Source organism: Ascaphus truei, chromosome 8 (genome assembly GCF_040206685.1).
Source record: "Ascaphus truei isolate aAscTru1 chromosome 8, aAscTru1.hap1, whole genome shotgun sequence".
Lineage (NCBI taxonomy): Eukaryota > Metazoa > Chordata > Amphibia > Anura > Ascaphidae > Ascaphus > Ascaphus truei.
Window position 1 is genome coordinate 9456504 of NC_134490.1, and position 144179 is coordinate 9600682.

General features: G+C 42.7%; 4 protein-coding genes across 13 annotated transcripts in view; 2 read left to right on the top strand and 2 right to left on the bottom strand.

Moving 5' to 3' along the window:
- The first annotated feature begins 37997 nt into the window (after positions 1–37997).
- On the top strand, positions 37998–48226 carry GHITM (growth hormone inducible transmembrane protein). Of its 4 annotated transcripts, none has more exons than XM_075610458.1 (9): positions 37998–38020; positions 40642–40798; positions 41507–41609; positions 42925–43036; positions 44263–44404; positions 45118–45226; positions 45413–45601; positions 46066–46237; positions 47031–48226. In XM_075610458.1, the coding sequence occupies exons 1-9, from the start codon at positions 37998–38000 to the stop codon at positions 47113–47115; spliced, it is 1092 nt and encodes a 363-aa protein (XP_075466573.1). In that variant the 3' UTR covers positions 47116–48226. The 4 variants fall into 4 exon arrangements, with proteins under 4 accessions (XP_075466573.1, XP_075466576.1, XP_075466574.1 ...); XM_075610461.1 differs by lacking the exon at positions 37998–38020 and adding an exon at positions 39306–39448; XM_075610459.1 differs by lacking the exon at positions 37998–38020 and adding an exon at positions 39382–39505.
- A 14367-nt stretch (positions 48227–62593) lies between these two features.
- CDHR1 (cadherin related family member 1) lies at positions 62594–108914 on the top strand. Of its 3 annotated transcripts, none has more exons than XM_075610465.1 (17): positions 62594–62783; positions 72891–72986; positions 75029–75174; positions 76432–76482; positions 77299–77388; positions 77830–77916; positions 83159–83275; positions 84370–84513; positions 85359–85437; positions 86564–86664; positions 90276–90479; positions 91058–91210; positions 93221–93385; positions 98766–98833; positions 101035–101263; positions 101808–102062; positions 103885–104719. In XM_075610465.1, the coding sequence occupies exons 1-17, from the start codon at positions 62720–62722 to the stop codon at positions 104095–104097; spliced, it is 2262 nt and encodes a 753-aa protein (XP_075466580.1). In that variant the 5' UTR covers positions 62594–62719; the 3' UTR covers positions 104098–104719. The 3 variants fall into 3 exon arrangements, with proteins under 3 accessions (XP_075466580.1, XP_075466579.1, XP_075466578.1); XM_075610463.1 differs by lacking the exon at positions 103885–104719 and adding an exon at positions 105015–108914 and having other exon boundaries at positions 62595–62783; XM_075610464.1 differs by lacking the exons at positions 72891–72986; positions 103885–104719 and adding an exon at positions 105015–108914.
- Positions 108915–113206: 4292 nt separating this feature from the next.
- LRIT2 (leucine rich repeat, Ig-like and transmembrane domains 2) lies at positions 113207–119424 on the bottom strand. Its single transcript, XM_075610466.1, has 3 exons — positions 119267–119424; positions 116467–117248; positions 113207–115477 (listed from the first exon to the last, which is right to left on the bottom strand). Exons 1-3 carry the CDS (start codon positions 119374–119376, stop codon positions 114657–114659), a joined length of 1713 nt encoding a protein of 570 aa, XP_075466581.1. The 5' UTR covers positions 119377–119424; the 3' UTR covers positions 113207–114656.
- A 6811-nt stretch (positions 119425–126235) lies between these two features.
- Positions 126236–144179, bottom strand: part of LRIT1 (leucine rich repeat, Ig-like and transmembrane domains 1) — a 24324-nt gene continuing 6380 nt past the window's right edge. Inside the window, exons 2-5 of one of the 5 annotated variants that reach the window (XM_075610469.1) lie at positions 142375–142841; positions 140194–140499; positions 137531–137710; positions 126236–137434 (exon numbers count right to left, since the gene is read on the bottom strand). In XM_075610469.1, the coding sequence (XP_075466584.1) occupies positions 136638–137434; positions 137531–137710; positions 140194–140499; positions 142375–142841 (1750 nt within the window). In that variant the 3' untranslated portion in view covers positions 126236–136637. Of the gene's footprint in view, positions 137711–140193; positions 140500–142374; positions 142842–144179 lie in introns of all 5 variants that reach the window. The other 4 variants (XM_075610468.1, XM_075610472.1, XM_075610470.1 and 1 more) reach the window with 4 other exon arrangements.

The window sequence follows — 144179 nt, forward strand, 5'->3', positions numbered from 1 at the left end:
AGCGAGAGACAGAGAATAGGGGAGAGAGACAGAGAATGGGGGGAGAGAGAGAGAGACAGACGGAGAATGGGGGGGGGGAGAGAGACAGAAAATGGAGGAGAGACACTGAGAATGGGGGAGAGGAGAGGAGAGGGAGGGAGAGAATGGGGGAGAGGGAGAGAATGGGGGGAGAGAGAGAATGGGGGGAGACACAGAGAATGGGGGAAGACACAGAGAATGGGGGGATTGAGACAGAGAATGGAGGGGAGAGAGAGACAGACAGAGAATGGGGGGGGAGAGAGAAACAGAAAATGGAGGAGAGACACAGAGAATGGGGAGGGGAGAGAGAGACAAAGAACCGGGGAGAGAGAGACAAAGAATGGGGAGAGAGTCAGAGAATGGGGGGAGGGAGAGAGACAGAGAATGGAGGGGAGAGAGACAGAGAATGGGGGGGAAAGGCACAGAGAATGGGGGAGATAGACACACAGAGAAGGGGGGGAGAGAGAGCGAGACAGAGAATGGGGGGGGAGACAGAAAATGGAGAGACACAGAATGAGAGGGAGAGAGGGAGGGGAGAGGGAGAGAATGGGGGAGAGAGGGAGAGAATTGGGAAAGAGAGCGAGAGAATGTGGGGGGAGAGAGAGGGGGGAGAGAGAGAGGGAGGAGAGAGAGAATGGGGGAGAGAGAATGAGAATAAGCGGAGGGAGAGAGAGACAGAGAGAGAATGGGGGGAGAGAGAGAATGGGGTGGGGGGGAGAGAGACAGAATGGGGGGAAAGAGAGAGAAAGACAGAGAAGGGTGGAATGAGAATGTAGGGTGGGGAGAACGAGAATAGAGGGATATGGGGGGAGGGAGGGAGAGAGAAAGGGGTGTGTGTGTGAGAGAAGGGGGGACAGACCGGGGTAGAGAGACCAAGGAGAAGGGGCGCAGTTGGTGATATCATTTGTTTAATAATTTTTTTTTTTAATGTGTCCCGGTTTTTACTTTTGTAAATCTGGTCACCCTACCCTACCCAAATACACAAACAAACACACACACACACACACGCACACACACACACACACACACAATATAGCCCACTCCCCAAATACACACACATAATATAAGCAGCTCTCTTCAAATAAACACACACACAATATAAGGCCCCCTCCCCAAATACACACACACAATATAAGGCCCCCTCCCCAAATACACACACACAATATAAGGCCCCTCCCCAAATACACACACACACACACACACACACAATATAAGGCCCTTTCCCCAAATACGCAGACACACACAATATAAGGCCCCCTCCTTAAATACAGACACACCCAATAAGCCCCCAAACATACACAGACACACAATATTAAGCTACCTCCCCAAATACACACATACACACACATACTATAAGCCCCCCCCCATCCCCAAATACACAGACACAATATTAAGCTCCCTCCCAAAATGCACAGACACACACAATATAAGGCCCCCTCCTCAAATACAGACACTTCCCAAACACACACACACACACACACACCTTGGGGATGGGCCTGCTGGAGCAGTATGACAGTGCACAGAAGGGTCCTGCAGGCCCAGGAGGTTAGCCATAGGGGCTGCAATGGGGGGGGCTAAAGGGGCGGTGCTGAGAAAAGGGGAGGGCCCCTCAGTCGAACAGGAGAGGGGCCCAGGAAAGGGGAGGGCCCGGCTTGCCTGCAAAGAGAGCACTGCAGGGTTGCCGGCAGGGAGGCCGGGCCCCTTGGCCAGGCCTGGGACAGTACTCCCGGCTGTCGCCCCTGTCGGCGGTTCTGGTTTTCCAGACCACTGACAGACAGCTAATCCCATTGAGAGGCCATACAAATCTGCAAAGGTTTCCTTTTTAGTAATATATTCAGTAAAGGCAGTAAGGGGGCTTGTGGGATGGGAGCTTCAACACCTCCTGTCAGACCTTTTTAACAGATACGGTAGTGAGTTTCCCTTTTCAGCATGTTAAAAGCCCAGCTTCCACTCATATCTCCTGCTTCCATTGGTTAGAGTGCAGAACCAGTGGCAGATTAAGACTTCTCGAGGCCCTTAGCCAGGGGTGCGCAGCTCCCATCCTCAAGGGCCACCAACAGGTCAGGTTGTAAGGATATCCCTGCTTCAGCACAAGTGGCTCAATCAGTGGCTCAGTTAAAGACATCGGGAAGTATCACCGGGAAACTCCCATTGGCTTCAATAGTTTCTGTGAGATAGTTCCCCGATTGGCACTATCACAGTTTAATGAATAACCCCTAAGTGTATAGAGTCAATGGCACTGTAATCAATAGGGCAGAAATTAAGTATTGTATTCAATCTGGCACACGAGGGGTTAAAGTTGGTTACAAATTGCTTTTATATGACAATAATAGTTTTTATGGCCTGTGAAATCACCTCGGCCTAGTTTTATTGCTTTTCTATGTACAATTTCTATCTGGCTCTCCTGAAAAACAGAGTCGTTATGTGGTCATATTTAATATGCAGTGAATATTAAGTACAGACTCAACAGTGAAGATGGCGTTTGTCTGTATTGTATTATAGAAACAAAGTTATGAAGTCTTTTATATATCGAGGCAAAATTTAGAACGTCTATGGCCGGGGTAGATTTGGCTCAGTCTACTCGGGGTCAGGTACCAGTGAAATAATATTTTGTAGATATTTTCTTTTGTGACGGAACAAATTGATGTTTTGGTGACCCTCCCTCCCCCCCCCCCCTCCCCTCTCTCTGTCCAAAGTCGTTCCCGACTATCCACCCTTCCTTCGTCGCCCCCTCTCTTTTTCACCACTGAAAATAGGAAAAGGGTTTATTGTGTGTCACCAACCCCTTCCACGCTATGTACATGTATTGCGCCGTATCTCCGAGATGGCTCGTTGGCCAATGTCTGTAACATGTACCAATGCGCTGTATGACACCAATAAAGGAAAAATATTAAAAAAAAAAAAAGTCTATGGCCGGGCCTATAGTGCCGTCGATGGCGACGGCGACACGACGGGTGACGTCACCCGTCACCACCGGCAACACTTATATTTCGCTGGGCGGCGGCGTCGCGTAATTCCAGTGATTTGGTTCAAGGGCCGTCACGTGACGCGACAGCCATTGAAAAATCTAATTTTGCCGGCTACCAGTTTTCGCGATGTCGCTTTGTCGCCGTCGCGCACACTAAGCGCACGCGGCGGCGGCAATGATTTTGTTTTCGGGCGACGTCGCGTGGCCGGCACTATAAACACGGCCTAAAAGGCGAAAGGAAGAGTTTTTTTCTTTTAAGTGGTAAAACGGTCAGTAGCGATGGATGAAAGGGATGGGCTTATGTTGTTCTTAATGAAGGGAATTTAGGATATAACACCCTACATTTTAATTATGAGTCAGATTTCAACCAAGGGAGTATCTGATGTCAACAAGGTCCGTGAAGTCTCACACTTTTCAGCTCAGGACCTTTGTGAGGAAGAAACCTCATACATGTTTAGTGGTAACTTATAGGAATTCTTTGTTTATCTTCTATTTGATGTTTGATGAAATTGTCTGCATTTATTATAACTGTATGTTGTAGTAATTTTTATCTGTAACCTAAGCACTGTATTTTTGTATATTAAAGCTGAACTTTAATAATACGTTGGGCTCTGATTTAACTGTTGCATGCTATGTAGAGAGTAAATTACATTTTTGTGTGTTAAGTGCATAATTTTCTTAATAATCAGAGACCAGAGGCTCTGTACGTACATCTTTTAATAATACTTTTGGTGGTGGCAGCAGAAAAAAAAATATATATATATATCTATATAGCCATGCATAATAATGGTATACTACTTTCCTCTCTGTTGGCAGTAAGTCCTGGTAAGTACAGGTATGCCAGCAGTAGTTATGGAGGTTTTCCCTCACATCCTGGTGAGGTGCCCTATGTATAGAGGGGAGTGGATGTATGCTCTGAGTCCCTGGATAGTGACATCTGGGATGCGCTTGCCTCCCGAGGTATATAAGGCACAACACTGTCAGTTAGTGTTGGTTCCAGCAGTTGCGTGAAGTAGCTGGTAAATTGTATTCTCCTGCATAAGGGATTGTAGGAACACTTTTGTGACCCTAGTGCAGTAACTAACGGTACAGGTTGACCAATCAAGTCTGTCTAAGCCACTCTGTGTCCAGGGACCTGGCACAGGGGTGATCTCCCTAGGAGAAGAGGGAATCTCACTTCAGTACGGGAGGTCGTACCTGGCAAAGGGACAGCACGACGAGATGTGCGGCTAGAGCCGGCAGCTGCATGGGGCAGTCTGCCACATCCCAAACTACAATAAAGATGGCCTTGTTAATGAAAACCCCACTGTGTGAGTGTGAGATTACTCAGCAGTGGCAGTCACCACCAAGAAGGAGTTCCTCACCAGGACCATCTCCCTGCGGAAGCATAGACCCTGATGAGGTGGAGGCACTGCACATGATGTAAGTTGGACTCGCACCCACTACCTCAGCTACCTGTCCTGATGATATCCCCTAATACCATCAAGCGAGAGACTCAGGAGTCCTGTTGCCTACAGGTGCACCACCAGACACGAACATGTAATGGGGGGACTGGTTAGACCACACGGGCCAATGTGAGATTGGGTGGGGGAAGACCCGTTACATATATATTGTAATGGAGTAAGGGTAAATATTAACTAATTTGAAGTACATTGCGAAGTACTGAAAGGTGGAGCAGCAGCTTGGCTGTGTGTATTAACCCTGGTTGCATATATAAGTCAGGTGCTCACAGGTGGGTCGTATGTGACAAGCTCAGACAGAGTGAGCGATCAGGTCCCCATCAAGTAAGGCTACGGGCCGCTGTCTGCGCTGCACGCGCGCCTGCCAGGCTGGTGGCACATGCAGCCGAGTTCTCCGGTCTGCAGTCAGCTACAGGGGCGGAGTGACGGGGCGGTGCAGCCAGGACGTCACCCGGCAGGTTCGCCCTCATTGGCTGAACCGCCGGGGGGCATGGCCTAGCGCTCCATCGCTAATACTAAGCACAATTTTCCAGTCTACTGGAAAAACTGATGGCGAGCGATCACCCCTTGCACAGGGCCCGGCCTCGTTGAGGGGCGGTTCGTCCCTGCGCGGGTGCTGCAGCAGCCAGCGATGACCAAGCCTAACAGTAACCCAAAACAGAAGTCTGCAGTACTACATGTACTGTATGTAAAAACACAGTCTGGTGTTGATTGAGCCTTAAAACCATTCCCTGCCAGAGAGGACAATACTGCATTTCTACACCATTCCTCCTAAGTCATTGTATTGTTCTACAGGTATTCCTACATTCTGTTATTTTTACGCTGCTTGCACATTTTAGGTTGTAAAGGGTTCAATACAATGACTGTCATTTCCTCTCACAGAATTAAGAAGGGGTCGCTTTCTATTGAGTAAGATGCATTACGTTGTTTGTAAGGAGAATCACAGAAATGAATGCTCAGATTTCCAATGCAGTGCAATAATGTCCGTTCAATAATATGTACTGAGGGATCAAGATCCCTGTACAATAAAACCCATGTATTCACTGTATATGTTTTTATCTTAGTATAGACTCATGAAAACAAAGTGCCTGGCTGTATACGGCACCTCGAGCTTTTCAAACACTTGGAACGCCTCAGGTCATTTACAGACTACAAAGGAGAGCTTGTATGGCCTACAGGTGCTGCGTGGTACAATCATGCCTGCCTAGTCATTTTAATTCCATGCTTGTAGCCTTAAGCGTTTTGGTAATGTGGCACTCCAGGGGTTGACCAAAGCACTTAGCTGAAATCTGAACTTTGTCATTTAAAATAATGTAGTTCATTTTATTGTACATAATGTCAATGTATTCTCAGAGGGGGGCACGCTCACTATGATAACGTATTCAATGCAATCAAACATTTTTTTTTAGAATGTCATACTTGTGGAGAAATAAACAAGCTCATATAAACTCCCTATAAATGAAACCCATTATGGGACGCATAGCATGTAACGAGCTCCCATCTTTAAGTGAATACATACGTTGGACTGGAGACTGGATCCTTCAGCAGATTCATCTACATCGCCAGCCAATCATAAGTTATAAGGTTTCAAAATATATCTACATAAGGATATTATTAGACAATCTTCAGTGAGATCACTTCTCCACACTGAATCCACGCCTGTTAGCCTGCACCATACCCCCCCTCTTTTGTTTACCACAGTCTCTCCCAACACTTGTCTGCACACACTCATCATACTTTCCTCTCCCATCCTCCAATTCCCTCTGCAAATCCTTAATACACCCTGGCACTGCCAAATGTGGCACGCTTTCGGCAGCAGCCAAAAGGCTCACATCTGCTGTTTGTGCATTGCACAACTGGAAACACCACAGCTTCATGCTAAGTCAGGACCTCAACCACCTCTCAGTTTTGCACCACCGTTACTCTTCTCTCCACTCACTTTCCCTTTTTGCCTCCACCCTAGCTCCCAAACTTTCACCCCTTACCCCTCCTTAATCTCTCATTCTCATAAGTCATCTCCTTCCCTCTGGAGCCATCAACTCCATCTGCTTCTCGCATCACACCCCCAAAAAAACAGCAACTCCTTGTACTGTTCTCTCTTCCTTGCCTTGCTATTACTCCTACTCTGTGTCAAAATGTCCCCTAATCCCGGCCCTATCAACATACCACACCCTACCACAAAGTCTCCTTAACACGCACTGCTAATCATTCCAACCTCATCCCCATTACACCTCTCCCCTCCCTATTCCTGTTCCCTATGGAATGCACCATCTTACTGCAACCATCTTATTGCAATACATGACGTATTCATTTCCAACTCTCAACATTTTAGCCATTATAGAAACCTTGCTGTCCCCCTCAGACACCGCCTCTTCTGCTGCACTTCTCCTATGGTGACCTCAGCCACACCCTGAGACCAGGGAATAGACAGGGCGGAGGAGTTGCCATAGTACTTTCCCCATGCTGCGCATTTCATGTCATACCCATCTTCCCCTCCCTCTGCTTCTCACCCTTTCGAAGTCCACACTGTCCATCTCTTCTCCCCCCTTACCCGACATGTCACGGTCATCTCTCGTCCCCCTGGACCTGCATCTCAAATTCTTTACAACAAAGCCACCTGGGTTCCTCATGGGCTCTCTTCTGACACACCTACTGTCAGTATATTGACAATCCCAATGCCATTTCAGTTGCCCATCTCATCTCTTTAACCTCTTCCTATGGTCTCTCCTAGTGGACCACCTCTCCTACTCACTACAATGGACATTCCCTTGATCTGATTTTCTCTGGCTTCTGCTCTGTCTCTAACGCCTCTAACACACATTTCCCTCTCTCTGGTCACCACCTCTTAATCTTTAGCCTCTCTACCCTCTAGATCCTCCTAAACACCTCCTTCCACACTCACATCCAGAAACTTCTAGACTTAAATTTAAATGCCGTGGGGAAGAGCGCGGGGCCACTGCAACCTCTGCGCCGACCTACAAAAATCTCCTGCCCCCAGTTTGCGCACCCCTGCTCTAGACTAGAGCTGTGCGAATTTCTTTTGCGAATTTGGATAGGCCGGTTCCTTTGGTCTGCGGATTTCAGCGGATCAGTATCAAAAAGGGCGATTTGTGGTTTGTGGATTTTTTAATTATTATTAACAAAACACTCCATGGATTGCGTAACCCTTGGATGGATTTGTAGAATCCAACCCGCGGATTTAGACAGTCATCTATATCATCAAGGGGGTTGAACAGGACACGTAACACTGTCCAGGCCCCTTGATGATGTAGATGTTCAAATATGGCCATATAGCCTCCCCCTTGTGATGTAGATCCCCATATAAGGGCATCAACATCATCCAGTGGGAAGGAATTCCAGCCCTGCATCTAACCAGCACTGCAGAGACACGGATCCAAGCAAAGAGGTGGGGACACGGTTGCAGACGGCTGTGCAGCTCAGCTGAAAGGTGAGTATTGGTATTCTCTCCCTGTAGACGGCCCAAAAGGACGATAGCTGCGGGGTCCCATTCAGAAGCATGGCACCCCACAGAGTTAATCCTCCTTGGCTGCTTACTATCCTCGAACTGTGAGAGCTGTAGACGCACCGGGACAGTGTAGATCATGGCACCGAGGACAGCAAGTGTGAGTGGTCCGCTGGTGGTATTGGGGACGTCTGCCTGGACAGGCTTCTGGAGTATATGACCGATATTTATCTCTGGTGATACAGCGCCTCCATCTGCTGCAGGCTCCAAATGACTAGATCTCGTAGACCTGTGATTAATCACCAATGTTCTTTCCAAAGAAGAGGTGGGATTCATTGTTAATCCTAACCCGGTTATTCCCATCTTCCACAATCTCCCAAAGACCCATGAGACATTGGTCGACCCGCCTGGCCAACCAATAGTCTCCAGTATTGGATCTTTGTGTGATAGGCTGTCATGCTATGTAGATAGATATCTACATCCGTTTGTAAGACAATTACCATCTTTCATTTGGATTCAGGAGATCTTCTTAGACAAATTCAGGAAATAAAGTGGAAGCAAGACTACATTGGGGTAAGTCTTGATGTTGTCTCCCTTTACTAAATTATTAGACATGACCTGGGGTTGGCAGCTGTCCGTCCTTTCATTGAAGGTCCAGAAAACTCACTTTTCAACACCGCCTTTATTATTGAAGTTATTTCTTTTCTTTTAACACATAATTACTTTCTGTTTGATCACAATTTTTATTTACAATTAAAGGGCACAGCAATGGGGAGGAGTTTCGCCCCCTCATATGCTAATCTTTTTATGGGGTTGTGGGAAGCCCATTTTGTATACAGCAGCACTAATCACTTTACAAATAACATTATATTTTACGTGTTTCAGTGACTATTTAATTATAATTTGGAAGGGGGATGGTGACACACTACATTCCTTTTTTGATTATATCAATGATAACCCTTATGATTTCAAGTTCACATTTAACTACAACATACAACACCTGCACTTTCTGGACCTCCATTTATATATAGATTTGGATTTACAGATACAGACTGATACCTTCAAGAAGTAGAACTCGAGGAGTTCTTTCCTGAGAGCACACATTTGCTGCGTGCCTGCGCTCAAATGTATGTATATGTGTGTGTATGTATGCATGTATGCGTGTATATATGGATGTGTGTGTGTGTGTGTGTGTGTGTGTGTGTGTGTGTGTGTGTGTGTGTGTGTGTGTGTGTGTGTGTGTGTGTGTGTGTGTGTGTGTGTGTGTGTGTGTGTGTGTGTGTGTGTGTGAATGATTGCAGAAGTTAAAAAAATATATATTTATTAAAGTTTTTTTTTCATTAAAAAAAATCTTATCTAGCACTTCCTTTCACTCACACAACCCATGCACACACATATACTCACACATACACACACATACAGATTACCTGCAGCTCCCGGCACTATATACATAAAAAGCATGCGGCACGTGCACGCGCGTTCGCATAGGAACGCACGACCGCAACCTGTATATAACAGCCCTATGAAATGTGTTGACATTTTTGTCACGAAGCCTCCTTTCAATGTGGGGCCTGCAATGTTTGTAGATATATGAAGCCATCCAATATTTTCTTTGCTTTCAATCCACATAAAAAATACAAAGTCAACAATGTTATCAATTGTAACTCTGTGTTTGTTATATACTTCATTACATGCGGTTGTGAAAAAAGATATGTAGGAAGGACAACGAGAAATTTGAAAACAAAAATACAAGAACACATCAGACTGATTAGTAAAGGAGACTTATTACATCCTGTTTCAAAACATTTCCGTGAGTGTAAGAATGGGGGAATTAGGGGTTTTGCGTTTATGGGAATTGATAGGATTGTCCGTAAGGAACGTGGAGGGGACACTGTTAAACTTCTTGATCGTAGGGAAGCACAGTGGATTTTTCTACTTAAAACTAAAATCCCTGACGGTCTGAATACAGAATGGAACCTAAGCCATCTTCTTAGATGATCTGTTGTTTCTATGCTCTTACCTTTCTGAATTTTAGAAATTTTTAAATCTAGGTGATTACATTTATATGGATATACAGGAGGACAGGTTGGATCTCTCTGATACTTTGCCATTTCTTCATGAGATTGGTTTGATTGTTCAGGAGTTCGATCTGTACTGTATAACATCAAGGATTGAATTAACATCCTTTTGTTCATTCATCGTAGACTGGTTTTGGATATATTTCAACTCACATGGATATATTTCATGTATATTGTAGGGTCCTATTGCCACCCCTACAGTTGGATCGACGTAAGGCATTCTGGATCTTCACTTTGAGGATGAAGCAGGCACACGGTCTTACTCAAAAGGAGGTTTAATATGCCATAAAGTCCAACGTTTCGGCAGTCAAATACTGCCTTTCTCAAGGTGAAGGCTACCAAACACAAGAAAACAGTCAAAATATATACCACCCCCATATATTTTGACTGTTTTCTTGTGTGTGGTAGCCTTCACCTTGAGAAAGGCAGTATTTGACTGCCGAAACGTTGGACTTTATGGCATATTAAACCTCCTTTTCAGTAAGACCGTGTGCCTGCTTCTTCTTCTTTGTACTGGAACATTTGGGACTACAGGAGCTCCCCAGGACCAGCGCACCGGCAGCTAAGTACCCCACCTCTATTACCATTGATATTGAGTGTGTGTCTCATCCTCTGTCTATCTTCACTTTGAGGACCAGGGTGCCTCACGGAATGAATATGGATTGGGATCTCACCCATTTTCTGTGATTTTTTGTGATTCTCCATGATCTTTTTCTTTGACTATTAGATCATAGATTTGTATATTTTTAGTAATTTCTCATTCTGTTAGATATGTTATGAACGTTTGATTTTTCATGATCATGTAGATGGATTCTTATAGACCCCTTTTGCATTCCACAGGTTATATGAATTATATATGTTCTTTAAGATATAAATATTCTTTTTAGATCTGTGTATATTTTGGGTAGGATATTATTCACTAAGACCAATGATTTGGTTCATTGGTCTGGTGTAATTTATCTTTATTCCAAATATATATATATATATTTTAAATACATTGATTATTTACTGTAATATGAATTTCTTGTGTAGTTTCTATATGGGTCATATGTGTGTGTCTAATTACTGTTGCATTTTTTATTAGCTAATTCAAGATCTTTAATATCTTTCCAGATGTGCAGAATGATTGCACACATTTATTTCCCATAAGTTTATAGGATAGAGGGTTCATTTACCTTTATGGAACCTATATATATATATAAATATGTGTCCTATGCAGTGTAGGTCACACACACCCAATATGATTGAGATTATTAATTTTATCTTTCATTTATATATTATTATCTAAGGGTGTTTGTAATATCTTTTGTATGTTATATATATTTTTATTCAAACAAATCATATTTTTTCATCTTTGATATTGTATTGTGGGTTCCTTCGGTTTATGGTAGTAGTGTGTATTCGTTTAATTCTTATTCAGTATCCTAATTGTCCGTTTTATATGTTCTTTTCATTTTTTGTTAGTTTTATGATTAAAGTTGTTGTATTCAATGTTTTTTTTATTGTAGCCAATCCTGGTACCCAGTGAGCTCTGTCTGTTGCGGGCGTGGCTCAGGTCTGACTCGCGCGGTAACAATGCGACTCGGTTTCGGGTCGCATGACGATGACGTCACTGGTGGCTAATTTTGGCGCGAAAATGTTAATGATAAGATGTGTGTCACTACGTGTTTCCCTACACCTTGTGAAAGTCCTGTGGGATGAAACGCGTTGGTGCGTAACCCTATACCATTGCAAAGCTGTTTAATAAAGGATAATATCATTTTTTCCTTTGCCTGGAGTTGCCCTTATTTATTTTTGCATCCTGGATGCTGTGAGCTGTGCTCCTTTTTCTCTTCTACTTACCTGGATCTTCCTTCTAAGGATTGCACGCTGAGGGATCCACTTATCTGGAACACCTATTCAGGTAAAGGGCATTAGCCCCTCTGTTGTTACCTTTCAATTGCTGGACTGTTTTCATATCATACCCCAGGATTGAATGAATATATATTGGAGACCATTTACTGTTACTGCGTTCTTCTCAAGGATGTATTCTTTCTACCCCCTTTGTATCTAAAGCCCTCTCCCGCCTTAAACCTTTTTCACTGACTGCCCCACACCTCTGGAATGCCCTTCCCCTCAGTACCCGACTAGCACCCACTCTAACCACCTTTAAGACCCAATTTAAGACACACTTGCTTAAAGAAGCATATGAATAGCACTGTGGATATTCTGAACACGATACATAAAGCTTGGCCCCCTGCAGACGCACTTACCAGAACTCCCTCCTACTGTCTCTGTACGTTCTCCCTACCTACCAATTAGACTGTAAGCTCCTCGGGGCAGGGACTCCTCTTCCTTAATGTTACTTTTATGTCTAAAGCACTTATTCCTATGATCTGTTATTTATATTATCTGTTATTTATTTGATTACCACGTCTATTACTACTGTGACGCGCTGTGTACATTAATGGCGCTATATAAATAAAGACATACAATACAATACTGTGGCAGCTGTGTGGGCACCACTAGGTCCCCATTTCACCCTGGGAGGATCATTCCTGTTATTATGTAATTGTTCCTGGACTTTGGATTCTCTTCAAAGAAACTTATGTTTTGGTGAGCTTATTGTGGTGATGCACCAATATACCACATTACCAATCTTCATAAGAAGGAAGATTCTATTTTACCAAATTGTGATCAGGGCCTTTTGCATATACAGTATATATAGATACCTTGGGATCTGGAGAGATCTATAGATGAAATGTTGTGACTTGGAGATTTTTCTTTTTGATGTTCTCTATACAGTACTATTTGCTCTATGGGATGTGAGAATATATGATTTATAATCTATCTGTAGTCTGTAGATCATCTCCCTATATTCCATATGAATGGATCCATACAAAATGCTCTTTATATTATAAAAAAACATTTTCTATACTTTAGACCAGGGGTGTGCAAAGTGGGGGGCACGCCCCCAAAGGGGGCCCGGAGATTTTTCTGGGGGGGGGGGGGGGGGCGCGGGCCATTACAGGGGCACAGCGCTCTTCCCCGAGGCATTAAAATATAATGCCGGGGTATCTTGTGAGGCCTCTGCAACGCTATTACTTACCTTGACTCTGCCGGCATCACTCGTGTCCATGGAAAGGGGGGGTCATGTGAAGTGACATCATGCGTCAAATGACGCTGCATCAAGGTAAGGGAGGGGGCGCAAGCACTTGCAGAGGGAAGGCAGGGGGGCGCAGCTGCAAAAGTTTGCGCTCCCCTGCTTTAGACCTTCTCTGTGATAATTAGATTTATCAGAGTTGCATTGGATAATAATCTATGTGAGGTCTTTTGATGAGGATATTTGAATATTCAATACATATTTTTATATGAATTATAAAAACCAATTCTATATATAACAATATCCTTTAAGAACCTATTTTGAGTTTTGAAAATGTATATGATATGACTTCTCAAATGGTCTCACAGTACTCCCTAGGATCAATGAGATTCTGATTTTTTTTCTATTGGTAATTTTTTTCTATTGGAAATGCTGATTTTTTATTGACATAACAAAACTCAATGCTATAATTTTGGATGTGGACATTTGTCTATATTGACATTATCTATATAATTTCTTGTTAGTTTGATTTTAAGTAAAGATATGGTTTACAGGAATTTGAATTTAATTATTATCTTATATATTTATCTTACATTGATCCTAGGGGGGATGATTGCTGATGGTGAGAGCTGTTGTATATTTATGTATCCTTGTGCATATGTGTTTCTTATTTTCTATGCAACACATTTTTCTGCATATATTTGATGTACTTTATACAATATACACTTTATGTACATGTAACGGGTTTTCCCCCCCCCAATCGCAGATATGGTGTGGGTGCGGAGAACATACGTGTTACCAGGTGTGTGTGGTGCGTTACCTGTTGGCTCACAGGAGGGCTGAGCTTCCGCCACGGGGAACCTGGGGCAATTACAATAGTATGGACAACCACTTACAATAGGTGCAGCGCCTCCACCTGCGATGGCTCCCACCAGAGGGGGAGTGGTTCCTCGCAGGACAAACACAATAATCCCATCCACAATGGGGTATAATAACTAGCGAATTTACTAATATGTAATACGACACATCACAGTCATAACATAACCTGTGTCCCTCTCAGGAGGAGACACTAACCGTGACGTCTCGCAGGACGATTCCCCAACCCTAGGTGATCCCACCCAGTGTCCAAAGAACCCCACCCAATGTCCCGCACTCTTGCAGGGAGTCAATGGGTGACTGCGCAGTCACAGTTACACTAAGGGCCCGTTGGTGCACTTAGAACTGTAGATACCTGCCGAGCACTCCGGTACTCGGATCAGCAACGCTTCACAAAGGGTCAGACGCGTGATGGATCCGTCTGATCCTATCCTAGCGATATTCTCTGTGGACCCCAACGTGGATCCGAACTCCTTCACTGGAACCGCAGCATCCGCTGAGTCCCTCACTAACACAATAGCAACATGACACATACTGCACTATAGGCGTCCCTATAACACAGCATCATTAAGTGGCTTAAGGGTCAACTTCTAGGGCATTCGGGGTTGCCTATCCTATATAGGTAGGTCTTGTACCCACCCTACTCATAATACGGGCCCTGGGCCATGGCTCCCCGGATTGGTTACCGCTATGAACCCCCCCAGTTGCCTCGTACTACGCGCAACGCCGGCCTGGGCAATGGCTCCCCGGATTGGTTACCGCTATGAACCCCCCCCCCAGCGCCTCGCCACTCGCAACACGGGACCTGGGCAATGGCTCCCCGGACTGGTTACCGCTATGAACCCCCCAGCTGTCTCGTGCCACTAATTCACCGAAAGCCTGCCGCAATGCGTCTGCAGACTAACCACAGCCCCCTTTATCCCTGGCTATTCCCCAGCTCTGACTACCATGAGTGACAGGGTCCCTCTCTGAGACTATCCCTGGCAACACTCACTAACCTGGGGGAATAAGGGCTAACTTGGACCTTAGGGCCGCTGGCCTAGTGCAGGGAGTCCCCGGCTCCTGCACCCTACCTCCTTCCTTGGGCTCCTGACTCTGACTGACTCGCAGGCTCTCTGCCCTGCGAAATGTATCCACTTGCTCTCCTGACCGTCCTGCAGCCCTAGTGGCTCCTATGAGGCACCTGGTGCCTCCCTCGCTAAGCACTATGGGAATTGTAGTCCCTGGGCGCCTGTAATAACATTGGGGCCGCAAGCGTGCCTTTCCTACACCTGCACTAACCCCTAATGGCCGCCGCAATCTCTCCCTACCTCTCGCGCGACTCTCCTGGCTGGCTCCTACACTCGCGCGATCACTGCGCATGCGCAAGTGGTGGAGTAATGGCGGCACTCTCTTCGCCTTCCGCCGGGACCTTAGAGACGCGACCGCGGCCTTAGCAATGGCCCGATCGCGTCCCTGGCAACCGGCCCGCTCGCGGAGACAGAGCACCGCTCCCTGCAACGGCCCCCACCCTTGGGATGGCCGTCGGGTCTGCCGCTGGCCTCCGGCAGCACCCGGCATCTCTCCTGGCCACGGAGGCTCCCTAGGAGGTCGAAAGGGGAAACAGGTGACCTGGCTACATACATTTAATATATTTAAATGATTTGCGCGGGCGCCACCGTTTCCTTTAGTATTCACAGTGATAATTCAATACAATATAAATAACCATAGAATGTTACCCAACCGAATACTTCTCAACCTCTCCTGGAAATGTACTAAGATTTCCCACGATTGCAGTCTTGGTTTGGAGTGGAAAGGGAGCGATCCAATCAGGGACACATCATGTGAATAAAAAACATTAAAAAAAATATAAAAAAAAATATTTAAAAAAAACATTAAAAAAAAATATAAAAAAAAAATATAAAAAAAATATAAAAAAATATAAAAAAAAAGGGCTTTTTTTGTCTCTTCATTTTCATACTGCCACATGGGGTTTTGAGTATCTTCATCTCTGGAACAGCCCAAACTGCGGGAGAAATGTCTGGGGAATAACTGAAACCTCAATACTAACAATCTACACATCTTCTGACTGAGTCAGATAAAGGCTTTAAATATCTATTATTGCTGTAAGTAGAATTGCCCCAAGAGCCAAGAACTGCATCCTATCAACATTGAATTAACATACTGCACAATTATTGTTTTTTTTATGTTTTTTATTCACATGATGTGTCCCTGATTGGATCGCTCCCTTTCCACTCCAAACCAAGACTACATACATTTAATATTATGATTCTCTTATGAACAGGAACATTCCTGTGTCTTGGGCCTGTGTGTAAGGAGGTGAAACGAAATTAAAACAATGTTTTTAGTATGTTTTTTCTTTCTGTTTTATAATTTTGTACCTAGTACACATTTTGATAAAGTTGTAGAATCCAACAATATACTTTTTGTATTCCGGGTAGATCGTGATACAATATCAGTGTCCTTGGTTTCCATGGGAACTGATGAAGCTGCGAGGGCGGGTCCGGCACGCATGCGCACACGCACATTTGAGCCTGGGGCTCAACTGAGGGCTGATCGGGACTCTCTCGGTCTGCTCTCGAAGACTGGCATTCTCACATGCACAGTGCCGCGTGACATCATCGCGTGCACGCGGGGTGCCGTGATCCCTGACCCTGTGACGTCATTACGTCGTTCTTGGCGCAAAACGGACGATCAGGAAAGGTGTATATAATGTCTGTATGTTTGTTTGTGAATTACTCCGTGATAAAGTGCTCTTTGCACGAAACTTGTAGAAGGGCTGTTATACCTACGTTTTTAAATGGACCAATAAAGCTGTATTTTTTATACTATTTTTGACCCACTCTCCTGGCTGTGCACTATACTTCCAATTTTGTCCAAATGTGTGGAGGCAATCTCCTACAGAAGAAACATTCTCCACTCCCCCCAGAAAGCTTGCACACCAGGCAGGAGGTATACAGTAGTTAACTGGAACCGGTGTATTCCTCTGTATACACAGTATAACAGTATAACACTGATATCTGCTCAGCACAGGTCAATACAGGCCTCCAACCTCCGGATTGTCCCTGGATGTCCACTCCAGGCCAAGGGCACCTGAAGCAGTCATTACTCTTCCCTGACCCTCTAGCAGGGCCAGGGGAATGGTAATCACTCACTCTCCCCCAAGGGGAATAGGAACAGGAGATGCCAATGCGCAGACAACCCTGTGTGTTACCTGTCTCTCTCAAGGGTAGAGACAACTGTCTAAATTTAGTGGTGCAGTCCCTTAAGCACAGTGGGAGGAAGGTACAAGGTCTGAACCCAGGATTGGGCAGAACACAGGTCTTGTCCCACCTCCTCCCCTGCCACTCAATGGAGCTGCCTCTGTGGGGAAAACCCAGGATTGTTCCTGTCACTGCCTGCACTGTTAACAGGGCTTACATGACAGGGAGGGCAGACTGGTAGCCAGAACCTGGCCTGGCTACAATATTATAAAAATATGAATACAATCTTAATAAGCAGTGATGTGTTGGTAGGGAAAAAAAGAATGTGCAGAATCCCTTAACAGCAAATAGTCCATCTTTAACTAAAGAAATGTGTAGTAAAAACCCGGAGTCCTTTTCCAGTCAGTAATCCAATACCATTCCTAATACTGTAAAATGATCAGCATTCTGTAGAGGTTCTCTCTCTTTTTTTTTTTTTTAAATTCTAAGAAAGGTGTCATGGCGCAGTTAACCCCATGAAAAGGCCCGCAAAGAAGTGTCTATTTTTAATAACCGGAAGGACAAAACGGAGATTACAGACCATTTACCTACTCACTCAATGTCCTCTCAGCTACAGGCTTGGCATCCACATGCGACGTGTATGAGAAGGCCATCTCTAATAGTTACAGGGGGCATAGGAAAAACCTAGCAATATCCAAGGTCACCGACAAGGTCAGAGGTGCTCATACACTGTTCATTGTGATCAGTATTATTTCATCAGCATGTAATTGGAGGTTAGCAACCCGCGACTGTCAGGTTGCATTCACGAACGTGTGTCCTTGGACCTTGACAGACATTTGTTATTATGAGGCGGGTGACCATGGGGAAAAGTGAGTCTTTCAAATGTTTTGCAATATGCACGGAATCTAGTGTTCTGCCAAACGAAACCTGTGCAGGAATAACATACTGTTACTAATGTTTTTGACTAGTATTCAATATATTTTTATACTCAGTAGCTTTGAACATTGAAGATTGTACAGTAAAGAAAAATACCACTTGTAGGTACATTTGTCGCCTAGCAAACAATGCTTCCACTGGAGCCAGGGATTCTGGGTAATGATATGCAAATGAGCAGAGTGTGTGCTAAGCTTCTTATGAACGAGTAAGAAATGAAGAGTGACACACTGTGCTTATTTGCATGTCATTACCCAGAATCCCTGGCTGCAGTGGAAGCATTGTTTACTATGTGATAATGGGGAAAGATAGGGTTGCAGACTTGTTTGAGACGTGCAAATGCACCACAAGTGGTATTTGTATTTACTGTACACTGTACCGTGGGTTTGTTTTGTCACTTTTTTTTCACCCCAGATAACTTTTTTGAAGATTGAAAGCTGTTTCTGCTTTATCTTGACTGCAAGGAAGGGACATGTTGCCTTAATAATGCTAAAAGCAACGTCATGGAAAATACAGGCCACCATTTTTGCTGCATCAGCGCATCAATTTTAAAAAAAAAAGCGACTTTGTGCTGCAGTCTGTCAAATGCTGCAACTGATATATAATATATTACTAAGTGTAACACATTATTGTAATAGATAGTTTGCGGTTTTGGAACACCGCAGCAGACATGTTTGTGATACTTTGTTGCCAAAGAGCAGAGCTCAAAAAGTTGTGTGTCAGAGCCTATTTCAAAAGAGGAAGTGGATATGACTTTCTAAATGGTTGCTGTAGCAACCAAAAGGATGATCAGTACATTCAAAAAATCATTAAAGATGGCACTACAAGTTTAAAAAAAATGCAGACAGTATTATCTAATACTACAGAACTGATTTATTTCTAATAAAACATGTCGGGTTTTTCACGTTTTGCTGCTTTAAGAATAAAGGTAAAAAAAACAATGCAAATGACGATGTTCTCTCGGTGATACTATAAGTCTTCCACTATCATCACTCGCATTGTCAGGACTTGTAATGCTGATTACTGATAGAAAAGATACTAGACTGGAGTAAAAATGTATTTTTAATTAAGTCTCTCTCATTAAATTGTGCAGCTCGACAGCTCTAATATAAGCATTCTGCTGCTCCAGTCTGCTCACGTCTTTCATTTATCAATGGTTTGTAAATAAAAATTAACACGGGTCTTCATCCGTAGCAGTTGTAGTCTTAGTGCTAATTTTAAAGCCACCAGGAGTCCTTTCTCTCCCTTGTTTACAAAAAAATGTCAGTTTTTAGCATTAGAGAATTGGGTGGAGGGGTTTCTGTGTGCAGGTATCTGCATAGAGCAGGTATTTCCACCGTGTCTGCTGGGTACCTGATCTCATTATAAACAGTGTGTTCCTGTGTTTCACAAATGAAACACAGATGCTCGAATGCATACTCAAAGGAATAAAAATGTCCCCAATTAATGCTAAAATTGCTTATATTGAAACTTAAAAACAGTCTTGATTTTCCATGTTCCAGTTTTCTCACATCCATCTCCCACACACCAACTGCTCACTTTAAAGATATTTCATTGCTCCATTTTCCTTTCTCTTATTTTTTCTTTGACTCATTTTCCAAAATAAAAAAAGTTCTGCTATAGATCCTATATGTACTTTAGGTACATCTGTAAAAATGCCCAGGGGGGCAAACTTTTACGTGTACTGCACCCAGAGGTTTATTACAGGGGCAGTTCCTCATAGATTAAAAATCAACCAAGGATGGAGCTATGTTTAATATGTTCAATTAAACTGATTGACATCTTTTGAAAAACATTTGGGCAAATATAAGCATTTTCCCCCCCTGGAAAACATGCAATCTAATAGCTTTGTGTGGTTAGTCTGTTTGTCAGACCCCAAAGCCAAAGGTCAATTCTTCTTCTGGTTTTGTTCTTTGTTGACAAAGTAATTATCAAGCCCTGATTATACAAACAGATAAGTAACTGATATGCTTAAATTCAGTTTTCCCGGAGAAAAGCAAACCGAATTCATTTTTTTTTACCAGAAACAATAAGTAAAATAGTTACAGTGTTATTGAATCTGTATATTGAAAGCAATTATGCTAAAATATTGATTAAAAGAAAAAATGTCCCTGTGACGGTAACGTTGTGTAATACGGTAACTATTAAAAAATTCACACCAAAAATATAACTGGGTTGAACTGAACGAGGCTTAGATATGATAAAATATAATTTATTCCTTGAAAAAGGTGAACACAACAAGATAGTACAAATAACAACAAAATATAACACTTACTTAAGATGGAATGATGAAACAGTCAAATCTTGACTGGCAGTTCATACAGCAATCTTGAATATCACAGAAGACACGAAAAGACAATAGCCATAGGCTGAGCCTGGTTCTTATACAATTATTTCCCATTGAACACAACCTAAACCCAGCCCCTCTCATAAAACAGTGGTGAGGTTGACAGTTTTCCCCAGAGTAAAACTCCTACCACCCAAGGACGTTTAAAAACTGCTTTTCCTATCTAAATAACTTCATAACTTCAGTTCAGTAATACTTACTGGCACGCGAGACATATTAATACATTCCGGCACGCATGACGCTCCCAATGAGACTAAATATTAACTTGTGTAATACTAAAATTAAGAGAGATATTAATATCTGTTTCTTAGGACCTGCTAGACATCATGTGTCGGTAATTGTTATTTGCGGCTCGGTCCCCCGGTTACACATATGTAGCTTTTAGCTTGTTCAGCCGAGGACATCTCATAATATTCTTATATTTAATAAGGTCACTCATTCTGATATCTCCTTGGGTAACCGCACCCCTGGCCCCCATAACCCCTGGTCAATAAATCCTTTGAAGCAGGGACTCGTGTGTAGAGAACATTTGTCACAGGTGCTAGATTTCACACCCAATGCTCCAGACATGGGCCTAGCTGTCTCTACCAACAATATACCCTTGGTCTGCCAATTAGGTATTAACATAGTGTACACTAAACCCCCTCTGTACTTTTCACACCCAACTTCAATCAAGCCTTTTGAAGCCCAGATATTTCTGAAAAGACACCACACATATTTGTATTTTCCTAAGCTGTACCTCATTAACCCCTTAAGCCCCAGTGTTTGTGTGGTGCAGACACTGGCACAGAAACAATACATTTATACAGGGGAATAAACAGTTGGATGGCTGAAGCAAGGCAAAAACACATTACTGGACCCCAGTCCAATTAACCTCTTGCTTCCCAGGTGAGAGTAGAGGGTGGCCAAATGGGGTGTAACCCCTTTTATCCCGGGCCAAATCCTCTCTCTCATTACAGTCCCCCTTTTTGTTCTGGCAGAAAAAAGTTTAGATACAAAAGTTTACAAGTTTGCTTAAAGCTAAATAACTGAATGATTTTTTTTGCTTAAGATCTTCGATCGAAGTTGTAAAATAAAATGTTTAAATGTCGCCACCTGCTATTTCGCTTCTTTAAAAACAGTGACATTGCCAATTTTGACAAATATCCTCTGTTTTTTCTAGAACTTTTGTCACCAAAAGTTTAAAGAAACTTGTTTTTTTTCAAGCTTTTTGGAAAGTTTAATCGTTACTGCGGCTCAGCGAATCGCATTAGGTTCACACATCTCTACTACTGATCTAAACTAAATGTAAGCATGTTCATCGTCAATGTATCAATTGTAAAAGTTTTTTGGTCTTGAGTTGAAATTGGCATATTTTTTTGGCGAATTTGGATCCTCAGCGGGTCGGGCAGTTCCTTTGGTCCACGGATTTCCGTGGATCAATCTGAAAACGGGTGATTAGCATTTTGCGAATTTGTATTATTATTATTACCAATACACTCTGTGGATTCTGCAACCCATGGACAGATTTGTAGAATCCAACCCGTTGATTCAGCAATCCGATGGCGGATTCTTAAGAATCTTAAAAAGAAATCCTTAAGAATCCGCCAACGGATTGCTGAATCCATGAGTTGGCTTGTACAAATCCATCCACGGGTTGTAACCAATGGCGGTTTTTGATGTATCCGCGCGGATTGAAACTGACCAAATCCGTTTGCAAATTTTACTCCGCACAATGGATTTAGGGGGGGGGGGGGGAATGCGAAAACATCCGGGAAACGGATTTGGGTGGATTCGCCTATCTCTAGTCTTGAGACTCTTGACTATCATCCTCAAAGAGTAAGCTCTCTCATGTCATACAGTAGGGTTCTTCAATTCGTTTTCCAAGTGGGTTGCACCAGAAAAGATTTAGGAGCAGAGGTGCCACAAGCTTATTGGACTTTAATTTGGTACATGAAAAAATATATTTTAAAAAGATTCCAGTATTTAAAACCTTTGTACCATATACAGTATATTTACCTTAAATTTGAAGTGATTTTCCATGTGAAAAAACTGCATTTAGACATTGAAACAACTGGTCCAAAATTACAAGGGAGAGGAAGTCCAAGCGCCACAGGAAGGTCCTTGGAAGGGCCGGGTGTGGCCGGCGGACCACCAGTGGAAAAACCTGTGTCATTCATTATGTTCGGATAAAGTCTCAGGGTATTGCGACAAGTTCAACAAATGAGTGTTCCAAAACTGACATTAAATGTAGAGTACCGTTTTGTCACAAAGGGGTTTTCAACAATTATGTCTTCTGAGCATCTGTCACGGGAGACTCCTGTGGCGTGTAGGATCTCAGTGGCCAGAACAGCACGAGCGTAGTAGGGGTCACAAGCAAGGGTCCAAGGCAGGCGGCAGGTAGCGAAGTCAGGTACAAGCAGAGGTCCGAGGCAGGCGGCAGGTAGCGAAGTCAGGTAACAAGCAGAGGTCGGCAACGAGGAGACTGGAACAGGACAGGGGAGCAAGGACAGGTCTGGGGGCAGGGACTGAGAACAGGAACAAACAGGGACAAGCCAGATTACCAGCAAGGGCTTTACTGTGAACAGACTTCTATAATACAGGTACAGGTACAGAAACAGATCAGGATCAGAGGCATGTGCATAGGAGTCTGACTTCAAGCAAAGGCAAAGGAAACAGACAGGAAGCAGAGCTATAAGACAGAGAGAGGAGCAACAAGAAGAAAGACAGACAGACAGAGAGGAACCCAGAGGAAACAGAAGGCAGCAGCACACCCGGTGGACAAAGAAGAACTATGGCTATGCAGGAGGTCTAGGAGACCCTGAGAGCATCATTGTCACCACGACATGTTTATTTGGAGTAATAGGATGACCTGGACAAGAACAGGATGATGAACAGTTATTTTTCTTTGTATCGTCTGACTGCTGAGCTGGTGTTAACCTTGGCAGACCGTGAAACGTGTGCACCAAATATTAACAACATTTGACGCAATAGTTAAAGGGCAGAATATTGAATAATTATTGAGCTACAATATTATTACTAAACTGTGGAAATAAGTCTCAATTCCTCTTGTAGGGGCTACAATGTTAAGCTGTTTCCATGCTTGCACTGCTTATGAAACGTACATTTGTAATACAGAATGAGAGAAATAGCTGTCTGTATAATATATAAACCTTTTAATGCTATATCAAAGACTATGTTTTCTACTTGAGCTGAAAGTGACACGGTGTGCTGTAACAAACAATAAATTGATATTTTCTGTGAATTTGTTATTTTCACATAAGCCAGATAACTAAAGCTTTCAGACAGGCAATAGATGCTTGTCAGGAATAAATAGATGATTCTTTTCTGCGTTCTCTAAGGCAGCTCAAAAGCCTAATATTGCCTCCTCATGGCCTTTTTATGTATCTACACTTGTTTTCATATACTGTAAAACTTGGACCAATGGGAATAGAAGATATGGATCTATTTATCAACCAGAATGTTTCCAAATTGTTATAATGCTATGTAGCATGGCAATTACTCAGTACTCCCTGTGCACCAAATCTAATATATTTTTTCTTTTTCATACATAGAACTCGGGAGCACATAAAGTTGATCACCTTAGTTTTCCCAGGGTAGCCTTATGTGTTAGGGAAGGCCTTCCCAAGAGTTGTTACTGATGTAGACAGGGATACAATAAAACGACAGACAGCTGATTCCCAGAAACGGGTTCGGAACAGATTATACACTGTGTGTACCATGCAAGTGCTTAGAGAAATCCAGTGCACAAATATTAAGAATCAATGCAGTGAATTAACTCACAGAAATGTCAACCTTTCAGTTTACAGGAGAAAACAAAGCTGATACTTTTTTTACTATCAGCTAATACAGAGGCACCGTAATCCTTTCCAACAAGTAGAAATAATCTGGTTGCAGGGTTAATTTAAAAACCCTTACTTTCAAATAATGACTTGTTTTTTGGTTGTGAATTCCTCCCTGATATTCAAGGTGGTCTCCTTTATCAAAATACGTCAGATAGTATCCAGGTGGGGTTACACCTTTAAAACAGCAGTCCAAGCTGACAGTTTTTTGTTTATTTAAATTTTCTCCCCTTTAATATGTGCATCAATACAATCCACACAATGGTGGATTGTATTGATGCACATATTAATTGCCGATAGCTAAATTGCCAATCGGTCGATTAAGATTCGGCTCGGGAGTTCACTGAATGGCGTCAGTGCAGCAGTAGAGGACCAAAGATGCAAAGTTCTGTGGGGAAGATCATGTGACCAGCCAGTCACTAGATACAATTGGTGCACTGCTAGAGAGAGGGCAGGGCTCAAAAAGGGGTGTGCCAGAGCCTGTTTCAGAAGAGGAAGGGGATTTGACTTTGTAAATGGTTGCTATAGAAACAAAAAATGCTTGTTACATTATAATACATAAAAATGTCATTCAGAGTTGTTAAAAAAATGCTTTAAATATTTTCTCATAGTATAGAACTGATTTATTTTAAAAACAAAAACACATGTAGGATATTGCTTGGTCTACAGCTTTAAGGGAATGCAGCAAGTGGGTATGGATAAGTGGGCCTGACATATGCGCATGCACATTTCTTCACAATCTCCTCCTTTTCTTTACGAATCAATCCCTTGAAAATCCAGTCAGATAGGAGGTAAAGAAGAAAGATGATGTTGGCCTTCCCTACAAATGAATGCACTCATACAAGTTTAAATAGTGTCGTGAATAAAAGAAAAGACTTACAGGAAATGTAGGGAACACAATAAACACAGTCACTATTATATTTTTGTAAGACCTGTCCTTGCTAAAATGAAAATGTAACAAAACATGCTACAATGAAAACTATACTGACCTTGTGCAATAGTTTGGAACTGTTTTCATTGTTCACATTCAGAATGTAAAGCAAGGAATAAAAACCATCACTGCTAATACCAACATCGCCATGCCAACTTCTATTAGTTCAAAAAGACTCGAGAAAGGCACAAGGAAACCTTGTGGGCATGGAAGTTAGGTAATACACGTCTGAGATCAAGCAGGGTTATGTTTTTTACAGCAGGTAAAGCAGACTACTGTAGGTGGTCTCTCTCTGCCATCACCCTACAGAATACGTGCTTCTGTAAATTGGAATTTGGTAAATGTGGTTTATGCTATGGAGTGTCTGTAGCAATAGGAGATAAGACAAGACTATGTATGCATCAGCTATTTTATAGCTTAAGTGACTGAGTTAACGTGATTGATATTCATTCAGTAACATTGCTGACAGCTTCCAGCATCCTTTACCCCATAAGAATGAATCAAAGGAAAGCATCCGTTTGCAATCATCCCTATCTTGTAGTTAGATATTACTTCCAACTGCTGTTTAATCGCTTAGTGATCTTTAATTTAACAAGCATGCTGTTGCTAACAAACTCTTCTGTTTATATAGTAGCAAATGAACAGTAATGGATGTTATTCACTCTTCCCCATCACTGTTGCTCTACATCGGGGGTGACCAATTGCAGTCCTCAAGGGCCACCAACAGGTGCGGTTTTTGAGGATATCACTGCTTCAGCACAGCTGTCTCAATCATAATGACTGAACCACTGATTGAGCCACCTTTGCTGAAGCAGGGATATCCTCAAAACCTGACCTGTTGGTGGCCCTTGATGACCGGAGTTGGCCGCCCCTACTCTGCATTATTTGGTTATGTTTCATTGCAGGATAATGCGTAAGGGTAGCACGTTCGCGTCTGTGTTGGTTGGGTTACAAAAAGATGTAGTGTTTGGGTTTTCTTGGAACTCAATTGGAATTTTAATTAGTTTCGAAGTTTTGATTTGGAACCACTGAACCGCCCCACCCTTAGTAATGAGTTCCTACATTCACAGAATCCAAGGCACAAACGGGTTGCTTGTTTAACCCTAGATGACAATATCACCCGTTGCTTTTCCCATAGATACTGACATTCTGAACATATACTGTAGGAGAATCAAATATTCTATGTCTGTTGGCTTATCCTTGTGTTCCATGGCCATCCTCTTTTACCTCTTTAAGCTAAGAGGCTGCATTAGATGAGGTCTTATAATATATAGCTAAATGTATGGCTAACTACTGTATAATGCTACATAGGCAGTGACTAACAGTGGGCAAGTAGGAAGCTCTGATACTTCACCCTCTTGCACACATGAGCAATTCCAGTAGATTTGATCTGCATCACTACAACTACTGTATATACTGTAGAGGGATGGTACTGTGTTAGCCCATAGAATAGACAAAGAAAAGGCAGGAAGAAGTGATACATTTAATAGCTTACTCATGGTTTAAAGGGTGCTAGCTTTCAGGACCACAGAGGTCCCTTCTTCATGCATATTTCTTACCCTGCATAAAAGGACTTTTGTGGTCCTGAGAGCTTGCACATTTTTTTAACCATGTTAGTTACATACATAAATACATTTAATAGCTATGTATCCCTTCTACCTTACTTTTCTTTGTCTAATCAACGACTAAAGTGAACTAATGCCACTAACATGTTTAAGCCGTTACATTTGGGTGATTGATGCCATTTTTACCAATATCTGACACATATAAATATGCTTTGATCATTTTGTAAAGGTATTATTTAAACATGGTGAGCTGAGACTTGGAAGGTGTTTGATTTCCTCTGGCTGATTTCTCTTTTGTCTGATGTTAACGTTTTGTACAGCAATTTTCTTCACAGCCAAAGAGAAATATTTTCTAAGTGAATAAATAGGTTGAGAACAGAACTACGCCGTAGGAATATTTAGAATACTTCTCCAACCTACTGCATATAACATACCTCTGATTGAGCCACCTGTGCTGAAGCAGGGATATCCTGTGGCCCTTGAGGACTGGAATTGCCCACCCCTGATCTAGATGCAGAATGTAATGTTTCTGTGTTACTATCTTTGGGAGTTTTTTTTAATCAACTGGTGGCAACTGTCCTAATCATGGATGACAGACAACTAGAGACATTAAACATGTTCAAAGACTGTACCCCCATGTATCCGTGGGGAATCATTTTAACGGCTGTTCTCTTGTACATTAATAATTTCTTTATGTAATTGTTCTCGGGAGAATGCACCAAAAGGGGATGTGAATATATTTGCATGCGTAAACATGCTAATAAACCTCAGAACCATTTCCCTTCTAACCAGGTGGAAACAAAATCGCTGTAAGTGAAAGGGAAATGAATATCGAAGTGTTCATTAAAGAACACTGCAGTGTGTTAGCGATATGATGGATCTCACACGTGTAAGATTTAGGCTGAGGAAATGACCAATTATGATTCAGGTACTGGCACCAAGGGGGTTATTCATTAAATCCCAATAGTGCCAATCAGGGCACTATGACATGGAAACTCCCATTGACATCAATAGGCGTTTCTCTTTAATAGTGCCCCTATCGGATCTATCACAGTTAAAGGTTTATTCATTAAACTGTGATTGGGGCACTATCATAATTCAAGAAATAACCCCAAAGTGATTACTTACTATTCTAACTGGAGCATTCTTCTTTGTAAGTGTGGTGGAAAAGACATCCATAATGAAGGCCCAAAACGCAGCGCTGCCATCATGTCATATGCAGTAGACCCATTATCATTTGATCAGATGCTTTAAAGCAGCAATACTACTTTACAGTCCCCCATTTTTTTTATTTCTTATTTGCTTATTTGTATACGTAAAGCATGTGCAATGTATCATTCTACATTCTTACCTAAGCTGGCAATCGTTTGGTGCTCCTGTTATAATTAATAAACACAGAATCCCAGCAAGCTAGAACCAACCCCAGAATCCACCACATATATATATAATTTGTGTCAAAATGAGTGCTACTGAGCGTGGCCAAATGTATACAACAAAAGACAAACATACCCAGTGCTACATTCAATGAGACAAAATACACAGTTAAATACTTCAATGTTAGTATTCTCATGAGTAAGGGTCATTTAGTAAAACCCTTTGGCCAAAGCGTTATAAGCCTGCAGCCACTTCACGACATGACCACTATGCAGGTTCTAACACTAGCTGTGAGAATTCTCATATACCTCCGCTGGAGGGAGAATGGCCACAGTGGACCTGTCCTGCATAGGAACATGGAAAAAACCTGCTACTTAAAAAGTGGGGTGAGCTTAAACCCAGGGAGGAGGGGTCACTAACCTCCAACCAACTGATACCAGTTGAAAATTAAAATGAATAAACACATAATCCCAGCAAGATCTAACTCCAGAAGCTCCTGTTCTAAATCTGTAAAAATCCTGATTGTGTGCCTAACGAAATGGCCGGCTTCTTAGGCTAAGGCCCCGCTCCCAGAGTCAGCGCACCCGCACTGTAGACAGGCGGTGCGCTGACATACACAGACCGCGATATGCGGTCTGTAGGGAGCGGGAGCCGGGGCGGGAGGCTTGACAGGGAGGGGGGGGGTGGCTTGAGCGGAGGGACCCGCTACTCCCCCCCCCCCTCCCTCCACGGACTCGGGCTGGAGCTGGAGCTGCTGAGGGTAAGTTTAAACACACACACACGCAGGCACTCATACATACACACACACACACACACAGGCAGGCACTCACGCACTCATACACACACACGCGCGCACACACAGGCAGGCACTCACGCACTCATACACACACACAGACAGAGGCAGGCACTCACGCACACACATACACACACAGACAGGCACTCACCTGCTTTCACTCCACACTCCTCCCCGCTCCCCGAAGCCTCTCCTCCTCCCGAAGCCTCCCCTCCCCATTGGCTCACAGCCACACCACGTGATGCGTCAACACTAGGAAACACCATTCTCTTGTGTCTCCTAGTGGCTGACGCGCCACAGCGTGTAGTCCGCTGTGCCGCCAGGGGGGACCGGGACCGGCTCGCGAGGATTCCCCTGCTCGTGGGGAACTCGCGACATGGCCGCCCGCGCCAACGAGCGCAACGGGACCGAGGCCTTACTCTGTGCTGCCGTCTGTCAAATGCTGCAGCTGATATGCAACATTATATTACGAAGTGTAACACATTGATACAGCTTTCAAAAAAACACAGAAAGTAGTATCTAATACTACAGAACTGATTTACTTAATAATTAAATAAATCTGTTCTGTAGTATTAGATAATAATTAGATAATAATAATAATTATTCTTTAAAAAAACATATAGAATTCGTATGTTTTGCTGCTTTAAAGATAGTCTCACGTAATAGGTAAAACAAACATTGTTTTAAACATCTTACTGTGTATACTGTAAGTGTAACAACTTTTCTGCAAAAGCTTAAATCACCCTGAAAGTATACATTTTACATTTGCAATATGTAATCTTTGAAAAATAGAGACACATTTTCTTTGGGCTCTTGAATCCTCTCATATCAACCAATTGTGTTTATGAAGGAATCTCACTGTAATTACTGTACAAAGATCAAAAACAAAAACACTTGTTTACCTCCAGATGTGAGTCTTATCATAAAAAGACAATAGGTAAAGATTGTAAAAACACCATAAAGCGTGTGTTTGCCGTTAAATGGTAAATGTCCCCACACAAAAAAATATTTTTAAAACTATGTGTAACAGGGGACAAGACTGTTTACAACAGCTAGAGCTGCGGGGTGTGGGCCAGGCAGGGGTTAATCCCAACCTGGAGGAAGGCAGGAGTAGTAACAAGGACAGAAAAAGGAACTGGCATACACCGGACCTAGCAGGGCCAGTGGTCCAGTAAAAGCCCCCTAAATAACAGCACTCAGTATGAATAGTTAGTAATGATGTAACTGGAAGTATCAAGGAACTAAGAACGTCCATATGATGTCTGTATTAATAAAACAATTTTAATAGTATTGTAGCAATAAAATATAGGGTATTAAAAAAACTCCCCGGTGCACAGTGGGCTTGAGATATGAAGCGTTACTTAGTAGTAGAGCCAATACCCCTGGAGGGGGTGATGACTGGGCTGGGTTGCCCTACAAAAAATAGAAATTGAGCCTACTAGGAGGAAGGGAGCTTCTAAACCAACTGCCCCCTCCCACGACCACGCTACAATTGGTAACTATGTTAATCATTGTACACGCATATAGTGATGGTTGAAATGAAGAGTGTAGTAGCACAGCCATTGTAGATGTGGTTGGGTGCTAGTGTACAAATATACTAACTTAGGTCTAAATACACTAACCCCAGATCGTAAACAAACGTAAACAAACATGTCTCTGCAATACTTGCGGTACCAGCCTGAATGTGGAAGATATCCGTGTGTCCTGTGGTTCAACGAGACTCTTTCTCTCAGGTTCAGTAGGCTGTTGTACAGTAGAAAGTGCTGCCAATAACACTGTAGTGCCTGTGAGCGCTAGCAGCAATCCCGACGGCCGTTTCACTTTGGTGCTTTCTCAAGGGATGTGAGGAGTAGTAACGAGCCTAGATGAGCCTAGAAAGGGGATTAAAAAGCAGGAAAGAGAATTGTTTCTGTGTCTCCCTGGTCTGCATACAGGCCACACGTGCATGTCCTTGATCCTTAGGGACACCAGGGCTTGCAGGTCATATCCCAGTGTCCTTGATGCCAAGGGACACAAGTTACCTATATAGATGTCTATAAACGTACATGGACGTTCATACACTGGGGAAGCTGAATTTTGACTTAAGATAGCCCTATACTTTATATTGTCCCATGGTTTGCTGCACCTTGGCTGAGGAAAAGCCTGTGTTTTTTGTTGGTGCACTTTGGCAAAATAAAAGCGTACGTTTATTTTCCCAAAGCAAGTCTCCTGTCTCCACCTCTGCACGCACCCCCTTCTGTAAGCTTTTGAAGGTGTCATTAACCTATTGAACATGCCAATAGATCCCTTTGGATGTAGGCGGGAGAGCCCATCTAAAACACACCTGCTACTTGGCTCTGGCAAATCTTAAAAACCTGCAGGAATAGGTGCTGCTGATTACAACTTTCATCTTGCGTTGAATGGTTACAGGTTAGTGACTCCTCTCTAAATCCTATTAGAACTATCACAAAACCTTCCAATCTCATTAAAAAAAAAAGAGAGCAATGTGAAAGCCATTGGTGAGGAAAATAATAGAAATGCTGCTGATAGAAACAATGGTTGAGTGATTTATTCTAGAAGTGTACACGATCCCGGATGACCTGCGTTCACTGAAAAAGAGATTGTGTCAAACCAATATGTCAATGTATGACAAGTGTAATAGATAGGGGTCGGGCAGTAAAAAATTATACTTTATTCTTATTTGGCATAATGTTGCGAATAGCCTTTGGCGTGAAATAAAAATGTGAGCACGTTGATCAGCTTGGGTGTGAACTAAAAGAGGATGAATGGGCAACTCGTTGATGAATAGGTTGTGGCAAGGGAGACTCATTGCAAAGGAAGTGTTAATGGTATTGAACAGCCCTGGGGATGGCTGACTTTACTGGGTTTATTGGTGATATCACTGATGGACTTAGTGGGGATGTACAGTATGTGTTTGGCAGAAGTACCAATGATCTGCAATAAGGCTGGTACTCCAGGAGGTGTTGATAAAATAGGGGATAACCAATGCAACTTGTTTGTAGCCAACAGCTACTTTGCACTGTTAACTATTCATTGGGCCACTGCTTTTATCTGAATAATGGGTTCGGTGAGCAGTTATTTATTTGTAAAGTGTATGAGCCAGGGCTGTCACAGGAGACCAGGACAATTCACAGGGATCATAGCACCAGGCAGGAAAAAGGAGTTCAATAAAGCAGTTTTTTTGTGGCCCGAGCCACAGTCACAGAAAAGTCCTCAATCTCACCAAAACATGGGTTACGGGCGGAATCCTAGCTAGCTAGGTGTTGGGCATCACTTCACAAGGCTTGCCCAGAGCAGCATCCACATTCCATAGGGGTACGGTCCCTCAAGACCTCTGGGATACTATTTCAGCAAGAGCAACTTTGAATTTCCCGCTTGGATCGGGTCTGAGCCTCATTCTGGTGTGTCTCCAGCACGGGCCACGGAGCACACAGCTTAGTTAGCTTACACGCAAACTCCGGGAACGACTGTGGAGCTCAGATCAGCTACCCTTTTCATACTTTCCCCATCTCCATAGAAAAGTATCGAGGATGGGGTGTCGACCAATAACATCACGGATGCTACGCATTGGCCAATCACAGAGCGAGGGCTCATCTGTGATGGACGAATCCTGACCACGGGCAGTGACTGGGCATCTAGGACTGGGATGGGCTTAAGGAGAGTGGAGATTTCCAATCAGGCAATGGGAACTGCACCTATGGGGCTCATACCCAGCAATGGTTTCCACAGCCGGACAGATATCCCGTCCAGAGATGGGCACCTCGGAGTCTGTGATGAACAAAGGCTCCGCTCTTTAAGCCTACGCCTCCCAGACCCGAGTGCCGCACTATAAGGGATCTGTCCGGATACCTAAGATGGCTACCGTCAGGAAGTGACCTCTCACCCTCACTGAAGTTACTGTGGCCATTTTGCTTCCTGGCACTTCCTGCTCCTCACTTGACAGGAAGTCAGGCTCCCTCTGGCCCTCATGCTAGCAGCTCATTCTGGCCTTTAAATAGCAGGCAGTTGCTCTCTGTCAGTGCTCGTGCAAAGTACTCTGTACCTTGTTCTGCTTGAGCGCTGTCTTTGCCTCTGTGATTATCTGCTTGTGCTTGACCTGTGCCTGGACCTGACCACCCCTGCCTGTTGCCTGCCTCAACTCCAGAATTGGACTTGATTACCCCTGCCTCTCAGGCCTCAGATCCCAGGCCAAGGTCAGTGTACTACTCCCTACCTCTGCCCTGCGAGTTCGTACCCTGTTTTGTAGTCAGCAACGTTACGCGCCCATCCACAGTCTCGCATTGTTCCCAAGCACTGCACCTCCCTCCCCTCCCCCCTTTGTTTACCACAAACCCGGATTCCTTTATGTGCAGGCTGAATAAGTGAATTACCAGCCTGGCACACAAAGGCGACACAGAAACACATGTATCACATTTCTACACAGAATAAAGGTTTACATACACATTATTACAGTACACGTTGGTAATTTTAACCAGAATAAGATGGCTATACATGGGGAATCCTATGTATCCATCCAGATGGATAGGGACAATGCCTGGGCTTAACCTTTAATGTGTGAGCCACAGTGCCCCTACCGTTACAATGACTAGTAAGTTCACATTGTGTACAGTGAAAGAATAATGTTGACAATATGAAAGCCAAGGGTTAGATGTTGTAGTTGCGAGTTTAGTTTTTTCTGTCTTTCAACACTGAATGTCACCATGGACTCCAGTGATAAAAGTGCATTAACTTCAGTCAGTGTTGGTACAGCGTCTCTTTAATTCCTAATATTACTGAAGTCCCAGGGACCCTGCGTACTGGTAATAGATTATTATTTTCCATGCTTCACGAAGTCGCTGATATTTAAGCCACTATCGGCTATTTCTCACCCATCCATAGCAACTCTGGTTATGTCTCATATGCTACAGTCCATGGAGAGAAGGTTTGTTTTCTATTGAAATATTGGAGGAATTATCTATAATTAAAAATATTTGTCTTGGAACGATTGCTATTCCCAATAGAAATTATTTCAACTGTGGTAGCTGGTAAAAACCAACACTGTTTCTGAAGTGTTTTGCCTATAACACTGTTGTAGGGGAGTTAAAATAAGCATGAGACTTAGGCCTCGGTCCCGCTGCGATCGTTGGCGCGGGCGGCCATGTCGCGAGTTCCCCACCAGCAGGGGAATCCTGCTGAGCCGGTCCCGGTCCCCCCTGGCGGCACAGAGCTGTGGCGCATCAGCCGCTAGGGGACACAAGAAAATGGTGATGTCTAGCGTTGATGCGTCACGTGGTGTGGCTGTGAGCCAATGGGGAGGGGAGGCTTCGGGAGGAGGAGAGGCTTCGGGGAGCGGGGAGGAGTGTGGAGTGAAAGCAGCGTGCCTGTCTGTGTGTGTGTCTGAGTGCGTGCGTGCGTGCCTGTCTGTGAGTGTGTATGTGTGTGCCTGCCTCTGTCTGTGTGTGTGTGTGTATGAGTGCGTGAGTGCCTGCGTGTGTGTGTGTGTGTGTGTGTGTATGAGTGCCTGCCTGTGTGTGTGTGTGTATGAGTGCCTGCGTGTGTGTTTCATACTTACCATCAGCAGCTCCAGCCCGAGTCCGTTGACGCCCCCCTCCCTGTCAAACCTCCCACTCCCGCCCACCTCCCGCTCCCTACAGACCGCATATCGCGGTCTGTGTATGTCAGCGCCCCGCCTGTCTGCAGTGCGGGCGCGCTGACTGAGGGAGCGGGGCCTTAGACTTAGTCAGCTACTGTTGGGAAAAGTGAGCAGGAAAGACGTAAAGCTCCTTATACTGGGAGCTTAATCTCTGATCCCAGTATGCACCGGACATCAAAAGCCAAGTTCTCAGTACTTCTTATTACACCCCATGTATAAAAGTGACATTTGGAAAACCCTTAATACTTACACCCTCGTGAGTTTAGTCAGTCATTTTGGTACATACAAAAAGCATTTGTTATTTGCTTTTAAATTATTTATCTATCTCAGGTAATGGCCCTAAATGTGTATTGAAGACTAAACAACAAGGGCACTTGACCCATCAAAAACTAGAGTGGAATTTTAGGCTCCTGTTTTCCATTCCCAAAATACTAAAGACTATCTCTCTCTGATTAAACGTATCTATCACAGAGAAAAGAAATGAGTGGCGAGTAGATTTTTTTGTGTGGCGAGTAGATTTTTTGGTGATTTGTCAACCACTGTGTGTATATATATATATATATATATATATATATATATGTGTGTATGTGTGTGTGTGTGTGTGTGTATATATATATATATTTTTTTTTTAACATAGGGTTGAAGCAGCGGGTCTCTGGAGCTCAACCCTATTAAATTCAGCTCCAGGGACCCCCTGCTTTCGGAGATACTTACCTCCATACGGGGTGCCGGTAGTCGCTCGGCTACCAGGGTTCACATTATGGCGGCTTTTCAAAGCTCCCACGCCCTGCGGACAAACAGGAAGCCGTGACATCATCAGGTTCGGCTTCCTATTGGCCCACGCAACGCGGTGGCTTTAAACTTCGCAGGCACCCCTTATGGAGATCTCAGGGAGCAGGAGGTCACCAGAGCTGAAATTAATGGGGCTCGGCTCCGGAGACCTCCTGCTTCAAATCTATGTTTAAAAACAATTAATTGTTTTTTTTTGTTTTAAAGCATGAATTGCTCATTTAAAGAGTGATGTGCTCAGCTGTAAAATGTTAGCTAGGTACCCTACAGCCCCCATGCTGGTCAGGAAGGAGATAAGTGAATAGGCCTTTACATGGGGCTATATCGTGATATCTGGACCAGTGCTTCGGAACCACTGCCATGACATTGAAAAGATCACTCTATCCTAATGTATCTCAGAGATTTAAAATAGCTGTCTTGAGTTCTTCTCCCACATTTACATTGTAACTGTGTCAGCTACTTGGAAAATATAGATAATTGTACCTACATCCTTGGATAACACAGTAACTGCTGAATAACACAGGCCTGGTGTTAACTGAAAACCGGGGTGGCCAACCCCAGTCCTCAATGGCCATCAACAGGTCAGGTTTTTAAGGGTATCCCTGCTTCAGCACAGGTGGCTCAATCATTGACTGAGACCCCCTGCTTCAATTCTGTGTAAAAAATAAAATGAATGTTAAAGGGATTAAATTGCTGCTTTAAGATGTGTGATCCTTTTTCTTTATTCTTATTCCAAGTTAATACAACTTTCCTCGCAGTCGGCTTGTAAACCCTGTCCCATTTAGGATCACTTATAATGATCAATCCCTCCCAATATATTTCTCCCAATATATTTGCCCAGCTGGTCCCAGTATTTCTCTCCTACTCATTACACGACTTCTGCCAGTAAGCTGCTCCCCCTTTCCCCTTTCATGCATATGTGGAAGCAGTTACCTACAAAATGAGAGCTTGTGAAACGAACAGCTGCGATTGAAATGTCCCCCAGGTCCTGTTCAATAGCATGTGAATGAGCGGGGGGAAATCACAAGGCACTCGTTTTTTTCCATACAATCTAATTTATTAAAAGGAAGAACTATGCAATCAGGCCAAGAAGAACTTGTAGCAAACTCAGGTTCATTTATTTTGCTGCTGATGAGCAAGCTATGAGCCCCGTTGAATAACTTGTCCCCGTGCAGAAACGGCTGCCAATGCTGCAGAAAGAGGTTTAGACCTGCTTGAGTTTAAAGTTACAAACTTCCTAATTAACCTGTTAATGCAAAGACGAGTTTATCGCTGTTTGCGCCGTCACTGCGTGAGACAAAGTGGGAATGGGCTTTTTTGTGGTCTTGCCTTGGTTGACTGATAAAAGTGTTCTGCTGAGTAGAACAGAAACTGTTTCATATTATAGTCTTTACAAACAGTGCAGGGCTGAGCAATTTGTATGTTTCCTTCTGAACGGCTTAAATAGACACACTTTCCCGTTTGGAAATGAATGGTTATTACTGCAGATCTGGATAATACATATCATGAGGGTTATAACGATGTTTACCACGGGTTTATGCCATTTTATGTTCTCCAGGGACAATACAATGTATTTCAAATGAATGTGTTTTATCATTGTAGTAGTTGAATCAGCGGCGGAGCTGTAGGCTATCGCCTCCTTGCTGCCGCACCCCTCCCCCTCCTCCTTTGGAACCGCACCGACGTCACCCACGTGACGTCGCACCGCGTCGTGTTGCCATGGTAACGTGACGTCGTGTGACATCATGTTGGCGATGTCCGCGGTGTCATTTCATTTGACGCTGCGGTTCAGAAGGAGGAGGAGGGCGGCAGATAAGGAAGGGGCCGCAACAGCTAAGTGACTTCCCATCAGGCCCGATAGGCCCGAGAGCGCGGCAAAAGTATATGGGGGCGGACATTTTTGACGTCCCAAAATTTTGCCGCCCCAGGCCCGGGCCCAATGTGATTCGGGGCATAGCTGGGGGCTACCTTACCCATAGCTATCCCTGCTCCGACTGGTGTGGTCTCTGCAGTTTGCCAAATTGTATCCTTTAGCCTGCCAAAATCCTCATAGCCCTATTGGCTGTTCTACAGCAGGTGGTAGCAGCCCCTGGGGCTGCTGGGACATGTAGTCCCCTTGCGGAGCCTGTCTCTAATGGCCGCCGCACTGTGCTCCCATTGCGCATGCGCATCGGTTCTAGTGCGCATGTGCGCTAATCAAAATGGCGGCCCCTGCTAGCCGGGTGCGCCGCGAAGCTCCCAACGACCCGATCGCAACCACGCGGTGATACATTCCACTGGCAGAACTCCTTTCCCAGCTCGGGTCCTTCTCCAGTGGAGCGTCTTACTACAGGGGAATCCCAATGCCGTGGCCGGGCCCTACAAACTCCACTGAGGTGAAGGGGCTGCCTGGGGCTTAGGGGGAATAGTTCTGGCCCAGTCCAGGAAGCTTGACTAGCTCCCTGGACACTACCTCTCCTTCTCAAGGCTCCGTCAGGACTGCCACGCCATCTCCAGTTCCGCGGAGGAAATCCTGAAAAGCCAGGACATCCTCTTCCGGCCGCGCCAACCACAAGATGGCCGTCGCGCAATACGTAGTCCCATTAGATGTGGCTGTGCCAACCACAAGATGGCCGATGCAACGCACCCGAATCCTCCCGAGCAATGGGACTAACAGCACTGCAGAGGTAAGGGTGACAGAATTTTGCTCACTATCATATTTTTCTAATCAGGTTTTACCTAACCTAAGTACGCTTGGTATGGCCCCAAACCACACTGTGTGTGCAAACAGGGTGGATGGTATAGCTGTCAATCAACATGGGAACTTCTAAAGTCGTGCCCCACAATGCCTTGCGTCTCCCGCTGTTCAGGCTCAGGAATCAACGATAGTGCCTGGGATGAGTCAAATCTGATTAAAGAAATATAATAGCAAGTAACATTTTTCTTTGTGACAAAGCATCACAAAGAGAGCGTAAGCTCTGCAGCGCACAGACGTGACCCAAATCCTATGTACAGCTCTTTGTATAGTATCAGCTTTGTACATTTAAATGAGCTACTTGGTGCATGGCCCTTCTCCTCCCTCTAACTACTAATATTGTATGTACTGTATGTATGTATGTCTTTATTTTTATAGCGCCATTAATGTACATAGCGCTTCACAGCAGTAATACACGTGACAATCATATAAAAAACAAATAACACATAATGGGAATAAGTGCTTCAGACATAAAAATTTACATTTAGGAACAGGAGTCCCTGCTCTGAAGAACTTACAATCAAATTGGTAGGTAGGAAGGACGTACAGAGACAGTAGGAGGGCATTCTGGTAAGTGTGTCTGCAGGTGGTCACGCGTTATGTATCATGTGTATAGTAATAGCCATGGAGCTATTCATATGCTTCTTTAAGCAGGTGTGTTTTAAGGTGGGTCTTAAAGGTGGATCGAGTGGGTGCTAGTCGGGTATTGAGGGGAAGGGCATTCCAGAGGTGTGGGGCAGTCAGTAAGAAAGGTTTAAGGCGGGAGAGGACTTTAGATACAATGGGGGTAGAGAGAAGACATCCTTGAGCAGAACGCAAGAGTCGGGATGGTGCACTGATATTGTAACATTTGTCATATTTTAAATATTTTTTCTGAATACTGTATTGTCTTTCACACCTCCATTGCATTGAGCTGCAAAATATAATGGCAGCATATAGAAATAATCATAGGACAAATGGTATTATTATTGGAGTGTTACAATTAATTACTAATGATATACTAGTTGCTAAACTGCCCTATGGAAACACCCATACAGTGACTCACACTGCTGCTGTCTCTATGCAAAATAGTTTTCCTCCCTATGCAGCGAATTGATACATCATTGTCAGTTACGTCACAACAAAGCACCTTGCACTCTCACCCACTGTGTCATGGGATATGTAGTCCTTTCACTGTCCCTTAGACAAGGCGCCTCTCCCGTGTGTTCATGGGAGTTGTAGTTTGCTGAGGTTTCATGCAGTCGTTACGTTCTACTCGCACGGCATCAACCAGAGGACTTCACGTCCCGTCATGCATAGCGCGGTGACACAAGTAGGCGCAGGAAGTTTCGGGAAGGTTGTTGAGCAGTTACATCAGAGGGTGAGAGGAATCCGTGTCGCATTTAGTGTCCTGTGCAGAGCGAGGCCCAACGTGCGGGTAAAGACGGGTCACCCAGCTAACAGCACCGCCCGCAAACGTCACTATTTGTAATGAAGTTGTGTGTCTGAATATTGGCTGCATGAGAGAGACCTCAGTGTGTGCAGGCTGGTGTTACAGTGTGTCACTTCTGTTTATCCATGTCTGTGTTTAAGGATGTCATCTACATATATATATATCTATATATATATCTCTATAAATATCACCATACACAAAAATAACTAGCTCACATTTGCAAGTGCACATGTACTAAATAAGGCTGCGCTTATACTGCCGACGTCGCGGCAAAACGAATGCATTACAGCCAGCGCTTGCGCTTGTAGTTGGAGCGGCGCGACGGCTTGGTTGCGATCGCTGGAAGTAAACTCAATTTGATTTTTTTCTAGCAACCGCAGCGTGACATCACTGTCGCTTCTCTGTCGCTTCTCTGTCGCCGGCACTGTAAGCGCAGCCTAATGCTTAAATATACTTCACCGAAATCCAAAGATCAGGGAAGGAGACGGCACAGGAGATGGGGGCAAAAATGTATAAAATATATTTTTCCACCCGTCTCCAGTGCTGTCTCCTTCCTTGATCTTTGGATTGTGTGTGTGTGTACCCACACACAATACAACACCCAGAACCTGGCGCAATGGGCACGGTACCCAATCTAATTAGACACATGTCTAATTAGCCATTCCTGTGTTTTTTTCGTTTGCTCGTTTTGCTGCCCCACACCCTAATACCCTTTATCTGTCTTGCACACCCAGTCTCATCTTATCATTCTCTATCTCTCTTTCCATCTTCCCTGAGTCTTTCAATATTTATGTCCCACTTTGTATGAAAAGCATCAGAATGGCAACATTACTCACTTATAATTGTGCCTTCCTCCTGCCTCTGCTTCACTGACTGCACACTGGCCTAAGTTCCTTCCCGGTATTTGTCATACACAAGCCTGTAATTTCCTAGAAATTCTGATATTCTTCAAAAATATGCTCTGTACACATTTGTTGTATGTATGTCTTTATTCATATAGAGCCATTAGTGTATATAGCACTTCACATTAGTGACTAAGTATTATGAGTTCTGCAGAATGTTCTGGATACATGTGTATTCTTTAACTGTATATAATACTAGGGTTTTCTTTCCCCCAGCAGTACTGACCAAGCGCACAGAGGCAGCATGCTTGCAGCACGGTTAGTATGCCTGCGGAGTTTGCCGACACTGGCTTTCCGCCCAACCCTAACCCAGGGATCTCCAGCTTTGAGGAATTCCACACTGAAAACAAACCAGTGGCTCTTGCAGCCTAACCAGGTATGTCCTGGCCCTTCGGCAGTACCGTGTACTTGGGCTCTTGGAGTTTAGTGAGAATTAAAGCAGCAGTCCAAGCTGCCGGTTTCCCCCTCCCCCCTTTTAATATGCGCATCAATACAATCCACATAATGATATGTAATTAGCTAAGTTGCTTGTCAATCCGTTCTGTGATCGATCAGTGAAGATTCGGCTCGGGGGTTCACTAAATAGCCGTCAGTGCAGCAGAAGAGGACCAAAGATGCAATATTCTGTGGAGATCTAGTGACAGGTAGTCACTAGATACAATTGGTGCACTGCTAGAGAGGGCAGGGCTCAAAAAGGGGTGTGCCAGGGCCTGTTTCAGAAGAGAAAAGGGATGTGACTTTGTACATACTTTGACATAATACATTAAAAATGTCTTTCAGAATTTTTTTTTTAATGCTCCAATATTTTCTCATTACATTACATAACTGATTTGTTAAAAAAATAAAAATACAAACACATGTAGGATATTGCTTGTCTGCAGCTTTAAACAGTACTGCATTTTATTGTTATAATGTTTGTGATTTTTGGGACTCTCTTCTGCACTTTATTTCGTGATTACTTGTATGATTATTATAGCCGGGGTTCATATCCTCCTATAGTAGGTAGATAAGTATACATACGTGGGCTCTTCATACTGATATTTGAAGTAGTAAAGCAAGTGTCTCTTTATTTCTTCTGCAATAGGGTTATGCATCCAAATCCAGGTTTGGGTTCCGGCGCGTAAAGTCTGCTCGTGAAGAAATCAAAGAAGCCGCTTTGGAGCCTTCGATGGGGACAGCAGCTCGATGTAAGTAACTTCTGCCTGAGGTGGAATGTGACTTGTATGTGTTTCTTAAAAATAGCCAGTTATACGTACAGTATGACGTAAAATCAGCGCTGGCAACTGTATGAAGGTGGTTATCATGTACAGTATGAGACAAGATTGCACAATAAGCCATTCAGATGTCAGGAAACTAGTGTTGGTAACACTGAAACATTAGAAATTACACTCCCCATATAGCTCCCCTTTCTGAATTATTTGGCTTCTCATACAATGTCTTTTTAGCAGTAACTAAGACATGAAAGTATCAATTGTACCTGGAATCTTTATTTGTAATATTTTTTGTTAAATCTTACCTGAACTGGTGGTCACCCGATGTCCGGCTGCGTCCTCTACGCAAGTATTTCTATTGCTCGCTGGAGGGAGCCCTGACCTTGGTAGCCATAGTGGTGGTGAAGTTGTGGTGAGCGCAAGATGGAATACAAATATATCAATTGTTTTTATTGATATATTCATATATATGTTTTAGAGGAATCGCCACAGTCACTTTCCATCGCCATATTGGTTGCCCGGCGGAGCCGCAGTCCGTCCGGGTTCGCCACTCCTGAACAGTGGGTTCCCAGGTGTATGGGGACCGCCGAAGAGTCCCTCGAGCACAATTTTCGATAATTGGGATCTCATCAACTTTTCAACATATTCCTTTCAAATTTCACTCTCTTAGCTTCATGATTCAAGGGATCACATGCATTATTTATTCATTCTACAGTGTGTATAGAATTTGGCAATCCATTAAGTGTTATAAAACTTTCAGTGGCTGAATGCTATAGTCCTCCTTTCCGTGCTATATGCTCATAGTATTGTAGAGTTTTCTGCCTCTGGTACTCATGTTTATTGCCTAAAACAGGTGTGGCCAATGCCAACTCCAAATCTCAACTAGGCCTAGAAGACCTTAGAGCAGGGATGGCCAATTCCAGTCCTCATGGACTACCAACAGGTCAGGTTTTCAGGATATCCCTGCTTCAGCACAGGTGGCTCAATCCGCGGTCAAAGACTGAGCCAACTGTGCTAAAGCTATGACTGATTGAGCCACCTGTGCTGAAGCATGGATATCCTGAAAACCTGATCTATTGGTGGCCCTTGAGGACTGGAGTTGGCCACCCCTGTTCTACAACATTCAATCCTCTTTGACAATTGGGGTCACACTGTTGCAAACTCCCTATGAATGGTAAAGTAAACCCAGTTTCCAAAGGGGAAACGTGATTTTCAACAGATTCAAATGATCAGTTTGGTAATAAATGCATTGCTGACCTATGTACATGATCTCTTCCTCCCCGTGTTGTAGTTGACAGCGCTGGAAGGTTGGTTGTCGCCGGCGGGGCTGTGGTTGGTCTTGGTGCGCTGTGTTATTATGGACTGGGAATGTCAAATGAAATTGGCGCCATAGAGAAAGCTATGTAAGTCGTCTGTTTATTCTACAGCAAATAAAAATGCCACTTGTGCGCACATTCACGCGTCTCAGACAGGTCTGCACCCTGTCATTCCCCATTATCTTTTTTTAGCGTACAGTGCTTCCACTGCAGCCAGGGACTATGGGTAATTACAATCCTACTTTGATTTTTTGTTACTTCTGTGGTCTATTTACTTCGAAAAACAGTTTTCTTTAAACTCCCGTTGTGCAAATGTCTTCAAACGGACTTTGCAACATTTCCCTCTGCATCATTTTGTTTTGGTTTTTGTGAAATTTTTTCGAACTTGATCGAAATTTTGCCTGAAGTTTGTAAAAAATGACAGTATATAGAACAGGGCGGACCAACTCCAATCCTCAAGGGCCACCAACGGGTCAGGTTTTTGGGATATCCCTTCTTCAGCACAGGTGGCTCAATCTTCGACGGCCGTCTGTGCTGAAGCAGGGATATCCTGAAAACCTGACCTGTTGGTGGCCCTTGAGGGCTGGAGTCAGCCACCCCTGATGTAAAGGGGGACGTGACCTGCACATTGACTTTTAATGCATGGCAACTTTTTGTTACGAACTTTGTAAAATGAAAAGAGCAATTTTTCACCAAGTTTGCGGACGTAGAAGGTTTTGCACATCTCTCCCGGGTCTCTTGTATTTCTTCATTGAAAATATTTGATAGACCTCTATACAGAATATCAATTGACATTCATAGTGGCATGGGGAGTGTACTCCGACAAACAGAGCACAGCATTTGTCCTATAGTAAGTTATAAATTCTATCATTAGTCTTGCTGTAGCCTGTGTTACAATATGGTGATGTATGGATCGTATGTGTTTTATATATATATAGTTTTTATTTGCTATTTTGTTTACCTAGGAAGTTTAGCATCACTTAAGTACGATTTTAACACTTTAATACACAGTCTTAAGTGGCCCTATCTTTAGCCTCCTATTCCAATAGGGCAGGGGTGGCAATCTCCAGTCCTGTAGGGCCACCAACAGGTCAGGTTTTAAGGATATCCCTGCTACAGTACAGGTAGCCCAGGTGTTGATTGAGCCACCTGTACTGAAGCAGGGATATTCTTGAAACCTGACCTGTTGGTGGCCCTTGAGGACTGGAGTTGGCCACCCCTGCAATAGGGGATTATGACTGAGTAATATTGATATGCATATAACATAGCATGCAGTATGCAATACATAGAACTGAATGAATCTCTCGTTCCAGTGTTTGGCCTCAATATGTGAAAGACAGAATCCGCTCCACCTACATGTACTTTGCTGGCAGCATCAGCCTCACAGCCCTGTCTGCTGTCGCTGTTAGTAGATCCCCTGCTCTCATGAACCTGATGATGAGGGGCTCCTGGATGGTGAGGCTCTCTTTCTTTGGGATATTTCTTTTATCCCTTTAACCCAGGTGTGTTGCAGACCATTGTGACAGTGAAGTGGTTGATCTCCAACTAGTTCATCTCGGCTGAAATGGTTACTATAAAAATGGTGCGTGTTCTGTCTGGGTCAGTGAAAAAGGACAGGTCTGAGCCGATTTCCTGACTGCAAAATCAAGACATTGCATTTATAAACTCCCTTTATTTCCTTGGATTCGGTTGGCAATTAATTTACGGGATTACTATAGGTGATGCGGCTTTTGTACGACCGCACTTTTAATTTGTAGCATTTATTAGCAATTAAGTACCTGTTTCAAATGATAAGCTTTACAGTAATTTATAAGACTTCCAGATAGACAAAACTGGATGTAAAAATTCCTTAATTCACAATTAAAGTACTTAACCTCTAGTAGAACAAATAAAAACCCTTTTACCCAAAATTACAGGGTTACAATTCTGGGAAGTCAAAAATTCCACAGTTTTCCTACAAATTACTCGTGAATGTCCATTATCAAAAGAATTGCAGTCCGAAAACTGTTTCTCTGAAATGTTCAGTGTAAGATGCAGAGTGTGAAGCACACTTGTGCATTATTGTGTGTTTCTAATAAGATGCAGGGTTGAGGTGGTTATGAGTGGAGATGACTCCCTCTCTCCTCTCTCATATATTAGGCCTCCGGTTTATAAATTTTGTCTTGCAGGCCATCGGTGTGACCTTTGCAGCAATGATTGGAGCAGGCATGCTTGTTAGGTCCATATCGTATGACCAAAGTCCCGGTGCGAAACATCTTGCTTGGATGTTGCATGCAGGTCGGTATCTGTGAGCGCCTCTGGTGTTAATTCAATGCTTGGCCAGCCGTTGCAGTAATGAATAGGATTATAAATGTGCATGTTTGGATTGCTTGTTGCTTCTCATGCTCACTGTTTGTTCTCGCTGACTGGTGTTTTTGTTGTGGTTGGAAAGACGCCTTTCTATTCATGCATTTGTTTCCGCAGGGGTGATGGGAGCAGTGGTTGCTCCGTTGACCTTGCTCGGGGGTCCTCTGCTCATCCGAGCTGCCTGGTACACAGCTGGTGTGGTAGGAGGTCTATCAACTGTGGCCATGTGTGCCCCAAGTGAGAAGTTTCTGAACATGGGCGCACCCCTGGGGGTCGGACTGGGCCTCGTTCTGGTCTCGTCCATTGGTAAATATGAATAATAGCCAGGTTTTCCTTAAATTACGAGTTCCCATAATATGAAGACACCTGTCTACAGTCCATGCACTGTGAGCTGTCACATTGCAATATATAAAACAGATCAGCATGCCTTCACTATAAATCTAGCACATTGCCAGTATTTCTTGTAAGGAAGGATGCAGTGGGGTCTCCGAAACTCCCATCTCCACCCAAATACAATCTTAAAAGGAAATTAAACTGCCAGAAAATTCTGTTTGGTGGTTACTAGACTTCTAGATGTGTCCTTGTGCCCAGTAAATGACAGTTCCTCTATGTAAAAGATGCTGGGTGTATGATGCCTATCCTCACTATCTGGCATTCATATCCCGACACACAAAACCTTTTGGCAATCACTTAATAGGAAGATGAGTTGAGTTAAAAAATGTTATGGTTCTAATTCCCTGCTGATTTTGTGTATTTTTCTTCCACCCCAGGGAGTGCGTTCCTTCCTCCCACCTCGATGTTTGGCGCTGGCCTTTATTCCATTGCTATTTATGGGGGCTTGGTGCTCTTTGGCATGTTCCTTCTGTACGATACTCAGAAAGTAATCAAGCGCGCTGAGACGTATCCTATGTACGGAGTCGTGAAATTTGACCCAATTAATTCGTAAGTATTATTCCAAGTACTAACGCCATCAGTGATAGTGGTACTTCAGCCATTACTGCTTGCAAGAGCCACGTATATGAAACCTATTTGTGTGATGTGGTTGAAACCGCTCAAACGCAGACAATGCAGTGACTGAATATTCTCTTGTGATGCAGCTACTTGCACTAACTGTATGCCCATTAAGCCTTAATAATGGCATGTGTTAATGACCAGTCTTGCTTAAATCCTGTGATGGCATTAACTCATTCAGTGCCAGAGAGACATACAACACATTTTAATGACGACACTTTGTTTTTTTACCTCGGAAGGTGGTGCCGGTATCTCCACGTAGTTTAAAGTCCCGCATCACGTCGACCAATAGGAAGCTGCAAGGGATGACTTCCCGGCTTCCTATTGGCCTGCGGGACGTATAAAGCCATCATCTTCATAGCCCCATCTGGGCTGCTACTGGCACCCCCTTCCCAAGTAAGTTTCTTGGAAGTATTGGCTCCCGGGAGCTGAAATGTATGTGGTCCAGCTCTGGAGAACCCATGCTTTATACGATTTATATTAATAAAAATAGTGTGTGGGTGTCAGTCACACAAACATGACAGCAAGATCTCTACAATACCAGGCTGACCTTGATATTACCAGCACACTAATTTAGCTACTGTAGTTGTTTATTTAAATGCCCCCACAGTATCAGTTTTCCTGCCATTTCATTTATCATATGTACATTCTTCCACCCTTTGCTGGAGGACAAGGGACATGATCAATACATTTGTTCTTCATCATGTTGAATTTCCATTTCCAGGTGCCTGGGAATCTACACGGACACCCTAAACATCTTTATCCGTTTGGCCATGATGCTGGCGGGGGGCGGCGGCAGGAAGAAATGAATCCGTGCACCACTCGTAATCTCATTGGTGGCTCATCCCCTGGCACTTTGCTCACCTCCTGGACTTAAATACATGCTAATATAAAACTCATCAACAACATTGTTTGTTGAGCAATAGAGGTAGAAGCATGTTAATTAAATCTATTCTAAAAGCCTTGCTGCTGAATAAATACTCCATTCCTGTTTATAATTTAAGATTGAGGCAAAAAAAAGCATTTGTCTTTTCAGTGGTAATAAATCATTCAGAATAGGAGCGGAGTAAAATAATTGTACGGTCTGAATTTATATTGCATGGAAAAAAAACACGATCTTGGAGAATGCCTGCAGTAAAAGTGTGTGTTGCAGGGATGGAAAGATTTGTTTGCAATTATCTCTGTGGCACAAACTAGGGGATTTATAACTAAATACATTTTAAAGCTTATTTGCTGAAACAAATCCTGACGGCAAAGTACCATTTGTGGAGGTGCAGTTATGTTGGCAACAGATCAAACCTATTTTGATTTTTGTTTTAGCCCTTTCAATGTTGGGATCAGAAACAGAGCAAAGAAGTACGTTATGAAAGGGTTAATCAAAATCTAATTTGTGATGCGGATTCAAAGCGTGAAATAATGTCTGGTCCCCCAAGGACTCCTTAGGCCGGGTGCGTAGGTGTTTCCAACAACAAAATGGGTTGATTTTGTTTGCATATTTGTTTTAATTCACTGGTATTCATGCTGCCGCCAGTGACATGAATGGGGGGAGGGGGGGGGGGACAGGGGTGTGAGGGAGAGGACTGGTGTTGCGAACACTGACTTAGTGAGAATTCTCCCTTCTCTGCCATTTTGTTATTTGCAACGTTAGAAATATCCAGTAAATGTGGTTCCTATGACATTAGAACCGTACCTTATTTTTCGTGAAAATATTTTTATTTTGTTAATAAAAACTTTCTGCTGGTATATTTATTTACAAATCTGAGTGGATTGGTGTTAAAAACAGATTAGGTGCAATCGAATTTATGTACAGCTGTCTGTTAAAGTAGCACTCTTCCTGATTAAAGCTTTTTGTGCCAGTGTTTTGGTTTAAAAAAAAAAAAAATGGCCATAGGGTTACCAGTAAAATGTTACACCACCATTCCCTGACCCAGTGGCTCTGTTTGTTTCAAACTGCTTGTATATTGGAAACCGGTGTTTCCCTGGGGGTCGGGGGGCAGGGATAAGTGTGCATGGGTGGAATGTGCTGTAAAATATAAATGAAATGGCCTTACTGATGTAAACAATACACACAACTCGCCCTGCTTCTGCATGTTGGGAATTCACTCATGATCTTTGAAGAAGCCTTGAGGATAAATCACATGATTAGTACTAATAGCATGAAGGCCCTACAGAATATTAAATACTGGCCTAAGAAATGGACACATATGGGGGGGGTGGGATGTTCTTACATGTCCTTGCCTGGACAGCAGATGTGCCATTCTGGTAAATTTGGTCGTGGCTGCTTTGGCGCTACCGAAAGGCGGCTGCTGCGCTACTGGAAATCCGCCGCTTATAAGCTAAGTTGTATTACTGTTTAGGGTAATGGGTTAATTTTAAGGGGTTTTACCGGTTTGGGTAGGGTGTTTACTTATCTTAGTGGGCGGTGGCGAATTGGCTTCCGGCGGCCATTTGCGGCCAAATGGCTTAGACAGAACATTTACTGTCTGGTGTTGCATCTGTTTGTAACGACACATTTACACTTGGTAGATCCCATCACAAATACATAGTGTTAATAGGCAGCCTATGCTAATCGAGCTGCAGCTGCTGCCTGCAACTAGCTGGAAAGCAGAGCATCTGCATTTGTGATGCACACAAAGTTGTGAATTTGAATAGGGTTGTTACAGTATTAATGTTTTAACACAAAGTGGGAGTAGCCAGACTGTTTCTCAATCCTTTCCTTATAGAAACGCAGCCACAATACATATATTTTAATATAATAACTACTGTGGTGTTTACATAAATTACGTGCATACAGTATGTGTGATGAATAATGGTTTAGTTGCGGTTTGCTGATGTGTGGGCTGAAACTCACCCATAGAGATGTTCTGCTCAGTTACTATAGTTTCTTGTTGATAATAATTGGGTTCATGATTAGCAGGACATTGTGGATCCGAGCGCACCAGGATAAGGCTGCGTCCATAGGACTGCAGCCGTGCGGAGGCTGGGGGAAAGCGGGTGCTTTCCCTGGCCTTGGTCTGTGCGCCGTCCGGGGGCGTGTCGGGGGGGGGGGTCTGTGATGTCACTGAGCTGGTTCGCCCTCATTGGGCGAATCGCTCACGTGACCGGCCCTGCGCTCCCGGGAGCGCCAAATCTAAAAATGTATTAAGACGCTTGCGGAAGCGTGCGTGAGCCCCTGCTAAAGCCGCTCATTGAGGCTGCAGGGGCTCACTGCCGAGCAGCAGCTCGCCTCAGCACGGGTCAGGGCCTAAGCGCTGACCATGCCCGTGACCTAAGGCTGCAGTTTTCTTACCACTGCACAGGTGGCGTATGTTCATTCTTTACTAAAGATGGGCGAATTTGTCAAAATCTGATCTGCACACAGAAATCCAAAGGTGGATTGGGCACTAAAAATGTGCGCGGACACATCCTAATCTGCCATCAGATCTGTTCTGCCAGATTGTGTGAAATCAAGACAAAGATACCTGTTTTAATATGTTCTCTGTGTTATTTGGAGGGTTAAGGGGATAGATATATAGTGCTAAAATATATCTTGCGCTAAAATGATGGCCATCTTTATTCTTTACAGCAGTAATTTAGCCCTTGGAACAAATGATAAAATGTGCAAACCTATTATGGAAGATGGAAGCGACGAATGCAATTGTGATGAATGATTGCACATTTGCGTGTTGTAACTGCATTTAACAAGTAAAGGCTATGGGTATATTTTCTGCAGGCTGCCTCTCAACTACATTTGTTTTCAACCGTTCAATGTTAGACTGCATGAAATGCTACAAGGTCAGAACTGGCCATTCTTTATACTGTAGGAAGACAAACCTCTCGGCAGCAGAGCTGACAGCCCTGTAAATGATGTCTGTGGGCTTCAATCACTTTCTACCGTTAATACAAATTCTTGCTTAACCTCATTGATTCTGGGGAGTCTAACAATTGCCATATCCTAGCCAATTAGTCTAGCCTTAATTGTCACTAAAACAATTTCCTGCCCTGAAAAGCTGGTCTGTTTGTAGCCCGCAGGGACTGAACTTGTGCACCCCTGGAATAATGTACCATGTTGTACCCCTCTTTCCTCGTCAATGTTTTACCTGTTCCATGAAATGTAATATTTCACCAAAGTACCATGACAGATCTAATCGTTGCAGTAGCCCAGCGTTTCTGCCGGGGGACGTGGGGAAAAGGGATTGAAAGTTTTTGTAAACCCCTGATAGCATCTTGAATGTTGCTTTCCTTTAATCACTAGGGGTTATTTATTAAACTGCAGTAGTGCTGATCAGGATACGATTGCATGGAAATTCCCATTAAAGTCAATAGGAGCGTCCATGTGACAGTGCCCCGATTGGCACTATCACAGTTTAATGAATAACCCCCTAAATCTGAGACGGTATGTGCTAGCACGAGAGATTTAAGCAATGCTTTCTGCGTGATTCTATCTCCCTGAATGAAGAGAAAAGGGAGGGATTAACTGAAGAGTAATCATCTTATAGTTAGATGCACCATCTGTACCGAGCTAAATTTAAACCAGGCACTCTGCTCAGGTTTGTCTTATGACAATGAAACCAGGCTGAACAAAGCAGGGGCCTATTTTAAACCAATATTTCAATGCAAGAAACACCAGATGTACAGAGGCCTATATATTGGGCTTCAAGACTTGTCATGTTAGGATAGGTCACGGTACTTGAGTGTGTATGTCCTGCCTAGGTCCATAGGATTTGGACATTGTTTGAGCAACAAAATGTGAAGGATGTACACTTTTTAGGTATCTTAACTTCGTTTTTTTTCCAACTTTGTCTGTTAAACTGCGAGACATTCACTTTGTCTTCAAATGTGTTGTGTAAAAGTTGTTAGACACTAAGAAATAGAAGTAAAGACGAGCTAAAGCTTAACACCCTTTAGTGAATAAGGGCCTATGGGGGAGATTCACTAAGGTCCGTTATGGGTCAATGCCTCCGATCTAATCCAAATGCCAGTGAATCTCTCCCTAAAGATCTAAACGTTCAGTATTCACACATTGCATTTACACATGCTACGTCCTTCCTCTTCCACATGTCCCAAAACTAAATGCGCCACACAGCACGGAAATTATTTTGCGTAACAATTTGGTGAAACTGAAACCAAAGCTACAATAATTCAGCCCAGCAGGTTGTGAGTAGAATTTAGATAGGGCAGGAGCGGCCAACTCCAGTCCTCACGGGCCAGCAACATGTCAGGTTTTATGGATATCCCTGCTTCAGCACAGGTACTGCGCCACCAGCTGAAGCAGAGATATCCTTAAAACCTGACCTTAGGCTGGCCGTTGTGGTCCGGAGTTGGCCACTCCTGATTATGGGGCCTATGCAGTAACTTGCGAGAAGGCTGAATTTGGCTGTTTTATTGCGAGATTGGCATGTAGTATGCAGTTGATGGCGGTATGTGTGCGAGTTAACTGAAAAACGGCATATGCAATTGTTGCCGGAAATCAAGCGCCGGCGGGGTGGCGAGAATGGCTATTTCGCCATATTAAGCAGCACTCAGAATTCAGTAGATGCCGAGTAAGATCTCGGGGGTGCGCGGGAGAAACTCCTTGCGAGAAATGCGCCAAAAAGCTGCGGCAATACAAGAAGGCACCAACAAGCAGGCGAGAGCCGAAAATTTCAGCTGCTAGTGACATTGTTGTGTCATTGTACTGTTGCTGCTGGCAGCGCAGCTTCAATTGTATTACATGTCATTCAGAACCTGTTACATGTGTTGTTTATAATAAAATACATTATTAATGTTAGCCGAAGGTGTCTGTCTTATGAATGACAAGAAGCAGATATGTTCCTAAAACTATCTATTGAGGGACAGCGCTGTGAAAGCCTTGCTAATGTCACTAGCAGCAAGAAACACACTGCTGTGAGTAACAGAATGCGTCAAACTATCATGAGGTGATTTTTTCATGTTCAAAAGTTGCCGCCAAATTCTCCTTCAATACAGATACATGACGTCATCCCCCTCTTGCTGCATGCATGGGTTACAGTACACACAGCAACTCACTGACATGTACTGTAAGCTTTGCAACATAGTCCAACACACCGACACAAATGTACATGAAATGTCACAAGACACATGCACACATGTATCACCTCTTCACGTGTCAAAGAACAGAAGACACAACTGTAGCACTGCACCAGGTATGTTTCTAAAAGTATCTAATTAGGGACAGCAGTAAAAGGTTTGCTAATGTCAGTAACAGCAAGACAGTCACTACCGTGAGTAACTGAATGCTATAAGCAAGAAGGAGGTTTTTTTTATTTATGTGCAGAGGTTGACGCCACATTCAAGTGAAATACGGATACATGCAGTCATCCGCCACTGACTGCAGTAACGCGGAGCCTGCGCCTTGTACTCGCAACATGTGCAACTCACCAATTTCCCTCACAATCGCCATTTACTGCATTTAGCGGCAAATTCCCGGCAAACACAGGAGATTTAAGCTCGCTGCCGACACACACATATCGCAAATTGCTGCATAGGCCCCATAGACGGGTGAAGGAGCGGCTCAGCGAGTAAAGACACTGGCTCTAAACCATGACACTGAGTTTGAAGCAGGGGAACCGCTTTCATATCCCAGTGTCAGCTCCTTGTGACCTTGGGCAAGTCACTTTTTTTCCCTGTGCCTCAGGCACCAAAAATATAGATTGTAATCTCCCCTGGGCAGCGACTGTGTGTAGAAATCCTATGCGCTGCGTACTGCGCATTATGCTGTAATTGCGGAGTGCTTTGCGTTCCATTGGGAAAAAAACGCTATATGAAATAAAATGATTATTATTATATTTGCTAAAGAAAAAAAATATTTAACAAAACATGTAGTGTCAGGTTATGTCCAACAGAGGGAGCTAAAATCAAATAGATGTGAAGCTGCTGCGTTGGTGAAAATCCTAGATTATACGCGCAGAACTTGCTATTCCCTTTGTCCTGTTCAATTAGACAACCTATGGGAGACGGGCAGGGCTCTCGCATTGTCTTGTTTTATCTTCACCTTTTACTAAAATATACAATGATGGGTGATATGGTGCTCGATTTTAATCTACTCTTTACGGACCCATATATGGCAAATATAAGTATGTACAGTATGTATATACAGGGATACCCCGGTTTAAGGACACTCACTTTAAGTACACTCGCGAGTAAGGACATATCGCCCAATAGGCAAACGCCAGCTCACGCATGCGCCTGTCAGCACGTCCTGAACAGCAATACCGGCTCCCTACCTGTACCGAAGCTGTGTGCCAGCGGGGAGACTATAGAGCCTGTTACACGTGCGTTATTTACATCAGTTCTGGACGTATATGATGATTGCAGTACAGTACATGCATCGATAAGTGGGAAAAAGGTGGTGCTTCACTTTAAGTACATTTTCGCTTTACATACATGCTCTGGACCCATTGCGTACATTAATGCGGGGTATGCCTGTATATCTTTATGTATATAGTGCTTCACAGCAGTAATACACGTGACATAATAATTAGAGATGGGTGAATGTTTTTGGCAGATTTGGATCCGCTGCGGATCAGCCGGTTCCTTTGGTTCGTGGATTGGATTGGTAAAATCCACCATCACATTGCGGAATCCACGTATTGGATTGGTAAAATCCACCATCACTTTGCGGAATCCACGTATTGGATTAGTAAAATCCACCATCACATTGCGGAATCCACGTATTGGATTGGTAAAATCCACCAGCACTTTGCGGAATCCACGTATTGGATTAGTAAAATCCACCATCACATTGCGGAATCCACGTATTGGATTGGTAAAATCCACCAGCACTTTGCGGAATCCACGTATTGGATTAGTAAAATCCATCATCACATTGCGGAATCCATGTATTGGATTGATAAAATCTACCATCACTTTGCGGAATCCACGTATTGGATTGGTAAAATCCACCATCACATTGTGGAATCCACGTATTGGATTGGTAAAATCCACCATCACTTTGCGGAATCCACGTATCGGATTGGTAAAATCCACTAGGAAATTGTATACAATGTTTTTTTTTTTTTTAATTAATCCGCACGGATTGACACTGGAACAATCCACCGAAGATTTTTACACGGCAGAACGGATTTTGCATGGAAAGCTCGGGAAATTCCGCGGAACGGATTTTGCCAGTTTCACCCGTCTCTAATAATAATAATAATATAACACATAATGGGAATAAGAGAAACATTAGGGAAAGGAGTCCCTGTCCCGAAGAGCTTACAATCTAAGTAGTAAGGAAAAACGTACAGAGACAGTAGGAGGGTGTTCTGGTAAGTGCGTCTGCAAGAGGTCAAGGTCGATGCATGTGGTGTATATAAATGTATGAAAAACAATAGGAAACCGTAGTTACCGGCCTTATCCTGATTTGTACCCAGATAAGTAACAGAACCCCTGCACCATCTTCAATTCACACCTGTGTCAAAGCATCCGAAACGGTTCTTACACACAGAGTACACGAGGAGATGAAATAAAAAACAGACGTGCGGGGCACCATGTAAATTAAAAAAAACATGTTGTACATTAAATGTAGACGTATTATGAACTACAGATATATAAGTAAGAAAAAGAAATGAAGAATAATGTCAATTTAAACAAAGGGGTCTGCAAAGCATTGCTCCGAGGAAGATGTAAAAAGGATCTTGGTTGCTATGACAACATACTGTACTGGGTACCAAAGCAAAAACATACTTAGCCTCTTTCCTGCTTGTAAATGACACTACAAATGCTTTTTTTTTTTATGCCATCTTTCACACTTTCCAGAAATGAATAAATTAACAGTTCTCTACTTATCCAATTATCTCAGTGTAATGAGCAAATATGTTGAATGCTGAGTAATCCAATTTGAATGTTTTTAAAAAAAAAAAAAACATTAAAATCCTGTGACTTCTTTACGGTCACGCTGACATGTAATACGCAGGTACTCGAAATAGCAGTTACCTATTTAACTCGGGTGTTTGGAAAATAAAGTGATTCATTTTGCAGGTCTTTCTTATAATATATTTGCTACTTGCTTGTTCTTCATATTTTATAATGATATTTGAACCTTCTACACTGTGCTGTACAAAATAGAATTATAGATACAATAGTTGAATAGTCTATTCCAGGGGCGGCCAACTCAAATCCTCAAAGGCCGCCAACAGGTCCAGTTTTCAGGATATCCCTGCTTCAGCACAGATGGCTCAGTCAACAACTTAGCCACTGATTGAGCCACCTGTGCTGAAGCAGGGATGTCCTTAAAACCTGGCCTGTTGGTGGCCCCTGAGGACTGGAGTTGCCACTCCTTGTCTATTCACCAAGATGCTAAAAATAAATGCATCAATACAGGCATACCCCGGTTTAAGGACACTCACTTTAAGTACACTCGCGAGTAAGTACAGGCATACCCCGGTTTAAGGACACTCACTTTAAGTACGCTCGCGAGGAAGTACAGTACATATCGCTCAATAGGCAAACGGCAGCTCACGCATGTGCCTGTCAGCACGTCCTGAACAGCAATACTGGCTTCCTACCTGTACCGAAGCTGTGCGCAAGCGGGGAGACTATAGAGCCTGTTACACATGCGTTATTTACATCAGTTATGCACGTATATGACAATTGCTGTTCAGTACATGCATCGATAAGTGGGAAAAGGGTAGTGCTTCACTTTATGTACATTTTCTCTTTACATACATGCTCCGGTCCCATTGCATATGTTAATGCGGGATTGCCTGTAATTATCTCATATTATAGGCCCCGGTGGTTCCAAGTGTCCTTGTAGCAAATGAAGATAAAGGGATTTTTAAGCCCCATATTAAACATCGCAAAGCTTATATTGCAGTAAATATGTACATGTAGGGCTCATATCCTACAAACTAAAAAGATAGAGCAGCTGTAGACTACAAATTTCGCATTGTTTTGTAACAGGGAAGCTGCTTCATGCATCAAATACATAGTAAAGTCATATCGGCAGCGCTGGTATGTAACCGGTTCCCATCAGTTCTCCAGAAGCAGCTGTTGAACTGTCCGTCCGGAGAACCAGTCAATAGTGACAGATGCGCGGCAGTGCTATCACTGACCGCCAGGCGCTATCACTCACCGCCAGGCGCTATCACTCACCGACAGGCATGGTGCAGTCGCCGAGAATATGGAGTGTAACATCCCAATGCCCGGCGGTGGTTGGCAGCGAGCTCTGAGCTTGCAGCCTGGTTGGAGGAGCGGGGCCCCTGGAGGAAGAGCCAGCTTGGAGGAACCACTGGTAAAGCTGCTTGGGAAGAGCCCATATGCCCCCAGCCCCCCCCCCCCCCCCCCGTGCCACCACCCTACGTTGGAATCCCCAGTTCTGGTGGAGAGTGGGAGGTACGGCTCGATAACAGGCCACGGGCCTCAAGACATAAGGAGATGAAGGATGTGAGGGGTAATAATTAAGGAGAGAGAGAGGGGAATGAGGGAGTGGGGATTGGGAGAGGATGGAGTGAGAAGAGGAGAGTTAGAGAGAGGAGGGAGTGAGAGGGGGAAGTGGGAGACAGTAGGAGTCGGGGGGAGAGGGAGAAAGAGAGCAAGGGGGGGGCAGGGGCAGTGAAAGGGGGTATGAGAGAGGGGGGAGTGGTGTGCAGAAAGGGCATGGGAGAGATGAGAAAGAGCTCTTTTTTTCCTCCTAAATGTAACGACTAAGCAGAAAAGAATAATTCTGTATGGGGAGAATGACGAGAGACATTTACAAAACTACTTCCCCCCCCCCCCTTTCTCCCCCCTCTCCTCTCACCGCAAAACACAGCTTTTATTTTATCTTATCTAATGAATAAAACAATATTTAGTATACAGATGATGCCACTGAAGCAATTAGGTTTGTTAACACAGAGAGACTATTTTCTCTGCGGCTTTCCTTTGGTGACTAACGTGATGGAGTTTTCCATGTTTCGCTTGCTAACCGGGGGGAAGATCAGAAAACCGTATACATTTATACAGTATACATTTATACAGAATACAGTATACAGAATACAGTATACATTTATATAGTATACACTTATACAGAATACAGTATACATTTATATAGTATACACTTATACAGAATACAGTATACATTTATATAGTATACACTTATACAGAATACAGTATACATTTATATAGTATACACTTATACAGAATACAGTATACATTTATGCAGAATACAGTATACATTTATGAAGAATACAGTATACATTTATACAGAATACAGAATACAGTATACATTTATACAGAATACAGTATACATTTATACAGAATACAGAATACGGTATACATTTATACAGAATACAGTATACATTTATACAGAATACAGTATACATTTATACAGAGTATAATATACATTTATACAGAATACAGTATACATCTGATTATTCCTGGTGATCTGAATCATACAAATCAGTACTGTAAGTTTAACGTGATATCTGTGCATTGAACCTCCCCAATGTTGCTGGCCCATCTGACACTCAGGGGCAGTGGTTAAGGAACTGTAAGGATTCCAGTCCAGGCTTTTGCTGGAACCCGCCCTTACCCGGCTGCTGTGGACATTTTGATTACAGGCAGCCTGCTATATTGGCTGCACCTGCTCAAGCACCTAAATAGCAGCCAGTGACTTCCAGCCCCTGCCTGAGCATTGTATATGCTTCCCTGTGTTCCTGGCCACCTGGGCTCTAGTTCCTGAGCCTTCCCTGTTGCTGTGACTTGCCTATTCCTGTCACTTGCCTATTCCAGAGGCTAGCCTGTTGCTGTGACTAGCCTATTAATGTGGCTTGCCTATTAATGTGGCTTCCCCGTTCATTTGGAATTCCTGTTGCTGACCCTGGACCATGACCCCGACCTCACTGCCTTCCGCCTGCCCTGACCCTTGGCCTGCTTATTGACCACGTATACTGTAGCAGGACTCTGTCCATGGGCTCTGGTCAGTTAATTGGCATCCCTAATTCAGCCTTGTGGGTCTGCTTCTTGATCGGAGACGAGCACCGTCACATAATACTCAGGCCACATATGGGCCCCGCTGAGGTAGGGAGGGTGCTGCCCCATCGGGGCCAAGTCCTGGATATGCACTCCACCCTCCTGACTACATGGGACACTGTAATCACTTCCATCACCTCCAGCTTGCAAATCCTTGCCAGCCATCCTCTTCTTGCTCCCCAGCTGATTCTTCGTCGGCACCTACCCCTCCGCTTCAGCAAGCTAACCTTGCATTCCAGGAGCCAAAAGATGAATTCTCCACCACTCCTGTTTCAAGGTCAAGTGCACCTCTCACTGTTTCCTCACAGTAAGTGCTGTACCTATACCTCTCTCTGTTTCCTCACAGTAACTGCTGTACCTACACCTCTCACTGTTTCCTCAGCAGTAACTGCTGTACCTACACCTCTCACTATTTCCTCAGCAGTAAGTGCTGTACCTACACCTCTCACTGTTTCCTCAGCAGTAAGTGCTGTACCTACACCTCTCACTGTTTCTTCAGCAGTAAGTGCTGTACCTACACCTGTCACTGTTTCCTCAGCAGTAACTGCTGTACCTCCACCTCTCACTGTTTCCTCAGCAGTAAGTGTTGTACCTCCACCTCTCACTGTTTCCTCAGCAGTAAGTGTTGTACCTCCACCTCTCACTGTTTCCTCAGCAGTAAGTGCTGTACCTCCACCTCTCACTGTTTCCTCAGCAGTAAGTGCTGTACCTCCACCTCTCACTGTTTCCTCAGCAGTAAGTGCTGTACCTCCACCTCTCACTGTTTCCTCAGCAGTAAGTGCTGTACCTCCACCTCTCACTGTTTCCTCAGCAGTAAGTGCTGTACCTCCACCTCTCACTGTTTCCGCAGCAGTAACTGCTGTACCTAAACCTCTCACTATTTCCTCAGCAGTAACTGCTGTAACCTTTGCTAGTTAAAAGGCCTTAGATTTAAAAGCAGGTTCCCCTTTCTCTGACTCTCCTGTAGTGTTTGATATACCAATCATTAATGCTAAAACTCCTGCTTTAAAGTCCGGTTTAACTTTCTCTGATTCGCCTGCAATGTCTGAGGTCCTTTGGCTGTTTCTAAGGCTCTTGTCAAAGTTTCCCACAGTATCTGGTATACCTACTATTGATTCTCAGACACCCACTTCAGAGACAAGCAGACCTTTCACTAATGTCCCCACATGGTTAAATATACCTAGTTCTGATTTTTCCAAGACAAGTACCCTACTGCTGGGTTCCATGCAATGTCGGATAGCCCCATCTTTGTTTCTAAGGTTCTTGCCATAAAATTCCCCACAGTATCTGGTATGCCTATTGTTGTTTCCCAGACTCCCACTTCAGAGACAAGTGTACCTTTCTCTGATCCCTTTGCAGTACCTAGTGTAACCACTGCTGATTCTCAGACAATCATTTCAGAGACAGCATGTCTTTCACTGACTGCTCTGCAGTGCCTGTTATAACCATTGAGGACTCAGGGACTCCCATTCCAAGGAGAAGTTTAAGTATCAGTGATCTTTCAGCAGCGTCTGAGGTACTTATTACTGACTCTAAGATTCCTACATCAGAGGATAACTTTCCCCTCACTGGTTTCTCTACACTACCTTTATGTAACCCTTCATGAGTCTGGGACTCCCACTCCAAAGGCAAGTTTATGTCTCGCTGATTCTTCCGCAGTGTTTGAGGTACCCCTTACTAACTCAAAGACTTCTGCTTCAAGGTTAGGTTACCTCTCACTGATTTTCCTGCAGTACCTGATGTCCTCACTGATTCCAGGGCTGCCGCTTTTAAGACGGATTTACTGCTTTCTGCTCCCTGTGCAGCGCCTGACAGTCCTTTCCTGGTTTCATGGCATCCCCTTCAAAGACAAATGCACCCCTCTTGGACTTCCCTGCAGAGCTTGGTGTTCCCGTCCCACTTGTGCTGAAGCAGGGACATCCTTAGAACCTGACCTTTTGGTGGCCCATGAGGGCTGGAGTTGGCCACTCCTGCTCTAGTGCAAGAAGATGAGCCTGTTCAAGTGAATGGGCCAATAGGTGTCTTCCAGTGGTGGACGGAGTCATGCCAAATCCTCACTTAGTAGATTTGGGCCACCAGCAAAAGATCACCAAACACGTTCCTCAAAATCCCCTGAATTAATAACTTAATAACACCATTGAGATGCAAATTCATACCTGAAGAAGCATCCAACACATACAATGTCTCATAGCAGATTGTCGCTCATCCACCCAGTAAATAAAACAGGTCATATAATGTGTGCACAGAGAAATTAACATACACCTTCTGTACATTACTGCAGCTGCAATGCACGGTGTCTCACTTTGCTCATCACCTGCATACAGTATAGCAGGGGGACACAGACAACACACCAATGAGGGCAGAATTAGGGGGAACAGGGGCAGAGCAAATGCGTTATTTCACTAGCAGATACACTGATGCATGCTGTATCTATAGCTTGTGTCTCTTACGTACAACAGATACACATTATGTTTTAATGTTTCCTAAACAGTATTAATTCTAAAAGTTAAAAACAAATACAGTAACAATTACCTAAATCAAGATCTGTGGTCTGTGACACATTATTTTACATGACCCTGGCCATTGGAAGGGATAAGACTACAGTATGTACAATAGACTGCATTGCACTTGAGCTCCTTAACAGCCAGTAATAGCCTTATAAGACATGTTTCCAGACAAGATTATGTTTCGCTGTGCTCCGATGCCTTAACAGCACGACTAGACCTGCTCTCTGCTTAACCATCTACATACAGTAATCATCAGCTCATTGGGAGATTGTTGCATTTTTTTGTAGGAAACTCTGTTATCTCCATGAACCATAAAAGAGGTCGTATTCAGCAATTTTATGACCTACATCTTGAGAGTCTTTCACGCAATCTATGAAGCCTTTATTACCACGTTATCGCAGTTGCATTAGATGTTAGATTGTTATAGATATACCATTCAGAATGGACTTCACCAATGTGGCTGAGATGTTCTTTTTTTTTATTATCCTCTGTTACTCTAAACTTTCATTCCATTTCACCGACATAATACATTGAAAACATTTTGAAGTTGGTGAAATGTTGCTTGCAATAAATTAGATGTGTTGCTTAATCCCTTGATCCAGTGAATGTTGTGATTTCCGCATTAAGAGGTTCTCGCCATTAAGTTGATTACATTTTTGAGTTGCCTTTCTCTTTGCATCAATGTATGAAGGATATTTGCAGTGACTTATTGGGCTATGTATCAAGGCAAAAGTGGGGCAATTGTGAACAAATAAAACTGCACTGGAAGTCAAAGAAAAAAATGGTATTTATTTTAATGGAATTCATTTTTGTTATCCATATGGTGCCACAAACACTTAGTTTTCTGGAATAAAATAATAATGGGATGTGTATTAAACTCTTCATCCTTAATCAACACTTTTCACTTGCCAAGAAATAGTGTTTATTTCTGTGTCACACGTGAGAAATACAGGTTCTTTCCATTTATTACCAGCCTGATGACCCTAGTGAACACTCTTGCACCTTATTAACACGCAAATATTGGAAAGAATAGAAATGGTGATAGTAATGATGCCTCTGGCCAAAGAAAAAAAAGAATTGTAGTTAAGGGTCTAGCCTCTGAAGTGGGAGACACCTAAGGCCGAGCTCATACACAATGCTTGCTTGCGAGAGTGCGAGCTCTTGCTGCTGTAGCACAAGCAATCTGTGCTCATAGTGTAGGAGGTGATGGGGAGGCGGGGGGGCATGGCGGGGGCGTGGCCATGATGTCACAGAGCTGGTTTGCCGTGATTGGCTGAACCGCTCACATGATGCGGCCGCCGCTTGAAAAGACACATTTCGTGTCTTTTCAACACATGGTCACTCCGTCGTGCGTGCGCACTAGGAGCGGCCTCAAGGCAGCCTTTGGGCTTGGCACGTGTGCGCACGCAAGCGCCGTCACACACAGTATAAGCTCAGCCTAAAGGAACCAACACCAGCTTTTCTTCCCTTTGGGCAATTCCCTATTTAATGCCTCAGTCAGGGTTTCATCGTGTCTGATAGTTATACTAGGAACAGCAAAGGGTACACTGTCAGCACCATCTGAAAAGACATGGCCAGAAAGCTTCTTATTCTTCAGCTCGTTGTGTAAAATGCAGAAGATACTGTAAATCAAAGTAGGTTTGAACTCTCTTCTGGCTCCAAATGGAAATGGACAGACAGAAAGATGGTTATTTCGTTTAAAGTAAAGAAAGGCAAAGTCTGGAAATAGGGCCGTTTCCTTATTAAAAAAAAAATTCCCTGGGCTCCTCGCGAGGTAATTGGTCTAATTAGATAGTAGGAAGGAGGAAAAATAAGACGTGTCATCGGATTAGCATCTTAACATCTGTTACCTCCCAATGCACAGCGAGTCGTCACACTGTCCCGAAAGGTACCAACTACTCCATCGCCTCCAAATAAAATACAGCCACCTACAAGGAAAAGGAGTCTGCCTACAGCGATGAAGGGCGAATGGCAGCTTCCGCCATCCATCCTCTTGTCTTTGGTCCGCGTTTGCCTCGCAGGTAAGTGAGATGAACTTTCCTTGCCGTGTGAGATAGAGAAGCGCCCAGGACAAGGAAGCTAATCCGTCTCTATTAGCCTCGTAGATAGGGAGGACTGTTAACCCCTTAACTGGAGGGGTCGGAGTTGCAGGCCAGTGTTCTAGAAATGCATTGCCCCGACCCACCGGCCGCTGGAATAGAACAGCAAAGGGTTTTTTTTTAATCTATTGTGGGATTTTGTTACACAGCTGTACTGCTTCCCTCCCAAGTTCGGATGTTAGATACTTAAACTATGAAAGAGAAGCTGGGTACATAGAAAAACAATATATTGATTATAACTCAGTTTTAACACTATTGCTGTATCCTCTACAGAACTAACTCTCTCTGCTTCACATACCGCACTTATTTCTTGTAACGCCATTGTTTATGTAACCTCTACGGGGCACCTCCAGCATTGAAGGGGTTAAGCCAGGGGTGGCCAACTCCAGTCCTCAAGGGCTACCGACAGGGCAGGTTTTCAAGATATCCCTGCTTCAGCACAGGTGGCTCAATCAGATTGAGCCACTTGTGCTGACGAAGGGACTGATTGAGTCACCTGTGCTGAAGCTGGGACTGATTGAGCCATCTGTGTTAAAGCAGGAATATCCTGAAAACCTGACCTGTTGGTGGCCCTTGAGGACTGGCGTTGGCCGCCCCTGGGTTAAACCACATTTTGAAGTTCATCCTAAGTCACCAGGTATCCGGGCATTCGTGCTATTCTAAATAGAAATAGCAATATGTCGATGAAATATTTTAACCCATTCGTTGCCACCGGGGTTAGCAAGGCATTGCAGGCTCCTCTGGAAATTAGGTTTTCTTCACTAATTCCCTGAGGAGGTTAATTTTCTCTCTATAATATTTTTGAAGCCATACTTGTAAATGAATCCTGCAGCACTTCTACGAGCTAATTATTATTACTATCACCACTAATATTCATTCTGTTACCATTGTGTTCCTTTGTCTGTCAGTACCGATATCTTTTATTGAGGGATGATAAGGGGTTGTTATTTTTTACTTAATTATTCCTGTTGTCAAAACACGCATTTTAGTTTTCACCAAATGTGTGTTATCGGCAACACAGATATTTTAGATAATACAGTTTGATTGGACAAGCAAAGCTGATTTGGCATAAATACTACTAAGTATAAATAACACACTGCAAGTTACAGGAATATTTCTAATTAGCTGTACACACATTTATTTATAGTTAACATATTCTTATTGCTATTATTAGTATTTAGTAATTCACAACCACTAAACATACTCTTTCCACAATCATTACATCCCCATTTTTCAGTTTGTTATATAGACTGTTGAGTTTAAAGACGACCTGGATTAGGGGTCGGCAACTTCAATCCTCACAGGCCGCCAACAGGTCAGGTTTTAAGAATTTACTGAACATGCACTTCTTTAATCCAGGCTGTGCTGAAAAGCTGTGTAATAGGGCAGACATAAGCTTATAGGGGTCCATGTTAAAATCCACACAAAAAGGGGGGTTCTTAGAAAGCGTGTAGATCTATAGTTTAATAAAATATACTGCTATGATAGTATAATCATAAATTCAGTAATAGAGATGCAATAGATAGCTCTAATTGATTGCAACAGTTGCTCGCTGTGGTATATTCTGTATATATTCATAATTGTTTTAAGAACTATTTAGAGTAGCAGTGTTAATACCCATATAGTTTAGCCAGAAATTGTTGCCATGTTTTAAGTACAGCAGCAACTCAAATTGTTGCTAATATGTGTTCTTAAAATGTGGTCCCTATACCAGGTGGGGGACATGACAAATGGACAATGAGCAAGGGCATGCCCTAGTCAGAAATCTTACATTTCCCATGTACTGACAGCTGAGTTGGAGATAAGTAGTGTTGCCAAATCTGCCTCTTGAAAATCAGTCTTCTGCTGACAACCGGATTGGAGATCAGTAGTATTGCTAAGCCTGTCTCTTGAAAACCAGTCACCTGCTCTGAGAGGACGCACTTTGTGGGCCGCGGACCACACAAAGCTGCGTTCACTCCCCTGCCTGCCTCAGAGCTAGACAGCACTGAGTGACTGACATCAGAGCATGTATTGGAACCCAAGCGCGTTTCGCATGTAAATCACTTCTTCCGGGGCACTAATCAATCAGCCTCCCAGCGGCAAATGGAAGGTTTAAAAAGTGCAAATTGCTCAATTGAATGATTGGAATTAACCCCTTAGAGGCTCGCTCAACTAATAGTTAACGGTAGAGGTTCGTTCTCTCTATAATGAATATTAATAGAAAATGAGGAAACGTATGCAGGCTTATAGAAAGATTCATTTAATCATCTTAAGCCAAGGCTGTAATGGTTGTAATTGTTACATTTGTAGGTAATACATTCCTTATTAAGAGACCAAAAAGTGTCATGTAGAATAAAAATCAGCAAGATTACAAAATTATTGATACTCGTGTATAATACAAAAGACAAAAATGCCCAATGCTACATCCAATGTGACAGAAAATACATAGTAAAGTATTTAATATTTAATACTCATGTATAATGCCAGCCATAAAACAACCTTGAAAGAAACATAGTGAAATGCTGTTGCCTTTTAGTTATTGCAATCATTGGTTGCTATATGAGTGCCATAGTTCAGAATTTATACTATTATCTCTCAATAGGAGTACATTTTATGTATTTAATTGTACTGATTAATCAATTTATTATGTTTCACAAAAATATTAATTAATTAATTGGGAATTAATAGATTGCACCATCACATACATTCTATAGTCTAGTCCATTATGCAGATCATAGCAATAAACCGTTGGGTGGCGACACCACAAGTAGATAAATCAACTAAATTAAACATCCATCCATCATTAAGTCCCTTGGGGTACAAAGTCTGCTGGGTAGATCCACTGAGATTCTTGTTTCAGGAGCTCAGTGTCCCAGTCTCCCCTTCTGCTGCCAAGGTACAGCTAGTTGATGCCAATGAGTACTTTAGAGTCATGATCACCATGTACATTGTTAATGGGAATAGCTATAGGGGTGTCAAATGTGTTCCTCACTGAACCAATATGTTTGAGAATACGTCTTCTCAACTGGTGTCTTTTTTTCCCTCACATACTTTTTTGGGCAGGAACAAATTGCCATGTATATCACATGTGTAAATATGTGTGTAAATTCGAGAAAGGCTTGGTTGCTAGCATGTATTCACAGGCCTTGCAATATTAACATTTATATGAACCAACTGTGGTTCTTGAGAGCCAGGTTGTCTTTGATGGTGGTTCGAAGTGGCTATGTACATGAAGATCTCTAATTGTTCACTTTTGAGGTCATCAGCCAGAAGGATATGCCAATGTTTGCATAGAATATCAGTGACTGAGTTCCACTGCCTATTATAGGTTCCAATGAGCCTAATAAGTTTAGGCTTGAGTTCCTCCAAGTTCCTTCAAGCTCAGAGGAACTGTACCACCGGATGTACCACGGATAAAGTTCTTAGGATGGTGGCTACTAGCTTGGAGTAAAAAGTATGCAAATAAATGCACAAAGCAGCACACTGCCCAGGGAGACAGGTGTAAAAAAATAGAAAAATGTTTATTGTCTATCACATATGACAAACAAGGAGGTGTGGACCCTCCTACGTGTTTCACACAACACAGTGCTTTATCAAGGAGTATACTGTTTGCTGCAGTTTCCTTGAAGAATATGGTTGTATTTAAATTCCCATGAATGTCCCTGAAGATTTTCAAGTCTAAAAAGTTGATCTCGTCATTGCTAAACTCAAGGGTCAATTTGAGATGGGCTCGTTGTCATTGCGTAGACCTATAAACTCTTTGAGTCGACCTAAAGGACCATGCCAGAGGATGAAAATATCTATAAATCAGGTCCAAAGTTCCACATGTGTGGTGTATTTAATCATGGTTTCTGCAAAAACAAAATTTTCCTCCCACCACTCTAAGTACAAATTGGCATAGGATGGTGCACATATAGTGCTCATGGCTGTGCCCTGTTTCTGATGATACATTTTTGTGTTAAATATTAAGTAATTTTTTTGTCAAAACAAAGTCTAAGAATGTGATGGCAAATTTGTTGTCTTGGGTAAAGTTAAGGCCCCTGGTGTTCAGGAAAAAAACACAATAGCTTCCAGTCCAATCTCATAGATTATGCTGATATAAAAGCTTTCAACATCAAAACAAGTAAAGTCTCATCATCAATGGTAACGCCTTCTAGTTTGTTAGGGATGTACTGTCCTTAAGATTAGAGAGTAGAGAGGTTACAAATAGTCTAAAAATTTGACCAACATATGTGCTTACATGTTTACTAAGATTACCGATACCCAAGACTATTGGACGCTTGGTGGGGGTATCATCTTTTTATGTACATTACATTAGGTAAACTGTCAAAAGTAGCGATCTTTGGTGTCCTTATGTCAAGGGGGAGAATCCAGTAGTGGGTAGGACCTCGGTGGCCAGGACAGCAGGAGCAGGCAAATATTGTTGGGGTCATGGGCTGAGGTCAGTGGCAGGCAGCAAGCAGGATCGTCGTGGGCAAGCAGGGGTCGGTGGCAGGCAGCTAGCAGGATCGTCGTGGGCGACACGCATAGGTTCGGCAACAGGAAGGCAGGAGCAGGACAGTGGAGCAGGAACTGGGCAGGGGAGCAGGAACTGAGACCAGGGAGCAGGGACTGAGACCAGAGAACAAACAGGGACAAGCCAGATTACCAGCAAGGGCCTTTACTATGAACAGAACTCAAATACAGAACAGGACTGGTACAGGAATAGATCAGGATCAGAGACATAAGCATGGGCATAGGAGTCTGACACAAAACAAGGGCGAGGGCCCAAACAGGAAGCAGGAACTATAAGGACAGAGAACAGGAGCAACATGAGGAGACAGACAAACCCCAGAGCAGACAGAAAGTAAAAGCACACCCGGTGGACAAGGAAAAGAACTATGGCTAGGAGCAGGATGTCTAGGAGACCCTGACACCTTACTATGTAGTACTTAGTCATAGTCCTGTTTTGAAATGACTTTAGTTGCCAAGTCTTCCTTAAGTATGGATGGTAGCCCTTTCCATTATACAATTGACACATTAACCAGCACAATTGTATTGTATGTCTTTATTTATATAGCACCATTAATGTTCATAGCGCTTCACAGTAGTAATACATGTGGTAATCAAATAAATAACAGATAATTGACAATAGAAGAATAGTTTGACCCTTTCTCTGGACCATCGTGCATGAAATGGTTTATAGACACCAAGTCACAAATCTATAGATCTTAAAGTTTCCTAGTTTGGGTGAACTTGTTAGCATCATCCATCATTAATATACACCATTCTCCCTCTCTTTGTTCCAGTGAAAAATACTTTCAAAATAAAGATATAGTAATAATAAATACGTTCACATGTCTGAGACAGGTCCACAAACCTGCCTTACCCCATAATCGAACCCTCGCACAGTATACCGTGCTTCCGCTGCAGCAAAGGGTACATTCACGTGTCGCAGACAGGTCTGCAACCCTGCATTTCACCACTATCTCCAGTGCAGCTAGGGATTCTGGGAAATGACATGCAAATGCACACTTCCAGTGTGCCACTTTTTAATTCTTATCCACTTTAACATGGACCCCTATAAGCTTATGCCAGCTGCATTACACAGCTTTTAAAGCACAGCCTGTGCTAAAGAATTGCATGGCCAGTAACCCTACTCACAGACAGCAATTTCTGGTCTCATCATTGTGAGGGTGGCTACTGGATAAAGAGTCATGTCTACTAAGCAGTCTTCTGCCATAAGACACTTTCCATCACTAGAGACACCTTACAGCTCGTTGGGCCCTTTTAATAAAACTCTGATACGTCAATGCAATAGTATGCAACAAGAATTATGTATGTATAAAAATACACAGTTTCCTTGCGCTTTTCACCTGATTTGCTGCAATACAGTCGAGAAACCGACAGACAGAAATCTCGGCTCCATCAAGGAGCTAATGCTGAAGATAGAAAGATACACAACTATAGCACTATACCCCCCAAAATTAGTGCATATAATATATAAATGATATGTTTACAAATAACGTATTATAATGCAAATACAAAATCAAATATAATAAATTATATACGTGCAATAAGTGTTGAGAGTCCACTTAATTACGAAGTCCTGCAACCAGGTGGTCTCGAGGATTATCCAAATCCTATCACGAAAGTTTTTGCAAAAATTGTCCTCCTCGGCGTTTGACTTCACTCTGTGCAGATGTATAAGAAAAATATAAAAAAAACACAGTGTATAATATCATATAGTGCAATAAATAATGAACAATAACACCTCCGTGACTGAATAATTGGAACCAGGTGTGGATACCCAACAATAGATCACTTGTGGATGAAGATGTTATTATAAAATGATCCCAGTAGTCATTTCTGCAGGGATTAGGTGAACTTCCATAATGCAAAAGATATCACTCAAATATGTAACCCCTTTACTAATAGCAACTAGTGCACACCAGCACACCAACAGTGCCTGATAATAGGATATAACTTACAAGAGGGTATAACTTGATGACAGTTAGCTGCTACTATTCCTGCTTCCCACACTTGATAAATAAAAGAAATGGAAGTAGCGCCAACCAATAAACTAGCTTACAATGTACATCAAGGCAATAATAGCGAATGCAATAGATAGGTGTATAAAGTCCTTTAAAAATATACATAAATAAATATTGTACTTAAAGTCCCGCAGCTAGAGTCCAGGGAGGTGATTCCAGTTCCTCCAGAAAATGTTTGCAAAGAAGAAAGAAGTCATCCAGCGCTTGGATTCAAGTCGTCATCCCCGATATATAGATAGATAGGATAAGGAAGAAAAGGACAGAAGCAAAAACAAAGAAAAATGGTATAATGTATGTATAAAAACTATACCATATAATTTTTTTTAATATAAGTTATGGACTAAAATGCATACACTTACATGTGACTAATTCACACTAGGAAGAGAATCCTTCACACTGTCCACAAAAGTGTAAACAGCTATATCACATGGGCATTGAGTGGCTTGCGTTGTCCACCATGACACCGCAAGCCACCATTGCTCACGGAGACAGCCATTGCCAATCAGCCATATGAGCCGACGACCGTCTGTGCGCATGCGCAAACTGGGTCCTGAGGAAAGGACAACAACGGGAGGTCTAACAAGGTTGTGCACAAGCCAGGGAGACCACTGCAGAACACAGACAGGAGTTGGCTCTAAAACCGGCTGAGGCGGACACCACGCAGACACCCCCCAGCAGAGGGACAGACATGGAAAGGCTGAACCAGACAGATGGAGCTTATGCTGGAAAGCTATTCACAAATGCCCTTGTGATTTAGCTGTTTACACCTTTGTGGACAGTGTGAAGGATTCTCTTCCTAGTGTGAATTAGTCACATGTAAGGGCTGTTATATACAGCATGCGGCCGTGCGTTCCTATGCGAACGCGCGTGCACGTGCCGCATGCTTTTACTGTCTATAGAGCCGGGAGCTGCAAGTAATGTATATGTGTGTGTATGTGTATGTATGCGTGACTATATGTGTGTGCATGGGTTGTGTGAATGAAAGGAAGTACTAAATAAGATTTATTAAAGAAAAAAAAAGTTTAATAAATATTTTTTTTTAGTTCTGCAATCATTGACATACACACACACACACACACACACACACACACACACACACACACACACACACACACACACACACACACACACACACACACACACATACATACATTTGAGCGCAGGCAGCAGCACGAAAAGATGAATTTCCTCATCTTCGCCGCTGTCTGTCGGCTCCCCTCTCCCTGCCGTGCGCGCGCGCAGCCCTTGTAAAGAAAGGCTGACTGACGTCAGCCAACTAAAATTCCGCGCGCGCACGGCGTAGCACGCGTCTGGCACTATAGAACGTGCCTAAGTGTATGCATTTTAGTCCATAACTTATATTTATATTTTTTATATGGTATACAGTTTATATACATACATTATACCATTGTTCTTTGTTTTTGCTTCTGTCCTTTTCTCCCTCTCTATATATCGGGGATGACTACTTGAATCCACGCGCTGGAGGACTTCTTTCTTCTTTGCAAATGATTCCCACACTTGGCTTGGATTGCCTGAGGGAGTCTTGCAGTCTCTTGCAAGGCAACCCGGAGGAATGACTGCCTGTGGGTTTCCACAAGCTGAAAGGTGCCTGTCCATGATAGTCGATCGGAGGGTCGCGTCACCGCACAATTGAACACGTGGTGTCACCACGAGAGGCGGACACAGGGAGATTCAGGAAGAAACTCAGGCGTGGATACCGAGTCCAAACTTCATTGCAGGAACCGATGAGAGTGGTGCCAACGGACTAAACAGATGGCTAATCCAAGGGCCCTCAACTAGGGTTAATGTGTTGGAAGGTTCCTAAAGGATGAATCAGTATGTGAGTGGCATTCTAGATGTCCATTTATATGTTTTATTACATTTTAGTTTCCTAGTGGATCTGTTCTATGTTGTTTTTTCCCTTTTTCTATGAATTATTGTTCAGGATATCCCAGTGATCTGCAGGCTTTGTCCTGCCATCAAGTTATATCCTTTTGTAAGTTATATCCTATTATCAGGCAATGTTGGTGTGCTGGCGTGCACTAGGTGCTATTAGTTATAAGCGGATCACGCTAGAAATAATATACAATTGTATGCATTGTACAATAAAGTATTTAAGATACCAACAACCGTGTTGTAAAGTATTCATAAATCTGAAAAATGGGAGCCATGCTTGCATCGCGTTATAAACGGATTCGCGTTGTAATGGATCGCGTTATAACGGGGTTGAGCTGTACCTTTTGCACTAAGGTAGTTCACCTAATTCCTGCACAAATGATTAATGGGATCATTTTATAATAACTTCTTCATCTACAAGTGATCTATTGTTGGGTATCCACCTCTGGTTCCAATTATTCAGTCACGGAGGTGATACTGTTCATTATTTATTGCACTACATGATATTATTCACTGTGTTTTTTATATTTTTCTTGTACATCTGCACTGAGCATGGAGTGAAGTCCAGCGCCGAGGAGGACACATTTTGCAAAGAGCTATTGCTAAAGAGCCGTCTCCTTTCTCTTCTCTCTCTCTCTTCTGCAACAAAAGCCGTACAGAATCGAGCCCCACCCAAGGGAGACGAGATTTGTGGCAGTGACTTTCCAGGCAATCTGCAAACTCGTTTTTTAATGAATAGCACGTGAATGTGTCATTTGGCACGTTTTGCTCATTTACACACAAAACGTTCATGCCGCACGGAATTGTGTAGCAGGACCCCAATTGCATAGCAAACAGGCATTTCTTGCATTGGTTTGGGCGTGCGATAAAGGCAGAATAAGTATACAAATCGGACATTCAGTTATCAGAATGGGCGGAGTTGAATTAAATAAACTAGAAGGTGCCTTCCAGCATGGGACGGTGCCCTCTGCGGAAGACGGCTTACCAAGTTTACCCCGAAGTCCGCAGCGACTGTGTCTCATAAAAGGGAAGGTGTTAGAAGGATTTCGGAAGACTTATTTGATTTAAAATGAATATGTCACTGAGTGTTGAAATCTTCATACTGATGATATATGCTAGAAAAAATGATAGAAATGACATTACTTCCCTTTCATCTGACTTGAACCCTCTTAAACCAGGCACATCTGTACATCCAGCTGGCTGAAATCTTCCTCTATCCCAGGGGGGCTCAACCCCAGTCCTCAATCCCCCTCAACAGGTAATGTCTTCAGGATATCCCAGTTTCAGCACAGGTGGCTCAATCAATCCCTGCTTCAGCACAGGGGGCTCAATCAGAGGCTTTGACTGAGCCTCTCATTGAACCCCCTGTGCTGAAGCTGGGATATCCTGAAACCCTGACATGTTGATGTAGGGGGAGGGGGTGGGCTTGATAGTTGAGCACTCCTGCTCTATCCAGCTAACCCTATGAACGACATACAGTAGCAGAGGAGAAAAATAATCTATGGTTAAATCCATAGCCCTTTAAAAAATGATGGATGTGGATTAGTATTCAATAGTTTGAGATGTCTAAAAGATGACTCAATATAAATAATACATCATTCTATTTTCCCTTCTGCAGTGCAAACCAATTATGCCCCTTACTTTATTGATAATGGTTCTGGAAGCACCAACGGAAACATGGCTCTCCTCAGCCTGTCGGAGGACACACCCGTAGGTTAGTACGAAGCCGAGTCTCCTGGTAATATGCATTGCAAGGCAGAGGGCTCAGTGGAAGCCGGCAGAGAAGGGGTTAGAAGTGGGGAAACTGTGAACTTGTCACACATTCTGCAGTGTTAGCATCTCAAATCTGCAGCTTATGAATAGTCACAGAACAAATTAATATTTATGCAGTCATTTGCAAGGCTAAGGCTGGGATTTTCAAAGGTCTGCTGCAATTAGGCTTTTCAGACAAATGTTAATTGTGTTGTGCGAGGAGACTATATATAAATATACCTATTCATGGTATATGTTCAATTATTATTATCTCTTATTCAGGTCTGGGGCGTCTCACTAATACCACTACTGTAGTGCCGACGAGTATTCTATAACAAATCTGGGGCAATCACCAACAAGACCCAGTTACATGCTGAGTACATGCTGGGTACATGCTGCAACATTTCAGTGACATTTCTGCAGACAGACGAATGGCCCATCGGATTAACAGCAGGGTGTCCCTGGCAGTCTCGTTCAAACTGAATGGGATTGCCAGGGACCCCTGCTGTGTTAATCCGATGGGCCATTAGTCTCTGCAGAAATGTCACTGAGATGTTGAAGCATATACCTGTGTCTTGTTGGTGATAGCCCCAGATTTTCCAAGGCACGTTTAAGGCAAGTTTTAGAATACTCGTCGGCGCACCTGTACATTAGGAAGGGGTCATGCAACGTCCTAACAAGGCAGGATTAGCAGCATCATTCTGTCAATGAGTAAGAGAAGTTACTAAAGGTCCTTCTTAGATTGTATTTGTAGCAAAAAAAAAAGGCTAAAGAAGCCCCAAGCCTGATAAATAAAGGTTCGGAATCCAGAATAAAAGATCTTTTCCATCATTATGAGTGGACTTTATTTGGTTACTTGTACTGCGCTGTGTTGATGGCGGAATGGGACGTTTGGTTGCGGCTGTTTTGCCGCAAACCAAATGACCGCAGACAGACCCTCCGCTGCAGCCAGTCCGCCACTGGAACCCCTGCCACTGGCCGCTTCTAGGGTACATTTTACTGGTTAGGGTAAGGTGTTAATTTAAGGGATTTTAGGAGTTAGGGTGAGGAGATTTTAGGGTAAGGGCTTAGGGTAGGGGGTTTAAACACTTACCTTAGCTGCAAAGCAGGTCCTAGCGGCAGGGTGAGCCACGGCGAAGCTCCGGCGGTCATTGGGTCAAAGCGAAACGGCCACGACCAATTGTCCTAGACCATGTTGATGGTACATGCCTAGCTCTGCTTTCAGCTGAGGAACCATCCAGAGTTCTCTGAGCCACTCTGCCATTGTTTTCTAAGTGTGATTCTATAACAACTGTGTCAGGAGCAAACGCTTTCTGGTATAGGTTCCTGAAACCCGGGTGCTTAATAGGGCAGAAAAAAATGACTCTTCTGAATTGCTAAACAACATGTTTTTTACTGTATTCCCAGGGTCTGTGATCAAAAGTAGCAGACTTTCCCACATCCAATGCTTTCTCAGTCCCTCTAATGTCAATTTAAGTGAATAATATGTTATTTGGTTCATTAGTGCTATTTCTTTATCCCACTTTATTGTTTCAGAGATACCTGTTACATCCCATTTGATATATTTATTGAGGTTTAAAAAATGAGACACAAAGAAAACATGAAATGACGTTCTTTAGTCATTTAGTCGATCCTGGCTCTTTTATATAAGAATATGAAATAATCATATTTTACCGGAACTAACCAAATAATAAGCTGTGCAAAAATATTTTGTTAAAAACCTAGCATCAATTAATGAACCCTTCATTTTGTAACCGTTTTGCAGAAGAGATACTAGAGACAACACTGTCCTATTTTGCCTAAATTTACCATTTATAACTGGATATAAGATTCAAAATGTTGCATTCTTTTTTTTTATATATATATACACACACACACACACACACACACACACACACACACACACACACACACACACACACACACACACACACACACGACAGATTTACCCCCCTCCCCAATAATGAATTTCTTCTAATAATTAAACAATATGTTCCCTTGAAGGAGCTTACATCTACACACTAAATGGAAGTGACCCGGAGGGATATCCTGTGACATACGGCCTGACCTTTGAACCTGGTTCAAAACTTTATTTTGCTGTCGATCCACTTCACGGGAATGTGACATTAATGGAAGAGCTTGACAGAGAGGTAATCTTCTCATTGAGAATGCTACGTTTTTACTAATGCTTCAGCATTAGGTGCAGCGCCAGAGTTCCCATTAGGCTGAGTAGGCTATAGCCTAGAGCGCCAATTTTTGGGGGGGCAACAATTTTTGGGGGAGAAAATGTTTGTGTGTGTGAGAGCCTTACCTTTTCCGGAGCGGTCCCTGCCTGTAGTGTTGCATTGTCATGGCGACCCAACACCAAATGACGCCGCAACTTCACATAACGCCGTGTTGCCACGAGAACATAATGTCAAATGTCGTTGTGACGTCACACGATGCCGCGTTGCTGTGACAATGTGGCATCACATGATGCCGCGACATCAATATGCTAGGGCAGAGGGCGCCTCCGAGCCTACTGGTGGCAGAAATATACGTCCGCCACTAATTACCTTTTTTATTTGTAACAATTGATATTATAGGACAAGCTTTCAAGAGTTCTCCTCTCTTCCTTCTGATTGCTAACCTGAGGAAGAAAGGAGAACTCTCGAAAGCTTGTCCTATAATATCAATTGTTACATATAAAAAAGGTATCACCTAACACTGAAGTACATATTTATTCTGCACTATCGCAACTGGACTAACACAGCTATTTCTATTTCATTTATGTTTTTACTAAAACATATTCTAAGGATAGAGGTTTTGGAACCAGGTAGAATATATGCAGGGAAAATATAGAAAGAGCAGTGGATGGATGGAACTGCCTCGCAGTGAAGGTGATAGGGCTAGATACAGTCATACCCCGCTTTAAGGACACTCACTTTAAGTACACTCGCGAGTAAGGACATATCGCCCAATAGTCAAACGGCAGCTCGCGCATGCGCCTGTCAGCAGGTCCTGAACAGCAATACCGGCTCCCTACCTGTACCGAAGCTGTGCGCAAGCGGGGAGACTATAGAGCCTGTTACACATGCGTTATTTACATCAGTTATGCACGTATATGATGATTGCAGTACAGTACATGCATCGATAAGTGGGAAAAGGTAGTGCTTCACTTTAAGTACATTGTCCCTTTATATACATGCTCCGGTCCCATTGCGTACGTTAATGCGGGGTATGCCTGTACACTATAGAAGAAAAAAAAAGAAATATACCTTATTCTTTATCAATTGCTTCCAATGTTCAGAATAAATATACCCATCATGTTAGTCAGGTCACAGACAGGTAGGGTTCAAACTACTTCCATTATATCAATTATATACACAAGGATATTACAATCTTTTGCTGTTGTTTTTTTTTCACAGAAGCAAGATGAGATTGAAGCAATTGTCAGCATATCAGATGGGCTCAATCGAGTAAGTTTTAAATTACCATGTATATTCTGGTACACTGCTGCAGTAGTAATAATATATTATATATTGTATTCATATAGCACCTTGCAGCCACCTCCTGGGTGGAATTCTGGAATTCAGCATGGCAGCCTGCACATGGGAGCTGGGGATATTATTTCCCAATTATATATGGATAAATAAAGGGATTTGCCCTAAATTCCCCAGTTCTATCCTAAATTTGTGAAGTTGGAATAAAAATCTCAAGTTTAAATATTAACGACCAACACTATAATCACATAGGCCCATATTTAATACATGTTGCCATGCTACAGAGCACATTAGAGACAATTTAGGGTAACAGGCTGCAAGGTGTTTTCAGGCATCTGAAGATGTCTTATGCTTAGCGTGACCAGATGTCCTATTTTAGCTGGGACAGTCCCGGTTTCTCGGCCTCTGTCCCGACTTTTTCAGGCTCTGTTCCGGTTTTCTGTGCCACTGGCGAGCGCAGACTGTGCATGCGCGATCGGCACTTGCCGGCTGCTCTTGCACATGCGTGACCAGCAAGCTCCGATCGCGCATGTGCATGAACGACCCGCAAACGTGGTTCGCACACGTGCAGTCGGCAAGTGCTCTTTGCGCATGCGCTTTTCGCCAGGACAAATCTGGTAACCCTACTTATGCTTCATCACCACTTAATAATTTGGGGCCTATGCCATGGCTCCCTAGATAAGCACAGTGATAGAGAATGCTTACTCCACAGAACTGCAAGCCAATTCAGGAGCTGTAGGTTTATCACGAATCCCTTGGCCCATTGAATGTAGTTTCTCATTTGAATTGCAGGTTGCTGAAAAAGTCCGAGTTGTGGTAACAGACGCCAACGACGAGAGCCCAGAATTCCTCAGCACGCCGTACATTGTGAGCATCCCTGAGGTTAGTTCCATGTCTCCACTCTCTTTCTCAGGCATTGTGAACAAAGAAAGCATTGCACACGTGTTCTTAAACAGGACCGGGGCCGGTATGAGACGGCATGAAGCCTAACTCATTACATACCATAACCCAATAATGAAACGGAACACTTAATGCCATTTCAGGCCTGGCAACTTTTAATGGACATAAAGAAAAGGAAAAACGACGTGTAGTAGGGGTGGCCAACTCCAGTCCTCAAGGGCCACCAACAGGTCAGGTTTTCAGGATATCCCTGCTTCAGCACAGTTGGTTCAATCAGTGGCTCAGTAGAAGACTGAGTCGAAGACTAAAAACGGATGTCCCCAAGTAAAATCAAATCAACATACTTTATATTCATATATTATTTATTACTATTATGTGTTCTAGTGCTTTTGATAGCTAAGAGCAAATTCTTTGGATTTTCAGAACACTCCACCGGCCAGCAGTATTTTCCAGATAGAAGCAGTGGACAAAGATACAGGCTCTGGTGGAAGCATCAACTATTTTATCCAGGTAACCTTGCTTCTTTAAATCTAAGACTCACGTTGTATTCTGTTATGATGGTATCTTTTGAGTTTGTTGCAATGAACCTCTTCTTCTTTGGTTCAAAGTGCACCTGGTTCTACACTTAGCCGACACAATACCACTGAAATCACTTGTGCTATTTTGAAGCAGTTATATTGAATTATTTTGAAATTCCGTGGAAAAGAAATCACCTGGACTGAATGTCTTGCAATGTAGACATTTTTCTTCAGGTTTCATTTCACAAGTTCACCCAATAATCGCTCATTATTCCCGTCACTGCCAGAGAGGCCTGCAACACAGCACGCAAATGACTTTATCATCTCTTCTTCCAGACTTGGCTCACTACCTCAAAGAACATCTACACAAAGGTTGGCCAACTCCAGTCCTCAAGGGCCACCAACAGGTCAGGTGTTAAGGATATCCCTGCTTCAGCATAGTTGGCTCAGTCCTTGACTGAGCCACTGATTGAACCACCTGTGCTGAATCCTGGAGTTGGCCACCCCATACCTACCCAAAGAAAGGGCCTACTCACACATTCATCTCACTCCTCCATCTCACTCCTCCCTGCAGCCTAAAATTAAAAGCAGAATTCCAACGTCTTCCTTAGTGGAACAGGGGCTGATATTTTTTAGCAATGTAAATAATGCGTTCTCTCTCTTTCTGTCCTCTCTCTCTCTCTTTCATCTCCTGTCACAAATTGATAACACTTGCTTGCGAATAACATGTGCAGCCTTTCCAATCCAGCGAGAAGCACCCGTCCCCAGGCCCTTTGCTGTGTTCAGTGGTGTACTGTCACTGCATTCTCTCTTCACACATGACTTGCACTCTATTGTAGCTGCCGGTTCTGTTGTGAACAGCCACCACGCAACAAGTGGATGCACGTATTAGTGACAATACCACAATGTCTTGTGTAGCTACTACGGTGTTCTAAATTATAACTGGGTTTTAGCTACAGATGTGCAAGTCCGAGCAGGTTCATTGTGTCAAAGTTCCCTCACACTCTGTCACTCACAAAGCAGTGATATGTTTCAGTGAAGGACAGTTCTCTATGTGTAAGTGCCAAACAATGCTGCATATCTGTCATTTTTGTTAATACAAATATATAGAAAATAATAAAATGATCAAACTGTTCATGAAAGTTGAGGTCACAGTTTCATATCTGCAGTGAAAACATTGCATGCTAAGAGATAATGGGGAAGGACAGGGCTGTAGTGGAAGCATTGCATGCTAAGACATAATGGGGAAGGACAGGGCTGCAGGGGAAGCATTGCATGCTAAGAGATAACGGGGAAGGACAGGGCGGCAGGAGAAGCATTGCATGCTAAGAGATAATGGGGAAGGACAGGGCTGCAGTGAAAACATTGTATGCTAAGAGATAATGGGGAAGGACAGGGCAGTAGTGGAAGCATTGCATGCTAAGAGATAATGGGGAAGGACAGGGCTGCAGTGGAAGCATTGCATGCTAAGAGATAATGGGGAAGGACAGGGCTGCAGGGGAAGCATTGCATGCTAAGAGATAATGGGGAAGGACAGGGCAGTAGTGGAAGCATTGCATGCTAAGAGATAATGGGGAAGGACAGGGCAGTAGTGGAAGCATTGCATGCTAAGAGATAATGGGGAAGGACAGGGCAGTAGTGGAAGCATTGCATGCTAAGAGATAATGGGGAAGGACAGGGCAGTAGTGGAAGCATTGCATGCTAAGAGATAATGGGGAAGGACAGGGCTGCAGGGGAAGCATTGCATGCTAAGAGATAATGGGGAAGGACAGGGCAGTAGTGGAAGCATTGCATGCTAAGAGATAATGGGGAAGGACAGGGCAGTAGTGGAAGCATTGCATGCTAAGAGATAATGGGGAAGGACAGGGCTGCAGTGGAAGCATTGCATGCTAAGAGATAATGGGGAAGGACAGGGCTGCAGTGGAAGCATTGCATGCTAAGAGATAATGGGGAAGGACAGGGCTGCAGGGGAAGCATTGCATGCTAAGAGATAATGGGGAAGGACAGGGCAGTAGTGGAAGCATTGCATGCTAAGAGATAATGGGGAAGGACAGGGCAGTAGTGGAAGCATTGCATGCTAAGAGATAATGGGGAAGGACAGGGCTGCAGGGGAAGCATTGCATGCTAAGAGATAATGGGGAAGGACAGGGCAGTAGTGGAAGCATTGCATGCTAAGAGATAATGGGGAAGGACAGGGCAGTAGTGGAAGCATTGCATGCTAAGAGATAATGGGGAAGGACAGGGCTGCAGGGGAAGCATTGCATGCTAAGAGATAATGGGGAAGGACAGGGCTGTAGTAGAAGCATTGCATGCTAAGAGATAATGGGGAAGGACAGGGCTGTAGTAGAAGCATTGCATGCTAAGAGATAATGGGGAAGGTCAGGGCTGCAGGAGAAGCACTCTATGCCAAGAGATAATGGGGAAGGACAGGGCAGTAGTGGAAGCATTGCATGCTAAGAGATAATGGGGAAGGACAGGGCTGCAGACCTGTCTGAGGCGTTTGAACGTGCTCACAAATGGGATTTTTATTTGCAATATCTTCCTGGCAAATGCAACTGTGTGAACCTCTGATTTTCATTTAAGGCCCTGAAATAGGTCACGGAGCACAGCAATGATGCTTTAACTCGTGTGTGGAGGAGTGGCTGACTGGGTACAGACAGTGACTGTGAGAATACAGAGCCTGGTTCAACTCCCAGTGTCCGCTCTGTGTGACCAGAGCAAGTCTCCCTGTGCCCCAAGAACCACAAACATAGATTGTAAACTCATCTGGGCAGGGACTTAGGGCCGTTCTATAGATTGTGCTGCCGTGCGCACGTGCCGCACGCTTTTTGTGTCTATACGGTGAGCGACAGGCAAGTGGTCTGCGTGTGTGCGTGTGCACGTGTGCATGTGTGCGTGCACGTGTGTGTGTGTGAGTTAATAATGTATTACATAATATTTTTCAAATAAAAAAAAGTTGCACAATAAAAATAATTTTTATTTATTTAACTTGACACACACACACACACACACACACACACACACACACACACACACACACACACACACACACACACACACACACACACATACATACATACATACACACATATACACACACACACACACACACACACCAGTGGCGGTAGCGGCGCAAATTCTTTATTTTCCTCATCTTCCCCCCTGTCGGCCAGTTCCATGTTCCCTGCCGTGCAGCACCATTATAGAATGGCTGACTAACGTCAGCCAACTAAAACTACACGGCGTAGCACACTATAGAACCGGCCTGTCTGTAACATTCCTGTGTGCAATGCCGCTCACCACACATTATATTGTAATTGTGAAGGACTTTTAGAGCCATTGAGAGAAAACCGCTATACAGTATGAAATACATTTTATTATTATTATTATTATTATTATTATTATTATTATTGGAGTAGCTTTTGACCAGATCAGCCTTTAGACTCGAGTTACCGTTTACTGAAAGTTTGAAATCACTGCAATTCATTCCAAGCTGCTCAAAAAACTGTTTGTGTTGTATCTTTCGTGGTGTTTGTTTCACTGCTGTTAGCAATTTGAGTTGCAGGAATAACATTTGAAAACCTATTAACCACGACAAGCAGATAAGGAAAATGACAGAGGAGGTTAGTCGGGCTGTAAAAACACACACATTACTACTATCTACAGCGACACATTTCATTAGGAGAACATTGCTAATACAAGAGAGTGTACAAGTTTAGAACACTGACCCGTGCCTTCACCTTCATTATCAAAACATTGTGATGCTTTATTCAAGACAACATGCGATGGGAATAATATGCATTGTGTTAAAAGCCAATAGATCAGGAGAACATTTTTTGAAAAGTGTAAGTACTGTAAATTGATTTAAATGCCTCAAGTTGCTTTTGAGCTTAATGTTATTATTACAATAAGGAAGTGTCAAAGTCAGGGTAAGTATTGTATAAATGATGCAGTCATTGGAAACAAACACGCTGCATACTGATACTGTGCTGCCATAATCTACCAGCCAACCAAATCACTTTTCCTTAGGTGAAATATGTATTTAAATTGCGTGGGCTTTGTAAGCGCCAACAAGCTGATTTTCCATGATACTCACTTCCCTGATAGAATCAAATCAAATCAAATCAAATAAGCTCTATTGGCACGACGAAAGAACATTTCAATATTGCCAAAGCGGGAATAATAGGGGTTGGGGTACAATGATTACACAGTACATGGATTATAGGGGGTTGGGTATAATGGTTGCACAGTACATGAATTATAGGGGGTAGGGTATAATGATTGCATGGTACATGGGTAACAGTTACACACAGGGATGTGGGGGTTAGTGGTGTCTCTCAGCCTGTGGCAGGTGCTGATATAGTGTGCAGCCAGTTCTGCAGTGGTTTCATCTTCTCCGAGGAGGATCGCTATTTTTGGTTCTCTTCTATATTATTAAAGTTCTGGTTAAGAGCTGTGAGTTTCTCCAGGTGGGCACTCCTCACTTCAGAGCATTGTGTGCTACGCAGCAGGAAGTGTGTTTCATCTTCTACCTCTCCTAGCTCACATCGCTGGCACAGTCTCATCTCCTGGGGCTTCCATTTCTGTCTGTGTCTGCCTGTTTCTATTTCCAGGCTGTGGACACTCTTTCTGTACTGGCCCAAGGTCTGTCTCTGCTTTGGGTCTTTTACCTTCAGTAGGTAGGGTGCCAGGGTGTATTGTCTCTGTAGGCTGTGGTAGGTCTCCAGCTTCTTTGTGCACTGGATATCATTTCCCCACATAGTCACATACTGCTTTATCATTTCGCTGGCGATTGAGTTGATAGAAGCTAACAATGAATAATAGTGAATGCCTTCTCAAGTCCAAGACTGATTGCCTTTTATCACAATTAATGTTAACATTCGTAGTTAAGACGACTGCAGCAAGAACAATTAACACTGCAAATGCAACATATAAAGGGAAAAATGATCTAAAAATACGCTCCTTAGAATAAAGCTCTCACATAAACTTGGCCAAATAGGGAATTAATAAAAAAGGGCGATATTTCAAACCGAAATGTCGCCCCTTTTTAATGAAATCCTTATTTGCACAAGTCCACGCGGGAGCTTCCTGCCTTTTCTTCATACTGTATATGCGGCTCGGATTATTGGACTCCTGGCACCAGCCGGCACCCTTGGCCGCTGTTTAAGTTTACGGGACTGCTGCTTGCTCATTCTGTATTAGCCTTTACAATGTCTCCCATCCCTTTCCTTTAGAACACGCATGGCACCAAATTTACAATAGATCGTCACAGCGGGGTTCTCCGGATCAAAGCCGGGGTCTTCCTAGACTTTGAAAAATCAAGAACCCACTTTATCACAGTGATAGCCAAGGTATGTCAATGTTATGCTATGACTAGGACACCATTTGAACTCTATTTACTTTTTTTTTAATAGCTAACCAAAAAAAAGTTCAACAGATTAGCATTGTAATGTACAGGTCATAATCCAGGACATTAGTAATGCTTGGGGGTGATTCATTTCTGTATTTTATCACTGCGACACATTTATCTGCAGTATGTTAAAAGACTGCAGTGACAGCAAAGGAGATTAGAAATGTAGGAATAGATATTATTTTATCTATATGCTGTAGTACCAACAGTGTACACAGCGCTTTACAATACAAGGTAAATAAAGAACAAACAATAAGCATGCAACAATAAGAGCAGCAGGTGAATAACCAAAGGGAGACGCTTCCCTGAAGAGCTTACAATCTAAGTGGTATGTTGGGAGAAAAGTGCATTATTAAAAGTGCAACCCGGGAGATGAAAGGGATCTGGAGTCAGGAGTGAATCACTTAATGACGATGCTTTTCTAAGAACTGCATTTTCGGCTGGACTTTGAATGTGGAAAGTGACGGTGCTTGGCGAATATTGAGTGGAAGGGCGATCCATAGGTAGGGAGAGATGAGTGAGGAAGGTTTAAGACAGGAGAGGGCTGTAGTGGCAAATGGTGCAAAGGTGAAACAACCTTGGGTGTAAGTGATGAGTAGGGATGTGACGAAAGATCAGAGTTTCGATACTTGGAGGTGCTGAGGAATGTAGAGTCTTTTAAGGAAAGGAGAATGTAGTATTATATACACAAATGAATATGAGATCAGAAGCAGATATGCATCTAGAAGAGCAGGATATGATACGAGCAGCACCACTTTGAATGGATTGTAAGAGGAAAAGATGTGTTGCACTAATGAATACAGGAGAGGACAAGGGCCGGCTTTAGTGTTTTAGGGATTGTGGGACATAGGAAAGAGGGTATTGTTGCAATGTTGTAAAAGGAAGAAACGTCATAAACCCTAAAATATGTCATTACTGGACAGCTAGAGGAGCCGGTCACTTACAGGGCTTCAGAACATGACAGAAAGCTGGAGCTGCATAGGATAAATTCCCCTCATTAGTTTCCCTTCTTTACTGAATCCATTGGGACTTAAGGATGGCGGTGGCAAGCTTCGAGGGAAGTACCAGGTCTTATCGTCCACCACAACGGTGACAATCAATGTTGAAGATGTGCAGGACTCCCCTCCTGTATTTGTAGGGACTCCATACTATGGCTATGTTTATGAGGACACCACAATGGTAAGTCTTCGTTCTTTTATAATTCCATCACATTTGTTAGATTAGTGGCTGTGAAACAGTTTCGTTTCCGCCCAAAATCTTTGTGTGTTTATTTGATTGAAAAGGTGGGAACTCTAGCCCTGCATAGGTCATAAAAACCTACTAATTTATATGACCTTTCACATTTCTTAGCATGTTAAGCCCCTCTGTAACTAAGGCTGTGTCCATGCAGCAGAAGACCGCGCGGAGGCGACCGCGTGAGTGACATCACCCACGTTAAACGGGAGCGTTTTGTGGCCAAGGTAGATTCTCCATGGGGGGCGTGTCTGTGATATCACAGAGCTGGTTCGCCTCATTGGGCGAACCGCTCACGTGACCTGGCCATCGTACTGAGGAATCAGACTAAACTGATTCCTTGCGCACCGCACGCCCCCTCCTGCTGTCGCATGCATCATCATCGTGATCAATACCTTAAGGCGATGTGACCGTGCCATGCACGCCTCCGCGCGGTCTTCGCCAGCATGGCCGCCGCCTAATATTCCAGTCATAAACTTAATATTGGATGATGTAATAAAATATTATCCATGTACCACTTAAAAACATATATAATATGCCAGGGGTGCACATCAAATTAATATTTTGATACAAAATCAATAGCAAACCAGGGCTCACGTTGAACCTGAAAGGCAAAGTAATGGTTTGGAGGGCAGTGGGACTATATAGCATATAGAATCAGCCAAATAGGGTACATTATATTTCTGTGATTGGATTTTCACTGCATATCCACAGAATTATATAAAATAAAACCTGCATACGCTATACCCTTCCTGTTGACAAAGTGGTAATAATATGCTCTTTCTTACCAGGGAGCTGAAGTACTCACAGTGATGGCATATGATGGAGACAGAGGAAACCCCAACATTATACACTATTCCCTAATGGATGGTAAATAGACATTAAAGGGACAAACTCCAACAATGGTTTTCTTTAAATAATTTTGACTCATAGTTTTAGTTCCCCATCACAAGGAACTGGGGCCAAGATAGCATCGGATAGCAAATGTTTTGGACAAGTACAAGAGAAAAATAAAGTCTATATAATTTGTGTAATTGGGGGAAGGGCAGCCTCATGGAGGTGGAGTGTAGTGGTAACGTTGCTGTCTTGAAAGAGGATGAATTCAATTGCCAACCAGCGCATTTGACATTGGGCAAATCTACGTCTACGCATGCGCAAGATATAGTTCATATTATTTATTCCTTAGCCACTGAAATGCAGCACAGTGATACATATCCAATCACCAGCATTTCCAGAAACAGAGCAGATTATTCTCAGTAAAAAAGGGTCACTTTGTATAACAGAAGCCTTCTCTCCAATGACTTATTCCACAAGCCAAATTCAAGAGTTTGGTCCCTTAGCAAGGTTAGCCAATCTATTCTATACAGATGGGGAATTGATGTACTACACGGTAGCATTCAATCAATCCACTCTATTCAGTACAGTGAGAAGCTGCTGTAGGACTGTTAACAATATCAACTTCTATTTAGTAGAATAAAAGTGAAGGGTTTGGTAACTGTATGTTAGCCATATTCTCTTAATATTGAACAGGAGCCTATATTCCTTGAAATTGATAGCAAATAAAAATATCACATGTGAGCACATTCACATGTCTCAGACAGGTCTGCAATCCTGCTATTCCCCATTATCTGTTAGCATGCAATGCTTCCACTGCAGCCAGGGATTCTGGGAAATGACATGCAAATGAGCACACAGTGTCACCTTTTAAAATTGATATGTACTATTATACTTTCATACACATTTCCTACATTCAAATTGTGAGTTTATTTTCAGTCTGTATAACAATGTGTAGCATAGCCCGGTGACAAAGTCTGTATAACAATGTGTAGCAAAGCCCGGTGACAAAGTCTGTATAACAATGTGTAGCATAGCCCGGTGACAAAGTCTGTATAACAATGTGTAGCATAGCCCGGTGACAAAGTCTGTATAACAATGTGTAGCATAGCCCAGTCACAAACTTGTCAAAATAACAAATCCCATCTCCTATTTATGATAGGAAGCGATGGAGCTTTTGCAATCAATAATGTTACCGGAGGGATTACTGTCATAAAAAACCCTAATGAACTCAAGAAAGAGGTCTACGAACTGAAAATTCAGGTATTGATCTTCTACCGCATGGAGAACAAACCAATGGAAGTAACAATAACAAGGTCGGAAGATGTTAAAGAATTACAAATAACTTCCCGTTTTAAAGCTAGCATTAGTTCACACACCTAGGTAAATGTAGCTCAAGGCACTGGTGGCCAACTCCTGTCCTCAAAGGCCAAAAACAGGTCAGGTTTTCAGGATATCCCTGCTTCAGCACAGGTGGCCCAAGCAGTGGCTCAGTCGAAGACTGACACACACCTGTGCTGAAGCAGAAACTGATTGAGCTACCTGTGCTGAAGCAGGGATATCTTGAAAACCTGACCTGTTGGTAGCCCTTGAGCTCTGAAGTTGGCCACCCCTGCTGTGAGAGATTGCTAAATCTATCATACATATTGTTAATGGTTACAGTGACTGAGTTTGCCTTAGAAGAACGTGGCACGATCAAATGTTTGAAGCCATGCCAAAAATGTAAGGTATTAGCGTCAGTATTTTTCATAATGAGTCATTTTAACGTTATTTTTAAATACTTAATTGAGGATTATATGGGCATGTATATATAATTCCAAGTATATGAAACGCTTTTTTAAACGTACATGTATCTAAGAGTACGTGGAAACCCAGTGGCAGATCGCAAGCTAAACACGCACCTCCAGGGAACATGCCTATTCGGAGACCTTATGGCATAAATAGTCATTCTAATTAGTTACAGAGTGGAATCATCATCCTATATAGCACCTTCACGGCTTAATGAGACTTCAATGCATTAGGACGCAATCTTCTGTAAGAGCCCTTAGCAATAATTCTGTTTCTCTCTACATTCCTAAGCTATATGCATATGCTTGAAATGGCTGTAGCACCTCTCTCTGGGGTACGTGTATGGGTTCTATCAAGTAAATGACAGTGAAAGAGGGATTAATTGAAGAGAAAGGTCTTACTCTAAGCTCTTTGCTGATGGTAGGAAGTTTAGTACGGAGAGCATGTGAACCTATTATTTAAAACATTGAGGTTAATAACAGATGACCCTAATGGGCAGCCACAATGTCTTCTAATCCCCTAGCAACGCCATTAGAAAAAACAGTAGTGTTTCAAACATGGGTATTCTCTCCCGTCTTTGTCTATTTTTGTTCTATTATCTTCAAGGGGAAAAGCTATTGGTTATTTAAGAGATGGATGTGTGCAAGTTATTCATGATCATTATACAATATGTCATGTTCATTTTTGGAGGATGAGGTGACTGTCGACATGTCTCTCTCCCAACAAGAAAAAAATGCCCTCCTCGGCGCTGTTCTTCCTCAATTAGTGCTCGGTGTTTTATATAAAAAACAAGACAAAGAAAACCAGTGTATAGTAGTAGACTGTGCACTAAATCAGTATTGACCTTGGGTGAATACCCCACCAATCGTACATGTAACTAATGGAAGACAGATACCATATATCTTAAACCACAATTCTTTAAAACACACCAAACAGGAGAGAAGAATATAGGGTATATGATTTCAGAGAAAATCACCTTTGATGTGAATAGTAGATAGTATCATGTACGGGAGTTTTATGTGGTAAGTGCGCCGGATTCATATGGCACATATGATTATAATCATCAGAATTGATCCAAGACACAGGTATAGGGGTTTGAATAATCTTGAAGCAACTTCCAAGTGCTATGGAATCCTTAAGGGGGCCAATATTCCCTGAAGGGACAGAGTAAGGGGGTTAAAACCCACTTCTCAGAACCTCATTGGGATAGTCCCTGGATCTCTATTAAACCACAAGAAATATATAGTATTGTGTGAAGATTTACTCACATCTCTGGAGCGTCCCCATCCTGTGTTTTTTGTGAAGCGTGCTGCTACTAATAGAGAGTGAAGATAAACATCCAAGAGAATATAGCGCACAGCTAGGAGAGTGGGTCAAAAATTGGTATGAAAATGGTATGAAAATGGACCAATAAAGATTTATTTTCATACCAATTTTTGATCCACTCTACTAGCTGTGTGCTATATTCTCTAGGATGCTAGTAGATAGTATCACCCTCTATGTAGTGCCCAAAGTGCAGACACTTGATGGGGATTAAATAGGGCACTTACACTACACTGATTATCCGTTTTATATGTTTCATTACATTTTAGGTGTTTTTTTGTGGATCTGTACTATGTCCCACCACTACTGAGAAAACTATCCAGTATCAGTATCTACTCGAAAAAATAGATTGCAATCCCCGGCGCTAGTAGGAAATGGAATATAATACCAATTGATAAAGTCCAATGATTTGTGTATCAGTCTTTCACAATGGATCACATTCCCACAACGAATAACAGTGTGGCCTTGATATTCCTAAAGAGAATAAAGAGAACACACAGCCATTGCGCAGTACCACAAAGATGTTCAATTAAATCCCCTTTCCCAGAAAAAAAGCCTACTTACAAGATAGCAGGCTTGTGAATTCGGTGGATAGAATCTGTGCTTGCTTCAAGGCTTCTTACACCAGACCCCTCATGATGTACTTCCAGTCTTCTGTCCCGAAATCCTCCGTTGACAAACACACCACAGATCATCCAACCGATATGAATGGGAGAAAGACCAAATGGTGCAATATTGCCAGTGATAACTCCGGGGGAGGGGGGGGGAGGATACACAAATAATTGGACTTTATCAATTGGTATTATATTCCATTTGCTACTAGCGCCGGGGATTGCAATCTATTTTTTCATATTTGTTTAAACTTATGCATAGGAGAGCATTTGTGTCAATTTCCCTAGGCTGCTGTTTTTTGAGATTTCTTCACATAGGAATCACTTTAATTAATATCAAGGTTTGGTATTATCTCAACTATTGAGCACATTTTTGAATTAGTATAGCGCTTAGTTTATGCACATTAGTTAGTTTTTTTAGTCATCAGTATCTACTCACCTTCCACTGGTGACTACGTCAAAGAGTATCAGTGTAGTGTAAGTGCCCTATTTAATCCCCATCAAGTGTTCGCACTTTGTGCACTACATAGAGGGTGATACTATCTACTATTCACATCAAAGATGATTTTTTCTGAAATCATATACCCTATACTCTTCTCTCCTGTTTGGTGTATTTTATAGAATTCTGGTTTAAGATATATGGTATCTGTCTTCCATTAGTTACATGTACAATTGGTGGGGTATTCACCCAAGGTCAAATCTGATTTAGTGCACAGTCTACTACACTGGTTTTTCTTTCTCCTGTTTTTTATATAAAACACAGAGCACCGATTGAGGAAGAGCAGCTCCAAGGAGGACAATTTTTTCTTTAGGATCAACATAGGATCTGGACAATCCCTGTTACCTACTGGCTGCAGGACTTCCGAATCTAAGAGATGATCATAGATCACATTGACATTTATTCACTTATTCACATTTATATATGTGTTGATTTAATATCACTATTATTGTATTATTCACATGTTTGTAGCACATTATAGGGTATAGCGCTGTGGTTGTGCTTTTTTCCATTTCATCTCTCCCAACAAGAAAAGCTCATTTGATCATTTATTGAAGAGTCATTATCCCCATCAGGTTATCCACCATGTTTCCACTGGACAACATGCCATAATCCATGCTTTGTTGCACTGATTGTGTTTATTTTCTTGGCAGGTGTCAGAAATGAGCCCTGAATGGAATGTGGTCGCTCATGCTTTCACAGTGGTGACTATACGAGTCGTTGACCTTAACAACCATCCTCCAACATTCTATGGTGAAAATGGACCCCAGAACAGTTTTGAACTTACAATGCACGAGCATCCACCAGAGGGAGAGATACTAAGAGGACTTAAAATTACAGTCAATGATTCGGACCAGGTTGGTGGAGCCCAAGGCTAACTCTCTTTAGCCAACAGATAACAAGACTATACAATGCAGATTTGGATAAATGTTGTCTCATTCTTTTGCAGTGGTTGATTTAAGCATTTGATGCGTGCCATAGACTTAGTGATAGAGCCAAATTTCTAACACTGTCCAAGGTTTTGCAGAAATTCCTATTTTTGCAAAGTTTGCTGTTGCCTTCACGCTAACATAGACCTAATGTTCTCACTCAGAACAAGTCATTGTTCACCTGTAGAATTTTATCTTTACAGTGAACAACCTGAATTTAATACCATTTAGTTTGTGTCTTAACCAGCACTTCAAAGTTACAAAAAGCCAATTAAGCAGAGTAACAGAAAAGAATGCCAATGCACATCCATGTGGAATAATACTGGTACTTTTGCCTAAAAGGTCAGATCCTAATTAGCACTAGAAATATTAAAATGAGCATCGCAAACTGTAAATTCAAAAAAGGATTGTTTATTTATAACTATATCTAACTTTGAAGAGTGATACTTGCATGTAACTGTTTTTATTGTATAAATAATATCTGGGTGTACCTATTTTGTTCACAGGGAGCCAACGCTAAATTTAACCTGCGTTTGGTTGGACATGGAGGTATTTTTCGTGTTGTGCCACAAACTGTTTTAAATGAGGCTCAAGTGACGATAATAGTGGAGAATTCTGCAGGAATAGACTATGAAAAGTTCCATTTGCTCACTTTTAAGGTACTTTTATTTTGTAACATTGCCCCGCACTGAAGCATTATTTCTGAAAAAATATTTAGGAAGGAAAATACATGGAGATTAATAACTTATTGTCATGTATCTTGTGGATTCTATTACATAGACAATATATAAACATACAATACACTAAGCAGAATCCCCAGCTATAGACATTGCTAAAGTAAGACATATGAATGGCCTTCAATATCCTTTAGTTGACAGATATCTTGCCAAATAGAATCCCATACTGCTTTAGTCGGGATACAAGCACAGGCAAAAATTCAACCATTGGCTCATCAATTAGTTGAAAATGCTCAAGAAAAATGTAAATCACAAGAATAGCACATTATTACTGTACCTATATTTACTGAGCAGTGCTAAGGCTTGGTCCCCACTGGCTATAGCGGGCGCTACGCAATCAAGGGCCACCTCTCAATGGGGCCGGGCCCTCTGCAAGGTGTGGCCACCGCACAGCGAGTTTTTCTAGCAGACCGGAAAAGTGAGATTAACACTGGTGATGGAGCGCTAGGCCACACCCCCTGGCAGTTCAGCCAATGAGGGCGAACCTGCCGGATGATATCATGGCCGCACCCCCTTCACTTCCCTCGTCACGCCCCCCTGTCTTTCCCACTGCAGCTCAGTGCAGACTGGGGAATTCGGCTGCACACGCCAGCCCGGCAGGCGCGCATGCAGCGCAGACATCGGGGTCGTAGCCTAAGCCAGAAGATGGGCCATACAATTTCCTATAGCTGATTATGTGGTCTGATTAGAGAAATAGTATGTGGCTAATTACCTTACTCTATAGCAGTGGCCCCCAACTTCAGTCCTCACGGACACCCTAGGGACCCCCTAACAGTACAGGGTTTAAGGATACCCCCCCCTGCTTGAGCACACGTGGTTCAGTCAAAATGATTGGTCCGTCTGTGCTAAGGAGAGGATATCCTTAAATCCTGGGCTGTTAGCGGTCCTTGAGGACAGAAGTTGGGAATCTCTGCTCTATAGAACCATGGCTTGCTGGCTGTTTTGGCTACTAAAGGCTTAATATCTGTACATATGCATGTGGTGCTTTTGTGTTTTATTTATAGGGTGTTTATGTGGTATGTTAACCTCTTGGGTACCTGAAGACATTGCTTTACAATGCATTGATAGCCTCAGGCATTAATTAGGCAATCCAAGCAGGTTACATTTAAAATGTATAATCATTTTTGTTTTAATATATGCAGCCTTTGATTACCTTTTATTGAAAATTAATTACCTAAGCTGCTGATTGATTTGTTCTCCCGTGATCGATCAGCAAAGATCCTGCTTCCCAGGGTTCACTAAATGGCTGTCTTTCCATTTGAAATCAATCCTTCAGTCAGTGTACTGTAACTCAGCAGCTACAGTGTATTCATATATTACTAAGGTAACAGCATCTGTTGTTACAGTTTGCAGCTCAAACTACTCGGAATATTGGCAACAAATGATCACAAACAGGAAAGTGTTACAAAGTACTTGCACTGCTGGGAAAGTGTTTAAAACCTTCTATAGAAATCAAAGGAGTATCAGTATGTTAATACTCTTTAAAAGTGGCATTAGTAGTTGAATTAAAGTATTAGTATTATCTAATACTACAGAACAGTTTTTTGTTTCGTTTTTTTTTTTCAAACACGTAGTATATCGCTTGGATTGCTAATTGAAAGAGGTTTAAATAATGTTCTGTCACAGAGTCTTGTAAGAAATTCTATTACATAACGCTATTGTAGAAAGTGCTGATTAACACAGATTTCTATCGGTTATTACTTATTTGTATCGCTTGCATTATTAAATTCTGAGTTAACACAACTTTCAGCTATGCAAACGTGAATCAATATCACAACCCATTCATAATGAAATCATTTGTAGTGAATACAGCCGTCATTCTAAAAATGATTGCCACAATCCCATTTTTAATGGTAATTTAAAAATCAGCAATGTTGATCTTTAGTGGATGTTCCAGCATAACTTGTCAAATCATTACCTCCCTATCCATAGCTTCTTGCCATTGAAGTCAACACTCCTGAAAAATTTAGCTCAACCGCTGATATAACCATCAATCTTTTGGATATCAATGACAATACACCAAAGTTCTCTTCCGAGTACTACATTGCCAGAATCCCAGAGAACTCTCCAGGGGGCTCCAATGTTGTGGCAGTGACTGTAAGTACTAATTATTTTCTTCTTTTTTTTTTTGAGCCCAAAAGAAAAAGTCGCTGTCCGTTTCAGCACCGTTGCCGCGCTGCACTAACAGTGTCTGTGATTTGCACATACTGTACAAGCTTGGAAGGCACATTAAAAAAAACATGGCCTTAGAACCCCTAATCTGATAAACACAGCCCTTTGTGTACTTTTGATTGTGTTTCTAGCAATGTTTTAAAGATTTACAGCAAATAAGGGCTTAGGTTTCTAATTTATTCTAAATGTATTCAAGAAGCCTTATGGGTCTACCAATCAAGGCAATTTCAGTGCAAAACTAAAGCGTTATCAGCTTGCACCTATGCATCAAAGAATGTGCTCCAATTTTCTCCCATCTGTCCCAGCTTGCCATTTTGGGAATGTCAGTAGGAGTTAGGGAGGAGTTACATCGTGCACATATTATAAAGAGATGATCGCATTTTGCTTTTCCCCTTTTATTTGCCCCCTCCAAAATCCTCTGTATCTGAAGTGGTGTAAGTCTAATATACTATATCAGATGTAAGAAACTGTTCTTACAAATGCTGCAGCTGTGCTCCAAAACGGAGCAGTACATCAAAACCACACTTTTCTCTACATTGAGATCTCGTCATGTTTCTTTAGCTGAGAATACTAGTTCTCAATAACCCAATTCGATTAGACCTCTCACTCACAATGAACTGCTGAACCCCCAGCAGTGAAAGAGTGAACAAGGAATTCACGGCGATCCATATGTTACAAGGTTAAACATTTGCCAGTTCCATCAAGGTACTTTGTTGTGTTCTGCTTCTGTCAGCAAGTTGTATTGAGCCAGTAGCGCCACACATGTAATAATGTAACTTTAGTGCATGTATGTTTGTATAATTTTAATTATATAGCACCAACAGTGTACGCTGCACTTTTACAAAATGACAATACATCTATATATATATATATATATATATAAAACTAAAAAGATGTTTGGCTGTGGGTTTGTGCTCACTCTCATTGGCTGTCATTGGCTGTCAAGCTCTCCCATTGGCTGACTGCAGGCAGGCATTGGCTGTCATTGGCTGACTATGGGGCGGGCCTTGGCTCTCATTGGCTCTCATTGGCTCTCGAGATCTCTGAGTGCAAGGCAGGGTGACGTCATTAAAAACACACAGAGAGGGGAGATACATATACTAAATACACACAAAGAGAGAGGGGAGATACATATATCATATACACACAGAGAGGGGAGATACATATATTATATACACTCACAGAGAGAGGGGAGATACATATATTATATACACATATTATATACACACAGAGAGAGGGGGGAATGGAGCTGTGAAGGGGGGGAGGTATGAACGGGGGCGCAGCTGTGAACAGGGCGGAAGGAATGAAGCTGTGAACGTGGGGGGGAAAAAGAGTTGTGAACGGGGGAGGGGGCACCGGAGCTGTGATGGGAAGGGGGGCCTCATTCATGTGCAGGGGGGGGACCAGATTGCTGTGAACAGGGGAGAAAGAGAGAGGGGGTAGAGAGGAGAAGGGGGAGAGAGAGAGGGGAATGAGGAGAGAGAGAGAGAGAGCGGAGAGAGACAGGGGGAGCGGAGACAGGGGGGAGCCGGGAAAATTACATCCCGGGCAACGCCGGGTATATCAGCTAGTGGAAAATAAAGTACAAACAGTGATGATAGGAGCAGCAAATATATGACAACATAACACAAAGGGGGGCCCTGCATCAAAGAGCTTACAATCTATTTGACATATAGGGAGACTTACAGACACTGCACAAGTGAATGTGCATTATTAAAAGTGCAGTCAGGGAGGTAAAGTGCACCTGGAATTAGTAGTATAGGCTTAGATAATGTGATTAGATGCTTTTAAGAGGTGAGTTTGCAACCGGGCTGTGAAAACCGGAAGTGACAGCACTTGATGAATATTTAGGCAAGTAAGGGGTTAACAAGAGGCCAGAGTTTACATAGATGAAGGTGCAGAGGAAAGTAGAGCCTTAAAGGAGAGGAGGATCATTTTGTAGTTTATACAGAGATTTCAGGAGGTCAGAAGCAGATAGGTCTCTACAACAGTAGGAGATGATTCGATCAGCAGCATTTTGAATGGATTGTCAGGGAGAGATATGTGAGGCGGGAAGGCCAGATAATAACATTTGTACGGGAGAGAACGATGAAATGCATTACATCAGACCTTTATGTTCATCCCTTCTTCATGCATCAACTGAACTGCCAGGCAAGAGATGCCATTAATCTGGACTAAATGTATTTGTCCTTTGAAAAATAGTTAAGTATATTTGATATGGGGGCTACTGTTCAGTATAGTGAATTACTAACCCTGACATGCTGCATGGAGTTAGTGTACTCTACTTGATACACAGTACTTACAGAGTAACATAGTAACTTAGACACAGAGTGACCTACTTTCAATCCCTTCCCCCATTCATGTCACCTAGTGATTACTGAATACTATTCCAGCTAAATAATGTTATTCAAATGTATTACATGACAAATAGCATAATCCCTCCTGTTAGCCACAGGCATACTTTTCCAATCACTACTTTTTAACTTCAGAATGTTTTCTTGTTTGTCAGTGTTATCAGAGCGCTGTTCTTCTAAAGCAAAATAAGCATCTTTATGCAGGACAATAATTATTTAAGCTAAAAGGAGCTCCAGGCAATGTTTTTATAAGAGATTAGTGAAAATCCACCTTGAGCCTCAAAGCAGGAGGCAATAATCCTTTTAAGATCACAGTCTGGAGTCTCATTGCTGTTTACTTATTCTGATTGGTATCGAGCTACGGAGGCATTTCCAGAGTGCTATTCAAATACTTCTTAGTAAATTACTTCTTCTGTTTTCCATCCCCTGCTTCTACAACAATAAGTAATATCCCCATTGAGCACGTTGCTATGTGTCACTTAATGCAACAAGGAAGATATAACTATGTGTGCCAGAACTGAGAACACCAGGGACAATATGTACTAAGATGTGCTTCTCCATAAAAACACCTTCCATGCTGGGAGACACATTATGCCCTTTCAAAAGAATGGGCTATAGTGGGCCTTATTTACTAAGCAGTGTTAAGGCACATCTGGGGTGGAAGAAACCTTACAATTGAAAGGCCACATTTACAAAGGATGCTGTCTTATAGAGTAGCAGCACCTAGAACAAATGGCCCCAACTGGCAGGTGAATGACCTATATGAGGTTACGCTTATTACTGAGATAGAAATGTGCGCGTTTAATAACTGTTGGGTATAAATGCTGCATGTTCCCTCTCTTATATGGCAACTACAGCAGTGATTCATAGAAATATAGAAACCTACAAAGTGATGGCATTCACTTGGCTCACTTAGTCTACCCATTTTTCCTAACTGTTTTAAAACTTCAGACCTACGTACTGTACATCTTGACCTTTTTCAGCTCTTTGATACCTTTCTGTCTCTCCCATGCAATATTGAATGCCTTCACTATATTACTGCAGCTCCCATCACTTCTGTTGGCAGGCTGTTCCCCAAATCCACAACCATTTCTGTGAAGACGCACCTCCTCTCACATCACTCTTCACCCTCCAGTTTCCGAGCATGACCTTCTGTTATAACACTTCTACTTCTCTGGGGAATGTTTCCCTCCCGTACCTGCCTTCAGCGTGTAGAGAATCAATTAAAACCATCGGAATGAAGAGGAGCTATGAGCAGTTCTAATAGTACATGGTAGTTAAGGCTGCATGGTGATTATTCATCCTTAAGGTCAATTATAGAAATGATGTTGCTGAGTTTATACAAGTCAAGGGAATTACTTTTAATAAAATGTTTTATTTAGCCCAGCACAGAACTTGCAGTTTCAAGTATAGTAAATGGATTATCTTGTGACATTAATGGCCTGTAATTCAGCCAACCAGACTGCTGTTTTTACTATCACATCCAAGCTCAATATCTTATAATATCTCTTGATTTCTTTCCAGGTGCAGTTACTTGGCACATAACGAAATCACTATCAAAAGGGTAGATATGCAACTGATCACATACATAACTTCCCCCAAATTTTTCTGCCTGATCAGACTTTTTGCCAATGACATCAACAATTGGAAGTTCAAATATTCACTGAGGATAGCAATAAAAAAAATCACAGGGACATTATGGGCTAAATTATCAATGCAAAGAAACGGGTGTTTTGATGCACTGCATCAATTTCAGTGTGTATCTGTTTTATATATTAGAAATTAGAAACACATTAGTACATTTGAGGTAAATTGTTTATCAGGCAGGGGAAATTACCTAAAACCAGGCAGTTTAGATGCATTTTTGAGGGAGAGAAAATTCATGTAATAATTCCCATCGCAAGCTGATGCAAATGGAACAACATTGGAGCAATTTTATTTGGGTGTGAATAAAATTCAATGAATTAGAGCAACTGTATCCATGTTCATTAAAATGTAAAATAATCTCTGAGTTCTGACAAATTGACAATGTCAACATGTTGCTAAATGTCTGTGTGCCAGTGTTTGCTTATATAATTTCTGACGGCTTTGATTGGACAGTGGGGATTTTGGTTGAATCCACCAATTTGTTTGACAGGAACAGATTTTCTGCTATACAAACACATGGTCTGTTGTCCATCACAACATGTGAGGCCTTTTCATTATATGGTAAAGCAATCTCATGGACACGGTATCAGTGATGGGATTCGCTACGCAGAAAATACTGCTGGAGTCGTATTGACTTTTTCATTGAACTTGTGTTTCCGATATCCTTAGAATGTATCCAATATTATAATTTGGAAAAGAAAAGCCATGGGCAAAAGGACAATGGTGTTTATCAAGTAAGGGAGGAAGAGTTGGGTATGGACGATTGTCAGATTAGGCCTGAATCGAGGGTCTATCCTTAAGACAGGGGTTCTCAACTCTAGTCCTCAGGAAAAAATAGAACAAAGTTTTCTCTAGTCCTCAGGAACCCCCTACACATCTTCGACTGAGCCACTGGTTGAGCCACCTGTGCTGAAGCAGGGACTGATTGAGCCACCTGTGCTGAATCAGGGATATCCTGAAAACTTGACCTGTTGGGGGGTTTTGAGGACTGGAGTTGAGATCCCCCACCTTACAGCAATTGAATGAGATGGAGGTGGGGAGGGTGGAGGTTAGTGATGGTAAGGGGGAGGGGCTGGCTGAAATTTACAGTGCTGGTGGGAGGGCCATATGGCCGCCCCCACAATCACAGGCTTTAGCCCTACTATTGCAATTTTGGACACTGTGCTTTTGTTAAACTGTCCCTTTCATTATTTTAAAGTAAGGTTCCATTTAACAAATGTTCAATGATATAAGGAGTCTTTCTTCTGTTAATCCATTCCTTGTATGATTTTAATGAGAAATCCATTTCAATTTTTTTTCCAAAGGCCACTGACTTGGATTCAGGACTTTGGGGTGAAATGAAGTATTCCATATATGGTACAGGATCTGATCCGTGAGTAAAACCAGGAATCTGTAACTCTATGCATAGGAATAATGTGTGCAGTAACAAAGCATCCTAAGGATTAGAGATGGGCGGATTTTGGGGGGCGGATTTGGATCCGCAGCAAATAGTCCGGTTTCTTTGGTCCGTGGATTTCAGCGGATCAATCTCAAGAAGGGCGCGTTTTGCAGGATTTTTATTATTATTGCCAATACACTGGGCAGATTCCGCAAAGGATGGATTTGTAGAATCTAATCCACGAATTCAGCAATCCGTTGGCAGATTCTTAAGAAACAAACTCAGACTTAGGGTGAGTAAGGAGTAGAAACACAGTATAACTAATATACCCTATACGAATTGGAGAAGGCATTAGTAAACCTTTCTACAAAATAACTGTTAAATATAAAAGCTTATGTCCTAAGCATAAGAAAGGATTTTCTAGAAGGTAATGCATCACCGCTAAAGATCCAGTGCATAGTCCATTCAAATATACAGTGTTATACAATTCCATAAAATAGTTTAATCCCAAATATAAATGCATATACTGTAAGAGGGACCAGAGTCCTGGAGAGTGTGCCTGGCGTATACTGAGTGTGAGGGAGTTCCACAGATAAGGTGCTGGTAAGAATAATTTGAAAGCTGCAGTATTAGGCTGAAAGAATATTTTAGTGGGAAGAATCGGATTTGAATCCTAGTGACAGCTCTGCCTTTGATGTCCTGTATTTATCTGTGCCCCAGGCACCCACAATTAGATTGTGAGCTTTTGAGGCAGGGTCTCGTTGTGTCTGCAAAAGTCTTTGTACTGTGTTATATAGGGGTAAAAATGGTAACCAATTGTAACCATACAGAATATTTATATAGTCTAATAATTAATAAGCATCGTACACTAATTAACCTCTAACAGCCTCTAGAATGGGAAATAAATTGCCCGAGGATACATAGAGCAGGTGTTGGGAGAACTAAAGTCTTCCACCTCAGATGCTTCACCGTAACCATACGTCTCATTATGGAAAAGCGAGGACGCATCAGTGAAGGGTCAGAATGTGACGCAAATTTCTGGCCATACAACCATTGCCACGATAAGAGCATACTGTATGTAGTGAATAAATGCGTTTCCCACAAGGGGGAATTCAAGAGATCAGATTGTAAAATGCTGTCTGTTTTAGAAGAACATGCTTCATGCTGCTCTTCTTCATTGGTGACTTACACTTGGTTTCTTCTTAAACCCATATAACAAGCTGTTAATTGGATCAGGGGGGGGGGGTCGTATACACAGCTGGAACGATGATAACCAAATATCACAGCTGCTTCTGAGCAGATAGGAGGGAAAGAGGAGCAAGTCATTGTGGCAATTTATTCTGGTTTTCTCACTCCTTAAAGGTGGGAAAACTAAATATAGACCTGCTGTGTTTTTTTTTCCCTTTGACATTGAACATTGCGTTAAGATAATTTAGCATGTGCAGGGAGTCAGCAGGGGCGGAGGGGTGAGAGAGAGAGAGTGAGAAGAGACTGCGGCAACCTTAGATACTTGATTTGCATCAGCCAAGAGTAATCATTAACTAGTTCAGTGGTAAATGTTTTATACACTGTGTTAACACAAGCCACAACCTCTATGCGTTCAAACAGCAAGTCATTATGTAAGATTGTTTTTGTCAATGGAATTATCTCTTGGAATATAATAAGCAGTGAGAATGATGTTTTGATACTGCTCAACAGATCATGTAAAGTTCCATTTCTGGTTGCCACATCTCTGGAAGGACATCAACGGGAGCTTTCAAGAAAGCTCAAGAAAAAAATGTTGTTGTGCAAATATGGAGTAAAGCCCAAATGGCTCGGGGAAAGGGGTGGTGAGGTCATGGGTTGACATCCTAGAAGATATGGTAGAGTTAAACACAGTGAAGAAACAAAACAGGAGTGGGCAACTAAAGTCCTGAAAGGCCACCAATCGGCTTAGGTTTTCGGGATATCCCTGCCTCAGCACAGGTGGCTCAGTCAATGACTGAGCCACTGTTTGAGCCACCTGTGCTAAAGCAGGGATATCCTGGAAACCTGTTGACGGCCCTTGAAGACTGGAGTTGGCCACCCCTGCAATAAAACATGAGACATGCACAAGTGGGAAAGATAAGTACATTGAGACTAAACCTTTGAGACTAACTAGATTGGTCTAATATGCCAAAAATTTCTATCGGTGACATTATTGTTCTGTGTTGCAGTTTTCTGATTCACCCCTCAACTGGAATCATTTACACGCAGCCCTGGGCCTCCCTGGATGCAGAAGTCAACTCTAAATATAATTTTTATGTCAAGGCCGAGGACACAGAAGGAAAATACAGCTTGGCTGAGGTGTTCGTCACTGTTCTGGACATCAATGACCACTGTCCAGAGTTTAATGAGAATATTCAGGAAAGGACCATGATCATTGGCCTGCCAGTAAAGATTGAGGTAACTAATATATCTCGAGCAGTAATAGATTATTGGTATGCATCATGTTCAGAAACAGATGGGGGAAGGGGCTGTTATAAAAGAGATGTTTATTATTTTGTACCTAATTCAATGTCATTTTTAAATAGAACTACCTATATTTGTTATGCTATAAATATACAAAATAATACATTTCAAATGGATGCCTGTGTTGACAGACACAATCTTTTGTACCTAAGGAATTGGGCAATAGATATACTTACCTGAGGTTACTTATGGCTACCATTGGGTATAAAACTAGGATCTCACTCTTCAAAGAAAAGTATAGTGTGAATACAACACTCAATCCCAAGAGGCTTCAGGTTCTATTTTCTTCTTCAGGGCTCAATAAACATCTAGAATAGAAGTTACATGTCTAATGAATTCAAGATGGAAAAGTTGACCGTTTATTCATTAACGTTCACATCGACTTTCAGCAGAAACTTGAATATGAGAAATTCGGACAAATGATTTTAGATCCATGTTTGGAATGAAAATACCATTCAATTCTCATTGTCTACTCTAGGCAACAGACCAGGATGCGGAGGAACCAAATAACATTGTGGACTATGCCATTATGCAAGCGGATCCAGACAACATCTTTGACATTGATCAATGCACCGGGGAGATCAAGCTTAAGTCTTACATCAAGTCCCTAGATATTATCCAGAACATTACACACAGCAAAGACTGCAAGTGGTCAGTGGTGGTCCAGGCGAAAGACAGAGGTTCTCCTTCCTTCAGTACAACCGCTGTAGTCAAGATTGATGTTACTGAAGAGGTAGGGTTATGCAGGGTTTGTGATTATTTGTGATTATGCTCGGTATATTTTGCATCCCTAAATAATATATCTTCCTATATAGTTAGCCACTTGAGAAGTGTACATTTATTGTAGGTGTTGATACCTTTTAGTGAAGTAACTTTTTCATGGAAGAGATTATAGTGTTTGGATATTTTTAAGTTTCTAAAATACTTCGCTCTTGGTAATTTACACAAATCCTCTCACCCCTCCAAGACACTCTGCAGAGTAGATCTGCAAACCTACTGTACATACAGTAATTCCTTTGGATATATATGCTTCTTCATCTTTATACTGTACCGCTGCAGTACACTTGGAGAAGAGACCTGTGAGGTTTTGCTGGTCCACTAGAAGGTATCAAAACCATATTTTATTGATGGATTTAATTCACAAATGGCAAAGTCAATGGGAATGATCATCCATTTTATATTACAATAAATGATATTTTAAGTTGTTTTAGATTTTCTTTTAGACTTTTTTGTAATTATTATAGTTGTTATTGTTTCCAGTTGTCTGACAGTAGAAGAGGGGTGGGCAAAATATGGCTCACGGGTCACATCAGGCCTGCTAAATTACCCTATTCTGCCCACCACAAGTACGGCCCCCTCTTTCTCCACACCCCGTCCCGAGGCCCTACCTGTGGGGTGGAGTGAGCCCTCCCAGGTGTTCCTAACACGGACTCACCAGAAGTCTGACCCATCTTCCGCAATCAGGGGGAGGAGGATTAAAAGAGAAGGGGGGAGGAGAGTGAGAAAGAAGGGGGGGAGTTAGAGAAAGGAGAGGTGAGTGAGTGAGTGAGTGAGTGAAAGGGAGGAGAGAGTGAGGAGAGTGAGTGAGGGAAAGGGAGCAGGAGAGATTGATGTGCGTTAGAGAGAAAGAAAAGGGAATAAGAGAGGAAGGGGGGGCATGTAGAGGAGATGCAGTTGAGAAGAAGGGTATGTAGGGGAGAACAGACGACAGAGAAGCCCAATGCTACATCCAACATGACAGAAATACACAGTAAAATACTTATATATTCTCTTGAAATAGGGTCATTTAGTTGAGCTTGCTGGGGTTCTGTGTTATGCAGGGGAGAAGCCAGAGAGGGGGGGAGCATATGCAGGACAAGCTGGAGATGAGCATGTGGGGGAGAATATGGTCAAGAGGGGAGCATTTGGGGGACAAGATGGTCAGGAGCATGTGGGGGGAACCAGGAGAGCAGAGGAACATGTGGGGTATAAGATCGTGAGTATGGGAGTATGTGGGGAGAAGTTCGTGAGGAGGGGAGCATGTGATGAGAAGCTCGTGAGGAGGGGAGCATGTAATGAGAAGCTGGTGAGGAGGGTAGTGTGGGGGGAGAAGCTGGTGAGGAGGGGTGCATGTGGGGGGAAAAACTGGAGAGGAGCATGTGGAGGAAGAAGCTGGTAAGGACCTACATTATGTATGTGACCCGCAAAGCTTACCAAAGCTTGTGAAGTGGCCCGCCAGCCAAAATAATTGCTCACCCTTGCCGTAGAATGTATCATATTTGTTGCTCAGAATCTTCAGCAAATGACTGTAGTTATGCTTTAGTACCAAGGGTAAGAGTATGCAATCCACAAAACTTGTATTGACTCCTGGTCTTTCTTTTGCTTCTAACCTCTCTATTGCCAGAGAGGCGAGTGATGTTTCTTGGCTCCTATAACAGGGAAGTGGTTAAGTAGAAAACTCTACACTGTTGACACTTTACAAATCCATTTTGTCTCCCTATCCCCTCAGCTATTTTGTTATTCCCCGCCCCTCACTGCATATCAATGTTAAATGATCTTATGTTTGACATTTCCAGATCAGATCACGGGTAAAGTCCTATGTTTTGGGTCTCAGGAAGCGGCCCTGGACGATATTTGGGATTTGGATGAGTACCGTCCTTTCCAGCATTTCTATAACTTTGGTGATATCCACCATCATGTATTGGAAAAGTGTGAAAAGATCAAAAGTTCACCCTAAACGGAGAGTCCGAAAAATTATAAGGGGACCACCAAAGCAACCCTTTCACTAAATTACTATAGGCACATGTATTTCTCCTTAATATGCCAAAGAAACCCATCTTAAATTAACATTATTTCATACCACTCCAAACATGCAAAGTACTGTATTTTGGATATGTTTTTAAAAGAGTAATGTCTGTAAAAGAGTACTAGAAAACAGAATGTAAATACAGAATTCATAGCAACATAAAATAGTGCATAAAATGCATTTTAATTAGTATACTGTAGCTGTTTAATTGTATCAATTAATTGCTTTGTGTTTCTCACCTTACTCTGTGAATCTTACAATTGATGTTGTTGTTTTAATAATAATAATTACTATTATTATTATTATTTATTTTATGAAAGCCATGAATATTGCTCTTTATAGTAAATGCAACATTAAATATAAAATGCAGGGAAATACGGCACTGGGGTAATGGCAATTTGCGTACAAGTAAAACTGGGGGAGTAAGCCTTTCCCAAAATAAGCTTCCAACCTAAGAAAATACACGTATTCTTTTGTAACTTCTGTGTTATTTATTAAATATAACACTTATTAATATGTGCTCATTCGAATTTCAGAAAGTCACATAGAGTACAATAATGGGAACAACCAAATCTAACCACTATAAGCAGGGGTAGCCAACTCCAGTCCTCAAGGGCCACCCACAGGTCAGATTTTCAGGATATATCTCTGCTTTAGCACAGGTGGCTCAGTCTTTGACTGAGCCACTGATTGAGCCCCCTGTGCTGAAGCAGGGGTATCCTGATAACCTGACCTGTGGGTGGCCCTTGAGGACTGGAGTTGGCTGTCCATGCGTTAGATCAACAGGGAGACAAATATGGTGTGCTCCCAGGTTTCCATGTTTCAGGCAAATAGAATGGCAGACATACAGTACAGGTCGGAGGAATCTGTGTCACGTGTTCTCTTTGTACTCTTTTACAGACTCTTCTTCACAAAGGGCCTATGGCTGCCTTTTTGATGCAAAGTAAAGATAATCCCATGAAAGCCCTAGGAGTCCTAGCGGGTGTCATGGCAATTATGGTGGTCATTACAGTCTTCATCTCCACTGCCATGTTTTGGCGCAATAAAAAGTCCAATAAGGTTATGCCACTGAGGAGGATCATTAAGAGAAGACGAACGGACCACCCTCCCAGAACTGCCAGGACAGAGTGGTTGAAGTTCAAGAGATCCAATGGATCTGCCGATAAATTTACCATACAGGAGATGGAAGCCAATCTTGAGAATGAAAATGGCAACAACAACATCCAGGTTACCCCACTTCCACCTAATGCCCCCACCCCTCCTCCACCTCCAAGTCTAATGCCAAGGGTTGGTAAGGCAGAGTGGCGCCTGACAACGGTTTCAGGGTCATTGACTCCTAGGATCATAGATGAGCAGATGAAGGAGAAGGTTCCCAGTGCCAGCGCCGCCCTGGTGTCTGAACTCAAACAGATGTTGGAGAAAAAGAAGGCAGGAAGCTCAACGTCTTTCTACTAGTTCATCCAATGTAGAGTGGGGTGAAAAGTCCTTCATGTGGAACACAGCAGTTCAATAAGTTACACCAAGATTCTGCATGAATTCACTTTCTCCGAAGGATGCAGGGGCCACAGTTGAGCAACTTTATCAATCGTAGTTCATGAAATGTAAATATTTTTAGAAGCACAGAGTGTGACATTTTATAACATACCTGTATCTGGTCCACTTAAGAACATCCGTTTCAAGTTTTCCCTTGCAAACATGCACAATATATTAAATGTAATATAAACATGTGTACTATCACACACATTATGTAAACTTAGCATTATTATTTTTTGCCTGCTACTTGGACACCCATTTCCCATAAAGATAACATCAGGTTGTTCTCCTCTGGTGACTTAGTTGTGTACTGTAGAATATTATGACAGTATAAGGAGAGCTGCTGTGTTGTGTGGAGATGGTGCTGTGTTTTGACTGTACTTTCTTACAGTGTCTAACATGCATGAGACGGGGACCAAACTGTACATAGAATACTGCGATTGGAGACATTATTACTGTACTTTGTCCAATATGCAGCTTTCCTTATAAATTAGATGAGGAAAGGCTATGCATTACACAAAGAATGATCACACTGTCTGTTTTGATTGCAACCAAAGCAGTCAGTTAAAGAACACACACACTTACTTTATGTCACTGACAGGCTACATAATATTCACAAAATCAGCTTGGAATATAAACCCTGCTGGCTCACAATCCCATATTCCAGCAATGGTATAATAGCAATAACATGTTATTCTTATATGGCATTGCACTGTAAGAAGTGGGGGCAAACACGTTCCTTACCACAGGGAGATAAAGCGACTTGCTTACGGTTACAAGTAGTTGACTGGATTTGTTTTGGGTTCAGTGACCTCACTACGGTTCTACTTTTTCTCCCATTGAGAGCACTTCCAGGACACAAAAGTAGCACAAGTCCCTTACATGTGAGGGAAATATTCCTCACGTATAGATTGTTCTGGGAAATAATAAATAATGTTCTTCTCATTCATCATAGACCAAGCCAAATTCTGAACTTGAATTGCAATGAAACATAGATGCAGAAGCCCCGGGACTGGCCCCTAAACAGCTACTTGCTTTCCTGCACAACAGGAGATACTATTAATAACAACTTTATTTCATATACTGTAGCGCTTTTCTCCCAATGGGACTTAAAGCGCTTCATAATTAAAGTATAGCGCCCGGTACGCAGCACATTGGTAATGTTTCAGGCACAGTCCCTGCCCAGGTGAGCTTACAATCTATGTTTCTGGTGCCTGAGGCACAGGGACAGAAAGTGACTTGTCCATGGTCACAAGGAGCTGACACGGGGAATTGAACCAGGCTCCCCTGCTTCCCACTCTGTGTCCTTGTTTAGAGAGTCTGTGTCTTTCCTCGCTGAGCCTCCTTCAGCTCTTTACTGCAAAACAAAATTCTTCTTTCTTTTGTATAGAATAGAAACGCAGTGTTAGGCTGCGTCCACAGAAGGACAAGCCGTGCTGAGCCGTGCGAACGCTCCGCGCTGAGCCCCTGCATCCTCAATGAGGATGTCTTTAGAGGGAGCTCACACGAGCATCCGCAGGCGTGCTGAGGAGTTGGATTTTTCAGCCAACAGCCAAGCTGTTTTTCAGTGCGCTGTCGGCTGAAAACATCCAATCAGCGCGAAGCAGCGTCAACGTCATGGCGCCGTGACGTCGGCGCCGTGACGTTGACGTCAGTGCGTCGTGGGCGATTGGCCCAGCGATGTCACTACCCCACCTCCCACCACCTCCCCCCCGCCTACCGATCGCGCCCGCTGGCTCACTTGCATGTACATGAAATCGCACAGCTTCAGCAGGCGAGCCTCAGCGTCAGCGCTGTTCAGCACAGCTCCCCCGCTGTTCAGCACAGCTCCCCCCCCACTATGGCCCCAGCCTTAAAGTTGAATTCTCTTCTCTCTTTTTACTCTCACATGGAAATATAAGTGAGGACTCTTCTCTTTCCTTGCACCACATTTCATTATGATCAATACTATTATTATTATTTGCTTTTGCCATGTATGCTGACCACATTCGGAAAGATCATTTTTTGTGCTTTCGAACTTGAACGGCAGTCATTAAACATTAGGTTATGTATATATGTACAGTATATCTTTAATTATATAGAGCCATCCATGTACATAGCACCATGTACAGCAGTAACACGGGACATTATAGGAATAAGCGCTTCAGACTTAAACATAACATTAGGAATAGGAGTCCCTGCCCCAAAGAGCTTACAATCTATGTGATAAGTAGGGAGAACTTACAGAGACAATAGGGAGGGTATTATGGTAACTGCGTCTGCAGGGGTCACAATAAATGCATATGAGATGTATAGTATCGGCCAACAGAACTACCCATATGCTTTGTTAAGGAGGTGGGTTTTAAGATGGATCTTAAAGGTGGATAGAGAGGGTGCTAGTCGGATATTGAGGGGAAGGGCATTCCAGAGGTGTGGGGCAGTAAGTGCAAGGATTTAAGTGGGAGAGGGTTTTTAGCTACAAAAGGGATAGACAAATATGTTGAATGCTAAAAAAAATTCAAACCTTGCTAAAATTGTCCTCTGTACGTGTGAAGGTCGTTATGAGAGTTCATACATAGGATAATAATTATTATTATTATTATGTGAAGGTCGTTATGAGAGCTCATACATGCATAGCTTGTTGTTTGAAATACAGTACATTTTTACACAAACACCTGTGCTGCATGAAAACCATTTTTGGTTGATACATAGCAGTTTCATTCTGCAATAGCAAGACTTTCTAGGGTTAATTCCAGGATCAACTTGGCAGATGATTTTGACATATATTCTACGCTATTTTGGCACACAGATACTTGCTTTTTTTAGTGCACCAAACGCGTTTCTGTGCGACAAAATATTCCACGCAAACCATTTTTGACGCGTAAGGAGCACACAGGCAAAAATACGGTTAGTAAATAGGCGCAAGCGGGCGCAACTAAATTCAAGATTTTTAGTCAAAAATACCCTTTGCGGCGCTTAGTACGTCTGCTCCTAAGAGTTAGGAGAGGATTGTATTGGTGCAATATTGTAATGGGATATACTGTACTGTATCAAAGAGTCTATGGGGGATATATATCAAGGTACAAGTGGTGCAGTTATGGTTTGAAAAATATGTACCATAAGCCTCAATTAAACAAATCCCACTGAAATCAATAGGATTTTGACTCTGGTACATCTGGTGCCATAACTGTCACACCTTTTCTGTTTCATTAGCTTCATTAACCATTGTGCCTATCTCTCTCTCTCTCTCTCTCTCTCTCTCTCTCTCTCTCTCTCTCTCTCTCTCTCTCTCTCTCTCTCTCTCTCTCTCTCTCTCTCTCTCTCTCTCTCTCTCTCTCTCTCTCTCTCTCTCTCTCTCTCTCTCTCTCTCTCTCTCTCTCTCTCTCTCTCTCTCTCTCTCTCTCTCTCTCTCTCTCCTTCCTTGCTCTGATATTTTGGGTTTAAATACCAAAAAACTGGAGCAATCAGGGGCTCAGTCAAAGAGCTGTGCTGAAGCAGGGATATCCTGAAAACCTGGCCTGTTGGTGGCCCTTAAGGACTGGAGTTGGCCACCCCTCATCTTCATGGTATCCCCCTTTTGTTCTCTTTTTTTCCTAAACTTTAAATAATAAAATGAATGTGTGTTTTCAAGATATTTGGAATAATTATGCAACTTTCGTATTTTACATGGTATTATAGACCAGGAGATATTAGCTATTTTAATTGTTATCTGGCTTTATAAATAATAATAATAATAATAATAGCTTGTATTTATAGCACCTTTCAATTTGAAAGCGCTTTATGCTTGTCTGTTGGAAGTACAGTGTTTATGCAGTGGTTCAGCACACGTCTGGAGTGCAGGACATCCCCAAAAAGGAAAGAGACAGCAATGTTACATATTGTTACTTACTGACCTGTTCAATGCTACAAATGAGAAATTTGCCTTTCAGGGCTTCCCAGTGTTGATTTACAGTATTTTATATGTTGTTAGGGGTATTACTGGAGTTTATCATATAGAGAAAATCGAACTCGTTAACCTGAATTACACACACACTTTATAATCTTCAGTGTTACAAGAGCACACGTGCATGGCCATGTAATAAGCAGCTTTTCTAGTGTTTGCAAATACACAGCTGAAAGAGTGAGATTACATTAAGTACAAGAAAATAAGACAAATATATCAAATAAATTGGTCCAATTTTCTCTTCCCAATGAAATAAGCTGTCATGTATTTAAGAATGTGTTTTTTTTAATCAATAAAACTTAATAAATATTGTGAAATTACAAAGCATCTGATTTCAATATTTTTCTAGCTAAGAATTGTAATGTAAGATAGCTAATAATGTGTTATCTTATTAACCCTCAGGACAAAGGGGGAAAAAAGCGCCCTAATTATAGTTAATTATTGAGTGCACATAATTCTCAGTTTTTAAAGGTCCCGGGTGTACATATTGTCATTCGATTACTGTAAGGTCCTTTTTTTTAAATAATTTAGATGCAGTTTACTTCATGTGTATTACTATTAAAAATGGCACAGACATCATATACATAGAGAATACAGTATATAAAAAAAATTCAGTATATAAAAAAAATTCAACTAACATCAAAAGAAAGGGATTAATCTGTCTGGATTTATAGTTAGAGATGTCTCTCTGCCTCTGCCTCTCTCTGCCCCTCGGTCGGTCTCTCTCTCTCTCTCTCTCGCCCTCTGTCTCTCTCTTTCTCTCTCTTTCTCTCTCTTTCTCTCTCTCTCTCTGTCTCTCTGACCCTCTGCCTCTCTCTGCCTCTCTCTGCCTCTCTGTCTCTCTGTCTCTCTGGCCCTCTGCCCTCTGTCTCTCTCTGCCTCTCTCTCTCTCACTGTCTCTCTCTCACTGTCTCTCTGGCCCCTGTCTCTGCCTCTCCGTCTCTCTGCCTCTCCGTATCTGTCTCTGTCTCTGTCTCTCTCTCTCTCTAGCTGTCTCTATCTTGCTGTCTCTTTGTCTCTCTGGCCCTCTGTGTCTGTCTCTGATTCTGTCTATCTGGCCCTCTGCGTCTCTGCCTCTCTGTCTCTCTCTCTCAGGCCCTCTATCTATCTCTGCCTCTCTGTCTGTTTCTGTATCTCTGTTTCTGCATATCTGTTTCTCTCTCTCCCTGTTTCCCTCCTCCATTCAGCAAAGACACCTTCTTCAGGCTGGGTGGGAGTTAGGCTCATTCATTTAGAATGTGCTGTGACACATCCCACTTGTTCAAGAATAAAAAAGAGCAACTTTTACATGGTCTGCAAACTTGGGCGTAAGCTGTGCACATCTCCACTTTACAGTAATGTTTCATACTAAAACACGTGGGGTTTGATCTCTTTGAAATGGATGCTGTATGCATTTCTCAGTAGAAATGTATTAGGGCAGTGTGGGCAGAGGTTGGGGGCAGTGTGGGCAGAGGTTGGCACGGAGGCTGGGACAAAGCAAAGAGCGGGGTAGAGATGGTGGTGCAGAGAGAGAGAGAGAGAACAACATATTGAATGAATTATAATTTAATTATTATATGATATTTCTAGTCTTGTATAGGACAGTATAATTAGGGACATGTCACCTGTCTCAGTTTATCAGTTCCAGACCATTTCCATTTGGCTTTGGTTACCTGGGTATTGATTGTATTATTACTTTACCACCACCGGCCCTTTCTCCTCTTTACCAGTATGTACCAGTCAATCAGTTCCAATTGGGTAGGAGAAAAACTAAAAAACACCCCAACTGCTGGTTGGAACTTGAAGGGCAGAGCTCATCGTTTTAAGGGACACAGCTTGCGGGCCTGGTGGGGGAGATGGGGATCTAGGAGTTAGATTGCTGGGTAGGAGAAGCTAGTGATGAGGAGGGGGAGATAAGACGCCAGGGAGGAGTGGGGAGGAAATGCAGGCAGCGTATTTCCTCAGAGTCTGAAGTAAAAAAACGATGTGTTCCCTCATTTCTGCCTTGGGTGTGGGAGCTGGGGGGTGATTCTTAACTACTGAGGTTCAGGGGGGCTCGGATTTTGCCCACCAAACTCGCCCATCTCTAGTAATTTTGCCACTTAGTACATGATCACACAATTCTATTACTACTAGACATGACACCCCAAAAGAATAATGTAACATGTCGTATTAGAAGAACAGAAAAGCTCTTAAATGTCTTTCATGTTGGTCTGATGGAAGGTATCATAGCCTGCACACATACTTAGTTCATACTAGATAAAAAGAACACACGCTATAGAACCAAATAGCTGCTATTTATTTGTTTATAAGAAAATATGTACAAATATCATTGCAAAAAGTAAATTAAAAAGTTCTCACAAATCTCCACATGAATGTAATAATGATTGCTTCCTGAAAGAAATATATATATTACACACCAGCAGATACACCCAAACACGTTGGTATGAAGAGGAAGACACAGCATTGCATGGAAGTGATCAAGTGGAATATTGTATTGTACATCCAAATATAGAATTAACATTAAAAAGCTGGAAGAATGTTATGTGTGAGAAATCAAGCTATTAAAACCTGTTCCCGGACCATTACCAATAACCCGTCATTCCTTTTCTATTTGTTTTATGGTTTTTTTCTTCCTATTTTGCTTAATTATAGTTTATGCCATTAGATCAAATGTATGATGTCATCAATGATGCCGAATTATGGGTCACAGGTTTATAAATGTGAATATCGAGCCTTTTGATAATTTCCTATATCACCAATAATTTTGCTTTAACAAAGTTTCTCTAGTGAATTTCCTTTACTTTGTATATTTTATTTAAAAACACTTTTATTTGCAAACTACATTATACTACGCACTCATTGGCGTGCTAATCATAATATTTCTATTTAATACATGTTTTCACATCCATGAAAGTGTTAGAAAGTCAGACATTTAAAAAGCTGCTATGTGCCTATTTATATGCTTTTCTGCCTAATTTCCAACCCAAATGTGTCACGATTGGCTAGAAAACTTCACACCAAATCTCGCACGTAATGATACAAGGGTACCACATATTCATTTTATTTGGCTCCATGTGCAGAGCTGTGTGTATCTTTCTGTCTGTATAAAGAGCTGTGTGTATTTTGTGTCTATATACAGATGTGTGTGTCTATATACAGAGCTCTGTATCTATATATGCAGAGCTGTGTGTATCTGTCTGTATAAATAGCTGTGTGTATTCTGTGTCTATATGCAGAGCTGTATGTATCTGTCTGTATACAGTATAGAGCTGTGTGTGTCTATACAGTATGTGCAGAACTGTGCGTGTATGTATATATGGAGAGCCAGGACCGCCAACAGGGGGGCAACAGCTAGGACTCCTTTCCTGGCCCGGTGAATAAAGGGGCCCAGGCCCCCTGCCGGCAAACCTAACATGTGGCCAGATCCCCAGAGAGGGGCTGCTAGAGGGTGTATGTGGAGGTCTTCACAGGCCTCTAGAGGCCCCCTCAATTCTCAAAGGCAGCAGGTAGGCTCACTCCGCCCCTCTCTCTTCTTCCACCCCTCAATCCCTCTCTCGTTCTCCCTTCATTCCTTCTCTACCCTTCCATCCTCTTCCCTCTCTTTCCCCTTCCCTCCCTCTCCTTCCCTCCCTCTCTCCTCCTCAATCCCCCTCACTCTTTCCTTCCTCTCCTCACCTCCTCTCTCTCCTTCCCCTCCAATCCGTTTGTTTTTCTTTCCTCCCCTCAACCCCCTCTTTCCCCCTTTTCTTTCTCCCTCTCTTTCCCTCCTTCCCTCTCTCTCCCCACTCTATCTCTCCCCCACCCGCTCATCTTCTCCCTCTCTTTCCTTTCTCACCTTCTCGCCCCCTCTCCCGTTCTTGCCTTTCTCTGCCTCCCCTCACTTTCCTCTTCTTTTCCCCTCTTCCCCCCTCTCTCCTCTCTTCCCCATCCCCTCTCCTCTCTCTTTCATCTCCCCCCCTTCTCCCACCCCCTCTATTTTTGGGGGTGGAGAAGCTGTTCTTTTAATTTGTCCTGGGCCCCAAGATTTGTGTTGGCGGCCCTCTGCAGAGCTGTGTGTATGTATACAGGGCTGTGTGTGTATGCTGTATCTACAGTATGCAGAGCTGTGTATCTCTTTCTGTGTCTGTATACAGAGCCTTGGGGATTAGCCTGGAGGTATAAGTGGTAGGTGTTATGATCCTGGAGATCTCCACCCATCCCTCCCTACTTTCTTCGTCCTGGTCCCTAGTTTCTAACTGTATAGACTAATTTGATTGGTAACTAAGCGAGACACTATAGGTAGGTCTTGCTAGAGTTATGAGATATAGGGAGGACTATTCTGATTGGTTGGTTTTGTCAGCTTATTTTATAGAATTATTATCACCCATGGAAAACCCAATAGAGATAATTAAATCAAAAACCTAAAATTTCTCAAAAACTATATTAAAAAACTGACAAAATACCCAAAGGCACTTCTACCTGGCAAGTCCCACATTCCATCGAAAACTCACAATAATATGTTTATCCACTTGTATCACTTTTTCACCTAATTTCTGTCAAATCCATATCACAGTCGGCTGGTTGAGTTTCCTCCGAGTTTGCCTGGACAACAAATGTACCAAATTTGGTGAAAATACATCAATCTGATAGCAAGATATGATGACTGTTTGTTTGATTTGTTTTGCGTCTTAATTTGATATAAAAAAAGTATTATACGGCCACTAATGTATAACTATTTTAGAGTATCTGCACTAAAATGATATATACAGTGTATATGTATATATAATATATATATATATTCAGTGCTTCCGTTTAAGGTAAATTACAGATAAGGGGCAGCCTCTTCGTTCAAAAATGGTCTCGAAAGTGTGAATCTCTGTTTTTAGGCATGTTTCTTTATGATTTGTTGCAAGCGACTATACCAAAGGGATTCATTTGTACCTGTACAGTCCTACCATGTACAGGGCATTATGCACTGTTAGTGCTATATCATTTATGAAAGTATTAAAGCTCTTGCAGAGGGTTGTGAATTTGGAAAGTGATGCAAGTGTTTGTCTTGTATATTCAGCATCATTTGGGGGACTTAAACTTTGATCAAAAATATATCCTATTCGAATTTGTTTATGTTAATAAAGTTCTGCTGGGTTTTTGTGGTCGGATTTCTGTTTGTTGAGCTTGTCTTCTGAACACCTCCGTCTCCGATTCTCCTCACTGCCTTCACGGTGACAAAGGACCTCATCACTGTTAGCCTGCAAGCTGTCAAAGGTGCTCTCCTTGGTGGCATCCTTCTTCAGGCTCTTCTGGGCCTTCCGCTTCCGTGGGCACACGCTCGAACACTTCTCCAAGCAGTTAAATCTAGTCTTGGTGGTGCATGCATACATCCCAGCAGGCACTGCCAGCACCATGGCACACACAATTACAATGATATGGATGAGCTTCTCCCTTTGTTCCATTTCACTGATGTCACTTCCTGTCATGAACACAATGCATTGGCCCTTCCTGGGAGGCTGGTTCTTCAACGTGATACACACTTCATATTTTGTGGCTGGTAACAAATCATTCACAGAGTAGGTGTAAATGCCAGGGCCAATGTAAATTACTTCCTTCTTGGTGTCCTCATATCTGCCAAAATAGATAGTGTACCATGTTTCCCCTGGGTTCTGCGTCACTGCAAACCATTCCAAGGCAATTCCATAAACCGTCTGCTTGGAAATCCTCACATCTATGAAGACATTCTCTTCTGATGATGACGAGGGAGGAAAAGAAGAGGAAAAGGATGTGGAGGAAGCTCCCAGTTTGGAAGACTGAACATTAAGAGTTATTGCACTGGACGAGTTTCCCAAGAAGTTTGTGGCTATACAGTTGTATATTCCCGCATCTGCAACATATACTATGGGGATCACCAATTCTGACCTTATCATTTCCTCATCAATAGGAGTGGTTGACACTAGGGGGGGAAAAAAGCAGATACATTTCAACATACATTTTAAATATATATATTAATATCAAGTAGGATTTTAGTGAGGTATGAAATGGGGCATACTATGTGTGCCACTCTATTACCAATTCCAAATGTGTCTGTGTACCTAACACTTCTGGATGTTTGTAAAAAAAAATCCAAGTAGGTTAACATATTGTCTGCTTGAAAGAATTACAGCTAGAGTTTTTCCTGATTAAATTGGGATTACTTGAGCTAGAATTTTCCCTAATATCAATTTAAATTGTGAGAGTTAACCCACAAATTTGAATGACTATGGAATTACTGTGTGCATTCAGTCTAAACTTCCTGGAGGTAACAGTACTGAAAATGATCATTTTGTCTTGTAAATATTTGTGCTATTAAAGACATGCACAGTTTATAACAATAGTTCTTTACCTTTCCTCAAAGAACCAGTCTACTATCTAAGCTGAAATAGCAGAGAACAGATGCTTCCTATACTTGTTGAATGATAAATCAAATTTGACCACACAATGACTAGGCTGTAATCTGTTCTTTATTGGGACTTCATCAGACCCCCACCAACATCATGTTAAATTCACCTCCGAGTTCCCAAGTACTTCTCACTCAATTTTACAGAGTTACAGTGAGTGATAACAGACACTAATACTTATGCACTAGACCACAGTAGCTAATAGCATATGCTTAATCCATTTAGCTGAATACCAAATAGCCAGGTTTAGGAGTAACCATGGTTTAGTGCAACTGTTCCCAAACCTTTTCTTGAGGTCCCTGAGCCAGACCAGGTTTCAGAGTAAACAACCACACAACATTCTATTCATATGTATAAATAGGTGCATTCACCTGCATGCAAGTGCATTGGTTATTCCTAAAACCTGCTGTGGCTTGTGGTTCTCAGTGAGGGGTTTGATAGGAGAGATTTTGCTCCCTCTGTAATTACTTCTTTCTGGAAAACATAACAGATTACTGTAACTCACCATTAAATGCTTTTATGATTTTTAGTCCGTAGGTCCACCATATTGAAGGTAGAGGGCTTGCTTTGACCAGACACTCCAATGTAGCATTCAGCCCCACCTGAACAGTAAGGTTGGAAACCACTATGGAGGTCATTGGTTTCATGCAGATATTTGGCTCCACCTCATGAAAGAACTTGCCTGCTTTTGAGTCTGGGCTAGAACAGATTAAATAGGAATTCATAAGTATAATTGGTGGACTGACGGATTTGACAAAATGGACAAAGCCCCTCAGACGACAGTCACACATCCATGGATTATCATGTAAAGCCAGCACTACATTGGGAAGAGTTTCCAGTCTTCCTTCTGACCCATGTGCTCTTTGGTATAGAGGCCAGTTCGAGAACACTTCTTTGGAGATGATGGTAAGCTGATTGAAGGATAAATCTAAGTAGGTCAGGTTCGCAAGAAACTTTAACGCATGCTCTGGAAGGACATCCAACCTGTTGTGCTTCAGATCCAAGATTTTCAAAGTGGGGGTGTCTTGAAATGCTGTCCATGGTACTGAACGCAGTTTGTTTCCCTGTAGTCTTAACTCTTTTAGAACCTTGACATATTCCAGACTTTTCAGGTGCATTACTGTGATGTTGTTAAAATTGAGCCATAGATATTCCAAGGCATGGACACCTTTAAATGACCCTCGAGACAATTCGGTCAGGTGGCATTTTTCTATTCTAACCTTGCGGATGTCTGACGGGATGTTTTCCGGTATTCTTTTGAGAGATGAGGACATGCACAGCAGACTCCTGTAAAGAAGGAAATACAATGGGATAAAAGGAATACAATTAACTGCCCCATTTCATTAGAAGCAGTGACTGCATTTAGCTTAGCAGTGGATCCACTAAGTGGAATGTTATATGACTGTACTTAACACCTTCCCTACCATTTTAACACTGATTTATTAATCAATGTAGATGTAATTGCTTTCAAATGTAGACCTAACCTATCCATCCAACTAACCATGGTAAAGTACTAAGTCAATAAAAGTTTATATGAAACAAATAAACTTTTGGACTCTCCTGTGGCTACTATAAGGCTTTGCGTATTATTTGTCTCTTCCAATTTTTACAACTTTTCTTTAATGATTTCTCAAGCACACGTCTTGCCCTTAAACATATCTACAAGATAAATTCTTAGATACTGTTAGTGATCATGTCAACATTCTAAATACAGCGGCTCTTACGTACTAAGGCCATTTTGGGGGTAAATGGTGTTATTATTGTGTTGCGCCTTTTTGCGTCAATGTGTCAGCTTGTGTTTTGGGGAGTGTCAAATGAAGGAGTTATGGAGGCGTTACATGCACAGATTATAATGAGATGCTTCCAATTGTGCGTCTCTGTGCGTCACATCGCTTTTCAAGCTGCGTAAAATAAATCTGCCAGGTCTCGGGTGATATTAACTTTTTTGCTTAACAATCTGCGATATATGTGAGAAAATGCAGCATTACGTTTGGAATGGATGACACCATTTTGAAGCCAAAAACAAGACTTTCTGTGCATTGAAACATTGGCTCCAATGTGCAGTAAACATTGAATAATTAACCAGTATTATTCACATTAAATTAAAATGGGAATAATGAGCAATTGACAATGTGACATTTCTGTTTACAAAATAACGAGACTAAAACCTGGCAGCTAATAGAAGTTTTAAAGGATAGACATAAAACTGCATGAGCTAAAATTAATTAGGTTGAAAAGATGTTTAGCAAACGCTAAAACTAGAAATCAAATCAACTTGAATATCGGTAAGCAAAATAAGAAGCCCTTCCTAATGGCTTGAAATGAAAAATATCATATACGTTTTAGTAGCATTTATATTTTTCATTCTTATAAATAGAAATGTTGTCACATGTTCATCTGTATTAATGTCAGCCAATGACATTCTTAGCATCCCTAATATCACTGAGTTTCCCATAGGGTACCAGTGTGCCAAGTGACATTTCTCATAAGGGAAAATAACAACAACGCACATATGGGTAACATCAGTGGGGATAAATGAATCTAAGCAGGGAGGCAGAATGCTCAGTAATTGTTATTATTAATTGTGCTTGGATCACAGTAGAGTTTCCCCTACGACTTACAGTCCTGAGTTGCTTACTAAATTAACCATAGCATAATCCTTCAATAAATCCCACATAATTAATAGATATACTGCAGCATTACTATTTTTTTGACTGACATAAGCTAATAAATGGTATGGTATTTTGTGTTATCAATATCTTTACTAATCAGAAATAGATGGTTATTTCCAGTGGTTGACAAATCACCAAAAAATCTACTCGCCACAAAAAAACATCTACTCGCCACCAAGTACCAAACGTGTGCTGCTTGGGCCAATATTTACTCGCCCGGGGGTTAAATCCACTCGCCCGGGGCGAGCAAATGTATAGGTTTGTCGAACACTGGTTATTTCAACTAATAACCACACTTAGTCAATGAAACCAAAACTTTGCTCAATAATTTCATAGTATATAAATAGAGTGGCCTTAAATAAGGATTTTAAAAAAAAAGATGTGGTTATAGGTGTGCCAATTAAAAGTGCATTCCATAAGTAACGGAGCGATAAATTGTAAAGAATTAAAAGATAACAAGTTATTGAAACCACAGAGAATAGGAGATAAGAAGGAATGTAATCACATACAACCAAATGGGTCAAGCATTTTACTGAAAATGTTCCCATTTAAAGTAATTAGTAAATCAACAGCAGTGGTAACACATTCCTCCATCTACATACTATAAACCCACTACTAAGAAATGCTACATACCTCCCAAAAGTATCATTTGAGCATGAGCACCCTGTCACACAAGATGAATAGACCAGGCCAAGCTTGATGAAGAGAAGGACCAACAGAAGAAGGTGCCCAGAGACATCCATACTCCTCTTTTGGTGAATGCAGTTCCTATATTCTGCAAGACATGCAAACAGCTTCCAAATAGCAAATCCTATTAGCAGTAATCCTCCTTGACGCAGTACTAAAGGTTGTTGAAGCCAATGTAACGGTGTTTCCCCCACCCACTGGGAGATTTGACCATTACCACTGTGTATGGTGCATATACCTGCTGGCAACAGGAGGGCTGAGTCGTCCGCTGGTGGTAGTGGGGACACAGGACTAGGCTTCTGGGGTTCATACCCTACATGTCTCTTTAGCAGTGCAGCGCCTCCATCTGCCGTAGGCTCCAGGGAACTGAAGGTGATCTCCCATGGTAGAACTATTACCTCTCCCCTCAGTAAGGTCATGCACCAGGCAGGAGGTATAACAACAGGAACGGTTTATTATCTCTTCTGTACAGCACAGTAACAAGGCAGGGTTCTACCCGATGCAGTACTTCTCAGCTACCACTGAAGGATGGTCCCTGGACCATCACTACAGGCCAAGGGCACTTGCAGATGTCCTAGATCTTCCCTGCCTCCCTAGCAGAGGCAGAGGTATGGTCCACACTCACTCTCCCCCGGAGGGAAGAGGACTGGAGAAGGCCCAATACTCAGCCTCTCCATTGTGTGACCTGCCTTCCTCAAGTGGGGGAAGACACTAACGAATTTGGGGTGGCACTGCCCTTAAGTACAACCAGGAAGAGGGCTCCAGGTCTGGCTCATGATTGGTCATGCCCAGGCCTGATGTCACCGCCTCCTGCTGTCACTCAAGTGCAGCACCAAGGAGGGTGAAAACCCCATATCAACTACTGGCAGCCTGATTGTACCAGGGCTTATTGCCAGGAGGGAAGCAGACTAGTAGCCTTAGATGGCATGGCTACACCAATAACACATTAGATGCGACCTGGTGTGGAAAGTTGCTAGTAAGTATGTACACTATAGGGCTATTTGTGAAGTCAATGAAACTGGTGCTAGCAGCAAGTAACAAGTGCAATTTTATTCGTGATATTGCTAATATTTTCCATAAATTGCGTAAAGATTGTAAAAGATTGTGTAAGTGTCAGGGTTCTGCTCGCCACAAACCAGGACCGGACCGCGAGGCTGAGGTGGGGTTGTAAAAGCACCGACCTGAGACCGCGCAGGCTGATCCGGATTGCGCAGTTCGTAGTCATATGTCGCAGGAACAGGATTGGAGAAGACAGCATCGTCGTTGTAGAAGCCAGGGTCAGGACAGGAGACATCAGGATAAACATTGTTCAGGCAAGAGTTCGGCAACATGTAGTCAGGAGAACCCCGCTTCAGCTTAGGAGCGCGGGGTTGGGCTCTGCGTGAGCGACGGCCATGGCCCATGGTGCTAGTCACAGGAGATGGTAAGCAGACCAGAGTAGCACACCGCTTTGCTGCACGGGTGCACCAGTGCTACAGCGCAAGAGTCCTGAGCGGGCTAGGGAATCCTCTGTCTCAGCGCAGGAACCAGGACACGGCCTCTCTAGATTAGGGAAAGAGTAGGCCCCAGGAACCAGGAAGCTGAAGATACACAGGGAAACCTCCGCTACAGTGCAGGAATCCAGGAGACTGAAGGACGCCGGGACGAAACCTCCGCTTCAGTGCAGGAATCCAGGAGGCTGAAGGACGCAGGGACGAAACCTCTGCTTCAGCACAGGAGAACAGGAGTGGACCGCTGCGTGAATATAGCAGCCGGTCCCAGGAACAAGGAGCTGAAGTGAACAAGAAGAGTACTCAGCTACAACACAGGAGACTGGAGCAGACCGCTGCGTGAATATAGCAGCCGGCCTTAGGAAACCTGGAGCTGCAGACAACAAGGAGAATACTCCGCTTCAGCATGAGGGACAGGAACAAGCGAGGGCTTGTGGCAGAACAGATAGTGACATCCAGGAAGGACTATGCTCGGCAGGGAGCATTATGGGAAGACAGTACTTAAAGGCCAGCGGGCCAATCCCCGGCGGGGGTGTGAAGGTACTGCTCCAATGAGTGAATGCAAGTATGGTTGCAGTGAAAGGCTGCACAGCTGCAGTAGATACCAGAGGGAGTGTGTATTGCTTTGGTGAGTGAATCCAGGCTGCAGCAAACATCAGGAGAGGTGCTCCAGGACTGCACATGTCTGCAAGGTAAGGCAACCAGTAAACCGCGGAGCGGATTCCTTACAGTAAGATTGTAAAGATTGAAACACAGTGCTATCTATCCCTCCAATCATCTCTCTATCTCAGAGGCAACCAACTCCAGTTCTCAAAAGCTACCAACTGGTCAGGTTTTCAGGATATCCCTGCTTCACAGAGCCACTGATTGAGCCGCCTGTGCTAAGAAGGGATATGTTGGAAATCTGACCAGTCGGTAGCTCTTTAGGACTGGAGTTGGCTACCCCTGCACTACTCATCTATTTCATTATGATATACCATTCTATCTATCTACACATTCACATTTTGTTCTCACTGCTTTGTTTAACTATGTTCTAAAATATCCTTTGTGATAAGAGTATAACTAAGCAGGAGAGCCATTGCTACGTAGGAGGGCCATTGTTAAGCAGGAGAGCCATTGCTACGCAGGAGGGCCATTGCTACGCAGGAGAGCCATTGCTAAGCAGGAGAGCCATAGCTAAGCAGGAGTGCCATTGCTAAGCAGGAGAGCCATTGCTAAGCAGGAGAGCCATTGCTAAGCAGGAGTGCCATTGCTAAGCAGGAGAGCCATTGCTAAGCAGGCGTACCATTGCTAAGCAGGAGTGCCATTGCTACGCAGGAGAGCCATAGCTAAGCAGGAGTGCCATTGCTAAGCAGGAGAGCCATTGCTAAGCAGGAGAGCCATTGCTAAGCAGGAGTACCATTGCTAAGCAGGAGTGCCATTGCTACGCAGGAGTACCATTGCTAAGCAGGAGAGCCATTGCTAAGTAGGAGAGCCATTGCTAAGCAGGAGAGCCATTGCTAAGCAGGCGTACCATTGCTAAGCAGGAGTGCCATTGCTACGCAGGAGAGCCATAGCTAAGCAGGAGTGCCATTGCTAAGCAAGAGAGCCATTGCTAAGCAGGAGAGCCATTGCTAAGCAGGAGTACCATTGCTAAGCAGGCGTGCCATTGCTACGAAGGAGTACCATTGCTAAGCAGGAGAGCCATAGCTAAGCAGGAGTGCCATTGCTAAGCAGGAGAGCCATTGCTAAGCAGGAGAGCCATTGCTAAGCAGGAGTGCCATTGCTAAGCAGGAGTGCAATTGCTAAGCAGGAGGGCTATTGCTAAGCAGGAGAGCCATTGCTAAGCAGGAGAGCCATTGCTAGGCAGGAGAGCCATTGCTAAGCAGGAGAGCCATTGCTAAACAGGAGTGCCATTGCTAAGCAGGAGTGCCATTGCTAAGCAGGAGAGCCATTGCTAAGCAGGAGTGCCATTGCTAAGCAGGAGTGCCATTGCTAAGCAGGAGTGCCATTGCTAAGCAGGAGTGCCATTGCTAAGCAGGAGAGCCATTGCTAAGCAGGAGTGCCATTGCTAAGCAGGAGAGCCATTGCTAAGCAGGATTGCCATTGCTAAGCAGGAGTGCCATTGCTAAGCAGGAGAGCCATTGCTAAGCAGGAGGGCCATTGCTAAGCAGGAGTGCCATTGCTAAGCAGGAGTGCCATTGCTAAGCAGGATTGCCATTGCTAAGCAGGAGTGCCATTGCTAAGCAGGAGAGCCATTGCTAAGCAGGAGTGCCATTGCTAAGCAGGATTGCCATTGCTAAGCAGGAGTGCCATTGCTAAGCAGGAGAGCCATTGCTAAGCAGGAGGGCCATTGCTAAGCAGGAGTGCCATTGCTAAGCAGGAGTGCCATTGCTAAGCAGGATTGCCATTGCTAAGCAGGAGGGCCATTGCTAAGCAGGAGAGCCATTGCTAAGCAGGAGTGCCATTGCTAAGCAGGATTGCCATTGCTAAGCAGGAGTGCCATTGCTAAGCAGGAGAGCCATTGCTAAGCAGGAGGGCCATTGCTAAGCAGGAGTGCCATTGCTAAGCAGGAGAGCAATTGCTAAGCAGGAGAGCCATTGCTAAGTACGAGAGCCATTGCTAAGCTGGAGTGCCATTGCTAAGATGGAGTGCCATTGCTAAGCTGGAGTGCCATTGCTAAGCTGGAGTGCCATTGCTAAGCAGGAGAGCCATTGCTAAGCAGGAGTGCCATTGCTAAGCAGGAGAGCCATTGCTAAGCAGGAGTGCCATTGCTAAGCAGGATTGCCATTGCTAAGCAGGAGAGCCATTGCTAAGCAGGAGGGCCATTGCTAAGCAGGAGTGCCATTGCTAAGCAGGAGATCAATTGCTAAGCAGGAGAGCCATTGCTAAGTAGGAGAGCCATTGCTAAGCAGGAGGGCCATTGCTAAGCAGGAGGGCCATTGCTAAGCAGGAGGGCCATTGCTAAGCAGGAGTGCCATTGCTAAGCAGGAGAGCCATTGCTAGGCAGGAGGGCCATTGCTAAGCAGGAGGGCAATTGCTATGCAGGAGTGTCATTGCTAAGCAGGAGGGCCATTGCTAAGCAGGAGGGCCATTGCTAAGCAGGAGTGCCATTGCTACGCAGGAGAGCCATAGCTAAGCAGGAGTGCCATTGCTAAGCAGGAGAGCCATTGCTAAGCAGGAGAGCCATTGCTAAGCAGGAGTACCATTGCTAAGCAGGAGTGCCATTGCTAAGCAGGAGAGCCATTGCTACGCAGGAGTACCATTGCTAAGCAGGAGAGCCATTGCTAAGTAGGAGTGCCATTGCTAAGCAGGAGAGCCATTGCTAGGCAGGAGGGCCATTGCTAAGCAGGAGGGCAATTGCTATGCAGGAGTGCCATTGCTAAGCAGGAGGGCCATTGCTAAGCAGGAGGGCCATTGCTAAGCAGGAGGGCCATTGCTAAGCAGGAGTGCCATTGCTGTGTGTGATGGGAAGAGAGCAGTAAGACTGATTACACTCTGTTGCTTGGCCTACTGCTCATAGCCTTTATCTACCCAAGTACCATTACTTGAATTCTTATCCTCATCCCATATTTATTTGTGGATCCTCCAATAGTATCCAATTTTGTAGAAATTGTAATTTAAGAGGGATCCCAGCGTAGCAGGATAAGCCCCTCACAGGAACCCAAATAGTAATTACACACACACAGCTATATAATAACGCTTTACTGTACCATAACATATGACCTGTACTCAGCAGTATATCACACACCACCCCAAAACACCAATAAGTGTCCCCAAGTACATAGGGTGCTTGGCACCAATACCACTGATGTCCTTTTCCCCCAATCTCAGGGCCCACCCAAAAGTGTGTGGAATAGCGCTATCCCGTGATCTGTTGATGCACTTGTACCTGCCCGGGGCTCCAGCACCTGGGTACTGCTGAATAACAACTGGGGATCCGCTGATCCAGTGACGTCATCAGCCGCGAAGGCGCCCACCTCTGCGTTGGTTGAACTCCCGCTGGAGGGTCTCACCTTTAAGAGTCTCTGACAATACAGTGGTGGTCTGGTCCCAGACCACAGGAATTCACTGTGTGGCGTTCTGCTTCTGATGGCTATCAATGACAAGCTTCTGGGGAATTGTCCCTATCTAAGGGCCTTTCCCTGTAGCAGCCACAATCTACACGTGAGTGGGGCCTATCTTGGACCTAAGGGTCAATCTGGGCCTAGTCTGGAGTCACTGACACCCAGACCCTACCTTTCGCTTCTGTGTCCTGGCTCCAACTGCCCTTGCGGTCCTAAGCATCCCAAATGTATCCATTGTCCCTCAGAGAAACCGGGTAGCCCTATTGGTTAACACTGCCCACGTGGTACACTGCCCTAAGCACTATGGGGCTTATAGTTCCCCTGCGGAACATGTTTTATTATGGCTGCCACTGCTGTGAAGCCTCTGCGCATGCACAAGCTTCCTAATCGCGCCAGGACCTTGGTACCCTTCTGCTCATGCGCGACCAATCCAAGGTGGCGGCAGCCCTGTACCGGCATCCGCCTGCAGCTCGAGAAGGTCAGATCAGCCTCCCTGACTACTCACAGCTCCCACCGGATCGCACCCCTCACTGGAGCAGCCCCTGTGGTCGTCCCCCTCCCGCAAACCAGAAGGTAAGAGGGGGACCTGGCTACATACGTCTCCTTCGAGCTTGGTCCTGTTGTGCTGGTAGTCCCTGCAGCAGGTTGCATGCAAAGCAGGGATGGCCACATGAGTAACACCCAGTGATCAGCCACGGCCCAACATCCGACCCGAATCACTGTCAGACAGGGGAGGAGGATTGGCCAAGGATTGAGGACCCACCCCCCAGTATGACCCCCCCCCCCCCCCCCAGGCCGACCCCACACCAAGCAGAGAGGCAGAAGAAGCCCCAGCAGCTGTCGGACATGGAAATTGAGCTCAACTTCCAGTGCTGACCCCCTCCCCTTGCGCTCTCGGGCCCACCCGTATTCCGGGCTTAGCAGCACGGTAGTTACGCCACTGTAAGAACATTATGTTTTTTGTTTTATATCGTTTTTTTTATTGGGTTTACAAGCATTAAACAACAACAGTACAACGTTACAATACAGAAAAACATAAGATACACAGAAAAACATAATTTTAAACAAAATAATTGTTAGTATTGTTCATCATACTTATAATTTCAAAATTCAACACATTAACGCAAATGATAATAAAAAAGAAAAAAAACAGATAACAGCATTTTCAAAGATTAACATCAAAGTTATCACCACACAGCCTCCTAACAGAATCATGCATAAGATTCCCCATTTACTATCTCCCCTTTCAACCCTGTACTATCATATTTCCTCAAGGGCGAAATTCTCTGTGTCCCATCGCAATAAGTCTGGTATGCTCAAATGTCTGTATGATTGAATCCCTATCTCGTTTGACATTGTATCAATAAACTTTTCGCATTTAAAAAAAAAATTCTCGGTTCTTAATTCTTTATTTGTCTCGGCTTCTAATTTGTCCATCATCATCAATTTATTCAGATAATTGTTTAAAATATCTCATGTGGGGGTTCAGGTTTTATCCATTTCACCATCACTGTTTTCCTTGCTGCAGGCAAGACAATCTCTGCTAGCCTTGGGACATTGTTCCTTTCATTGACTTCTTTCCAACTTTCCATCTTTCCATAATTTTTTTTGAGGTTATCATGGTAACTTTTAGACCGCAATGAGCACTGGGGAGAACATCATTTTAATCTCCCAGACACTTAATATTTGAAACGCTTATATCTCTTGAATGAAGAATCAGATTTAAAAAATAAAATTTGCTTAGGAAAGGACAAGAAGAATCCACTTAAAGTAAGTTAAATAATTCAATGCAAAAATAAATGGCAATCAGTACAGGATGCTGCTTTAGAATAGGCTGATTTTCACATTATAATGTTTAAAATCTTGGAGCTTCAATAGGGGCCTTAGCAGCTCTAAACCGCTCAATGAAAGTGGAATGGCTTCTTTACGACACGGGAACAGGAGAACACGGGAACACGGGAACACGGGAACAAGGAACACGGAAACTGGAGAACAGGCAACTCGGAAAAGGAGCAGCTCAGAGAGTAACGACACTCAGTCTGTAAACAATGACACTGAGTTTGAAGCAGGGGACCATGTTTCAAATCCCGGTGCCCACTCCATGTGACCTTGGGCAAGTCACTTTATCTCCCTGTGCCTCAGGCACCCAAACATAGATTGTAAACTCACCTGGGCAGGGGCTGTGTCTGTAACATTCCTATGTGCTGTGTACCGGGTGCTATACTGTAATTGTGATGCGCTTTGAGTCCCATTGGGAGAAAACGCTATATGAAATAAAGTTATTATCTGACCCAGGACTAAGTTGACCAAAGAACAAAAAGAGTAGGAATGGAGGAGCAAAGCTGCAAAAAAAAAAAAAAAGAGTTGGGCTGGAAGGCACAATTGGAAAAAAGATATTCTTTATTAGCACATCAAATAAATGTAGCCATGGCTGGTCCAGGGCTATATTTTCTGCCTCCTGACACGTAAGCCCTAGGAGCTCAGGCAGTGCCAGGCTATCCTGTGGTGTTTTCCCCCCTTCATGCTGCCTCTCTCAGTGACCGGGGTGGAGGTGAAACTGGGTATGTGTACAGCCAATCATGGTGCAGACCTTGTGCCCCCTCCTCTGTGCCTTGGGGAGGAAGTGTTCCAAATTATAGTGAGTCTAGTTGTGAGTCTGGTCTGAGGAGGAGTGGAGCTGAGTCCCTCCCGGCCGGGAGGAGACATGCTCTCAGCTCCTTAGGGGGTTGAGGAGAAAAAGATCTAATAGACTGCAAGGCCTCAATTGAGAGAAGCCAGGTACCATCCAGAGGCCTGGGACTTATCCTAAAACCCATGCATACGCTGCAATAACAACTGCAGTGGCTGCCTCAATAAAGGATTCTGTTTTATATACCTCTGCCTAAGTCTATTGGGTAGAAGTATGAGAGAAGACTGGGTGGGGACTGTCTCCAGTACACCTGGAGCCTACTATGACTGGAGGCGCTGACACCATGAGAAGAGCCTGAAGGATCACCAAAAGCCTGTCCTATTTCCCCTTACCATCGCGGACGCTCATCTCTCCTGAACCCTCCCAGGTACCAAGCACCTTGACACCTGTAGCTTTAGCAATAGCTCCCAGAGAGGGGGGGGGGGGGGGGGTGAAGCAGCGCTACATAATAAAATTGATGACCACAATTTTTTTTTTCAATTTGTGCCTCCAACTCTGTTTTTTAGCGCTGTGCACCGCCATACCCACTCTTCTTGTTCTTCGGGACCTCCTCAGCAGGCAGCAAGCCATCCACCTTGTGAGTATCTTATTCAATCACGTTTTCTTTTAGGGACTTGTGTCGGGTTGCCCAATTTGGTGTTTTTGCTGGGCGCGTTCCCACGGGCGGCTGGATAGATCGCCGAGGCCCCGTATTTCGGTGCTCCCTGCGGTCTGGTCCGGCGCCGTGTGTGATCTCGCCAGACAGCTAGTGGACCAATGCATGTCACATAATACATGCTATAAGTAATTCCCAGGCTTGCTGTACAAAAAGGGAGTTTTTTTTACTTCAACTTTGTAAATTTACCTTGTTGATGAACATTTATATTTCTATATTTATTGGACTATATTGCTGTGGATCTTTTTAGGCACTGACCACGGATACGTTCCATTCAACCCTTACCTAAACAAAGCCTAACTTTCATCCATTGTGGTTATACACCATCATGTATATTTCACTCAACTATAGTTAACTCCTTCAGGCAACACTGTATGTCTATGAATTGTTTGAATGGACGGGAAATGGCGCCCTCAGATGTCAAGATAACTTGGACCTCTCAATCTAAAAGTAGTCCTTCTTCATACAGCGGTGTATTCATGCACACGTAAGCACCTTGTTTTCTAGTTTTCACATTTGCCAATATAGACATTTTTTTAACTAAAGATATTTTACCAGGAAACAGAGTCTCATTTTTAGAAAAAGTTCTAAATACTGCATATTTTGGTAACGTTTTGTTGAGTTATTAAAATATTATCGATAGTGTCGGTGGAAAGGTTCAATAAACTCCATGCAAAGTTTTCAGATGGGGTGAATTAACCCCCGCCCTTCCATTGAAGCATTCAGTAAGTTAGAGAATTTAAATCTTTGAGATAAAAGACCCAAAGGACTCTGAAAGTGTTCGAAGACACCACAAATTAATCAAAACCTGAGACTATGAATAGACTAACTTGCAGCTAGTGATAAGTGAAGGTCCAACATTGTCAAGTCAAGCTAAGGGTGCTCAATCACCCATAGTGTGCCTGTCTATAGCTAGCTCCTATTAAAATACCACAGATTATCCATTCTTACGGCCTCCACTTCACTTCACCTGTGTCATTGTTATCACACACTGCATTGTGACATCGTTTTCTGTTTTAGAGACTGGTTGAAAGGAAATGTGGATGTGTTATGGAAGTTGTGGGATTTACTGATCTCTGGATCCATCTAGTGTATGCTGATGAGAATGCAATGTCTCTGCTAGGAATTTGGGACTTTGTTCAATGTTATTCATAATTTATTTATTTATAAAATATTTTACCAGGAAGTAATACATTGAGAGTTACCTCTCGTTTTCAAGTATGTCCTGGGCACAGAGTAAAACAAATAATACATGGTTACAAGTACAGTTACATAAATGAACAGGGTATACATTATATACAAGACATTGCATGCACAGTTAAAGAAAATATATATTATGAGCGTATGAAACAGTTACAGACCAGGTTAAAGTGTGAGACAGCCTTAGATTTGAAAGAACTTAAACTGGTGGTGGATGTGAGAGTCTCTGGTAGGTTGTTCCAGTTTTGGGGTGCACGGAAGGAGACTAACTATTCTTCATTCTTCTAACTGTTTGTGTTTGGGCTTTTGCTGTAATCGAGTGGTGATTTTTGCCAAAACACTGACAAAGATGTGGTTAACAACGCGTCACAGGCGATTGTGGATGGGGTAAATCTATAAATATATTGTCCTGAATATCCAAGGGATAGGGAAACGGCACGCCAGAGAGGGCCTCAGGAAAGAGGGTAACCGGGTGTCGGCTGATCAGCTCTAACCGCGGATCTGCATTAATATTCCTCAGCAGTCTGTATGGAAGTGGCAGTTCCCAAACAGGCCAAAGGTATTGGGTCACTTGTGAAGGACCAGTCAGGACTCCCGTATGGGCCTAGTGTATACCGATGATGATCCCGAAGCAACAAAGGGGGCTGGGTCTAACACCTAAGTAGAGCAACTAAGTAAATGTACCTCCATTTCAGCGTAAAGAGTGGGCACTTATGGAAGCCTTTTATTCGTGTATGTCTGATATAAAAACTACAGTACAACATTGCCAATAAGTGTATGAGCGGTTCCTGTGCTTGGGGACATGAATAAAAGACAGTTGTACTACAAAAATTCCTTGGCACCCATTCAGGGGTGGATTTACCATTAGGCATGATAGGCCCGGGCCTACGGTGGAAACATGTGGGTGCGGCTCTGTTCCCTGCCAATTGCCTTTACAGGGCCTCTGTAAAGTTCTTACCTTCTCCTTCATGCCGCGCTCCTCATTGTTCAGCATCAAATGACGCTGCAACGTCACATGGCATCGCGTTACCGCGGTAACGCGAAGTCACATAGCGTCGCATTCCCGTGTGATGTCATGATGGTGAAGAAGGAGAAGGACAGCACAAGGAGGAGCATAGCACCAGGTAAGTGCCTACGAGCGCCATATTTGTAAACCAACCACTGCGCCCGTTATTATACATCCTTGCTACCTCATCGCCCAGCCACCTGAAGCCAGCACCCTGTCAAGGTAATCCATGCTGAGTAGCCAAACATTGCACACCGATGTAGGCTCTAGGATCCAGGCAGGAAGGGTTACATATATTTAACAACAGTACCCCCTATGCAGTCTTCCTGCTTGGGAATATTTCTGCTCTATTCCTTTGAACTTTTGATACATATCTTCTTCATGTCTCCTACTTTCATATAAAGGTCAGCAAAACTTTCAGGAAATACAAGTTATGTGAAAGTATTGTATATTTTAGTTTACTGTACATTATAAATGACCATACAATGATGGCTCTTTTGGAGAAATAATTAGAGATGTATCAGTGTAAAAGCATGTTGTGTTGTTGATACAATAGAGATAGGAGTGTTAGATGAAGGGAGACTTCTATGATAAGAACAACTCCCATATACAGTAAGTTAAAAGAACAGGATAACAGGCAAGGAATCTGCGCTCATGCTGTCTTGTAAGCCGTGACATAGGAACCCCTTTCTGCTGGGCGCGTGGAGAAACTCCCCAGAAACTCCCAAATGAGATCTCCCGAGGGTGATGTCAGAAAAACGATAAAAAGTATGCTGCACCGGGGATCAATATAAAAAATATTATTTAGTACCAGGTCCATATGAACCTAACAACCAGTTAAAATAACCATACATATATCAAAAACAAATACATGAAGATACACTGTAATGAAAGTAAACATACTTAGTTGTATAACTTTATTTGTTTAATTATATTAAAAATATTTACTTATTAACTTTTATAATATAAGTGAAAAGAACATATTTGGGCAATAACAAGTGGTAAATAGACAGTATTCTATTCATGGATCTCTATCCCTTGACTATATGAATCTAAGGAAATCATAGGTATCAATATACACTTCAAAAGGCCCATTTTCCTGATTGGGTATGAGTGTGAAATATCAATACACTGTAATTAATTTATATAGACAAGTTGTGGAGAGATTTGTAGAACAACCCATACCATGTGGCCCCTGTGCACATGGAAGCTCAGGCATGTAATAGTCAATGTATTTGTTAGTGTTGAACTGGATCATATTTTAGAGAGTGTCTCAAGATAGCACACTACAGTAAATCCCATAAATGATGGCTGTGGGTGTTTGAGTAGAAGAAGATGAGAGTTGTACTTGCGTGGAAGTCACTGTTTCGGTACTCACCCAAAAACTTTTCTCATGTCAAGGTCCTTGTCTGGGACCAAAACGTTGATTTGCCCTGATAAAATACTTATTTGGAAAGTACACAAGAATGCAGCTCTCATCTTCATGTACTGTACCTGGGGCGTTCCAGACATGCTGCTGTGCACCTGTGGCATATCTTCTGTGATTTGCTGTGGTTGTCTACATGAAGAGTTGTAGACTGGTGCCTTCTTGTTGGCATAGGTGTAAAGACAGAGGAACATCAGACACACTCCAGGTGACCTGCAGATATTTATCTGTTTAAAGACTACGGTGGGATATTTTGATTGTGTTTTTGTGTTGATAATTGTTTTGGTTCTAAACAGAATTTTTGTTTTATGTTTTTCTTTCTGTTTTTTGACAAAACTTCATGTGTTTAGCTTCAATTTTGGGTTTTAATCAAATTATAGAAAAAAAACAAGATAAGAAGAAGAATACTGTAATAGCATAATGAAGCTTAGAAGAAGTCTAAAATCATAAAAACAAATAGGAAACTAAAATATTATAACTGAAAAACTTTCAATAATTACAAAAAAACATGGCAACAAACACTTACAGATGGGCACATGACCTAGTATTCTGATTTTGACTCTAAATATTGTTTTGATTTTGGCCTCGCCTTTAGCAATGATAAAGAACACTTACTGTATGAGCAGGTTTATGTGTCTGAGACAGGTTCACAAACCTGCCCTACCAAATAATCCCACAGCATACCTTGTCTCCACTGCAGCAAAGGATTCTGGGAAATGAAATTCAAACGAGGACTCACAGTGTGGCTACAAACATTTGCATGTCATTACCCAGAATCCTTTGCTGTAGTGGAAGCACGGTACGCTCTGCAATTATGGGGTAAGGCAGGATTGTGGATCTGTCTACGACATGTGATAGTGCTCATAAGTTTTTTTTTTATCATTGCTAAAACCAAAGCGAAAAACCACAAAAATATATATAAAACATATATAAATATTTGTATACATTGTGTGGTGGAGGGTTTTTGTTACTTTTTATTCTAACCATAACTTACCTGGCTTTGGGTTAAAAAAAATCTTAAGGGTTTGGGTTTGGGAATGTATGGTTCTGGTAGGTTCTGATTTCACTCACCAGGTTTGGCCTACAGCATCTCTAGTAAGGACACAGAAAAAACATGGATTGAACAGCAGATGAAAACCCTAAGGTAATTCCAGAAGAATTGCAATGTGTGTTTGTGTGTATTTGGAATGTCAATGCAATATTGTTAGGAATGTATAAATACAAGCAATTCATGTACAGTATCTCCCACATCGTAAACATGGATATTATGTAGTCGTCGTGAACTTAAAGGTGCTTTACACTGTTTTGAAGGTTCCTCTAGGAAGAATAAGCATGCTGAGCCATAGTAAAGAGAGGTCTTCTCCAAATTTAAGTAGAGATCCGCCAGCTTTAGTGGATCTTACATCTTGTTAAAGATTCCACACCAACTCCAGCAACATTTGCGACCACTAGAGTAACTCCTTAAGAGAGAGGTCAAAAGGATTAAAGAATTCGGAGTATCTTCCATTGACACCAAATTTTATTAATATATCGTGCAGTTAGGTATAATTTACTTAAACACATACAAATCATGGGGGAACAAAATATAGTTACAAATACATAAGACACAACATGTTCACATAAACACAGTATAACAGTAATTATTTTTGATATGGTGGCCTCTCCCAATCACTCGGGCAGAATGGAGACGGATGGAAACCCACCTAGAATTTTCTTGCAAAATAGGTAATATAGTATTACTGCACGACCATATGCGAAATTAATCAATAGTCGCACGCCAGTTACAGTAATATACAATAGGTTACTGCTGAAAATAGTAATAGTCATTAACCCATTGATTACAAGAAGGGGACACCATTGCAAAGCAAATGTGTTATTGCCCCCTTTGGCAACCAAGAGGTTAAAGAAGAAAAATGAGTGAAAAAAACATTACCAAATGTTTCTGTGTTGTACTTAAATGTACAAACCTGGGCACATTGTAAATGTATTTAACTCCATGTACCAAGGTAGCCTATTTGACATTGTGTCCCTACTCTCGCACAGTGCATGACAATAACATGGTGTTGGGTAAAAATGTATATATCAGACAAGAGGTATTTAACAGGTCAATTTTTCAATGTAACGTGTGACTGTCTATTCAATAGTACATAATATAGATCAGTGTCTGTAGACATTCTATGTACAATGCTGCTTACAGCGCGCTATACTGTAATTGTGACGCGCTTTGAGTCCCATTGGGAGAAAAGCGCTGTATGGAATAAAGTTATTATAATTATCCTCAAATGAACTAATACATAACAAAACGGCTTGGCAAACAGCAAACATATTAACTAACAGGAATGACTGAGCATGCGAGGTGCGTGTTTCTGGTATACAAGAATAAAAATGTGCGAAACTATTTTTTTGCAGGTTTTTCCCCGTTTTTTCTTCCCTGCAAAATTTTTGGCCAAACCTCAAAGGGCGAATAATATCTTAGACTGAGCAATTTTGCAAGATTTAAGTCAAATACAGCACGTGAAACATGGCCGGCGTAACTTATTTTTACTGTGGTTTCGCTGAGTGAATCTATCGATGATTTGTACAGAATGTCGCAGATCAGCATGTTAAGCGACATTGCAGTGCACGTTGGCTTCATGATTGGCGGATCGCCTGCAACCTCCGACAAGGTCACAATTATTTCCCCGGGATAAAAAACGAGCAAATTGCACTTACTGTAGTTCACACCCCTGGGTGAAAGATTCGCAAATCTCTATCCAAGACTGACGATAGCTAGTAGTTGGCTCTCAAAAGAAATATATTGTGAGACCAAAGCTCACAGCTACAATCCATGGAGGTCAAGAGTGGCCAGTTGCGTCCTCAAGTGCTACCAACAGGTCAGGTTTTCAGGATATCCCTGCTTCAGCACAAGTGGCTCAATCACCTATGCTCCGCCACTGGTTGAGCCACCTGTGCTGAGGTAGGGATATCCTGAAAGCCTGATCTGATGGTGGCTCTTGATGACTGGAGTTGGCAACCCCTGATGTAGGACTAGAGTTGTGCCTACAACACACATTAGATCACTGATGTTGTATAAATATTAGTTCCATTACTTTCACTCTCTAAGAAATACAACACAAGTACACAAACTAAAATCCTCCGGTACTCAGTCCCTTACATTTCCTGGCTGCAAAGTCTTTTTGGGGATTGCTTATTCAATCAGTTGTCCAACCAAGGTGTCAATTTTCACCATTAACTTGGTTTTATGTTCTAACCAACTTCTTTGTCCTGCTGACTTACCAGCTGCTGTTTTCATGGTGACCTATTCATGTGATATGATTGACTGATTTAATGGTGGAAAGAAGGTGTTATGATTATGAATAAGGACCATTGTACATGTATTAAAATATTTGATGGAATTATTTTTTAGCAAAAGTGGTCCAAGACCCAATTAAAATGCTAACCAATTTAGCAGCAGCAGCAGCAGCAGCAGAATGCATTATCAAAGTACTTATAGCAACATATGATGTTTGAAGGGTAAACACAGGAAATGAATATGCTGCATACAGTAATTAAAAAGCTATCATAATAAACTCCATGTAGGGTTGCCAGGTGTCCAGTGTTGAACCGGACTATCCTGTGTTAGGACACTCAGTCCAGTAAATAATTAGCGGTAATACTGGGCACGTATGTGTCTGGAATTACCTGTCTGGATGTAATGACCTGACCGGCTTGGGCGGCCGCGGGATTTCCCAGAGCAGGGAGAGAGCAGGGCTCTTGCTAGGGGGCTTGGAAGATTCCTCCATCCAGGGCTGCTGCTGGGTAATGTCGCTAATCAGGAGTAAGTGTTAGGAGCCTGGGGATGGGACCAAAGAGAGGAGGAAACAGCACAGAGCACTGAGAGGGTGTGTGTGTGTGTGTGTGTGTGTGTGTGTGTGTGTGTGTGTGTGTGTGTGTGTGTGTGTGTGTGTGTGTGTGTGTGTGTGTGTGTGTGTGTGTGTGTGTGTGTGTGTGTGTGTGTGTGTGTGTGTGTGTGTGTGTGTGTGTGTGTGTGTGTGTGTGTGTGTGTGTGTGTGTGTGTGTGTGTGTGTGTGTGTGTGTGTGTGTGTGTGTGTGTGTGTGTGTTTCGAGTGTATCGTAGCTTTCACCATTGGGTCCAGTATTTATGGAGAAACCACCTGGCAACCCTAAGTCCAAGGCCATCAGACATCTCTCTCCTACATTACTGCAAAACTAGATCTTAAAGTAGCCATACCAGACAGCCCCTTACCAAAGGAAAACTATGTTGATTTTTCGTGGGTCCACAACTGGCTGGCAAAAGGGGCCATCATGTGTGTATTTAGAGTGCTTTGTGTTGAATTATTTATAGGTAGGTTGATGATATACATTGTGAGAAAAAGGGGCGTTTGGGTTCTTGTATTGCCACATATAATGTTCATAGGGGATCCCCAAACATAAAATACTAGTTTAAAAGGCATGGATTGTGGTATTTCATAATACATTAGCATTATTTGCATTATCTCGCTAAACCCTACAATTTCCTTATTATTTATCCCAATCAGGAAAAGACTATGTGTGCCCTCGCCTTAAGCTTCATGCAAAGCCAGCGCACAAAGCTTTCACTAGCATTTCATATCAGATATTGCAAATGGAATGCCCACTTCTGACATTGTTAGTGTAAATCTCAGTCTCAGTAAATGGTATAGTGCACTGGCACGTTGTGGAACAATTTAATTGACATGGCCAGCATCATCAATGACTATATACATTTTTGACAGAATCAGTCCCACTGGTGGCCTGAATTGCCAACAGTTGAAGTCAGTGCTTCATCAGCAAAAGAACTCGTTGGGCTGTGCTTCTGCTTTTGGAACTGCTTCAGAATCTACACTTGACCGTGCAGACAGCAGTCTGTTGGATTCATCCGGAGCATGTCTAGTCAAATATTCCCCTTCAGCTCCCTTTGTTTTGGTACCCACAGACAGACTCTCAAATGTAACATAAGAGTCCTGTATATCCTTGGATTTTCGACCCAAGCCTTTTATGCACCGTCTTTTCAAAGCACCACAGCAGACCACCAGGGTCAGAGGTACAGCAATAACGCAAGCCACACTGATGACCACCACATTAATCAGTTTCTGGGTGCCACCAGCGCTGACAGCTTCATCCGTGGAAAAGATGATGCATTGCTCCTTCTTGGGTGTTAACCCTTTTACACATACACATGCAATGTATTTAGTCAGGGGCATCAAACCATCTATTGTTATCTTGGATTTACCAGGCTCCACGATGATCCTTCGCATATCGCTCTCTCCAAAGATGGCGTAGAGGACACTAAAGATGGTAACATTTTTGGCAAGAGGTGCTTTCCATGCCAGCGAGACACTGTGATCGGTATCTCCAATGACTTTGACTCCTCTGACCAAACGATCATTCTCTGGCTGTTTAGTCGGTGAACTCAATAAAATATTACCTGGATCTTTGCTATTGGGTCTCATGCCCCCTCCAGAGTTTGGATTCATATTCTGTAGTTCATTATTAAGCACTTCCCGGTTCCCATTGATCCTGTATCGTTGTATGCCTGGATTTCCTTCCGTGGAAAGAGATCTGCCTGGTAGAAAAGGGGAGACTGAGGATGTAATATAGTATTTAGCTACTAGCTTTTCATTATAAGGAGTTGCCTCCATAACACTCCCCTTTCCCTTCCACATACTTTTAGTATTACCGTTGATGTCATTGGGCTCGTCTGTGGTGTTTGAGTCAGTGACAAGGACGGAGATAAAGGCCTCTGTCATCCCCAAGATGTTCTTGGCTTTACAGATATACTCTCCAGAATCCTTGTAGGACACATCAGGCAAGTTTAACGTGGACCAGTTCATTCCATCACTTGCAATTTCCTGGTGCACTACATAGGAAATACACACAATTTATAGAACATGCAACCGTTAACTATTCCTCCTTTACAGTGTATGATTTTAATCAAGGGTAACTATTAATTGTATAGCTAAATGATGCGGATAAACAATAATAGAGCTTGGTTACAATTGCTTCCCTGATGCACATGTAAAAATAGAACCTACATCATTTCAAAACTCATATAGAAGATATAGGGGCCTATGCAGAGAGCAGCGAATTTTAAAATTGGCGAATTTATTAAAAAGTAGCTTTTTTGGAGAGTTTTAATCTCCATATGCAGAAAAGTGCGAATTCTGCTATGTTTAACATGGATGCGTGTGGCGAGTTTAAATTGGCGAGATGCGCGCTTCAGAAATGTGTTAAAACAAATTCGCGCCTTTTTTTTTCCCTTTGCAATGGCCGCGAGCGGCAGTTTTTTTTGGCGAGGCAAAACGGAGACAATCGCGCCATTTTATTGGCGCGAACAGCCGCTAGATGCCGTTCGCGCCTCTCTGCATACGGATATTTTTAAAACTGGCGAGATTGAGGTTCTCGCCAGCCGCGAGGCGAGTTTTACAAATAGAAAAGAAAAATTGGCGCGTTTTTCGGAACTCGCCATTTTCTGCTGCTTTCTGCGCGATTTTCTCCAAAAATTGGCGAATTTCGAAATAGCGCTGCTCTCTGCATAGGCCCCATAATGTGGTATTATTGGTTCACAAAGTAGCACCACAACTGGTGAAAGAACAAAGTTGGGCCTGGTTCCCCTCCAACACTATCAACAGGTTTATCTTTCCTTCACCCACTGTCTGTATACAAGAAGTATAATTAAGCAAACTAACTGTTTTGTTTATCAACTCTTTCATTTGTGCCCCACTTAAAGTATTGCATAAAGGCACCCCATACTGTGTGTATACATACACATACACATATACATATATATAATACTTTCATAATTAAATCGGCTAAATTGTAGAGAGCTCTCCTACATTTTGATTTAACATAGTGTGAAGGGAATCATTTAGAAAATATATATTTTAATGTTAATTTATTACACACATTTTAAATAGATTTTCTCCAGTTGTATAAACCAATTCTATGATAACTGGTTGTAGGCAGCAGGAGGAATAGACAGGAGGGGATAGTTGACTCACACTTGTTAATTCTATTTGCATTACATTTGTCTACCTAAAAAACGTAAATCAAATATGTCAAACTAAAGAAAAACATATGTTGCAAGTGAAGAATAAGCTTAAGGATGGGATATTATTTATTAATTAATTAACAAGACGTCTATTTAAACATATTCTGCTAGATTCATAGCCCCCAAAAAGAAAAATGGTGTAAAAAAAAAAAAAACACACAATGAGTGTAAGACCAACAGTATATATGCTTTATATCTTCTCTTCATGATTATAACAGACTTAAATTCATTATATCAATTTTATATTAATTACAGAGAGGGGGCATAATTGAGGGGAAGGACATTGCAGAGCTGAGGGGCAGTGAGGTTTTAGGCAGAGGGCTTTAGGTACAATAGGGATAGACAGCATACAGTACATCCTTCAGCAGAACCCAAGAGGCAAGCAGAGGTATAGCGAGAAATTAGGACTGAGACATGAGAGGCAGAGAAGTGTGTAGCCTTGAAAGGAAGGATGATATTTGTATTTTATGCAGAACTTCATGGGAAAGCAGGAGATGGATTTTCAGCAGGAGAGAAGCCAGGTTTAGGAGAGAGTGAAGTCATTTTAGCAGTAGGGTTTGGGATACATTATAGGGCAGAAAGGTTAGACAGTAGAAGGTTACAATAGTCAATGCAGGAAAGGGTGTAGCATTGCAGTGTTACAGAGGAAAAATCTACAGGTTTCAGAGACCACGTGAATGTGACACCTAAACAGCAGGCTTTGCTGTCAACAGTAAGGAAGAAGGGGGAAAACAGCCAAGCTTGAGAGGAAGTATGATGAGTGTAATCTTCAACATGTTCATTTTGAGTCAGTGGAGGACCATCCCTGGGACTTTGATCTGGACAGCAAGGGCAAGGTTTTAAAAGTAAATGTGTGTGTCGTCAGCATAGAGGGAACATAGTGATGCCAAAAATGTGATAAGTGCACCTAGGGATAGTGTGTAGCCAGAAAAGAGAAGAGGTCCCAGGATTGACAGACACCGGGAGAACGCCCACAGAGGAAAAGGCAGTGTTAGCAAAAAAGACACTGAAAGTATGATGGGAGAAGTAAGAGGAGATCCAGGACAGAGCTTTGTTATGGATACCGTGAATATGGAGGACGTTAAGGAAAAGAAGGTGGTCCACTGTATCGAAAAGCCTCAGAGTGGTCAAGTAATATAATAATATAAGCCGGGTGGAAGGACCTTAGTCTTTGGTAGCATAAAGGTCATAGTTATTTTGGCTATGCTGTTTCAGTGGAGTGAAAAGTGTGGAACCCCAATGGTAGAGGGTCTAGGAGAGAATAGGAGTTAAGAAAATAGAGCATGGCATACCTGTTCCATTAGGTTGAAACCCAACAGCTCTTCTCCAGCTAACTTCAGGAATGGGAATACCCATGGTGCCGCACCGCAGTAAGACCGTGCTGCCAACCATGGTCTTCAATTTTGCCACAGATGTGTGAATCACTGGGCTTTGACACTTTCTTAACTCCACTTGGCTGAAAAGCACGCCCGCAAGACTCCGAGGGGAGAAACATTTCAGCCGGGGCTCTATGAATGCTACAGAAGGAGACTGGAAATTGAGGAAATGAACCATTTCATATAAACTGCAATCACACATCCAAGGATTGTCCTGCAGACCTGGAAATAAATCACAATTTATGGTATTATTATTATTGTTATTATTATTATTTTATTGTTATAGTAGCATGAAAAATATAATGTTGATGTTTTTCTGAATTCCAAATATGCCCTTGCTTGATTACATTTTTAAGCAGACGCCTTTTATGGAATGTTTGTAGAATTCACAAATCAATAGCTAGTCAACAACAATTCCAAATGCGCCTGATATAAATGTGATAGTGATTGATTTACCCATGTCAAAAAGTGGCATCCTTTATTTCTTTTCATTTTCAGTCAGATACATTTTAACCCTTCAAGTTGTCACAGGAAGGAATAATATCTTCAGCTGAGCATTGCCAGGTCATTCACAACAAATTTTCCAAAGTGCCATCGTGCATTGTTCTTCTTTATTTGGGTCTAAACGAAGTCATATTCAAAGATTCCAAACACAACCATATGCCTAATTCCACAATGGCACCTATTCTAAAATTATTCAAGATCGCTATGAGAGATGTCCACATATTTTTAAATGTTTGGTTAATTGATGAACAGTGAATACTAATATCATCTTAAAGGAGCGTTCCCCCTACCGTTCCCCCTACAGAGCTTAACCGCATTCATTTCAGCCCCGTGGTTCCTGAGATATTTACCACGGAAGGTGCTGAACTTCACGGGGAAATAAAGCAGAGGTTAAAATAGTGACGGCTTCCTTTTGGACCGCATGACACAGGGGATTTAAAAAAACAAAAATCAAGAAGTACCGCTGGCATCTTTCCCAGTAAGTATCTTGGGTGCCAGAGGGTTCTCGGAGCTGAAATGATTGCGGTTCAGCTCCAGAGACCCTCTACATCCCATCATTTAGGAAAAATATATTTGCATTTAACTTGGAATGCACCTTTAAGTTACATAGTTACATAGCAGATGAGGTTGAAAAAAGACGTAGGTCCATCAAGTTCAACCTACTGTATGCTAAATTTAGACAACAGATACTTTATCCTATATCTATGCTTACTTATTGATCCAGAGGAAGGCAAACAAAAAACCCCATTAAGGGGAAAAATAAATTCATTCCTGACTTCAAGAATTGGCAATCGGATTAATCCCTGGATCAACATCCTTCCCATGTATACTTATTTGGTATATCCCTGTATACTTTTCCCATCTAAAAAGATGTCCAACCTTTTTTTGAACAAATCTATTGTATCTGCCATCACAGTTTCCATGGGTAATGCATTCCACATTTTAACTGCCCTTACTGTAAAGAACCCTTTCCTTTGTTGCTGGTGAAATTTCCTTTCCTCCAACCTTAAGGGATGGCCCCAAGTCCTTTGTACTGCCCGTGAGATGAATAGTTCTTTTGAAAGCTCCTTGTATTGTCCCCGAATATATTTGTATATAGTTATCATATCCCCTCTTAGACGCCTCTTTTCTAATGTAAATAAATCTAATTTACATTCTATCACTGACCTTGCACAATTAACTCAGAATAGTGTACGTACCGGCCGATATTTAATAAGCAGTCTTATGCCAAAAGATACCTCCCGGCACAAAAAGACATCTGAAAGCCTATTGATTTCTATAGGCTGTAAAGGATCTGTTAGCACCAGCAGAAGGTCTCTTATGGCTGAAGACTGTTTAGTAAATATGTCCCCCAATGTTTTAGTTCTTGATTATTTTAATAACAGAAATGACTAGCACAATCAGTAATCAAGGTCGCCTATGAAGAAACTAATTTTTCCAGCTACCTAGGGAACAGACTGAGAAATATTCTCAAATACAGCAAAGAATCTGTGACAGACCTGTACATTTGTAACTAAGGGATTTATGCAAGATCGCTTTAACATTATGACAAACAACATTCACGGCTACGTTTCCTAGTCCATAACATCTTACCTAAGATTAGTGTAGAATGGTCGTTGGAAAAGTATGACGCTGAGTGGAGATTTAGCCAAGATGCAATGAGTTCTTGAGGGAGTGTCATGAGTTTATTGCTGGATAGATCCAGGTAAGTAATGTTCTTCATATATCGAGCTGCGTCTTTTGGTACAGAAGAAAGTTCATTGTTGTGTAAGTCCAGTAACCTTAGGCCAGGGGTATTGACAAGAGCTCCCCATGGGAAAGATGTGAGGTCATTGCCATCCAGCCTAAGCTCCTGTAGCTTCCGCAGACCTCGTAATGTGATCATGCTAAGGCTCACCACAGAATTATAGGGCATCCAGAGAAACTCCAGGTTGGAAAGAAGATGGAATGCTTCTCCCTGCACCCTTCTAATAGCAGTTTTCTCTATGCAAAGTTTAAAGGTGTCTTCTGGAATATTAACTGGTGTTAAGGTCATCTCAGGGTCATTACAAAGCACTGATCTGTTTACAAAAAGAAACAAAAAACATCAATCACTGTGTATTTTGGATCGTAGGAAAGGTGAAATTAGTACTAATATGATATTTAAGTAAATTAATGGTAGTGTTACAGATGTAGCCAACATTACCACTCTCGCTGGTGCACTAGCTCAGGTGAAATAGTGTGTTGGCCCCACCACTTTGTCACACACTGGTCTCTTATCCACTGGAGTGCTGTGTATGTCCCGCTGCAATGCGCCAGCAGGCGTAATAACGTTGGCCACTTCTGTGTTTACATTTGTTTCTTTTTAAATAAATCAGGGCAAGTATTTTAAATTAAGTTTATAAACATTTAGAATTTCCTTGGTAGCCAGATGCTTTGGAGGGGTTATTTCATTTGTATCTAATCTCAGTTGAGGTGAGACTCTTAGTATATTCCCCCTTTCCCACAGGCAAAGTGTGACCTCTAGTTTATCACTTTCTTGTCCCGATTCCATCCCTAACCAAACAGCTAACGCTGAAGGATAATTCCTGACTGTTAAAATAAAGACAGTTGGGTTTGAGAGGGGAATAAAATGTAGCAATATTTTTGCTTTAGCATTGATTGCAACTTTTTAAGGAAGCAAATCACATTGATAAACTCTTTTATTTTCATTAACGAAACAGTCCCACAAAGCTGGTCCTAAAAGATTTTTGGACATGCATAGCCTTTCCTGTTTTATTTTTATTATCTACATCTACTGTATGTCTTTGCCCACCTCTTGCACTCTGCGGGAGACTGTCTACTCTCCAACCCTCTTATCTTTTATGCTCTCGACACCAAGCCTTATCCCCCTTGCTCCATTCCTTTGGGACCCCCTTGTCCTCGGTATCTGCTTCTTCTCTCACTAACTTTAATACTAGTCTGAAAAGACAACAATTGCAATTTCTTCAATCTACCACTTAATCCAGGGTTCGCAACGCCAGTTCTCACGGTTTTCAGGATATCCCTTTTTCAGCACAGGTGGCTCAATCAGCCTCTGCTTCAGCATAGGTGGCTGAATTATCTGATTGAGTTACCTGTGCTGAAGCAGGGGTATCCTTAAAACCTGACCTGTCGGGGCGTCTTGAGGACTGGAGTTGACTTAATCAGTTCCATGATCTTCTATTGTACGTTTCCCTAAAACCAGTCTGATTGTAAGATCTTCCAGACTCTCAATACTGACCAGTCAATCAGAATTGAATGGCAGTCCATGCTGTTCTGACCACCCCACCAAATCCCTGTTCACCTAGTAATTAAGACATTAAACTAGTGTCATCTTTTTCCGGGTTGCATTTCTGGTTGCTGCATGTGGCATTGGCCCCATCCCAATACAAAATAGT

What these genes read in the sequence shown, in the direction of transcription:
- CDHR1 (XM_075610463.1), top strand. Translation starts at nt 62,720, where the DNA reads ATGAAGGGCGAATGGCAGCTTCCGCCATCCATCCTCTTGTCTTTGGTC. An exon ending in GGTCCGCGTTTGCCTCGCAG is followed by an intron (nt 62,784 to 72,890) that starts GTAAGTGAGATG and finishes TCCCTTCTGCAG; the next exon opens with TGCAAACCAATTATGCCCCT. An exon ending in TTTATGAGGACACCACAATG is followed by an intron (nt 84,514 to 85,358) that starts GTAAGTCTTCGT and finishes CTTTCTTACCAG; the next exon opens with GGAGCTGAAGTACTCACAGT.
- LRIT2 (XM_075610466.1), bottom strand. Translation starts at nt 119,376, where the DNA reads ATGGATGTCTCTGGGCACCTTCTTCTGTTGGTCCTTCTCTTCATCAAG. An exon ending in TCAAATGATACTTTTGGGAG is followed by an intron (nt 117,249 to 119,266) that starts GTATGTAGCATT and finishes CCTTCTTTACAG; the next exon opens with GAGTCTGCTGTGCATGTCCT. An exon ending in AATCATAAAAGCATTTAATG is followed by an intron (nt 115,478 to 116,466) that starts GTGAGTTACAGT and finishes TTCCCCCCCTAG; the next exon opens with TGTCAACCACTCCTATTGAT.
- GHITM (XM_075610458.1), top strand. Translation starts at nt 37,998, where the DNA reads ATGGGACTAACAGCACTGCAGAG. An exon ending in TGCTTGGATGTTGCATGCAG is followed by an intron (nt 45,227 to 45,412) that starts GTCGGTATCTGT and finishes TTGTTTCCGCAG; the next exon opens with GGGTGATGGGAGCAGTGGTT. An exon ending in CGTTCTGGTCTCGTCCATTG is followed by an intron (nt 45,602 to 46,065) that starts GTAAATATGAAT and finishes CTTCCACCCCAG; the next exon opens with GGAGTGCGTTCCTTCCTCCC.